Source organism: Rhamphochromis longiceps, linkage group LG15, assembly GCF_057381845.1.
Source record: "Rhamphochromis longiceps isolate RC_006_pf linkage group LG15, R_longiceps_female_GT1.1, whole genome shotgun sequence".
NCBI lineage: Eukaryota > Metazoa > Chordata > Actinopteri > Cichliformes > Cichlidae > Rhamphochromis > Rhamphochromis longiceps.
In genome coordinates this window covers 41,815,740-41,959,918 of record NC_140571.1, presented here as the reverse complement: position 1 = coordinate 41,959,918, position 144,179 = coordinate 41,815,740, and the positions used below count along the sequence as shown (strand labels likewise).

The 144,179-nt window shown below is 41.6% G+C and overlaps 2 protein-coding genes across 15 annotated transcripts; both read right to left on the bottom strand.

The window, feature by feature from the left end:
• Positions 1-12,528: 12,528 nt before the first annotated feature.
• LOC146653231 (uncharacterized) lies at positions 12,529-16,621 on the bottom strand. The gene is made up of 7 exons (XM_085382963.1): positions 16,487-16,621; positions 14,367-14,600; positions 14,158-14,269; positions 13,753-13,841; positions 13,468-13,640; positions 13,127-13,304; positions 12,529-12,740 (listed from the first exon to the last, which is right to left on the bottom strand). Exons 3-7 carry the CDS (start codon positions 14,211-14,213, stop codon positions 12,604-12,606), a joined length of 633 nt encoding a protein of 210 aa, XP_085239089.1. The 5' UTR covers positions 14,214-14,269; positions 14,367-14,600; positions 16,487-16,621; the 3' UTR covers positions 12,529-12,603.
• A 13,034-nt stretch (positions 16,622-29,655) lies between these two features.
• Positions 29,656-120,624, bottom strand: adgrl2a (adhesion G protein-coupled receptor L2a). 14 transcript variants are annotated; one of them, XM_085382256.1, is made up of 25 exons: positions 119,463-120,624; positions 100,769-100,953; positions 85,216-85,429; positions 72,149-72,258; positions 70,563-70,622; positions 63,933-64,733; positions 52,596-52,889; positions 51,935-52,038; positions 50,879-51,064; positions 50,391-50,429; positions 48,432-48,615; positions 47,628-47,750; positions 47,024-47,229; positions 46,200-46,373; positions 45,453-45,662; positions 44,578-44,798; positions 43,880-43,946; positions 39,495-39,586; positions 37,016-37,184; positions 36,689-36,817; positions 35,833-35,929; positions 34,126-34,254; positions 33,410-33,427; positions 32,237-32,289; positions 31,511-31,650 (listed from the first exon to the last, which is right to left on the bottom strand). In XM_085382256.1, the coding sequence occupies exons 2-24, from the start codon at positions 100,842-100,844 to the stop codon at positions 32,252-32,254; spliced, it is 3,741 nt and encodes a 1,246-aa protein (XP_085238382.1). In that variant the 5' UTR covers positions 100,845-100,953; positions 119,463-120,624; the 3' UTR covers positions 31,511-31,650; positions 32,237-32,251. The 14 variants fall into 14 exon arrangements, with proteins under 14 accessions (XP_085238374.1, XP_085238375.1, XP_085238379.1 ...); XM_085382257.1 differs by having other exon boundaries at positions 31,527-31,650; positions 32,251-32,289; XM_085382248.1 differs by lacking the exon at positions 32,237-32,289 and having other exon boundaries at positions 29,656-31,650; positions 119,463-120,622.
• Between the last annotated feature and the right edge of the window lie 23,555 nt (positions 120,625-144,179).

Genomic DNA, 144,179 nt, shown 5'->3' with positions numbered 1-144,179 from the left:
CGGTCGCGAACGAAATGGCTCTTAGAGCCGGATCTTTGACATGAACGATGCGAGCCAGCTTGTGGGTTTTTTTTCTTACTCTCACCCTCTCTCTCGCACTTTTTTCCCGCTTCACTCCCGCACGTGAGTCTTGTGCTTTGCGCTGGGCAGAGTAGTTACACTCTGAGTAGCACAGGAACAGAGCGGGAGGGAGAGACAGAGAAAGAGAGCCAGGGACAACTATGGCTGTGTCCCAATTCAGGGTCTGCACGCTTGAAGTACGCATTTCAAGTGCGATTACGTCACCGCCATGCGACGACGGCTGTCCCAATTCGAAGTGTACTTCAAATGCATACTCCAAATGCGCCGTCAATTTCCCCAAATATCAAGCGTGGTCCCGACCACGCTTCGTGGTCCCATATATCCCACAATTCATAGCGCGGCGGTGGGTGTGGATAATTTTGCCGCAAAATACGGCAGAAGGGAGCGGCCGAAGAGTGAACTGTCAAAAGTAAGTACTGAATATTATGTAACTTATTTATGTGCGAATGTTTAATAATGAAGAACATCAAAACGTTACTGTTGGCCACATGTCGGCAAAGTTGTGTGACATTAGTAATGTTTGTACTTTCAGCGTCAGCTTGGTTTTAAAGCCTCTACTTCTAAATATATATATAGTCGACCTTAATCTTACAGAGAATGTGATGATTTTGTGGATAATTAAAGTCAGTCATATATCCACAAACACAACAAGCTGAAAGTCAGTGATGCTGCTCAGTTTGCAGTCCTGAATATCACGGCACAAGCAGGATTCACTGCACTGTTAATGTTAGCTATGTTATATTGCTGCCTCTGTTCGGTGGTGTCGAGCCAAACGCACTTTAACGTGTGTTTGAACGAGCTGACGGTTCACTCGTTAAGCTGAAAGAAAGATGCTTTAATCACAGCAGTCACACATGTGTCCACTGCACCATCTGGGAACTCTTCTTGTTTAGCACTCGTAATAACACCAACACTAAATCCTGCTTCTCTGGTGCTGTTGTGTAGCAGTGTGTACACCTGAGACTGTCACCTGTATGTCTGTCCTGCACTCTCTCTCTGTTTCTTTCTCTCTGATTGTGGAATAAAAGTATGAACATGTATTTATAAGTCACACTTGTGTTTGAATCCTGCAGCTTATCGCACATTTGATTTCCATGTGTGACAACTGCAAGTGTCCAGAGTGAGGACAGACTGAGGGACCCACTGCTGCACATCATCTGTGAGGCTTTGCAGCCCTGATGATCCACCAGGACAAACTCAACAGTGTGTGAGGAAGAGGAGGAGGAAGAGCCAGCAGCAGCTGATAGATGGAGAGAATAGACAGACTGTTCCCTGTTTGTGAAGGACTGCTAGGAAAGTTTAACATAACTGTCTGTCCTGAATCAGTCTTATTAGGTAATGTTCAAATAATGTTATCATCCCAGTGTTTTCAGTGTGGGAGAAAGTACTCAGGGCCTTCAAGCTACACACCATGAAAGGCAGCAACAAGTTTAATGTTCAGAAACCTAAAGTATGTATCAGCAGCAGAATGGAGCTAAAAATAAATGTTTGTTTCAGTTCTATGAAGCTTTGAGTATTTTGGATCAGTAGCTGCTGTGTTTGTTGCATCATATTGCTGTAACTGTTTATATGCTTTATATATTCTGAGCTAAGTTGATCTATAGTGTTACATCATATTCTATAAGGATGTTATGTGTTTGTAGACTTTCTGCCCAGTTTGACCCATTTAGCAGATGTCAGCCTGTTTAAGGCTCTGATATCTATTCTGTATGACTTAAAGCAGTTATGACATGGTCTGATTTTCTCACCCAATAAAGGAATATTTCATATATCAGTCTACTCTTCATTCTATCAGAAACAGTTTTCACAGCTCGTACATTTTCTTTTTACACATATATGTAAGCATTGAGCCAAATCTAATGTTGCCAACATATTAAACGAACAATATTTCTCTTATATATAATACATCCGTATACACACTGTCAAAGATACTTGTCTTTGACTGAAGATTTAAGGTGATAGGAAATATAAATAACTGCAACTTGAATCTTTGACCCAGAGTTCAAGCTCACTGCTGTAATACAGGGAGTGCAGAATTATTAGGCAAATGAGTATTTTGTCCACATCATCCTCTTCATGCATGTTGTCTTACTCCAAGCTGTATAGGCTCAAAAGCCTACTACCAATTAAGCATATTAGGTGATGTGCAACTCTGTAATGAGAAGGGGTGTGGTCTAATGACATCAACACCCTATATCAGGTGTGCATAATTATTAGGCAACGTCCTTTCCTTTGGCAAAATGGGTCAAAAGAAGGACTTGACAGGCTCAGAAAAGTCAAAAACAGTGAGATATCTTGCAGAGGGATGCAGCAGTCTCAAAATTGCAAAGCTTCTGAAGCGTGATCATCGAACAATCAAGCGTTTTATTCAAAAAAATCAACAGGGTCGCAAGAAGCGTGTGGAAAAACCAAGGCGCAAAATAACTGCCCATGAACTGAGAAAAGTCAAGCGTGCAGCTGCCAAGATGCCACTTGCCACCAGTTTGGCCATATTTCAGAGCTGCAACATCACTGGAGTGCCCAAAAGCACAAGGTGTGCAATACTCAGAGACATGGCCAAGGTAAGAAAGGCTGAAAGACGACCACCACTGAACAAGACACACAAGCTGAAACGTCAAGACTGGGCCAAGAAATATCTCAAGACTGGTTTTTCTAAGGTTTTATGGACTGATGAAATGAGAGTGAGTCTTGATGGGCCAGATGGATGGGCCCGTGGCTGGATTGGTAAAGGGCAGAGAGCTCCAGTCCGACTCAGACGCCAGCAAGGTGGAGGTGGAGTACTGGTTTGGGCTGGTATCATCAAAGATGAGCTTGTGGGGCCTTTTCGGGTTGAGGATGGAGTCAAGCTCAACTCCCAGTCCTACTGCCAGTTTCTGGAAGACACCTTCTTCAAGCAGTGGTACAGGAAGAAGTCTGCATCCTTCAAGAAAAACATGATTTCCATGCAGGACAATGCTCCATCACACGCGTCCAAGTACTCCACAGCGTGGCTGGCAAGAAAGGGTATAAAAGAAGAAAAACTAATGACATGGCCTCCTTGTTCACCTGATCTGAACCCCATTGAGAACTTGTGGTCCATCATCAAATGTGAGATTTACAAGGAGGGAAAACAGTACACCTCTCTGAACAGTGTCTGGGAGGCTGTGGTTGCTGCTGCACGCAATGTTGATGGTGAACAGATCAAAACACTGACAGAATCCATGGATGGCAGGCTTTTGAGTGTCCTTGCAAAGAAAGGTGGCTATATTGGTCGCTGATTTGTTTTTTTGTTTTTGAATGTCAGAAATGTATATTTGTGAATGTGGAGATGTTATATTGGTGTCACTGGTAAAAATAAATAATTGAAATGGGTATATATTTGTTTTTTGTTAAGTTGCCTAATAATTCTGCACTCCCTATATATCCTGAAATATATATATATATATATATATATATATATATATATATATATATATATATATAAAAAAAAAACACCCAGCACGCCCCTGCGGGCGGTTTATCCTTCAAGCTCGGGTCCTCTACCAGAGGCCTGGGAGCTTGAGGGTCCTGCGCAGTATCTTAGCTGTTCCCAGGACTGCGCTCTTCTGGACAGAGATCTCCGATGTTGTTCCCGGGACCTGCTGGAGCCACTCGCCTATCTTGGGAGTCACCGCACCTAGTGCTCCGATTACCACGGGGACCACCGTTACCTTCACCCTCCACATCCTCTCGAGCTCTTCTCTGAGCCCTTGGTATTTCTCCAGCTTCTCATGTTCCTTCTTCCTGATATTGCTGTCATTCGGAACCGCTACATCGATCACTACGGCCGTCTTCTTCTGTTTGTCTACCACCACTATGTCCGGTTGGTTAGCCACCACCATTTTGTCCGTCTGTATCTGGAAGTCCCACAGGATCTTAGCTCGGTCATTCTCCACCACCCTTGGGGGCATCTCCCATTTTGACCTCGGGACTTCCAGGTTATACTCGGCACAGATGTTCCTGTACACTATGCCGGCCACTTGGTTATGGCGTTCCATGTATGCCTTGCCTGCTAGCATCTTGCACCCTGCTGTTATGTGCTGGATTGTCTCTGGGGCATCTTTACACAGCCTGCACCTGGGGTCTTGCCTGGTGTGATAGACCCCAGCCTCTATGGATCTTGTGCTCAGAGCTTGTTCTTGTGCTGCCATGATTAGTGCCTCTGTGCTGTCTTTCAGTCCAGCTTTGTCCAGCCACTGGTAGGATTTCTGGATATCAGCCACCTCCTCTATCTGCCGGTGGTACATACCGTGCAGGGCTCTGTCCTTCCATGATGGTTCCTCGTCTCCCTCCTCTTTCTTGGGTTTCTGCTGCCTGAGGTATTCACTCGGTCAGTTGGGGCCATCTTCCCAATGTATTCTTGGATGTTCCTTGTCTCATCCTGGACTGTGGTGCTGACACTCACCAGTCCCCGGCCCCCTTCCTTCCGCTTAGCGTACAGCCTCAGGGTGCTGGACTTGGGGTGAAACCCTCCATGCATGGTAAGGAGCTTTCTTGTCTTTATGTCAGTGGCTTCTATCTCCTCCTTTGGCCAGCCTATTACTCCAGCAGGGTACCTGATCACGGGCAGGGCGTACGTGTTGATGGCCTGGATCTTGTTCTTACCGTTCAGCTGACTCCTCAGGACTTGCCTGACCCTCTGCAGGTACTTGGTGGTTGCAGCTTTTCTAGCGGCCTCTTCATGGTTCCCATTCGCCTGCGGGATCCCCAGGTACTTGTAACTGTCCTCTATGTCTGCAATGTTGCCTTCTGGTAGTTCAATCCCCTCAGTTCTTTTTTTTTTTTTTTGGCCTGTCCCGTTTGGCTGTTTTGCCATCAGAATTGTTGTCTAAAGGCAAAGAAAGATGCCCAACGGATTTACTTTACCAAACTGACCATCCCAGCCTTGCCGTAATGGTCCATTTGATTCACCTTTTATTGTTTATTTTATTTTCACTTACTGAATACGGGACAGACTTGACTGGGGGAAAGAAGGGGAGAAAGAAAGAGGGGAAGAGAAACAGCTGAGAAGAGGGACGGGGGAGAAGGGCAAAAGACAAAAACCAACAGAACGGGCAGAGAAAAAAAAATGCATATATCAATCACCTGGATCACCTGCTGAGAAAGAAAAAAGAAAGCAAGCAGAAGAGAACAAGAGTAATAGAATAAACAACATCACAATGATATATGGGAATATGACAGTAAATACTAAATGTTAAACATTATTGTGCAGCACATAAGATCAACAGAACACAGTGTGCTTTGAGGTAGGAGCCAAAAAGGGTGTAGTTTGTGGGTGTGATCACCCGTGTGTACACCTGTGAGCATGGACGCGCTTGTTTTTTGTTTTTTAAAAGGTTCCTTCATGTAATAATCTGCTAGAGGGTGTGGGGGGGCCACAGCCCCGTCCTCCAGGGCATGAAGCAGGTGTGGAGGAGATCAAAACTCCAGACATCCAGAGGCCCCCAGAACACAAGAGACCAAGGAAGACCAACAGAGGGGCAGCTGCGCCACTGTCCCGGAAAGAGCTGAGGAGAGTCCCAGATGAGGGCTCACTCAGCAGCCGCGGAGCAGAAGCCAGGGGGAGTTGCAGTGACGCGCCCGTGAGCTCCGCCGGCAGCCAGCTGCGCCTGAGTGACCGAGCCCCAGGCCGAGAGGCCGGGGGCACCCCACCTCCGAAGTAGCCCGAGCGAGCCCCAGGCTCCAGGCCCCGATAAGCGGCCGCCAAGGAGTGAGCCGGTGTGTACCTGGACGCCCATCCCCGGACACAAAGAACCACCAACGCACCGATGTCTGAGGGGGTCCGCCACTGGCAGGGGAAGTGGTGGTAGGGGGAGATAGGCCTCCAAACCTTGGAGGGCCTGAGATGTCCCCAGAGAGGTGGCGCCTGACACCCAACCTGACATATAGACACAGACACACAGATACAGGCACACACAGATACAAACATCCATTCCCACCCTCATGCTCTCATATGCACTTACTCCACACTCAACCAACGTGGAGACAGACATAAAGAGACATTGTACACACGATCACACTCCCCAAGCGTACTCTACAAACCGGGTCTAGGTGCCCCCGCCCCTGGAGGGGGGAACTGCACCCAGACCCAGGTGGTGTTTCCCTTTTCCCTGCGGTGGGGGGAGGCAGACAGATGTTTGTAAAGCATTCCTGCGTTAAGCTTAACAAGCGATATATGGAGCGACTGCTTCTTCTTGCCGCTACTTCAATCATGAAACTGCTTAATGATCAGCTGATCGGCTTTTCTGTCGGGAGTCCATCTCTCTTGTTTGTTTTTGGCCCACTTTGCACCAGAAAGAGGAAACCAGCGGCTGAACAACAGCAGCACATTTAAGCTTGATAAGCTGTTGTTAGAATTTATTTAATATTACTTTCTACACCAGGATCTTTTTCTACGTAGCTGACGGCTGGTAACTGTGCAGGGGCGGATCTAGCAAAGTTTAGCCAGGGGGGCCGATAGGGCAAGAACAGGGAAAAGGGGGCACAAAGACATACTTTTCTTTCTTATTCTCATTTAAAATGTCTAGCTTTTAATAAATAATTATCCAAATCTTACACCCAAAGTTTTAATTTGATGTAAAATGAATAGAAGTCAATTACTGTATATAGTGACTATTAAGTCTAATATATATACCCTAGTAAGCTATAGTACTTTTTCCTTTGGGAAGGTACCATCTGTGCAGTCTGCAATTTTGTTGAAGAAAGATGTTGAATCTATTTAATATTTCTTGAAAAATAATTGATTTCTGTGCATTTTTTTCACACTGCATCAAATTAAGGTTGATTACGTCGATTAAGCATCATGAGGTGGAGCGTGAGGGGTGGTTCCCTATTTTTTATTTATTTATTTTTGTTGTTGCTGGGAGTTGGAACCCTATTAGTTAGGTTGCTTAATATTTACGCTAAGTACTAAATACCAGAATAGGGAGGATGGTGTAGGTTTAAGTTTATTAGATTGATCAGTATTGCTGAACTATGAAATAATTTTTTTTTTGCATACAGGTATAACAGAATAGCTTTAGTGTAGTTGTTGTTTTAAACTTGAGTATGAACTTATACAAAATGCAGCAAGATATTTAAAAAAACAGTTTTGTTGATTAAAAAACACTATATCGGATTCATATCGGTATCGGCAGATATCCAAATTTATGATATCGGAATCGGTATCGGACATAAAAAAGTGGTATCGTGCCATCTCTAGTCATGACAACAATGAATGACCAACAAAACATTTTTTCTCCTTCATTTCTGTCAAATAAAGCTGAATATAACGTTTCTCGCGGTTAGTATCATGGTTGCTAGGCAACCTGAACAGTGCGACGGAGGCTAGACCGTCCCATTTCACAAGCCTCTCACTTCCGCACTTCTCGTACTTGTAGTACGCACCGTACATAGTACGCGTAGTGCGCATACTTCAAACGTGCAGACCCTGAATTGGGACACAGCCAATGTCACAATAGAAAGGTATTCGGTCGTTAAGTGATGACGTGACGAATCTTACTTCCGGGCCTAAAGTAGTCTGCGTTTAATATGGCTTTTGTGTTGTTAACATGTTTAATGTTTTGTATTTTCTTCTATTTAATCTCAAAAAGTTCCTAAAAAAGTCAGTGATCACTGTTGCCCTCCCTCGGCTTTTATTACTGATAATCATTTATTTAAGCTCAGTTTTTAAAACCTTAGGATGTAACTACAGCCCAGCCCATTCAAGGTTCAAGGTCCTTTATTTGTCACATGCATAGTTATACAAGTATAACACACACACACACGCTCCTGGACATGTGCAAAAATATATATATTTTATATATATATATATATATAATTAGTATATACATTGGCTGAATGTGCAGTAGTAGCAGCAAGCAGGTGAATTCTGTACATTAATATGAATAGACATCTGACTATTTTACAGGATAGACAATTTAAACCTATTTAAAATTAAAGGAATTTGGAATGTACATTGTGCCTGGGTTTAGAGTGTCTGGAAGAGAGTCCTGTCTCAGTCAATTATAGATGATGTGAGAGGGCGGGTGTGTGTGTTTAGGGCCCGGATGGCTTGGGGATAGAAGCTCCTCTTGAGTCTCTTGAGTCACGATGTCATGTTCTGTGTGAGGATGCTCTCCACAGCGCCTGCATAGAAAATCCTGAGGATCTTTGGAGAGACCCTGAACTTCCTCAGTTGTCGTAGGTGATACAGGCACTGCCTAGCCTTTTTGGTCTGGACCTGAATGTGGGCAGCCCATGTCAGGTCTGAGGAGATGTGGACACCAAGATACTTGAAGGACTGCACCCTCTCCACTGGAGCTCCATTGATGATAATGGGCTTGTAGTCTCTGTGCTGACCCCTTCTGAAGTCCACCACCAGCTCCTTGGTCTTGCCGACGTTCAGCTGGAGGTGGTTGTCCTGGCACCATGATGCCAGATTCCTCACTTTATCCATGTAGACTGCGTCATCGTTGTTGGAGATGGCACCCAACACCACTGTGTCGTCAGCAAACTTCACAATGATGTTGGAGCCATGGGTGGCCACACAGTCTGAAGTGTAGAGGGAGTAGAGCAGTGGCGAGAGGACACATCCCTGAGGTGCTCCTGTGTTGATGGTGATGCTGTTAGAGACGCATCTACCCACCCTCACCACCTGAGTTCTGCCAGTGAGGAAGTCCAACACCCATGCACATAGACAGCTGTTAAGTCCCAGATCCCTGAGCTTTGTGAACAGTCTGCAGGGCACTATTGTGTTAAATGCTGAACTGTAATCAACAAAAAGCATTCGCACATAGTTACCCTGTTTCTTGTCCACATGGCTGAGAGTGGTGTGTAGGACGCGGGCGATGGCATCCTCTGTGGATCTGTTGGATCGGTAGGTGAACTGCAGCGGATCATTGGTGTCTGGGATGGAGGAGGAGATGATATTCTTCAGCAGCCTCTCAAACACCTTCATTACTACCGAGGTCAGTGCAACTGGCCGGTAATCGTTCAGGGATGAGGGTTTGCTGTTCTTGGGCACAGGGATGATGGTGGAACTTTTTTTAAGCATGTGGGGACCACAGACTTCGCCAGGGACTCGTTGAAGATGTAAGTGAACACACCTGCTAGCTGGTCAGCACAGCAGCGCAGCAGACGGCCGGTGATGCCGTCTGGCCCCGCCGCTTTCCTTGTGTTCACTCTCCTCAATGCCGCTCGGACGTCATGCTCCGTGATGCTGGTCACCGGTCTCTCGCTGATGACATCACTGTCCTCGGTAGTCAGGCGGTAGATAGCATTAGCCGCCTGGCTAACCTCGAAACGGGCGTAGAACTGATTCAGCTCGTTGGTGAATGCAGAGTCGGCGTTGATCGGCGCAGTGTCCCTGGCTTTGTAGTCCGTAATGGTGCGTAGTCCGTGCCACATACTCCGTGTGTCGCCCTGGTGGAAGCGGGACTCCACACGTTCCCGGTACCGGCGTTTGGCATCTCTCACCGCGCGCCGCACGCCGTATGAGGCCGCTTTGTAGGCGCTCATGTATGGCAGCAGTATATGAATATGCAGCAGTATATGAATGACTAACCTCGTATTGTGGATGGATTATCTCAGTTGTTCTCCTGGCTGAAGCATCCTGCCATGCAATTACATTTGTTCCTGACCACCGAGAACACTCACGTTAACTTTTATCGAGTGGAAAAAAAGTTAGCTTGTTTATATTATGCTAACATAGCTGTGTCGCTAGCGGTCACGTAGCACATCATTATATACCAGCTAGCTAAACTTCAGTAACCCTACAAACGTCACTGCTGTTTCGTTTTCTGTCTTCATTTATGTTGGAAGTGATAGCAGAGCTGTACGTTTGAATTGTTTCCAAAACCCCGCCGTCAGGACATGCTATATTGTATTTAGATAGAAGCTAGCGAGCTAACTTCCTGCTAACTTCTAACTCCATTAAATGTCATAAATTCCGTTTTCATGGATGCTTGGATGTTAAACTCAATTGTTACACCTGGTAGAGCAGAACGCTGATCATTTTATTAAAGATGAAAGACTTTAGACAGTTTTTCAACTCTCAGTAATACCATAGTAATCGTTTGATATATGGAGCTGCAGCAGAGTTTAGGCCCAGACACGGCTGGTGACGTCAGACTTAACGACCGGATAGTAATCATCCACAACTATTTTCAGAAATAGTTTAAGGATTCAGAAAGTTTATTCATGCAGGCCCATATGACAGAGAATGTGCATCTTCTTTTTGTTTTCATATTTTAATTTATATTTAAAAGGAAAAAGCTGAAAATTTAAATAGTTAAAAGTTGAAATGTGAATAGTTGGTTTTTGTATTATATGATTTATTTATTACATTTTATGTGAATAAATAAAAGTATATTTACGGTGGCCCCTAGAGACAAAGCACGTACAAACTTCAAACACGTAAAAACTCAAAACACGTACAAAAGACAACAGTATGCTCCAGGATGCTAGGCGCAGTGTTGAACTTTTGTTACCTAGTGCCAGCAAGCCAGCAAGTACCAACAACCGGATTTGGTGTGTGGTAGTAACAGGTAAATGAACATTTTTTTTAAATTATTTGAATATATATGAATGCTTGTGTATAAATACACAAATAATACACATATGCTTTCAATTGTGTAATTTAAGTGATCTAGGTAGCTCTGTTTTGGAAGTTCAGTTAACGTTAGAAATGTGTTTTGGAATTTGTACGTGTCTTGTCTCTAGGGGCCACCGTATACATTTATATATAAACATATATAAGTAAAACAACTTTTTTTTACATTAGTAATTCCTTTTGTGCATAATTTTATATTATTGTTAATAATAAATTAATTAAAGCAACCAAACAACCTGAAGATCTGGTTCGGAGCCGAAAGATTCGGCTCTTTCAGCTCGGCTCACTAAAAAGACCCGGAAATCCCATCACTACTAGCATACCTATCTGGCATACTTACAGTTTTTACGCTTGCATGGACCTCACGGTCAGGGGCGCCGTAAGGGGGAGAAAAGTGATGTCTAACTAGTAAACAGTAGACTAGTCAACTAGTCTTTTTTTAGTATTAAAATTATTACAATAATTAACCGTCACAATAATCAGGTTGCTTTATTTTTGGCAATAAAAAATAAAATCCAGTCACCCTCTGACCCAGCCGCCCCCCCCCTCCTTATTTCATGATTTGGTTTGGTCCAGGTGCACCAGACGGAAGAGTCTCTCCATTGAAAACTTATGTCCAGTTTCAAAAAAGAAATTAAGATAGGTGGAAATTAAACTCATAACAAAGTCCATATGAAAGAAACTGCTTGACTTTCCTAGTATTAGTTAGCTTACTTCATTTCTAACAGAAAATAATGTGTTTGTGTTCCTTTAGCCAACGTGTAATTGGTGCAGGCAGATCCTCCGCACATACAGTGGGGCAAAAAAGTATTTAGTCAGCCACCGATTGTGCAAGTTCCCCCACTTAAAATGATGACAGAGGTCAGTAATTTGCACCAGAGGTACACTTCAACTGTGAGAGACAGAATGTGGAAAAAAAAAATCCATGAATCCACATGGTAGGATTTGTAAAGAATTTATTCGTAAATTAGGGTGGAAAATAAGTATTTGGTCACCTCAAACAAGGAAAATCTCTGGCTCTCACAGACCTGTAACGTCTTCTGTAAGAAGCTTTTCTGTCCCCCACTCGTTACCTGTATGAATGGGACCTGTTTGAACTCATCATCTGTATAAAAGACACCTGTCCACAGCCTCAAACAGTCAGACTCCAAACTCCGCCATGGCCAAGACCAAAGAGCTTTCGAAGGACACCAGGAAAAGTATTGTAGACCTGCACCAGACTGGGAAGAGTGAATCTACAATAGGCAAGCAGCTTGGTGTGAAAAAAATCAACTGTGGGAGCAATCATCAGAAAATGGAAGACATACCCCAGATAGCAAGGAAACATTGAAACAATGTTGAGTCAATATCAGGCTGTGTCATTGAATCAACGTTGAAGTGTGACGTTGACCTAACGTCACTCTTGCACCCTTTTTTAACGTTGAAACAACGTCAGGTTTTGATGTTGAATCAATGTTGAAACCTGACATTGATTCAACGTTATATTTTCTAATACTGCTGACATTGAAACAATGTCAGATTCTGATATTGAAACACTGTTGAGCTATGGTGTTGATTTTCCACCTCTTTCGCACAGTTGCTTTTTATTAAAACAACAGTTAAATCATGACTGGAAATCTACCTTTCTTTATAGGTATTTTAACCAATACTAAACTACTGCATGTTTCCATCAATACTTCAACCACCTAAACACATAATTGTACTTATTCCTTAAATTGGACACCCTTTATAAAAAAACCCCCAAATGTCTCACAATGTATCATGTCAATATTAATATCCTAAAATAAGAAAGCATTGCATGTGATGTAACAGAGAAAAAAAAAAGGTCAATAGTCATGTTTCGTTTGCTAAATACTTTATTAAAAGACAGTTTCCTATTTACATTTATATGTTTCACAGAAGTTTGTAATTTTTTACTCTGGGATGGGGATGCATGATGTGCGTCCTGCACCACCCAAACGATCTGGGGCGTATCGGAGCCATTTCTGCACTGCTTGCGCAAAGACAAACTCGGACATAGAGTTTGCCCCTAACTGCTGCGTCAGGCCATCTAGGACAAAAATACACACACACACACACACACACAAACAAAAAAAGTGAATTAGAGCACGTGAATAAGCTCTTGTTAACTGTCTTCAGCGGGGAGAAAGTATGTAAACTCCTAGGCTGATAAACATGAAAGTCACCAGGCGTAAATCTGCAAACTGCCGCATTTGATTCCCAAAGAGCTATGAGCGGAAAAAGTGATAAGTCTTAGCATGGTGTGCCGTGTATCCTTTAAAACAAAATAAACATGGGGTCCTCGGGCTGTACAAACTACAACCCGAGGACTAAACAAGCCAAAGACCAAAGACTCCATCTCCAGATTAACCGGACATGAAAGTCTTGTTATTAAGAAAGACAAAGTAATATAGCAAAAAAAACAGTAAAACTTACCAAATATGCATTTGCAGAGCGCTGTATCTTTAAATGCCATTTTTTGCTTTGTCTGGTCCTTGGTTTTTTTCCCTGCCCAGTTTAGTACCGAGGCCAGCTCGTTTGTAATGGCATAAGCCATTACACGGCGGACTCGCACCTCCAGTGTGGTCCTTCCAATCAAGGCAAAGCGTCTCACCTATAGACACATTTTAAGAGATGGAATTAGCGTGTCTCATGTCTTAAATGTGTATGCAAGTGCTTGTGTGTTTAATCAACAAGCCGTTGTTATGTATTTAAATCACATCTGACAGCTATTACACTTTATAGTTACAAAGTGTACATAACCTTTATATACTTACCATTGCCTTATTTGCCTCTTGTGATTGAAGAGCTGGCTCTGCATTGTTTAGCTCCTCAATGTTGTGCAAGGGCAAATCCAGAGGCAGTACCCCAGCATCTACCGATTCATTGCAGCCGGTATTGCGGATGGCTCTGACCTCCTCACGGAGTTCGTTAACAGCTCTCGTCAGGTCTGACAGAAAAAGATAATTTTTTTTAAGTATTTAAGAATACAGACAACTTGTCAAAAGTTTCCTTGTGTCACACACAGATATGTACAAAGACACTAGACAGTATTTTATTACCTGGTATTTTCACTCGAGGGGCCTGGGGAAACCATTTTTTGGTGGGCTGCTCATCCTCTGAGTCACTATATGTGTACAGGGGATTTGGTCTAAAGAAAAAAAGTTGAAAACGGTCATAAGTAATTACAAATGTGCTTTTGGAATATTTTTTCCTAAAGTTACAGTTTAATTTATAACAACACACACAGGAAACGGAGATGTGCAAGAAGGTACAGTATACAAGGAATTTTTGAAGTGCACAAGTGTACACGGCTTTGCATTTATAAAAAGTTTACAAGCTTCCACTTTTTGGACTATATTATGTGGTGATATTGCAGGTATGCAAGCACCACAGATATGTACAAAAGACAAGATCATAAATTCTTAGCAATCAAAGATATGTTTGTGAAATAAAAAAAGTTTTACTTGTGCTTTCTTTTATGACTGGTCTGAGTTTCAGCTTCGGACTGAAGGTCAGACATATCACAGTGTTCACTTAGATATTTCTGAAGACTGCGTTCTGCTTTGTGAAATGTGTCTGGAAGTACAAACACAATGTATGGCCAGACATAAATTAGGACATGAAAAACTTGTTATTGTTACATTTATACAACACCAATCCAGATGATACCCACCATGGCTTATTAGAAGTCGGACTGGTGCATAGGTGAGCCATGTTGCACCAGGATGAACTCTCCTCTTTACTGCATCGTGGATCCTGAATGTGTCTCACAGAGGATATGGAGGCCATGACAATTTCTCCCCATTTATCCATGAACTAGGGACTATTTCTGTACCACCAGTGCTGAACAATGCACCAGTCTTTCATTTTTATCTTTTTTTTAATTTGGAGTCCTTTTTTGCCCTGTCTAGGATAAACAGGAAACAGATAATTACAATATATTTCATAGTCACTACAAAACTTGATCTATTGATTAAACTAAATAATAAATAATAGCTTAAAATGTATATAGGCAACAATTACAAGCAAACCCGTATATGTAAGCATTTAAACACTGAAGATAATAACATTAACAGTATTTTGTCTAAGTCTGCCATTGTAGGAATTCATGGCACCGAGTAGGGCTGGGTATCGTCACTGATTTCTAGAATCGATTCAATTCCGATTCACAAGGTCCCAAATCGATTCGATCCACGATTCGATTTAATTCGATTCGATTCGATTTAAATCTGGGAAATTTTGACAGTCAGAAGTATAATTCAGATCAGAACATTTACATATTTTTGTATCTATAAAAAGGAAGCTGACACTCGCAAGACTTTATCCAAGGTGTGAGCATCACAGCAGATGCCTTTGTGTCAAAGTAGCTGAAGATAAAACACAGAAAAACATGAAGGTGATTTTCCTGGCCTGGGATTTTATAAAAATATTCTGCAGTACATCAAAAACGAAAGAAAACCATTAATTAATGAACATTACCTCTGACGTTACAGCGGTTTTATTAGACACACGGCTAAGCATTTTGCATTTTGAATAATATTAAAAAGTTTAAATTTGTTCAGTATTGAACAGCAGAAATGAGGTTTTCTTTTCGGAAGAATGTAAAAGGGAAAAAAACAGCGGCCGACAGCCTGTAAACAGCGGTAGACTTGTGCGTAACAAGCAAGCGAATAATGAAGAAAGCGAAACTGTTCGAGAGAGAGGGGGGGGGGAGAGAGAGAGCTGCGCATCGCAATGGAAGCAAAACAGTAAAAGAGTGAATTCATGACGATGTTTATGTGAAGCGTTTGGATCTTCTTTAGCTGCTGGTTCGGTCAATATTGTTTGGAGAGAGATCAAACTAACAGCTTTAGAATCAGCGCATAAAGGGCGTGAACACAAAGCGCGGACCCGGATCAGCGAGCTGTCGGCTTTCAGCCCCGACTGTGAGAAAGGCGACATCTAACTGATTCTGATCTGCGGGTCGCGCTGTGTGTTTAAGTCTATGTGCAGAATCCCTGTACCTGCTCTCATTTACTGTTTGGTGGTTCTTGAAATTTTGTGAGATGTCACCAGAGATTCTGGCATTTCGGACAAAATAAATTTATATTAAAAAATCGATTCAGGATTTTAATGAATCGATTTTACGTTATCCAAGCCAGAATCGATTTTAATCGATGAATCGATTATAAAAACCCACCCCTAGCACCGAGACAAAAACATGGCGCACAGTGTGGCGTCAAAATAGGCGCACACCTTTGACGCTGCGTTTTCTCCGTCTTCCTCGTCCACACGTAAATGCTAAACGCAGTTTACGTGTGGACAAAAGGTGCAAACGCAAGTTAGGTGAGCGTGCAACGTAAAGTTTGAATTGAGTGCGAATCGAAGCGGGTGCTCTCCAATCATTAAAAGTAACAAAGTCATTGAACACATTTATACAGTTACCTTTACGTTTATCAATCATATATCACAGATTTACAATTTTTGTAGTACTATGCTAAAAAGCAACTACAGAGCGAAAGTCTGGGTCAAGCGCCGAGGCGACGGCAAGAACAAAGGAACCCTCGAAGCGTTAAAGCTAGCTTTGTAAGGGAATATAACGGAAAAGTATGAAACGAAAATGTTTTCTTTCTTGATAGACTTTGTTTGCAGTGCAATTTATTTGTTGCCGGATTGTAAGATGAAAGTAGACACAATTTCGGGCTCCCACATTTTATCCGAAACTTTACATTAACAAGTTTGTTTTGTTTTTTTTACTGTTATTCAAATGCAACCGTGGAAATAACGAATAGAACAAAAGTCATTCATTCTTACCTTATACTAATCGTGGTGCAGGCCAGTGCAGTGCATGAACTGATGCCTTCTCCGGTCAATTCCGCTAAGAGTAAATCTAATGTCCCGCTCTACTGTACAAGACAATGGTTACCTGGAGGGATGTACCAATGTGATAGGGGTGCTGCGGAATAGTCCAAGTGGTAGCAGCTTTAATTTCCCGCTCAACCATAAATCGATGGTTTTTCAACGTGATTGTTGTCACCTTGTCAACTATACATAGATCAACAATCAACGATGACAGAACAACAGTGAATCAATGTTATTTCAATGTCAGTGTCAGGTTTCATCAGTATTTCAATGTTGTTTCAACATTGGTTTTGTGTTGACATTTCAATCCTGACGATTCTGATGGTTCAGATGGAAAATCAACATCTGTTCAATGTCTCCTTGCTATCTGGGACAAGACCACTGATAATCTCCCTCGATCTGGGGCTCCACGCAAGATCTCATCCCGTGGGGTCAAAATGATCATGAGAACGGTGAGCAAAGATCCCAGAACCACACGGGGGGACCTGGTGAATGACCTGCAGAGAGCTGGGACCAAAGTAACAAAGGTCACCATCAGTAACACACTACAACGGCAGGGAATCAAATCCCGCAGTGCCAGACGTGTTCCGCTGCTGAAGCCAGTGCATGTCCAGGCCCGTCTGAAGTTTGCCAGAGAGCACATGGATGATACAGCAGAGGATTGGGAGAATGTCATGTGGTCAGATGAAACCAAAGTAGAACTTTTTGGTATAAACTCAACTCGTCGTGTTTGGAGGAAGAAGAATACTGAGTTGCATCCCAAGAACACCATACCTACTGTGAAGCATGGGGGTGGAAACATCATGCTATGGGGCTGTTTTTCTGCCAAGGGGACAGGACGACTGATCCGTGTTAAGGACAGAATGAATGGGGCCATGTATCGTGAGATTTTGAGCCAGAACCTCCTTCCATCAGTGAGAACTTTGAAGATGAAACGAGGCTGGGTCTTCCAACATGACAATGATCCAAAACACACCGCCCGGGCAACAAAGGAGTGGCTCCGTAAGAAGCATTTGAAAGTCCTGGAGTGGCCTAGCCAGTCTCCAGACCTCAACCCCATAGAAAATCTGTGGCGGGAGTTGAAAGTCCGTGTTGCTCGGCGACAGCCCCAAAACATCACTGCTCTCGAGAAGATCTGCATGGAGGAATGGGCCAAAATACCAGCTACTGTGTGTGCAAACCTGGTAAAGACCTATAGTAAACGTTTGACCTCTGTTATTGCCAACAAAGGTTATGTTACAAAGTATTGAGTTGCATTTTTGTTATTGACCAAATACTTATTTTCCACCCTGGTTTACGAATAAATTCTTTACAAATCCTACCATGTGGATTCATGGATTTTTTTTTCACATTCTGTCTCTCACAGTTGAAGTGTACCTCTGGTGCAAATTACTGACCTCTGTCATCATTTTAAGTGGGGGAACTTGCACAATCGGTGGCTGACTAAATACTTTTTTGCCCCACTGTATGTTTAATCACTAATCTGACGACCTGGTGCCACGGCAAACCTCTGGCTCAGCTGTCCCACGCATCTCCCCAAACTCACACTCATGACAGTGAACCAGCCCCACTGATATCCGAAGAAATAGGTGAGTTCAGGGTAATGTTTTTTTTCTACACACTATAAGCCAGTGTGTATTGCGCTGGATATATTTTGCACACTGCCAATGATTGTTAGGCATATAAATATATATATGTGTATATATATATATGTGTGTATATATATATATGGGCACGGCACCCGTTCCCATGACTGACTTTGTCAGAGTGCATTTCCCCCACCTATAGCCTATAGCTCAGTGGAATAATGTGAAATGCCTCACTTGTTTGCATGAGTGCGTCCTCGTGCACTAGACAAACAAAACAGGGAACTCCCTATGAGTGACATCTAAATCACTGAGATTCAATCGATCCCACTTTATTAAATTGAAGTTTTCAGCCATGAAAGCCTTTAAACTTGTAGCAAATGTAGCAGAAAAATGGTCTTTCTCTTTTGATCTATAAGCCATTAGCCCTTCTGAATTTAGGACAGAAAACACAAAAACGCATTCCCGGTTGAAAAATTCAAACCTTGGTTTAAAACAGGATATTAGTCATCCTTAGCATTGGTCTTCACCAGCCTGAGCGTTCGACTCATCCTGGTGACCGGAATGCATTTAAAATGCCAAATATTCCCAACTGCACACCTGCTGGAGGTATTGGAAAGCATAAAAGGAAATGAGAAATGAAATAGAAACAGTTTCCATCACAGGATAAATAACTTGGAGAAAAGGTTATATGAGAATTACACTGAAAAACATCAAACTAGACCTGCAAATGTAAATTTTCTTTTAATCCACTATGACCAGTTTTAAATTTCTTGCACTGAGTTGTTTCAGCTTCCTGTCACCTGCTTGCACTGTTACAAGATTAATTTCTTAATCCTTCCTAATACTTTCACTTGCAGGCATTTTTAAGACAGGCAAGTGGCTTGCCCACTGCATGGCTGTTCCAATATTAATTGACTGCTGACAACTTTTTCTCATTGATGTAATGGATTCTCCAGATTGACTGTGAGCAGACTCGTGATGCCATGTAAACTATATTGTAAAGGCTGGGGAATTAACCATGATGTATATGATCCCAATTAGTACTTATCACCATTACTTTGAGCACTGCAATCCTGTGAGGAGGATTTAAAACGATCATTGTCAGTCAGTTTGAGGGAAGTTGAAAAGTGACGCTGTCTCCTGCCCATCAGTCGGTCAACTTTAGCTGTAAGAGATATGGGGGGGAAAATGCATCGGAATAAAATGTGGTGTTAGTGCGAAAGGATAAGTCAGCATTTTCTTTCACTGTGCTGTGGCTTAATAACGTTGAGCTGCTGTGGCTGAGGGTGATGATTAGATGCAAAGGTGAAAATCTAAGATGGTGGAAAAACTAACAAACCAATATATATTCATGAGGTTAATTAGAGGATGTGCTATAATGATGCCTTTTTGTTATTGGGTTCTTTGTCAAATGGAAACTGGCACTAAAAAGTGTCAGATTGCAAATCAATGCCAATTATATCAATATATTATGAGTCAATAATATTTTTTGGTTGGTTTGTGATGTTGCTGAACTGCTGTGAATTAAAGATAACATGAGTCGTGGTGGCAGCTTTTGGGTAAATATGCACAAATTCATAATGTTGGCTGTCAGTTGTGGATCTCTTTCCGGCGGCGACCAAGACAAAGAAGTTTTCATGAAAAAAAGCATAATAACAATAGAAAGAGTTCATTTCTGTTAGTAAATTGTTCACATAATGAGTACTTGGAGGAAAACAAAGCACATTTTAACCATCACGAAAGCCTAATCATAGCTCACAGAGCACAGCGTTGCTGCTAAAACGGTGTATTAATATCACGGATATCACATTTTGTGAAGTGATTTAATTGTAAGTAAATAAATACAAGATTAACATTTTAGTCAGCATTTCGACGTATTTGTTTAAGATTTGATTATATTCATCATGCAGTAAATAAAACGGCGATACTTTATTTCTGTAGCTTTTTCTTTTTCTTTAAGCATCTCTGATTCCTCGCAGATGTTAAATTAAGCCATTAATCAGATATGTTTCTGGTGGAGGTGGGAATTTTAAAATAAATAAAACACACGCTGATTGCTCACTGATTTACTATTGTGTTTCACAATTGGTGTTGTTATATCACTTTCAACCATCAAGTGGCTTGTAAACCAGCTCATGCCCAAATCATGCACGCGAGCAGCATTTCAGGGCTGTATAATCACCTTGCTTATTATTCAGAGTAGTCTATCCAGTGTTGATTAATGCTTCTGAGCAAATATGTACAGAGGGCCTGGTTAATCTGCAGCACTGTTTTAATCAAGTGGACCTTTGTTTTTGTCCAGCCGTCTAGTTTGTCCAGCAGACGTAGGCTCTCACACGGTCGTTACGTATCGCTCACAGCACAGAATTTCTGCAGAGTAAAATTTTTGTTTGGCTTGACTGCTTTCTACTTCCACCCACTCTCCTCTGTAACATCACCCTTTACCTCTTCCCTTACTCATCTGTCTGTATGTTTCCTCCCTCCTCTGTTCGGAGACTAGCCACTAATCCTCGGAGCATTTTATCATGCAGTGCTGACAGTGGGTACTCCTGTCAGCTGACCTGACCCCAGCGGACCTCTGCCGCTATCGACCAAGTGACCCAGTGTACTGCTGAGGGAAAACAACATTTCCTGCAACTGCAGAGGGGTCCCCGAGCAGCGAGAGAGGAGCCGGCAATGTGACTGACACAGGGTGACAAACACTTTGAACTCAGACAACAGGAAATTAATGCATGGAGCGCCGCTCAAGGCACAGCGCATTGCATGCGGCACACTTAAATTGACACGTCTATCCAGATGACACATGTTGATACTGTGGCTGTGGCCTCAGTTTCACTTGTGAGTCTCTGCATCTGGTTCTCCTCCAATACTGCTGGCACACTGGCCACATAAAGACAGGCCCTGCAGATACTGGAGCCGCCCTGTGAATACAAATGTAAGTGGCTTAGTCTTTTTTTTATTTTTTGCATCCAAAAACAAATCTCAATATGGCATCAGCAACTTGAAACTCAATGTGAAAATAGGATTGGCATTTGTGCTACTAAATGACCCCATTTAAAATCACTGAATGCAGGGGTTGCAGTTAGCTTGTGTGGGCAGTGATGGTATCTGTTATTTTAGCCTGGGGGGAGGGGGGGGGGGGGGTTCTGGAATTTAAGTGCTTAATCTTGTCTGCCTACTGAACCAAAAAGAAAATCTGTTTGTTAGACTACATCTACATGATGGTGTCTATTTTTTAAACTGCAGGTTTTGTGTGGAAGCAAATTGTGTCCTGTTGTAGGTGGTTTCAGTGGCGACATTAGCCATCAATGAAACAAGAAGGTATAAATAGATTCATCTCACCTTCTTCCCCCTATTCCAGTTGAGCCATTGAGAACACTGGGTATCAAAGTCAAAACATGGTTGTTTGCATGGCTGTTATGTCCACTAGTCCACATGACTTCACAGCCACACAGTATCCGATCTCCAGTGGCCAAGCTAACGTACAAGGGCAGAGACTCATTTTACTGTTGGACACAAAACAAACAGAGACATTTCCCGCAATTCCTGAAAAGGGACATCAAAGGTTGCGCCCAAAGTGCAGATGTGTTAAGAGTATATACCTATACCAGTAAGCTTTTATGCATTCGATTACCTAAATTTCCTGTATGCCATGCCCACACCACTGTTTTAGATAACTGGTGTCAGAGCTATGTAGTATGAACATGCCTTTACACTTTTCCACATGATTTCTTCTTCCTGATCTTAATCTCAATATTGCACTGCTGACATACATAAATATTTGATTTTTTTAACGTTTCTTTCAAGTTGCACCAGCCTGACTGCATTTAAAGCACAAAAAATTCAGCCATCCAGCTGTTCTTCCTTTATCAGCCGAAGAACTGACTTCACCGAGCTACCCAGTCACAGCTATGAGCCATAACGTCGAAGTGAGTCGTAATGTGGTTCATACTTGATATCACCTTCAAGCTGAAAAGCCCTGATGTACTCAAGACAACACAACCATCGAGCATCTGTTGGAATCCCCCAGGCTCTGCTTTAACTTAGTTGAAGAGTACATGTGCAGCGAGGAAATATTGCATTTCCCCAAAAGCCAGACAGCAAAATGAACATTTGCCATAATGATTGCATTACAGTGTAGGCTTATGCATTTAATTACAACATCAGGCCTGAGTCGCTTATTAAAATGATATGAAAGCGAGGACCTTTGCAGCCAGGCTGTACACAAAGGGTAAAACTAATCAATCAGGTGGAGGCACGAGCGTATTCCATTACACTTATTGAAATACATTCATAATAAAAGTCTATTTCCAGGGCTTTTGCTAGAACATGTAATAGGCACCATTCATAGAGCTGAGTGTCAATACTATGATTATCACAAATAAGCGCAAAGTAATTTATCCTTCTGAATTAACGGAGAAATGACTTGGAAGGCGGAAGCGTGCCTGACATTAGACCATCTGATCATTTATGATTGTTGGGGATCTGAAACCCCAGCTCAGGTATCATTAATTGCTTGTCCTCCCTTTTTCAGTCAACATAATGCTTTTCTCTGTTCCTATCTGCAATGTGATCCATTGAATCTGAGATGTAATTTACATGATTGACAAGACATTTTATTGTCGTTTCAGACATAAGAAGTTTAAAGAGAGGCTTTAAAGGTCATGCTGTGGGTAGATTTCAGGGCTTTCCTCTAAGGATGCAACAATGGCACTGCATATAATAGCACCATCCAGCCACTAGCAAAAGTAATGTGTTGGGCTTGGTTTAAAGTACAGAAACGACTCGGACACCCTTTATTTATATTCTTGTACAATGATGACAATTGAAACATTTCACCAGTGCCATTCTAAACTGTGGCCCTTTACTTTAAGGTGTATTTGCACATAGTCAGGCAACAAAGTAGCTCCGTGTGCCGTTATTGGCCAAGAGTAAAACGAGAAAACAAAAGATGTTGATATGAATCAGAGAAGTGCGATGGATTCCTAGAACTGCATTCTCATTTTAATAAAATGAAATCAGATTAGATCTCACAACACTTCACTCATGCTATATTGAAACTGACCTACAGTTCAGTCGACATTAAATTATAGAGCATACTGTATATTCATTTTCTCTGATGGCTTTATTTGTTCTTGTTTTATTGCTTTAGGTCAGACTATTCTGCATTTGAACACATGAACTAACTGATTATTCATTAATAAAACAAGTGACCTGAACCCAAATCATTTCATAAACAACTAAATTTCTTTGCTTTTTCAACACTTGTTGGGCATACTCTGAAAAATACAGGCTGCTTTGCTTGTATGGAAAATCCTTTCTCTTTCTGTTCTCTTTCACAGCAAAGAGAAGTGGAGCAAGCTGTGCGTTTTGCTCTTATAACCAGATATTTGACTAAGACAAACTACTACACAAATAGGACAATGACAACACAAAGGCAATCCGAGTAATATGACAAAGATCACAGACGAACAAAAAAAAATGTTCTTCGAGGTTATGCTCGCGCACAGTTCCTGGGACCCTGTGGACCACTTGCCCAGGATTAGCATGACAAGGTTCCATTGCAAAGGCCCCTCTGAATCTTAATGAGAAACTACAATCCAACAGAGACATTCATAATATATTTTATATCTTCTCTTCATAGCCTCCTTGCACATTTGCCACCAGCAAAGAAACTCAAAATCAATATTCAGCTGGAATGCACACCAAGGTTACCCCCCCACTTCTGTTTACCAATTATAAATATAGTAATGAGCCTCAAAAATGTAATGCATATTTTACAAAAAGATTCCAACAGTTACAATTTTATATTAACACGTATGTAATGTTTTCATCAGTACTGCATTACATTACCATGCAGTTAGGAATGTAGTTATTATTGCTATTATTATTATTATTATCTGCTCAGACCTTTGATTATGATGGCATTGAATATTTCTCTGTGCAAACACGAGTACTTTATGGCGGCAGTGTTTTTAAGTGTTATCATTTTTTTGCTTTAGATATCCGAGTTGTCTTACTCACTCTGATTTAAGTTACGGGAAAATGTGCTTTGTTTTGTCTCTGTGAATATCCTGGTTAGAATGAAAGCAATGCAAAGATTGCAGTAGCTTTCCAGCCGTATCATATTTCCTTCTTAAATGTCCTTTAGAAACAAGCAGGCTAGGCGAGTGGACATTAACTGGTTACATATTCCTTCTCCTCTTGTCAAATGATGAATAAAGATGTTACTGCTGTGTGAATACAGCACTATAATGGATTATTTTACATGAGACACGGCATACAGTAGGTGTCTTGTGAGTGGGAGTTATCTGTATTGGCCTGCAGAAGCTTGTACACAGCAGGAGATCCTGTAGTTATTGCTTGAGGCTTCCCTCCGGCAAGTGCCAATGAGTTTATCAGACGAATATTAGATTTACTGATAGGACGGAGTCTCTCTGTTGTGAAGGACCTGAACACAAGATTTAAAGAATGCATCATTCCTGATTACTAAAAACTATGTGATAACTCATGTAATTACATAAGAAAATTGTATTATACAATTTATTAAACTCTGTGGGAACTGGACATGTGCAGTGTGTGATGCACTGCATATATTAGTCAGAAACAGTCCAGATGAAATGATACAGTACTGGTACTGCTACACCTGCCAGTACAAATATTATATTTTATTTCCTTTTTCTTCGTAGGTGTGTTATCAGCTAATTGCCTTCAGTTTTTCTGCTTCACTTTAATTACTTGTGTGTTTTCTCTTATTTCTGGTTAACAGTACACTGGTTCCATCATTGCATGTTTATAATATGACAATTTTATTTGAACTCCTTTCGATTGTTTATGTCAATGTTAAGGGCGCACTAATCCAACACGGTTGCTTTGCGAGGCTCACAGTTTTTAATGTTCGCAGACCTGGAGGCAGGCGTATTGAGATGGAAGGACCTGCACTAAGAGTGAGGAAAGACAGCAGATCTTTGACAAATTCAAAAGTCTGGGGATGAATGGTTTATTTTGCTCTCTGTTTGTGAAAGGCTGGAACAGCATCTACAATGACTTTTAATGATCGTGGCTCAAGAGTTGGGAGTTCGCCTTGTAATCGGAAGGTTGCCGGTTCGAGCCCCGGCTTGGACAGTCTCGGTCGTTGTGTCCTTGGGTGAGACGCTTCACCCGTTGCCTACTGGTGGTGGTCAGAGGGCCCGGTGGCGCCAGTGTCCGGCAGCCTCGCCTCTGTCAGTGCGCCCCAGGGTGGCTGTGGCTACAATGTAGCTGCCATCACCAGTGTGTGGATGGGTGGATGACAGGTTGTGTAAAGCGCTTTGGGGTCCTTAGGGACTAGAAAAGCGCTATACAAATACAGGCCATTTACCATTTAATGAGATCGCAAGAACATTTATGAAACCGCTTTAATTTTTTTCACAGTTTAAATGCAATCAAGAAACTTCATACAAATAAGTTAATCGCCATGTATCGCACCTCACTGCAGTCTGTTGTTTAGTTGTTTCGTCAGGAGACGCCAGGCAAGTCAGAAGGAAGCTGAGGGATGTTTTAAGACTTAAAGCCCTTCAGAAGTACACATTTACACCACTGGAGACTCCAAAGCGCTCACACTGGCACGGTTTTGATATATTTCAATAAGCTAGACATTGATGTCTAAATGCATAATTGTCTGGCCAGTCTATCCATTAATCTCAACGACTAGTTCGCGATCCTTACTGTCCTCATGTTTGTGCTTAGGATTTGTCTTATTCTGATTACAAGGACTTTGTGGGCTTCACCTTCAAATTCAGTCATAGGAAATAGCTGTTCCTCCTTGAGGTAAATGGGAACTCTGTATACTGGCAGGGAATGGCTTATTTCATCTTTTTTTTCCTGAGCCAGTCGCTCTCATCCTTTTTTCATTTGAAATCCTGCATCTAGTAATTTCATAATTATGGGAGGGGATTATAACGAAGGCAGCTGGAGCTGCAGGTTAATTGGATTTTTCACCTCAACGGGACCGGATCTGAGTCGCCCATGGGCCGCAAATCTGCACATTTGAAGTTGGGGACAGGACAAAGGAGGCTGGGGGAAGAAAAGAGTAAGCAGTTAAAGGGTCCCCTTTGACTGAAGTTACTTTTGTGCTGCCAGTTACTGTTTGTGGTTTCAGAGGTTTTCCTTTGCTTGTACACAATCGCCTTCATTCACGCTGATGGCATCTATAATTGGCAGTGTTTTCCGTTCACAGGAGTGACAGCTGCAGAAGCTATTGCAGCAGCTATTGATAACCTCAGAGAAATAACCAGAGGGTTTGAAAATGAACTTCTTAAACAAACTTTCAACAAATACATGAATGCATACTACTTGCAAGAACAGTCACACTGTGCTCTGTTTTTGAAAGAAATACCAAATTGACTGGCTTGATCACCGGTGGTGCAGTGGTTAACAGTGTCACAGCAACAAGGTCCTGAGTTTGAATCCTCCGGCTGCCTTTGATGTGTGGAAATTACATGTTCTGCCCAAGCCTGCTGGGATTCTTTCCCGGTACTCTGGCTTCCTCCTGGTGCAAAGACATGCATGTTAGGTGAATTTGTGATTCTAAATTGGTTCGTAGGTATGATTGTGAATGGTTGTCTGCCTCTCTGTCTCAGCCCTGTGATAGACTGCGTGACCTGTGCCTCTGATAAAAACATGGGACATAAACAGGCTCTCTATATACTAAAAAAATTAATTAAAAGAAAAACAGAGATCTGCAATAAAACACACCCACATACACACCACAGAGCACAGATTGGAAATACTCGTACTCTGCGAGCCAGCCCACAGCTTGCCCCGTGACAGCAGTGACGAGCTTCAACCCGACAACTACCCTGAATTTACTGAAGAAAATGGATGGATGGCTCATAAAATGCATTTAAGCACTTGATTAAAGTAAAAGAATTGGTGTGAATTTATTTTAAAAATGATTATAACATCTCAGTCGATCTTAAACAGAGGATTAGTTAAACAAATAGCTTTTTAAATGTCTCTTTTAAATCTGCTTTCTGCAAAAGATTCATTGTTTCACGTTTCCTGGAGACGGAAAATGATGCTGGAGACGTTCGGTGCACTCTGGAAACGCACATTAAATCTTTTCATCGACAGCAAAATGTCTTTCATGCAATTTCATCATATCCTACAGAAATCCTTAGATCCTGAAAATGATCTCAGACTTGACAATCAGACAGTCACAGCTATGTTTGGTCAGATGTGACTCACATGCTTCTTTCAGTCAATAACCCATTCGTCTTAAATAGTTTCACTCTGATTCTGCTGACAGTATTCTCTACTTCTGTTTCCAGAGGCTGGCTTGTTCCTCCGTGGGAGGAACCAAGCTCTCAGCCCCTCGGCTCCTGGCCTACTTCTGAATCAATGTTTGACAAAGGGCGAGTCTCTCCCTCAGCAAAAGGCAGGGAATTAGAGAAGATCTTGAATGGTGAGAAGGCCACACGCAAAGCTAGAGGCTGTATAGTCCACATTCTCTAACAGAGACAAACAGTCAGTGTGAGATCATATTTCCCTGTCCTCAATAATGAAAATAAACCTGCTTACACACCAAGTTTATCCACGTCGAAGGTCACCGTGTCGGGATAAACAAACCGCAGTTAGAGAGAGGGGTGAGGAAAGGGTTGGCAAATATTTGTTTGCCTGTATTTTATGAAGACCTGACTACTGACACCACTGAAACGTGAGCTTCTGCTGTTAAAATGAACTTTATTTTACAATTTGTACATAATCTTGCACTGGAGAGTTTTTTTTTTGTTTCAGGTAAACAGATAAATCGGGTGAATGGTGCTTCTGAGTGAGATTTATCCTGACAAAAACAATGAGCAAAGACAAACCTGCAGATCTGACAATGGAGCATTGCTTTCAGTGTTAACTGTGGTGGTAGTTTTGAGGTTTAACACATTGTTCTGCACTCAAAAACGCATTTTTTCCCTCTGTAAGTGTGGGTTAGCCACTTCTTTTTAATATGCATTGTCAGTTTAGCATTACTTTTGACTTTTACAGGACATATTTTGTCATTCCGCTGTCAAAAAATACTATCAATTCATTATAATATTTATATTTGTCATTCTTAAGACTAATTTTATGCTTTCAAATTACGTGTACGCTATCAAACGTTAAGGGATGTTAAACAGATAAAATGGCGCTGCATGTTTTACAATGCAGGAAATCAATATGCTTTTTTTCTCATTATTATGCATGTCATTATGCCTGCCATTTCAACAGTCAACAATCACCACAACACTTGATTCCAAACTGACATTCAAGGGGTCTGTACAAGAGATCACAAAAAAAGGAACATAATTCTTCTATGACAATTTGAAGCCTCAGATAATTGCACAAAATGTCACGTAATTGTTGAAAAAGTCAAAACAACACACAGCCCACACAGCCTTATGTGCACTGACATAAAGTGCATTTTTGCTAAGTTCTGAGTCATTTCCTTCAATGCCAAATGGTAAACAGTGCAATTTCCAGCAACCCTGCTGAGAGCTGTCACTCTGCCTCAACTGGTGTTATATTAAAATGCTTCAGAAATTAGCACTACCTGAGGCATAAACCACCCAAGAACTGACTGTGGGCTCCAGCAGAAGCAGACATTAATTAGAGCAAATATGTGTCATAGCTGGACACATTATGTATAATATATTTCTACAGCCGGAGCCAAGTGTTACATTGACCCCTTGTTAGGTCTGTGGACACATTTCCACTCCCACACGGCATTTTAAGCCAAAATCTTACTACAAGACTTCTGTACTGCCAGACCCTTTAATGGCGCTCAGTCTAGTGCTCATTTAAAAATATACTTAGTGGACAATGCTTTGAACCAGTGTCGGGTTTTTTGTGTTTGTTTTTTTTTAGCCTTTATTAGTGTCACAACCACACAGAGGAACATTTACAATGCAGTTTTCCTACCTGAGTTTCTCATCTTTGAATCACATGGAAAGATTTGGCTTCTCTATAACACATACGCGCTCTCTAAACTCTGCAGTTAGCAAAGAAATAGCAGGAAAAGAAAGCAAATAAACGCTCTAGAAAATAAATTCACTAATTTACCTGTCAAGGTGCTCGGGACTTAACTTGTAACCTGAGTCAAAAGTGTATTTTGTCCATAGCAAAATAATAAAAGCTTTTTTCTCAAATAGTACCAAAACCACAAACCATTAAAAAGCAACTGGCATTTGACAAAAAATCTCACATTTATTTTATTTGTTAAACAAGTGTTGAACTTTACATCAGTCTTAAGTGAAGAGCCCCTTGGTAACATGTTTACATAAAAAACATGAGCTACAGTACAGCATGTATACCAGTGCTGGAAAATATTCACACATTTCCCATTTATTTATTCTTTTTTTTTTTGGAAAGATTTTAATAAATAAAATATCCAAACCCAAGCGGAAGAACTACATTTATGATAGGAACTTTATTGTTCAAAGTCGCTCGTTTCATTTGCGCTTGCCCACCACTCTGCCGTTACTTAAAAAGATCTATATCTGCCAGAATTACACAAAAAACTGTGCAATGCATAAGTCACCTTAACTGGGGTTTTTGCATTCCCATTCTACCAAAGTAAATGGCAAAGTCAAATAAACATATTTAAACATGGGCGATATCGATGGAAGAAAAAAACACTGTTCACAAATGGAAAAGGTGATAATGCATCTTTGTAATTAGTTGACTCGATCTCTCTTTTTATAAGCCTTAACGTTCAAACGCACTACCATGAATGAAGTGTTGGAACCATAAACACACTGTATAACATATGTGCAACTTCTACACAATAGTCTCTCAAACGTTAGATTTTGCAATTATAAGGTTTCTTCATATTTATGGTTTCCCATTGAATTTTTTTATTTTACACTAGCAATACAACAAAATATATATTTTAGCCATTTTTCCTTGACAACAGTTCAAGTTACAGTTGAGAAAATATAAGGCCAGGGGCTTGATTGCTAGTGGTTATACAATCCAAACTTGATGGTGATGGAGACCGATCAAGACCTTATATTCCTTTTCTAACAGTTTGATCAGGAACATTTTGCAAACATGTCCATGTCCTGGTCCAGGGGTACTGTTCTGTATACAATATTTAAAAAAAAATAACAAAAAAGAAAAAAACAGGCTTCAGCTAGGTTGTTGGGGAGTGTATGTACAGCCTTTTGACTGGGAGGTTGCTGATTGGATGTAGCCAGTATTGATTCTTTCTCGCTCTCTCTTTTTTTCCTTTTTTTTTTTTTTCCTTTTTTTTTTCCATTTTTTTTTAAATTTTCGTACCTTAAAATTTTCTCAATTAATCAACAGCAGCAGCACATTTAAATACATAGTTGGCTTGTCTCTTAAAATTGAAATTTAACTCTGCATTTTATGTACAGTCTCATTAAAACTCTGCACTGCCATAGCTGTGCTCCAAGTCTATTGGTCTGCAGGGAAGTTAGGAAGGGTGGCATGAAAAGAAGATGGCAATGGAGATGTAGGTTTGCAAATGGCTAAGTGTAAATGGCGGGGCTTTTAAGCTCTCGTCAAAAAAGCAAACAAACCCCAAACAAACAAACAAAAAAACCCCATTGAAAAAAACAAAGAAAAATGCCTCCCTTCCCTTTTATAATGTCCTCCAAGAGTTCAGGGCTGCAGGAAGGCTGGGAACGGTCTGGGGATGATTTAAATACATTTAAAGGCTTGTCACTAACTGCATCTGTCCTTCTCGTACGTCGCCTTCAGGGATGCTGTCCTCTTTAGTAATGGGAATAATGTAACCATCACTGCTCCCTCGGCCTATCTGGTAATAGGCTTGGAGCTGCTGGCCACCCCCCAAGTTAGGCATACTCTTGTAGTAAACGTCCTCATTCTCGCTCCTTTTGGAGGGGGACAGGTCCTCCACAACATCAGGGCTGCTCTCGGGGTACGGAGAGTCTTTCAGATTAGGCATACTAGTGTACAGGGAGTCCCTGTTTGGGGACTGCAGACTATCATCGGGATTGGTGGGTGTCAGCTCGCTGACAAACGTATCGACTCCCCCATCGGTCCTCACCTTCTTCTGGGGTGCATACAGAAGCGAGTGAGTCCGCTGGGGGATGAGAGGTGCCTCCAGCTCCTGGTGCAGCTCGAGGCCCACCGTGTCACCCACGTGGACCAGAGACGAAGCGTCGGCCACAATTGCGTCATCTTCGCTGCTGCTTCCACCTACCACCGTCACCTTGGGCGGAGCCCGCTCCGTGTGGTGGTGATGGTGGTACTGCGGTGGCTGCTGGTGGTGGGGTGGATGATGTAAACTGTGGTGCTGCTGCTGTTGCTGTTGGTGGCTTTTATTACAGGCACGCAGGTTGTTGTGTACTAGCTCTGAGATTATCATTTTCTCAAAGGCAGCATCGTCCAGACTCAGGCCGCAGTCTACTACCTGCACACTGTCGCCAAAGTCCCCATTACGGAGCGAGTAGCTATTATTAAAGTTACCATTTAGCGGTAGAGTATCCATTGCACTTGTGTCCCTCACCGCATTGTTCAGTGAGTGCCCTGGAAGGAAAGGCAAATAGAGGGGATTTTACATTAGTCAAACACCAATAACAGCAGGGGGAATAAAACAGAGCATTAATGCTGTTTAGGATGCAGTTTCACATGGAGGTCAAATAAAGCCATGCCGTAAACCTGTTAGTTAGGCACAATCCTCAGCATACGCAGGCATGCATCACTTGCGTCGAGAAATCATTTTACTTTCTCACATATACATTTTCACTTTCCCTTTTAAAAAGCTGCTTTAAGAACAAACAGGAAGGGGTTTGTGCGCTTAGTTCTGCCACAAATGTGAAAAAGATCCCAAACAACATTAAGAAACAGACAGTAATCACCATCACAACACACCGGGCAAAAAGTGGATGTCCACATGTATGAAGCCACAGACGGGCAAGCTACGACACTTAAAGGTTTTCTAGCAACTAATAGGTTGGATGTGCTGAACTAAAGAAAAGGAAGGAGATGGCAAACGATGACATAAGACAGAAAAGGGAAAGTGGTCATGGGACAGCCATCTTTGTTCCCACTACAAGGGGAGCCCACAAGCAGCACTCCACCATCACCACACACAGCAGGTGAAAGGACTCACTTTAGACAACTCACATCATGTCTGTCTGCTCAGGCTATCTGGTCTAAGAGCAGCTGATGTACAAAAGAAAGTAAAATGATTTATTGTAACATGAAGAATCACTCAAAAGAACAACAAAATGTAACGGTCTTAACTGCAACTTAGCAAGAGCAAGGGTTCAGCAAATGAAATAATTAAGCATCGGCTAGCTTTTAGTTTTCCGAGCTAACTGCCAGCAGCCGCTTTGTTGTCGTTTTTTTTTAAGTTGAGTTTGTGTCGGTACACTTGCTGTCCATTAGTTGGCAGCTTGTGTACCCAAAGCTGGCAAAGGTCAAAGCCTGCCCGCAGTTCGGCACTTGGCATCCGTCACAGTAACAGTTCCCAGTGAGACCCCGGTCACTAGCAGAACAGCTCAAGAAAAAAAACAGCTGCTGCTGAGGTCAGACTCAGTCATGTTAGGAATTTCTCAAAGCATGGAGGTCATGGAAAGCAGCAGAAAAATGTATTTGTAATACCACGACTGAGAAAGGAGATAAAGGAACTCTGCTACCACTTTAATTATAACATTAATTCAATGTCCATGGCAATTCATTATGTCTCTGTCCAGGAGGGGTGGACCGATTGTGACTAAAGGGAAAGATTTTACAGAGATTCTGTGGAAATTTCAAAAAAAAGTATGAAGAAGGAAAACTAAAGTTGAACAGCTGCAGCCATGACATCCACGTGTTTATGCCCGCTAGACGGCAATTTAGTGTCCAGACGGGTGTTTCTGGGGAAAAACAGTGCGGGGACACTACTGGACACTGAAACTGCTGTATGCCACACAAGGACAAGCAACTGGAGAGAAAAGAAAAGACATGAAAAAAAAAGGTAGAAAGAAAAGAAAAAAGAAACCTGACAAAAGCTGTTCTGACGGGGAGAAAAAAAGCAACACATGTTGTTTTGGTTAAATCTCAAATTAAGCAAAAGAGACAATAGCAGAGTAATAAGCATTTAGAAGCTCTGGAAGAATATTTGATATTTTATTGTCTTTCAAATTTGGGTAGATAATTTTGTGAACCGCTTGCTCACTGAGTGTGTGTTAATGGCCTAAAGTGAACCAGTGATTGTGCCGGGGTTTTGTTGGGTTTTTTTTAATAAGCATGCTGAAAAAAATTTACATTTGATAGGCAAAGTTAAGTTTTACTCCCATACTTGTCTCTCTGTAGGTCACTAGAAGGAAGCACAAGGGAAAAGCACAAAACATGACAAAGGAGGCCATTTCAGTTTCAAAATAGAATACATATATAGATATATATAAAAATAATCACAGCACAGTCTTTACAGTGTGGTGTATGCTCAAAAGTCACCACCAACTGTACAGTAAAGCAATCTGTGAAAGTCTGCATGTGTATGCAGCTACTAATGCAACGCTGCATGATTTTTTCTTGCAGTTTAATGTGTTTTGAAGGGGAAAATTCCCTCTGAAGCAAACCAAAACTAACAAACGACCTGTTCAATTCAGGAGAATTCATCATAATAATCATGCAGCTTATACTGCGGCTGCACAGTTTGCATTATTTTAAGGCAGAACGTGTAGTATCTCTTTCCCATCTTAATCATCACGTCCCATGCAGAGTATGGATATTAGAAATACGAGAACACATATGAGACTCTATTGAGGCGAACCACAAAAATCTCTGGCGTGCATGAAAATGTGTGCATTTTCACACAGACACACACACACATTCTCTCACTATGTAGTGTGTCAAGCATTTGGGAGACAGTGATTCAGAAGGAAAGGTGATACTGCCGAACATCCTGCTTTTCTTTTAGCGTGCCGTACACTGAAGTGAGATACAAAAGAGGGAGAGAGCAGGTAAAGACAGAAGAACAGGCAGAATGCAGGTGAAAGTATCAAGTAAGCACACCTGGTGAATTAAACACTGGAGCTGTGGGAGTGTTACATACGACTGTCTCAGCCAGTAAGGTGTTATAAGGGTTGTTAGTGCCTTGTGGTCGCAGGAGAGGATTTGTTAGTAGATAGTTCCCGGTCATTCCTGGAGCAGCAGGACAGAAGAGGAGCATTGAGAAAAAGAGATCAAGGAAATTAGCAGCAGTTTGTGTAGAGAGGCGTGTGGCGTCACTTCTCTTTTTACGCGAAATCTGAAACGTAGTGATCGTACAGAGAAAAGTTTGAGGAGCAAAAATATTCAACTTTGTGCTGTCCTTCTTCAGTTATTTAGTTCATTACGTGTGTTGAAAAGCATTTATAACCCATTTATTTACCAACTAACATTTGAAACAGCTGTGCTCATTACTGCAATTTTTCACACTTCTCGCATTTTTTAAGTCAAGCTCGGTTATTAGTATTATTTTCCTCCCAAAAACAGCACCCTGTTATTGTGCAGAGGTTTTGCTGTTGGACCAGGTCCAAACATAAGTGCTCCCAAGAGACCAAGGCGAACACGTCCAAGTCAAAGTTATTATTAAGTCTTAATTTTTTGCCACTTTCTTCCAAAAGCTCATCTTCTTTCCATTCCCCCCCCCCCCCCCCCCCTCAGCTTGCAGTGTGTTTTAAGGATCTGAGGTATTTCGGCTGCCATTTATCACCTGTGTTAAATGCCATCTGTCAGGTTGAGAAGTCTCCAGGGATGTTTTTAATGACAGGGAAGTGCTTCTAGGAGATAGAGCCATCCTTCAGTGCACTGTCTCTCCAGGGTAATGAGGCAGCTACACCCCAGAGTGATCAATATCCAACCTTTACATTAACATCTCCAGGAAATTATACTGATCGCCCCCCCAAAAAGACTTCTATTTTGATGCTGATGTATCAGCAAGCCAAAATGTGTTTTAAAGCGCTAGGTGTAATGTTGTAGTTTGTGACAAGTGACAGCAAAATTTTAAAAAAAAGTGACCGCAAAGAGAAGCAGAGACAGGAGTCAAGAGGAGGGGAGAGGAGGGAGTGGAGTTAAGCTACCTCGGTGTAAACCCTCTTTCCCTTCGCATGCTTGGAAAGCCATTTCAGAGAGCAGCAGAAAGCCTAACAGCACACTAAGCACTCCAGGTCAGCCAGAGTTGAACATCATCTTCTCATCATCATATTTGTGCTCAAGCTAAATAATAAATGACAGTTTTTTTTTTCTCCCTCCCACTGTAAAGTAAGAGAGGTCACCTTACATGCCAGGCTACAAACCGCCTTTTTAAAGCAATGTTAAGATTTTCCGAAAATAAAACTTTGCACCCCACCCCTTCCCCGCCTTTTAAGTTTTGTCTATGTTTCCCCTGAGCTTTGGTATAAACTTTGGACAGCCAGCACTTAAATTAGAAAAAAGTTCTTCCAGCCTTGCCCCAATTTAAGACTGACATGACTGGCCAGAATGACAGCTCACAGAGTATTTGAGGATGGATTGTTGTAATCCTTTGCTGGCAGAACAGGGAGACCACACTAAAGACCTAAATCTTTTTTTTAAACCGTACTGCTCTGTCTTTTCAAGCTGAATCATTTATTACGATTACCAGAGTAGGACCCTAGACGGTGTTGGTGAGATCATTGGAACTTGAAGGAGGTATTTTTAGCTGGATGATGAAATGTGTGCATAGGTGTGCATGTGCAGAGAAATGAGGTGTGAACTGACCTTGGTTAAGGGTGGAGGTGCTGTTGATGTCACCTGAGATAAAGGAGGACTCAGATTGCTTTCTTACGGTGTCATTCCACATTCTCCTGATACGACTCTGTCAGGTCAACAAGGGACAGCCATTAGGACTTTAAACAAGCCCGTTCACCTTTCAGATCAACTTTCATTCGATTTCCCTCTACGTGCTACACACTATAAAACAAACCTACTAATCTGCAGTGAGGCAAGGGCAGTAGTAACTGCTCAATCCCTCTGGATGAGTTTTTCAAAAACTAATTTTATGTAAGTCAACTTCTGAACAACTTCAGCTCCAGTTATGACTCTTTACAATAGGCTGGAGGTTATACTGAGACGGGGATGCTTCTCTATAAGCACATTACATCTGGAGGTATTGTCTGCTAAGGTCTATTAGCCTTTAATAAGAACCGGATAAGGCGAGGACAAAGTTGTTGTTTTCTTCTTTGTAATTTTGGCTCTCCCTGTAGTAAAAAGTGCCTGCAATGCTCTTTAAACAGTGCAATACGTATTTCTTCCCCATGCACATGGCGTTAGTGAAAAAGGATAAAAGCAAGAGCTAAAGGGGCCAGAACAGAAGAAAGGTACTCATGCAGTACAGCAGATGCTGCTTGTAAAAAAGTGGGATAATGTTTGTGTCTTCTCATCTACCTCTGAGGTTAAGATGCAGAATGTGCTTTTTCTCTGTGCTCACAGTAAAAGTACATTTTCCTGAGGAGTCGTTTAAACAGTGGGGTTATTAACAACGTAACAGAGCTGCACGACGAGTCCAGGATACGTCGCGCTCTCATCTTATCCTGGCACGTGGCGAGACTCTCACTGTGCAAAAGTGCCGGTGTACCTGTGTGCCAGAGGAGTAGCGTGCGCTGGTCCGTGTGGTGGAAGTCTTCGCAGAACCGTGCGAGCTCTCAGTCGGCAGCCCTCCGCAGCAGTACGTGTGGCGGAAGCACTTGCTGTACTCTTTGCGGACCTACGCAGGCAAACAGCCAAGTGTTTAAATACAATGTTGACTTTACATATGACTTTACAAGAAGCAGAATGAGGCAGTGTTTGTTCTTTATATCAGCATCTGTGAATTCAGCTGAAGGTTTGGCCTTGACTGCTCAAAAGCCTTCTGCTTTTCACCTTGACAGAGAAAAACCGTACGCAGTGCAGAGTGACTACTTACTTTTTTCTGGAGAAGGCAGTGGAAAATGAAGATAAACATTCCTTGGAAGGTGTTGAATATGGTGAAGAGGTACGCCATAACAATCGAGGCCTCGCTGATGAAGAAGAGCCCAAAAGACCAGGTGAGACCGAGCAGACACAGCAGAGCAAAAGCACCCATGACCCAGGATCTGAGGGACGACAAACGAGACACAGGACGAATCCAGCATGAGGGAGGTTCTGTGACAGAACGGTGATTGGAATATTAATCACCCGGTTCCACTATGAAATATGTAGAAAAGGCTAAAAACCAGGTGGGAGGAAAATGAAATAAAATGAAAAAGAAAACACACACACACACGTCCTCACAACCCTTCCCCGCTGTCCCCACCCCTCCATCCTCACACGTGCAGATTCTGCCCTCAGACAAGACAAGAAACAAGCAAAAGCTTGACCCGCTTTTCTCTTTATACCTCTCTATTTATTAAAACACACCAACCGCTATCACAAGACAGCACGACATGTTTAAAAATAACTCAACAAAAGCAACAAACACTATCATATTCATCTACTGAGTGCGCTACCAGAACCGGAGAAGCTACGCAGACGTGGAAAGAGTTCAAGGAAAACTCCCTGCTTCGTGTGCGAAGGTCCTGCGGAGCCTTCGCACACCAACAGTGGTCACGGTTCGATGATCAAACACACAACAGCAACGACAACAAAACTGGATCAAAAATGATGGACGTGGTGGCAGTGACCGGTCACAAAGACAGTGGATGAGAAGCTTAGAAGCTGCAGTTTGTGAAAGGAAATGATAGAAAGAGGAACAAAAAGGCACGAAAAAATAACGTGGGATAGAGAGAATAAACTAGAAGCTGAGGAGACGACTTCTGGGCAGCATGTTCTTACTTGATAAACCGTTTATTATCTTCATAGCTAGAGAGCATGACAGGCAGGAAGAGAGAAACACAATTAGATTAGAGCGCATAACAGCTTGGGTTAGTCGGCATTTGAGTAAGATATCGTCAACTTTGATTCAGGGGAAATCACGGGAGGCAGTGAAATAAAGGATCTAACAAGAACTGAGACTTGTATATTTTGCTGTTGATGATTCAATTACATGTAGAACATTCGCTGTCTGTAGCTGAATATGCATTTATGCTCCTTTACTCGTGGGTGGTGTTGTGTGGGTAAAATTATCTGAGGTGCGTAGTAGAAGCTTACCCAGGCAAATCTGTATTATAGTAGCCGTCACAAACGCGATAATTACTGGTGTGGATTGCAGAACAGAGACAGGAGAGAGGAATGACAGAAGAAAAAGAAAGGAGAGGGTGTGCGTTAACTTTGGCTTCACATGCAACATGCAGCAACCATTGTCTGACTTCAGCATCAAACTTTGGCACGAAAAACAGCGACAACAGGAAACAAATGATCACAGAGGAAACAGCGATTAGGCAAACGGTGCATTTCAGTACAAACAAGCTTGAAAGAAATCATTTCTAACATCCGACATCAAAATGCGCAACAATCTGAAGTTCAGTGAATGCTTTCTGCTGTGGTTTCCTTAAACAGGGAGGAATACTAAGTGAGGCGTTTTTGTGACTGTTCTCTCTGATTGCGGTTTTACCACAGAGCTGTGTTGTTGCACGCATTCATTAAGCAAAGATGAAGAATAACAAACACTGGACGGGGGGAAAAAAGAAAGCAGCAAGCGCCGCTCCCGCACAGCGTGGTGGAGGTTGAAACACAAACTAATATAATGTAAATAATGCAAAATGGCATGAGACTGCAGGACTGTAACCAACAAGGCCCTGGAGTAAACAGCAATAAATATATATTTATATCAGTTTTCTTCATACAATGTGCAAAAACAACAGCAGTTGTAATTAGTGCTTTGGAAAACGCTGAGCTACACGCTGCGGTGACTCAGCAGCGGCTACAAGAGGAAAGGCGGAGTGTGGCGGTGTTGAGATGGTGGCAGATTTTTTTTCTTTTTAGGATTAGAAGCTGGCATCTCTCTCTCTATATATATTTATATAAATATGAAAAAACTTTGACATTTTCCAGTCTCAAGCACACATGGTAGCTGTTCGGCTGCGCCCCACCCTGCCAGAGCCGACGCTGAGCGGTTACGCAGCATCCTTACAGTGATGCGTGTCATGCCAGAGCAGTTCTGTGGCTGCAGGTTTGCAGTAAAACACCAAAGCATGAAAAATATGAGTCACAGAATATGTGTAGTCATCATCACAGATTATACACAACATGGTGATGCAAAAAAAAAAGTAATTTCAGTGAAAATAGTAAAGTCTCTATGAATCATTTTAAAATTGGGCCTAAAATAAATAAATAATAAAAAGAATTCATGTAGAGGTGGAGAAAAAACAACAACTTAACACTAAAAGAGGCTTTGTGGTTTTTCCGGGGGAAGTGGCACCGGTGTTAGATTGCTCATAAGTGGGAGGAGTGTGCGGGCGTTCTGCATATGATGACGCTTCACTTACTTTATATTCTCCAGTCGGCTAGAGTCTGGTTTCAGGGTGGTGGAGTGCTTCACCATTTTGTACATTGTGATCACCAGGAAGATGAGATTGAGCTGTCAAAACAGAGTAATGGCAGTGTTAATACATGAAGATGTATGACTGAAGATATAGCACACACAGAAAAAAAAACTGTTAATTTGCCCATAAGTATTAAAAGAGGAGAGCCTTCAACTCTGCATGTCCACAGACTAATCCAATAAACATCTATCGTTCCAGCTAGTCTCAGACGGGGCCGACTGGCGCCAAATTTAGTGTCATTCTATATCAATAAGAGCATGGAAATGCATTAAAATCCATCACTGTAAGGGAAAAAAAGAAAAGAGGGGGGCAGCCACACAGCACCATTCTGGGAATGTCAGAAGGGAATGAAAAGTAGCAGAAGAAATGAGAGCCTCTTGGTGTACAAAACAACTGCATATCATTTTATGCACATAGTGAAATATTATAAGGTATAACCAGCTACAGAAGGCTTGAGGGAACGTGGTGTATTTTGTTTGATTCCTGTTTGTGGCCAGATGAAAAGAGAGAGAGAGAAGGAAGGGGAGACGTGTGGAGGCTGTTGCTTGCTTGTTTTAATGTATTAAATCTTTAGAGAACCAGTGGCACATATCAGGTTGAGACAGGGATACTATGCGCTGTGTTTCTGAGCACATTTATTTGCTACCTTTAAAAAAAAATCAATACTGTGATTTAGAGACACAAAGGCTGCATGTTCCAGCAAGGAGCCCTTCCAAATAATTTACCTCAAAAACATTTATTCTGGAGCAAACTAGCACCTGACGCAGCATGTACATGTACTCACTCAGACAAACCCAAGTGCATTTGTGCTGAAAGCCAGGCATGTATAAATGATGTCAAGGAATATCTTACAAAGGGAAATTGAGATGTGAGTCTCCAATAGAGCAAATAAGAGGATCAAACACCAGAAACACGGCAGACAAATTTATGTGTACGCGGCGTCAGTGCCATGTGCGTAACAAAGAAGCTCCATGCAAGTAAAACATTTGTAGGGACGAAAACCAAACAGTGCATTTTGGCGTTAGCACGCTGTCTTTAGAGCACTGCAGCACTGGCAAAAGAAAAATGGAGACGGACTGCCAATGCAAGGGACCTTTGTGAGCTGGACTCAGACCACAGCCATTCAGTCTTTCTCAGTGTTCTGGTGCACACACGCTGCTATCAAAAGACTACCTGTGGTCAATACATCACCCCTCCACATGCAATCAACTCATGGAGCCACTCACAATAAGCCCGACTGTAAAAAAAAGAAAAAGGGGCGAGAGAGGAAGAGGAAAAAAATGCAAACCTTCTTTCATATCACAGACGGCACTGAAACTATGTTTTGTTTCACCGTGATCAGCCATTATTCCTGTCTGCATGAGTCAGACAGTGGGTGTGGGTGTGGGGGAGGGGAGGCGTGTGGGTGTGGGGGGACACGAGGACGAGGACTTTTGAAAAACCCTTTCACACAGCCTGGAGTGGTGACATGGATGCAATGAGACAGAGGAGAGGGACACGGTACTTTAAAGTAACCTAGCAGCATGGCACATGTTCCCACCCCCACCGACATGCTTTCGCAGCCCCTCCCGGGGGATCCCTCTTGCTAGAGCGGAGCTGTCTTGCCTCTATCCTTCACTCTGTCTCTGAATCATCACTGCAAGCCATGCAGAAGCACCTTGCCACACTGGGACTGAGGAGAAAGCTTTTTCTGAAGCGGACTGTGTGTGTACACACTGAACTCCAAATGAACTGCTGGGGATAAAATATTAAAGGTGCAGATGGAGCTGTCCAGATGATAAGAACTGCTCGCGACGTGTCATGATCCAAAAGGCCTTGTGTTGAAGTTATCTCAAGCATGCTAATGGCTCCCCCCACCACTCATTACTTCCATGTTCCTCCTTTCATGGAGCTAATACCCCCTGTGCCCAGAAGCAGGGCAACCTCTGCCTAAGAACAAGGATCTAAATGCCTGCTCTCAGCTTTTGTTTTCAGTCAGTATTTAGGAAGCGTTTCATCTGGCAGCAAAAACAACAGGAAAAATGAGGGGGGAAAGCACAAGGCTGAGAAAAAACAAAACAAAACATGACCACCCTAGGTCAAAACTGGTGTTACTTGGCACAAACATGGTCTGGGTGACAAGTGGGGATCCAGACATAAGCCAAAGCAGCACTGTTTTCTCTCCTTTTCTCCTGTTCATGTGCCTTTTCGCCTTCTAACTCTGTCTTTCATTGACAAGGACAAAGCCAATTTGTAGAGAAACCAGGGTCACGGATGGTGCAGACAAACCTTGCTCCTGCACGCTCCCCCGAGATGCCCCTTTCCACAGTACTTTGTCTTTTTGAGTCAATTGTTGCACAGAATCAGAGGAGCGGTGTGCGAGGCCAGAGCGTTCTCACTCCCGAGGCGTAACATGTGGACGTTTTGTCACGTCCCGCGGCGTTCCTGAGGAACGCGAAAGGAGACCTTCGGCGTTCTTATGGTACGCGGCGGGTTATGGCTGGAATCCAGTGCAATGACGCTCCCGCGGTAGTAGACGTTCCAGACCTGTATTCCAGCCCTAAACCTAACCTTATCCCTAGCCCTGACCATAACCTTATTCCTGACCTTAACCAGGTCTTTAATGATGTTAAATAGCGTGTTTCTAAGCGATTTGAAGAAAAAGAGCGAACATGTGTAGGTTCAGTCCAGACGGTTCTCATATTTCCTCTTTTTCCGAGGTCGTCATTTAGGAACGTGGTGGGTAGCCGAAAACGTAATATGGTGACGATTTGTCACCTAGCGTAAAATGTTACGCTTTGGGAGTGAGAACGGGTTGGCGAGGCCCGGCCCAGTGCAGCAAAACCTCATTCCTGTCACATATTAGCTCTGCTACAATACATTAGCTCCTCACAGGGTCATGATTCTATCTCTGCGGTCATCACCACCGGGATCCCGATCATCATTTCCACTGCAGAAATATTTTTCATGCAAATCATTATGAGAGCAACACTCGATTGGAAAACAATGAGGGTCCAATTTAGGGAAAGGAAACATATTCCAGTGTGGCTGACAGAGCATTTGCTGAGACAGGGAGAAATGTATGTTTGCTTTAATACAATGTTAGCTTTTCCTCAATTATAAGCTCACACATTCAAAGCAGGGAGGCAGAGAGGAGGAAAGAAAAAAGACAGGAAAATCACTGAAAACAAGAAAAAGTCATTTCAGCATTTACTCCGAGACATTTCAATCCAGCGCAGACCCTTTTCCAGTGAGCACCATTTCTTCCATTCCTAAGCCAACGCCTGTTTGTGAGAAAGCTGTGAAATGCAATCCAGTGTGCAGATTTGCCTTTTACTTATTCTGCTGCCACACAGACAAAGAGTACGGCCACTGCATCTTTACTTTGAAAACTCGGAGCAGTCTGCCAATAGTGTGCAGGGACTCGATGGAATTTGACACGGCTGACCCTTTTCTCTAGTATATTTTCAGTGTCAGCTTGATGTTCAGCAGAGGTCACTGCATCTGTAGACACAGTACCAACCATTAGCTTGGATAATGAACACAGTACTGAACAAATACCACCCATCCTCCCTACACAGCAGCAAGACGAGCCTGCAGAGCTTCCTTATCCCTCGGTGTGCACGAGGGCAAAGCAATACATGATGTGGGAAGCTGAGAGGATATATGTGAGGCACACCACCTGCTATTTCTTTTTTTTGGTCCTGCGCAGGGAAGTAAGACTCCCGAAGGTCTTATTCTTCTGAGCCTCTCTGATGGAGCGAGAGATAATAATGTCATGACCAGTAAATAATTGCATGCCTCAATGGGACATATGTCAATATTATATGCTATATGTCCTTCACCCTTGGCGGACCCTGACCAAACAGAAGGGATGCCTTTGCTCTCCGTCTTCCTGACAAAGTCGTGCGCTATTTACAGGCAGACAAATACAAAAAAGAGCTATGAACATTACCCCGGCTTGCAACGTGTGCTGTAAAATGGACCATTTCAGCCAATTGTTAACATAATTTTTTCCCTCATCACATACCTTTGAAGGTCATCAGGTAATATCTGTGATATGAGACTTCCTGAAATTGTGTAAAAGTGAGGTTAAAGTACACTATCAAGGCTGATGCTTGTCAGGCAGTGAGAGGCAGAGGGGAACGTCGGACGCCTCGTAATCTGTCTGTGGCGCAAAATTAACCTGTCATCACCGGGAAGGCTTGGAGCAAAAACCCTGCTGACTTTTCCCTTCAGTTCAACCATCTTGCTCCCTTTATCTTCCTCCTGCATCTCTTTCATCTCACCCTCTTGGTCCCTTCCTCACTCTGTCAGTATGAGTATTCAAAGAAAAGAAAACAGCTTACCATGATGATACAGGTGACAGGTCCTATAAAACTCCATATGAAATGATTATCCACACTTAGCCAGCACCTATGTCAGAGAAACACACAAATCAGCTCCAGGCAGTGAACACCACAAAAACGACATCGTGCTCCTGTGGCTAAAAATGGAAAGAAATCATTTTTGGTTACTTGGGCTGATGTCTTTTATTATCAGTGTTTAACTCAAAGCTCTTTCACAAAACGAGCAGGAAGACGGCCGGACACAACAGGAGAAGAAGCAAACCGAGCAGCCCCTCTTAATAGCGTCGTCTTAGCTGTGATATAGCCATTAATCTATGTAAAAGGCTTTTTTCCCCTGCACTGCGCTCTCCTCTTTAAGACAGCATTTACAAACAAGAGGTCACAGGAGGGTCTTTGAACAGAAAGGCATTAATGTAGCTGCAGCCTCCCCTGAAACCACAGTGTTGAGTCTGTCAGCCACTTTCAAATGACATAAAAAATTGAACAGCTGCCCATCCCTGGCAAAAGGCGCTCAAATGTTTTGGTGTAGTCTCCAGGGATGCACATAAGGTGCTGGAAGAAATGACGAGCGGATTTCTTTTCAAAATCTGCCACACGCAGCCACAGCAGGTAAGCCCACACAGTGCAGCATCCAGCATGTCTGCTCTGCATTTCCAAGAATGTTTTCAGAGAGAGAGAAAAAAAGAAGCTGCACTCACGCTTTCTTGGTCCCGTAGCTCCTGTAGTCAATAGCTGCTGAGACGCCGACAACGATGGCAGGGAAGAGGTAACCAGACACGTAGTAATACTTTTTCCGCGAGTATTCGCTCTCAAAGACTTCTACAAGCATGAGGTACAGCTGGACTCCCTCAAGACACATCCAGGAGAAGGAAGCTAGGAAGAAGAAGTGCAGGATCCCCGCAATGATGGCACAGCCAATCTGAGAACGACAGAAGAACAACAGATTCAGACAATCAAAGAACAAGATGCAAAGGAGACACAGTGAAATTTATTAAATAATCTTTCGACATCAAGATGACACGTGTCGTTTCCATCTGACTTTTGTTGTTGTTGCTGTTTTTTTAGTGAAAATTGTACATCGTGTACCCCATCTTTTATTGAAGCTCCCTGAAAAGATCGTCGTTTCAGGGCGTCTCGTTCAACAGCAGAGAAAAACAATGAATATTCATTCACCACATGGGCTCTGACTAAGCACAGGTTTAGCTTTCCATCAGCACAGTACAAATTTAAATGCCATTAGTATTGTGCGGTTAGAGTTAGGAGATTTAATTATTTGGAGCTGTGAAAAAAGACAGAAAAAAGCTGCCGTTGCTCAGCAATCGTCGCTGCAGCTTCAAAGGAAAGAGGGAAAAAGACCCATCAAGCGGAAGACATGTCCCTTTAGTAAGCTATATTAATGGTGCTGTTCCACTCGTGTCATGTCAGGGACAAGTGGGGAAGGCTAGAAACAAACAATGCTTAAAGTCTTATCCATTTTACTCTGGAAGGGTCTTTTGTGTGAGGGCTGAGAGGCGATAAGGAGAGAGAGGATGAATCAAAACCAAATCAATAGGGTGAAATAATTCCGGCTTACCCTGGGTTCCGTCATATCGATACCAATTAGGAATATTAACTCTGCAATGAAGAGATTAATGCACAAGTTCTTGTGGATGGTGTTGCGATCGCTCTGCAGGCCCCGGAAGAAACAGAAGGTGAAGATGCTGATCATGAGGCAGACGAGGGACACCACGATGCCGACGCGAGTGATGACGGTCAGGAGCAGCTCGTGCACTTCACTGCTGGCCTGAAGCGAAAGGGCGAAATGACAAAGAGGGTCGTGTGAAGCTCTGAGGGAAATAATGGTAGCCTCCCCTTTTAGATTTGATAATTGAGGACTAAAACGAAGAAATGACTGCTTACATTTACATTCCAGCATAATGAGATAAATCAGGAGCAACAAAAGGACACAGAGTAACCAATTTCATATTTTGGGACTACATCCCTATCCCATGACATATCTGCGGGCGCCCATGGTGATGATATTGATTAAAAAAATCTTTCTCTTTCAATAATTGTGGGTATTTCATTATCGTTTGCTTCTGGGTGTAAAATTAGCATTACGTGTTGGAGAAGATGCACTCAAATCAAGCTGAAAGATGAAAAAAGTCTGGCAAAAACAACCCAGTACGCACAGATCGACTCATTAAACTGCACCGTGATAGCTGCAATCTTTAGCTGCTTTAATATTCAAGCCTAGAAACTAAAATGTTAAGGGTCTGATCTTGATTTAATCAAAAATCCTCCAATGCTACGGGTGGGCACGAAAGAAGACTGGACATACCGAGGTTTCACGGTGTGCCATGAGGATGGCAAAGTTGGTGAGATGGCTGCATGAGCAGGTGGTGTGTGTTTTATTGGAGTCCAGGAGTTTGCAGCCTTGGGTGGACCAGTAGCCCATCATGCTTCTCTCAGAGTAATTCCAGAAGGAGCAATTGGAGTTGAAGTAGTGCTCCATCTGCAGATAACAAGAGATATGGTTAAGTGTCCAAATAATTGACTTCCTGAAATTGAAGCACATGTAGAACACAGAGGCCATTTACCCCCCACTCACAGAAAGTATTTTTCTGCACTGATATGGATGAGGATTTTTCACTTCACAGCTCTTATGAAGCAATTCATATGTTGTATCTCATTTGGCACATGCTTGCCAAATCAACCGAAGCATGGTCGCGTATACGAGGCCTTAATAACAGAGAAGCATAATTGTTTGACGGCATGTCTTTGGAATTGCACAATTTCTCTGATAAAGAATGGAGTCACGCGCGGCCCTCTGGGAACTCTAGTGACAACTTTAAAAGACGAAAGATAATTGGTGCTCCAGTAATTTCATCCTAGATTGTAGGGCTAATCTAGGAGTTAATTTCCCTCACTATAAAAGAAAATGGGTATCATTTATATCCCAATGTTGATTAAAGAATTAGTTTTCATTAAGAATTCACTTAGGTTCTAAAGACTCCTTTAATTTGATGTTCAATGACTTAAATAAACTGCCGACTGACCTAGCCAGACATTTACAATTCAAATTGCACATCTCCGTCTACTCTAGATCTTCCCTCCTGGTGTTTTTAATATGGCCCGTCCATTTGTTCCTGCAGGCGGACTTACATCAATGTGCTCCAGGGTAAAAATCACGGGGTCATTAATGAACACGCGGCTAGACTCTTTGTTGATTGAGGCGGCGATGATGTCCGAGTTGACGGCTACCGAGACGTTGCGGGCGTAGGCGTCATTGTCCATCTTGATGGTGGCGTTTTCTGTGCTGAGGAACTGGCTCAGGTTTTTGTAGAGCATGAAAACCAGTTTGGCAACTCCTGCGGAGCGAAAGATTTAAAGAAACACCAGATTAGGGAAAGAGCGACGCAATTAAAACAACAGGGGCCTAAAAGAAGTGAAGACAAAATATGCAGAAGACCAGAGGACGAGAAAGCTCTAAAACTGACTGCATCTTTTTCAATGTAGCTGAATTTAAATTATTCAAGCAATTATCTGCATGGATGAGAGAAGTGAGATATATTTGCTACAAATGGCCTTATTTGTAGGTTTAAAATCGCAGAGCTTTGGAGTTTTTGAGATAAACTGCACTCAGTCTCTTGAAAATGAATCCATTTCACAGTTTCTCCTACGCTAAAGAATCACTTTTGTTTGTCTCTGAGTTACCAGAGTTAACTTTGACCGAGCTCCTCTCGCTATCGTTGCTTTTTTAACTCACCATTCCGACTGTTGAGCTTAACAGTATTGGCTGAGAGCTGGATTGAGATGCCGCTTTTGCCGATCTGTGGAAATTTGAAATCCTGGACCTGGCCATCCGTGCTGAGAACATACACTTCCAGGACTGCCAAGAGCAGAGAGGCAGGGGATGAGTTAGAGAACGACAACAAAAAAAACGAAAATCGGTCAATTCAGAAGAGACAAAAAAGAAAAAAAGCAGAAGGGAAGACGATTTCTTCCTGACATTTCTACACGAGCTGTTTAAACATTTCTAAATGTTGGTGACAGTGCGCCACGCAATAAAAGCGTCACTCACACAGTGATCGTTTCATCCCAGTGGTGCTCCCACTAATATGAATAAAACGGTGCTGAGAGAAACCAAAGGACTCTCTCGTTCGGTCTATCAGCTGAAGAAAATGAGCGAAGGAAGAGGAGCTTTGGATAAACAATGTCCTTTTTTCTGCCTGCACAGCAGGCTAATGTTCACATTAGTGTATAGAGTTACAAGGTCTAGACGCACACATTTATAAAGTAAGCGTGCGCAATCAGAGAATCCAGTCTATTTAATTGTCTGATATTCATCACTTTGTCAGTAAGCGACTTGTTAAACCTAATACGCCTTGTTTTTCACTTCCCCCGAGGTTTAAACCCTTATTATGAAAACAAAGTCCTTTTTTATGAGGCGGCCTTGTGTTGCTATCACAGGAGTTACTCTTTCAATGAACTGAGCGTAATCAAATTAGCCGAGGCGCACATCAATCACGGACGCTTGTCATTTGCTTACCGCAAACTCGGCTTTACTCACTTATATTATCTGCTGGGACTTTGACAATAGCCGGTTCCATGAGGTTGTCGGCGAGGACGAAGGCCCCTTCCTCCAAAGTATCCAGTAACATGGTGGCTGCGTGAGTTTGCTCGGTGCTGTTCATGTCCTGCCAGGATTTGAGCGCCTCTGGTCGCAGAAGGTTATCCACCGTGTCCACGATGGCCTGTATTAAAGCAGATAACCGAAACAAATCCACAGAAAACAAAGGTTCTTGAGTGTCTGGAAACAAGTGACATTTTCTGTGGATGAGCTGTGACATGCAGACGCTGATGTGAGTTAGTGAAACGCTGTGCTGGAGTGTCACGTCGTTAGGAGTGAAATGGACAAAAGTGAGGAAGCTGAAAGGACGTCTGTTTCTCAGGTGTATATGTAATGTAAACATATATTTGCAACACATTTCAAAATAAAAACAATAAAAAATGTTTTTAATGTGATGTTAATGAAGGAAGAACTGCTAAAAGAGCGGAGGAGACGAGGCGCTTCAGCGATGCTCGGCCTCTTTTCCAAGGATGTTGCGTCGATGCTCTGGGTCACAGTGCACTGAGCCTATCACGTCTGTCTGATAACAGGATATTAAGAGACGGCCTGGTGAAAGCCAAAGTCTCCGTGGCTGATCTCAATTAAAGCTCTCTAATTGGAAAGTTCAGTGGGCAGCAACTTTCCTTTTCTTCAAACACTTTACTGTAGAACAAGTAATTAAGCCGCCCTGCAAAGGCACTCGAAAAGTCAACCAAAAGTGTGCAGTTTGCTAAACTGTTGTTTGTCCCGTGAATGCAAACCTTGTTTTTTTTTCCCTTACATCTTTTTTCTTCAGGAAATAATAAAATCAATGCGTCTAATCAGGTAATCAATGCTGGCGACGGCTGGAGGAGAGGGTGGGGTGTGTGTGGGGGGGGGCTAATGTGAAGTTGTGTCAGATGTCAGATACTGATGACTCAACAATCCCTGTCGCTGATCCTCTCTCATGCTGCTGTAATTTACATCGACATAACCTCTCGGAAGTCAAATCGAAATGTTTTGACTTTAAAAAGCGAAACGATGATGCGACGCGGCGGCGGCGATATGACTACGTATGTGCTTTTTGCTTTTTTCCAGTTTCCCTGCCTCCTTTACGAGCGCACGGCCGTTGACTGGCTAATTAGCTCGATCCATTTTAACACCCTCCCGAAGGAGAGATGGATTGAGGGGGGTGACTTTGGTGGCAGGTGGAGGACACTGATGTCCCTGATGGTGGGGGGATATATATACAGCCAAAATACTTTGATGTGCGAACCCAACGCTGTGAAAGCATTTGGGGAAGAAAGGGAAAGAAAAAAAAAAGCGTTTGACCTGCACTAACCCTATTAACCAGCTCGAGCTATAGATTTGTACCTTTAATTTATGAAACACATTCATTTAATGACCTCAAACCTGCGCCCTTGTGGATTTTCCCTTTGCAGGCTGTGAATGGTCAGGAAACGATCCGTAGAAAGAGTTTTGATACATCACTACAAAGCAGCAAATCCTTCATCAAATGAATAATGAGGGGGATGTAAGAAGAGGATGTCTGCTTGAGTTGTGCTGTTATTCATGTAGGCGTGCAGTCTTGAGTAAACACAGAAAATAATAACAGGGACAAACGGAAGAAACAACAAAATACACCATAGCTGTCAATGCATACAGGAGAGAAAAAAAAGAAGACACGTACACAGTTACAAAAAGAAGCCACCTAAGTAACTGGAGAGGACTTCTCTTTGACTTAGGAAGCACTTTGAATACAACTGTGTTTTTGTGTGAAGCAATTACTCAAAAAAGCAGGAAGCACAGGGAGGAGGGTGTACACGACAGTGGAGAGGGTGCATGCTGCTGAACTTGGGCTAGGGCATATACAGTACGGTAGTACAGGAATAGAGGGGACAGCAGCTGCAAGCAGAGTGGGCAGAAGCTTTGCTTCAGTACCTTCATGTATGCCCTGCATGTCCTTTCTCGCTTTTGGAGCTTTTTTTGTTTGAGAAGGAAAAGAACAGATACAAAATAGAGACATGTAATTTGCACAAGTTCACGAGCTTGAGTAAAGAATTGGTAGAAATAATAAAGGGGTGAGCGCTGGATGGAAAAACCAACTGATAAAACGACCAGTCTCAAATGGCACCGGTGGATCACACTCATGACACTGAATACACATCTGCTCAAAAATCAGAACTGCTTTTCTGTTTGTTTCCCAGCTCGGCTGAACTTGAAGTGAAAAGCACAGAAAAGCAGACTGCTGACGTAATCTGGTGAAAAAAATCTAATAAAACGCAGCTATTATATTAAAGAAGTATTAAGTTATCAGTAAAGCATAAAAGCGATGTAAGTTATGCAGAGTCATTCAGTAAGAGGGAACTGGGGAGAAACTTGAGGTAATATTTTTTAATACCCTGCTAATATGTGGAGGATCTGGTTACCTTGTTGAAGCTCCGTCCTGCAGAATCCTTCTCGCTGGGTCTGAGCTCCTGCAGCTGCGCATCCAGGATGTCCACCAGCTGCTCCATCAGGCGCACTGAGGAGCTGACGTCCCCGGCAAAGATGGGTCCTTTGGTGTGCTTGGCTAATTCATTGGCCAAGTTAGCCGCGTTTTCACCGCTGCGGATCTGCATGGGGAGAGAGTGAGTAATGCGAATGAGAATACGAAAAGACAGACTTGGAGGGCTCTTTGCGGCTCTGTTTCTAACATAAAAATCACACTTGAATGAGTCCTTGAAATATTGGTTATGAAAAGAGGGTTTAATGTTTTCTTCACACAGCAGAAGCTGCTATAGTGGCAGTTTTTTCTTTTTTTATTGTGTGCTAAGGCAAAAGAAAAAAACAAGTCTACAAAGAGTGGTTTGCAAAATAAGACTATGGTGCAGATTATACAGAAGGTAAAAGGCTTTTAATCAAAGGGCACAATGTCAGGTACTTTTGTCCCTTATTTCCGAGTCGGGTGCCAAAGCAAACGAGTCCACGTGGTGGATTTGGAACAGATTACATGTCGGATGCTCTTCCTAATACAACCGTCCTATTTATGGGCCAGCTTCTGACCTCCCAGTTTCAAACTGGGTGAAGGTGTTAACCACTACACCACTAACCAAAGTGTAAAATCAAAATCACTAAAATGTAAATACACAATTATACACACTGCAGCTTCATGGTGCCTTTCCTACTGTCCCTCTGTATAATGCAGTTTGTGTCATTTTATTTTGTTAACACAAAATTTGGATCGTTTTAACTCCGATATTTCACTTTTTTCTTTTTTTGTAGTCGTCTTCTATAAAACCAAAAATATAGGACACATCAGCCCTTTTTGTCATCCTGCTTTCGAGTGATTCTGACCCAGATTTGCTTCCATGTTTATATTTTTTTTCCAGTGAATAGTTTACTTTTGCAATTGACGTCCTTTACAGGAACACATTATTTTTGTCTACTCCTTATTTTAAGAAAAACACTTAGATGGAAAACAGCGAGGCAGAGCTCATACAAACCTTCTGGGCTACTTGGTTGACCCAGTGGGAGGTGCAGTTGCTGAGATCAGGGCCCTTTGGGTGCCAGTCCCCGGTGGAAAGGACACATAAATAAGATGCTGTGCCTGACAGAAAAAAACCAAGAAAACAAACAAGAAGAGAACAGTCAAGTTGAACAGTCAACTCAAATCAAATACATATTTTTTATGAGGCTGCTCGCTGAACAACAAAGGCAGAAACAGAGATCAAAGGAAGAAATTGCACACAAGCAACACAATCATGCAAATTGAGTATTTATATGTAGAACATATATGAATCCAAAACATTTTTGTGCACATGACAACATAAGCCTGAGCAGATGTTTCTTCTTAGTTTTCCCCACTTTGTCTATCGAGACAATGTACAGAAAACTAATTTTGTTAGCCTGTTATTGCTACAAAGTGACATGAGTTCATATACAATCAAATGAGGAACACACAAACAGCTGAGCCTCAGTCAGTCAGAGACTGCTTACGCTAACAGCCACTGCTGATTCCTTTAAGTTAAATCTTTTATAATTAGAGAAAAAAGGAATATCTAACAAACACGGGGATGTTCTCTCGAGAGCTGTCGGGTCATATTGAACGCAGCGAGCAGTCGGCCCTGAGATGAGAGAGAGAGAAGGAAAGACGGCCCTGTTTACCTCGTGTTCCCTTGGGACAAGGTCGCTCAACAAGCATGCCCCTCTGGGTCTGAGGCCACATTATGTCTCTTTTCTCAATTGCCTTGCAGAAGCGTTCAGGTAAAGGGAAAGACTCCAGGGGCGGAGGGGAAGGAGTCTGTGGGATTACAGGACGTGGCCTGGGCGCTCCCCTGCTGCGCTCCTTGTACCCTGTTGTGGTGGTATTGTTGTCCACACCCCAGTGCACCGTGGTTGTTGTTGTGGTGGTTGTCGTTTTTGTAGGCGGAGTCGTGGTGACTTCTGAAAACGGCGGTGCTGTGCAACGGGAGAAAAAAAACAGAAGTCAATATTTGGGTGGAGCGCCGCTGTGTGATCTGCGCTGGGTTGGATGGGGTTGGGGGAGAACACGACGAGTCTGGATCTCACTGGGATACATTTAGTGTTTCTCAGCCTCCGAAAACACGATGCAGTGCTGTGAATAAAAATAATAACCAAATGGTAAGTTGACCTGCGGTTGCTGTGTGAGGTCAGCTCATTAGTGTGGCACCCCTGTTGTGCAAAACACATAATACCGAGGATTTGCTAAGAATATTCAACCTGGCAGCTTTTCAAAGCTTGACCTTCTGGTGGGCAGAAGTCTTCATGTACAACTAAACCTTAACGGCGCCCCCTGTAAGCAACATTCCCATTTTTTTCCTCAACACGTTCGACGCTGTAATGCTTATACATCCAAGTACCCTGTTGTGTAAATTGCCACTAAGTGCTTTGTGCAACAAGCGTATTTGCTTTCCCGTTGACTATGGCTTATCCAAGGCACTCAGTCTGAAGCGAACAAGACAATAATTACAGTAACATCCTCCTGCCTGGCAATCATTCTTGCCTGGAAGATTTTGTGGCATGGCTGATTAAATTTCACTAGAGCAACACGGAACCTGTATGTGCAGCCATGGTGCCAGAACATTCATTTTACAGTTGTTTCTCCCTACAACTCATACTCTGATAAAACAGGTGTGCAGTAACTCTTCCAATGCCCCGGGCAAAAACAATATGTTTCAGTCCCAGGAAAGGAGAAAAATAGTGCAGTCCTTACATTTAACATGAGCCACTAAGGAAAAACTATGAAGACATTTTTCATGTGATACACCGGAGGAGTGAGAGTAACGCTGTAATTACGTTTCATAAAAGTTGAACATAAGGGAGCTTTATAGATGAAATGTTGATAAACACTGACTATTTGATATAAATCTGCAAGTGCAAAAAGAAAGCAGAACAACCACCTCGGAAAAAAACATATTTGTTGGTTGAATTTAACAGAAAAAAGCCGAATCAATCAAAAGGAGCTCTGAACGTTATGCGATCTAATCGCATTTGAGTACTTTGATTTCCTCCATTAGGCTGCCTATAGAGCATGCAGAAAATGCGAAGAGGTGCTGTTACACTGCCGGGGTTGAGCACAGTTGCTGTCGGTGCTGCAACACCTTGTGAAATAACAGGTGAAGGTAGAGACGAGGCAGAAAGTGAGAACGAGGAGATAATCTGAGGTGGAAGGGGTGAGGCAAGAGAAGCGGAGAAACAGAGGGCGACGATGGGAAAATTCAATAAGAGTGGGGTCAATAAGAAGACATTTTCGGCGTTCTGGTGAACCCCTGGCTCCATATCTATCGCCTCTTATCTGACTCAACCCTCACACACACACACACACACACCAATTCTTCCATCACCAAAGGCCCCATCGTGTGGATCAGAAGCTTCAGCACAGTGGAGCTGAAGGGAATCGTCTTTGAGGCTGGCTGCCACCTGTGGAGAATTAGGCTCTATTGACCAGAGGAGATGACTCTCTGTGCTCCCTCCTGTTGAGGGAGGCTATAGGACGGCATACACACAAACACACGCACAAGCAGGTGACATGAAGGTGTACACAGCTGACTGGCTGTTTTGACACTGAGCTGAAGGCAGATTTGGCTGGCTGGTCGGCTGGCTTCACCTCAGCATCCCCCCTTCTCTTGTCCCTTCTCCCCTACCTGTATCCTTTTACTCAACACAGTGAAATTCTTGGCTGCACAGCCTGTCACAGCAGTTGAGAGACAACCTGTGCTTAGTGTCCTTTCAGCACCAGCATTTAGCTGGCTGGGAGAAATGTTTGTCTCTATTCTGCACCAATATCCTTTTATTGCTATAGCCCTTTTTTTTTTTCTTTCTTTCTCTTTTTTAAGACTCACTGAGAAGAATCAGAGACGTGAAAGCAAGCTTTGCAGATTCCTGGTTGACTTTACAAGCTGTGGCAATCAATGCTGCGGCTCGGTCTAAAGGAAACGAATGTGTGTCAACGCAGTGTTAAAATGATTATCGTTGTTTCTTCATAAATGTCTGGGTCAGAGTTGCTTGGCAAACTTCCACAAGGCTCCCAAGAAACTGTGGGGCCCCTTTATGGGTTTCTCATTTCCAAAGTATGAAAGATGATAAGGCTAAAAATCCCAGTCTCTGTGGGTGGGAGGTTTAGGATCCAGACAGAAATGAAATGAAAATAAATTGCTGTTCGGCAGCGTGATTCGAGATAAAGGGCTCACCACTACAGCCAATAAATCAAAGAGGCATCTGCTGTAATCCAAGCACATTCCTTTTGCATGTCAACTAACAACTGTATCTTGTCTATACTCTCATTCAACAGGACTACATGCAAAAACAAAAAAAAATTGCTGTGATGTTGGGGTTTACGCGCTAGTTAAAACGACCGCAATCTTTTTATTCTCTGATGGTGCCTGCTGTCAACAGCAAAGCTGGGAATATAATTAATGTTGGACTCTTGTTGATATAGAGCTTGAACTGAGGGGTTTCCGTTTGAGAGGGACGACCCTGTGGCTTACGGAAAGGGTTGCGGGGTGGATTGAAAAAAACCAAAGAATCAGTTAGCTACGAAAAACCCCCCAATAAAACTCTTGCTGCTCTGATTGGACGCCATCAGAGCTTCGTTAATGAGCAGTACTGGGAAGAAAACGCATTATTTAAAATGGCTCAATTAATCCAGTTTGGAGGTTTCATGTCATGTTTATGATGCAAACTAATCCGCTTTCCAGTGTGAAAACGAGGCTAATGTGGATGTAGGCTACACTTCCCACAGAGATCCGTGCATAAACAATGCAGCCCCTCTGACCACTGCTGCTCCCGTGTACGTAGCTTGTCATCCCGTAATCCTACCAGAAACACAATAATCTCATTACCGTTATGCCATAGACTGGTTTAATTTAATCCAATGAACGCTAGGAGGAATTAACCCAAAGGCATTAAAATGGACACTCTTCTCAGGTAGTCACTTCTTCACAGAGATGTCTAAGTGGATGGTTTTTATAAGCAGAGCAAGCAGAGCCGAGTGAGGGATGGCTATCGATCTGTTGGCGGTGCTGCAGCAGGCCTTTCCAGACCTTTTCAGATTCATAACATTAAGCAAATAGTTCTGTTTTCCATTGTGGCAACACATGCCTTGACACTCCTGAACTTTCCCTGTGCGACGTTCCTTTGATTATGACAAAAGAAGCAAATCCCACGTTCGGGCTATATATCGAATCCAGGACAGGATCCTTGATTATTATGTCTGTGCTGCACTCAGCCCAAGGGGAAGCTTCAATTAGCTGTCATACAGTGGGAGCGCACAGAGTGATATTCTCCAAAGCACTGCCACTAGTCAGGGCAGACTTATTCATAACCTCTTTGTGAGATTCAACACCCACACATTGTTGCACTTGAATGTATCCCGGTGGTTCGGTTATTACCACAGGGGTTACAGGCCTCGGATTGATGACAGACAATAAGATGGGAAATCGAGGAGAAGAGCATGTCAAGTTTTGAGCCAGTGCAAAGCATATGCATGGACGCAACACACACACACACACACACACACACACACACACACACACACACACACACACACACACACACACACACAGAGGCCAGATGAGACTTTACCAGGACTCGGTATTCACGGCGAGGTGACAAATGAAAACCGACAGCGTGTGTGTCTTTTATATTATGTTTAATGGCTTCACTTTCAGTAGGCACCGCATGGTTGTTCATCAGGGTAATGTTTCATACACATTATCAGGTGCTGTTTATCTTGTGAGGGAAGGGAAAGTGGTTTAGCATTCGTTTCAGCTAATTTGCCACATTAAAAGCTAAAATAACTATTGGATGTCACTTATCACCTCCTCTATCCCCTGCTTTGTCATGGAATAATCACATGATGGGAAGTGAAGCTGCTTAAGAGATTTACTGTACCGCTTGTACCTACTGTACCATTTTTGAGAGAGGGAAAAAAACAACCTTTTTGTGCTACAGTGAAAGGCTTGTGGTAATCACACGCCCATGAAAGGGGAAAAAGTTAACGAGCCCATGAAACCACAAAACAGATCCAGGCCTGTTTCTGCCATCAATAGCGACCCGTGATAGGCTTTTGGGAAGGGGACCAACGAACAACCCATCGGCTTTAGAGCCGCTCGACACTGAGCGCAGGCTAATTGAAATAAGGCGCTGAAGTGTGAGAAAAACTGTAAATAATTCTCTGTGCTAATACTGCTGATGCGTCCCTGTTTCCAGCGCGCACGGCGCTCGTTGTCTCCGGGTCCCGCCTTGCATCGAAGTTCATATGGAAATGGAGCTGTTCTTGAGTACGAAACAGCGTGATGATTTATAATATGTTTGTGATGCATTTTGATATCTACCAATAATAACAATAATACACAAAGGAAATTGGATTACACATCTTTCACTCTACGCCACGTTTGTAGCTGTGGAGGGAACACAGTGTATGATTGCTTGTGTATCAGCAGTAAATATTAAGAAAGGCGAGTGAAAATTCATATAATTTCCCATGAGTCATGTCCTTGTGAGGTGTGTACAGTACACATCTATGTCTTAGGGAACCTAATAGTTGGATTATGTTATTTTCTGTTGTCTCCAGTGTTTCTGTTTCACACAGCAGCACTGGAGGCAACACACACACACACACACACACACACACACTTTGAAGGAAGCAGAGACATACATATACACATTTACACATTCATATACACTCTCACACACAAAATGTATGGAGAACAGACTTAGCAGCTGCCAGACTGCCGCCTGTTTTCTTTTTTTTTTCCTTGCAGCTTTCTGAACCGTACGTGCCTCAAATTTCAAGCGTTAACTCAAAGTGTGCCAGGCAGACTGATATGCAACGCTGTGCACAGGAGAGGGTATCTATTTTGGGGCAGTCACATGCACGTGCACGAGCGCACGGAGATGCACACCCAAGCGGCTGCGTGTGCATGTGTGAGCACGGGAGCTGCAAAACGCAGAAATCCATGCAAACCCGCAGATTAGAGAAACACAGACTCCCATAGACACAATAATCACGCCTGTGTGAAATAAATCTCCTCAAAGGCGTGTGTCAGGGAGTGATGGGGGACCATTGTGATGTCTGAGTAATAATTCTTTTAATACGCCTTGTTTCACAGTCAGACTGTAATCAAACAAGAGACTGTGGATCCCCTTGGCTATAGGACTCAGTGTAACTATAATCACCCCTCCTCCCCTTTATGTAAAACAACTCTTTGTGACATTCTAAATCATAACCCCGGGTTTGCTATTGCCCACATCTTGTGTGCTGTCAGTGGAGATTATTTGGCCATGTTGTTTATACTAACGTAACATCAGCTTGTAAGGCTGCATTCCAAGTGAAGTTCCAACTAGCAGGTCGGGACTGTGGGATAAGCTCTGAAATGGTATTCTTTATCCAGTGGCCAGTGCTCAGTGCTGGAGTAACAGCAAAGATCGTGATCATATTTCAGAGGAAACAGGTGACCTCCTAACCTGATGTGTAATAGCCTTTATTGCCACCAGATACTGGATGGTTCGTTATTATCCCACAAAAGTAATATCTGAGACGCTGTGAATAATAGTCCAAATCCCCATTGTGGAATTTCCCTTTTTCATCAGCCTAGTTAAATTCACTCCTATATCATAACCAAAAAGGAGAACAGCGGTGTTATGATGTAGACAGAATAACTAAATTGTGTTTAAAAAGATACGGGGGAGGAATAAAGAGCTGAAGCAGGCGGACAGATATTAGAGAGTTTTGCATTCTAAAAGCAACAATGGAGACATTTAGCTGACAAAATTGGAAATATCATGCACCTGGGCAGAAAAATATGAGATTTAGGGACGTATTTAAGCCGCTCAACAAAATATGAAACTTGCTGAATTTACCTGTTCCGACCAAGAAGCAGGCCTGCCAAGAGGTCAGCTCGCTGTGGGGGGATTTTTATACAGACTTGCTGCAGTGAGGTGTTTCATTTGGTTGAGCCTTGGCTGGCCGGGCTTGTGCGGTCAGAATTAGAGTCACCTTGACAGAGGCGAATAGTTACTTACCAAGAATTTATCAGTAGAAAATCCAACTACGAACAGATGGGAAATATTGGATTTTACTTTTTTTTTTTTATAATGAAAATATTGATCCTTAAAAAAAAAAAAACAGTGGAAATGACTTCTTAATGACAGCCAGCAGTGTGTGAGCCGCGTGCTCATGTTATGATGGCCATCTTTGCCCTGTTGTGTGTGTGCAGTTCCCCATGAGGCAGAGCTAAGGATTTGCTCAAATCCACTCATTTAGTGTGCACTGCTCTCACTAGGCATTATTTGAGCAGTCTGACTTAGGCTTTAGCCCGACTTCAGCAGAGAAGTCAAACAGATGCCTATGGGTGACGACATGCTTGCAAAATGCAAACATGTGGATCTAAGTCGCAGCTCGTGTACATTCACAGAGAAGGAGGACTTAAAAGAAAAAAAATTGCTAGTTTGGATCAGCTGGAGGGCAAAGCAGAAACGAGGCACTGATGTGATCGGTGCTTAATGTTACACCGTGATTGCACTTGCTTGCGGAGGCGCCGACGGACAGCTGTGGACACCATGGATGAGTAGTTGTTCTTATTAAAACGGTCTTCTGGGACGACGCGTGCTTGTAAATCTACACAGGCAAGCCTGTGACGACAAATTTGAAGGCACGCCATGGCAGCGTGTAGCTTCGGTTTCACTGATGACAAAATTGGCATCGCTGTGACCAAAGGTGACTATCGTATATTCACGGACGTGAAAAGGGTAAAACATGCTTTAGGAGAGATATGTGGATTTGGTTGTCAGAGTTAGAGTGGGTTTGGTCCGATGGCATCAGGCACCAACCGAGACAATGAGTGTCTGCAACTCAGAAATAAAGAAATAAAAGAAAGAGTAAAGCAGCACAACTGAATGCAACAGAAACAACGACGGCGAGAAACCATGTGACTGAAACGGACAGAAAAGAAAACATGAAGACAAAAACAGAAAGGGTGATTTTCCACATCGATACCCTCCCCATCCACACCGCTGTGTCCACACTTGATTGTTGTCAAGGCAAACATGTTTTTAACCCATCCTGAACCGTGATCCTGCACCACAGTGAGCAGACACAAAGTTCTTACCACCTGACCAGAAATAGCCTCACACACATTTTCAAAACTGCACAGCCTGGCTAAACAAAGAATAAAAAAAAGATGGTTTTGATCATTGTGGCTAATTTATACATTTTTTAAGGGTGTGGCTGCTTCGAGATGTTTTTCAGTGTCGTACTAAACGAAACTGTCAGGACTGCATATGTTGTAACTAGCTAAAAGTAGCATCCCTTTTAATGAGCCTGGGAAGTGGCACCTCCTTATCCAAGCCGGCTACTCGACAATCGCAACACCTTAAAAAATAATAAAGAACAAATTCAAACTCGAGGACACATAAACATCCATGCTCTATACATTTTAGCGGAGCAGCTTAGATGGCTGCGAAAGCTTAATGATGATGTTGACAGTGTCCATCTTTTTACCCCCCTTCCTTGTTTTCTCTCTAAATGTTGCCACGCACAAGTTGACCTCCATGTAAGCACCACAGAAGACAGAAATGAATCATAGTGGTGCTTATTAGAGAGCTGTATATTTATCAGACTATAAGAGGTAAGCTCTCTAGGGTGATGCTAATGCATATGAGTCACAAGCATCTGTTAACAGCTGAACATTTTTGCACTGTAAAGCACTTTCATAACACACCAACTACAGGGCATTGTTTTGACCACATGCAGACTTTTGTAAGCTAATTGGCAACTCGCGTCGGTGAGCCGTACCTTATAACTTTAGACAAATTGGGTCATTTTCTTTCTTACGATCCCTACTTGCGAATGTTGTAATTTGACTGTGCAGCGCAAAGATTGAAACTGTATGCAAATGTATTGACATTTGAACAATTAAAGAGGCGGTTTTGATTTGCGTGGGTGTTAACTGCAGCACTGGGGGCTTTTATACAGTAGTATTTTGCAGTGCGGGATAAAATAAAAGATTTCCAAGGCTCACCTGTGTCCCATCCTGGAAATGTCACAGCTTGTTTTTACCCACTTTGGGTATAAAAGGCTTTGGAGATGCTTACGCGGTGGTTTGAGGCCACATATCAGAGCTTGGCATGAATACATTCTCCACAGAAATGGGTGCATAATGAGTTCTCTTTGGGAATACCTCATTCAAATCCATGTAATCATCTCACTTAAAAAATGCAACAAAGGAATGTGCCTTTTGCATTGGCTGCTATATGCAAGAAGGGAAACATGCAAGGAGCAAAACCACTTTATTATATTGACGTTGGTCAAAGCCACGAGAGGGACTTGCTGACCCATATAGCGTCCACTTCCAGTGGAGCTGATTGTTGAATCGGAGCCCATCCACTCCCACATAATCCTACAAGAGATGATCTTGTCTCTACACGAGCAATGCTATTGGACTTGACAAGAACCCAAATGTCTGTCGCATAAAGCCTCAGCATCACTTTGATGCTTAGCGTTCCATGACGGATCAAATCAAGTGACTGAGTTGTTTGTGCATTGAGAAATGGCAATAGAGCAGAAAGTGCAGTAAAAGTAAAGTTTTGGTCTTGCCCCTACCAATTCCATCAGCTTCTATTCATTCTCTGAGATTCCCTTTAAAAGTAGAACGACCTGCAGATATTAGTCAAAAGTTTAACACAGCCCTATAAATACTGAAAGCGTGGAACTATTTTGCATGTTGGATTCTTAGGGCTAAAACACTGTGCACCATATGGTGATTCAACAAATAGAAAAAGTAAGAAACTATTACTTTGCTGCTTAAATCCTCTTGTTACACGGTAAGTAACTACTGGATGTTTGTCTGACTGATAATGGGCCAAACTCATCATTCAGCAGCAGAATTTTGCAAGTTTGGGCCAGTTACTGCTACACTCATACACAAACACACCTTTGTGCGTGTGCATGTAGTCTAGGCTTTAGTGCATGAGAATGTTCTTTTAGTTTCCTTCTTTTTTCTTTGTCGCTGCTGCTAAAAACGTATAGGTTCAACTTTTAACACCACAAAAGCATTCTGATGGCTTGTTTCAGTGGCCAGTGATGCAGCCACTGAAACGAGCATAAAGATATCAAAGAGAGGGCGTCCTGTGACAGCCAGAAAAAATTGCCATCATTTATGTGTCAACATCAGCCATGTGGGAGGACAAGTTTATTGACATCTTGATGATCATCCTGGACCATTCTCCCTTGCTCTCATCGACTGCAACTCAACATACATTAGTCAGCAACAGGGCCAGGCTCATGTCTCATTTGTCAAGGGGAGAGAACTGAGTCCTTGTAGACATTAAAATAAAGATGAGAGAATAAGGAAACCCTAAGGAGAAGGAAATGCAGGATGTCAGAGACTGTATATTTCTTAACGTACTAGACAGGAAGTGAAGTGGGCTCTTTTTGATGCTTGAGAGGTATCTGTGTGAATAAACAAGCTAGCACAGTGTGATTTAAGACACACAGACAACTGGAGTGTATTCTTATATCAGGGCAGATCCTTTTAAAGCCTCTTATTTTGCTATCGGTGATCAGTGTCCATTTAACAAATGAAAAAGTTGATTGAGCATGCAGTGTGTGTATAAACAGCTTAATACGGGAAGCCATATCAGTTAATCTGGAAAGACAATGCTGACTGCTTCATAGTCAGTTTGCTGGTTATAAACACATAATGCACTAATTGATTCTCATTTGTTAGGAGAAAAAAATAACACGACCGCTTTTACAGTGACTGTCGGGAAATTTAAGGGAATGGCCCAAAACCAGCTTATTTTTGATTTCTTCAAATGAGTACGTGAATGTATGTTCAGGCATGACTAAAATAAGGTAACGGATTCTGACTGCAGAATACGCCTCAATTGTTCAAAATTTGTAGGTAAAACTCGATATATTGATAAAGTATTTAGTGGAAGAACTTCACGCAAGTTATAAAGATCATTTTTTAATTTTATTTGGCCAGTGAACCCTGTGCATTTTACCTCAGACCTGGTTTGCATTGCCTAGGCTGATGCTGTTCCACTTGCTGAACCCAGTCTAGCAGCCCTAGGCCGTGCCCTATCAATACCAAAGTGGACGAGCCAACGCATTAATAAATATTGAGCTCTTGGATAATCTGTGAAAAAGTTGCTTGACCTCTGTGGCTCATCATTAACTATGCTGAGCATTACGTGGACTTAGGATTCTGGGTGTGGAGGGATTAAGATAATTACCGTTATTATATTCTCAGCGTAAGGACGATTGCAAGCCTTGGCTGGTCTCCGCTCAGCTCTTGACAGCTAAATTAAAAACACATGCTGCCGATGTGACCCTGGATGATTGATCCGTCTCTTTTTTGTCTGCATCTCTTTCTGTCTTAAGGAGAACCTTGAATCCTTACACTTCAGCTAGAGACTGTAAAATGAAGTGGGGGGGTTCTCTCGCTTTTTTTCACTTTTTAATGGCCAACAGAGATTTCAAGTTTCAGCATCACTGGGGGAATTATCTAACCTTGCCCCAGGCCAGACTTTGCACCTGTCCAGACATGTATGTTTCCAGAGGTGAGAGTATCTCTCTCTCTTCCTGTCTTACTCACTCTCAAAAAAAAAAAGAAAGGAATATGCTAGCAGGGGTCCCTGGAGCCTTAGCACCAGGGACTCAGGGAACGCCCGGATGGTAAACCTCCCAAATCCCCATGATACTGATCCCTTATGATATGGTAACTGGCTTCGAGGTGTTGTTTACCACAGAGCCCCGCTCACTTCAATGCTTTCCTACACTCCAAAGCTTCCCATAACATATCTAGCACATATTAGATTCTAAATTAAAAATCAGTCAGCTGTGACACTTGATACATAGATGGGGATAGCAGAGGAATATAAAAGTGCACTTGACAGGAACTAAAATCACAATCTCAGCAATGCAATTTAACACTATTGTCTGCAGGAGAAATGATCGGGGCGACGGTTTCTTACCATGTGCCGGATCAGGCAGGCCAAACTCCAAGTTGTACCTCAGGATGTAAAAGTTATTCCACACATAGAGCTGGTTATCTCGCGGATTATAATCCACAGCTGCAATGTACTGGTACTGGTTGGGAAAGTGGATATCAACGTATTCCCCACGGTTCTGTTTGGTATTGTAAATATAATCAATCAGGCTCTTGCTGACTTCACTTTCATTGTCTTCGTAGGTGGAGCGGACCACATAGAGTACTCCACAGACCATGAAGGCATTGGAGGCTGAGCGCTTGTCATAGGTCGTTTCCCAGGTAGCTTCAAATCGTAGCGTGTAGGGGTTCAGCTGGCTGATCACCATCATACCATTGTTCTGCTCTGTGGCATAAATCACCCACAGCCCGTTCTCATCCACCGCCAGGTCAATGTCTGTTTTTCCTCCCCACTTGTAGGGCGACGTGTCGTGGTAGTTGGCGTTGTTGATGATCGCCTCACCGCTTTTGATTCGAGTCCGCAGGTCAAACTTCACGATGTTTCGGGTACGCTCCTTGTTGAAAAACACCGCCCCGTCGTAGACCACAAATCCAGTCCCATCCACCCGGTGCGGCAGCTTGTAGGTGATGGTTTGACGGGCATTTTGAAAGTCATCCAAGGAGGAGTACTCGATTAGAGTGTCTGTTCGGTACGGAGTCCAAGGCATGAAGTAGATTTTGTCGCCGGCTTGCAGTGGGTCTTTGCACCAGGCTCCAGCTTGCTGCTCCGCTTCAAATATAAAGGAAGGTTCACCGACAGCTTTCAGAGTCCCAGGACAAAGAAAAACTAGCAATGGAGAAAGAGTAGAATGAGAAGCAGAAAGGTTAAAATGTGAAAAGCATATACATATATATATACACGCTTAAATAGCCGATTTAATAGCTAATTTCTTCATTTTGTTTTACAGGTTGTCCAATAAGAGTGGGGACAAACACATATCAACGAGTGGCCAAAACACAACTAACATCTATAGCCAATATGAGGACGTTTTGCGCATAGAAAGAAAAAATACAAAGAAATAGAAAAGTTATTAAGCATAATGTTTAAATATGTAGTAGTCGGAAACGAAAAGAAGACTGGCCTCATAGACATTAACTGTTGAGTAAAACACAAATGAGGGGAAAACATAACAGAAACAAAACTTAACATAACAATTGGTCCTGTAAATAAAAGTATGCAGCCAACTAAAGTCACTTGGCAACAGACGGGAGAGGTTATGACAGAGCAGGAGTCAACGGAGTCTGCAAAATGTGTATACTCTGATGTCTCAGTTACACCACCTATTCTAATGGTATATACCTGAGAGGCTCGTCATTACGAAGTGGTGCAAATATCACAATCATTCAAATTGAAAAGTAATAAAAAATGTTTGGTTTCTTTTCTTTGAAAGGGTCTCTTGAGGTGTTTTTGGTTGTTGTCTGAGGTAAAGGAGGCATAAGAATCAACGGAGAAAAGAGCAGAAAGTGGTCTGGTGAGAATAATGGGGAAAACAGTGAGAAGGGTAGGGATCTTGAAGAGAAAAGGGACAGTTGATAGCAAAAGCTTGAAAAGAAGGCCAGGAAACACTGTTACCATGGCATGCTATGGAAAAGGGTTTAGAAGCCAAGCAATATGAGATTCTGCTGAGTAGCAAAGCACCCAGGGAGAATGAGAAGAGGACGCCCCTATGGACTGCAGCCAATATTCCCCCATTTACATCTTTTGGCTGCTTGTGTACCGTCTTTATATGGCCAGCTTTACTTCCCTTGTAGCACTACACTGGCTGCTAACGTTACAGTTGGGGGGTGCGGAGGTTCTGACGATAACGTCTGCAATGGGTTTCTAGAGGCCACCATCGGAAAATAGGTAACTGACAACTAGATGCCACAAAACAAGGAGCTAGGGTTTGGGTCGTGTCTGTTATTTACCTTTTTGCTCCACTTCTATTTTAAGCGTTGGAAGAGAGAATGAAAGGGGTGCAAGGGAAAAAAACAGATTAATATGAATTAAGTGTCATCGCCACGATTACATATGCAGAAACACGTTATGAGACATGGAACAAGACGGGTACACCTATTAGAAACAGGAAAGTTGTGAGAAAGATGACACACAGACGTCAAAGTCCTGTCTCAGAAAAAGGGTTAGATTAGAGCACCAAAAACTGTGTGGTCACATTTGGCGTCATGACTAATTGTCAAAGTAGTTTTGTAGCAAAGTGGTGGGTGGATTTTTTTTTTCATTGGCAAGTGAGAAAATTGTTATTAACATACGTTCAGTTTTATATCCACGACTCTAACCATTTCAGAAAAATCTCTCTTTAGTTAGAAATATGGTAAAAATTTGCATAAAGTAAAAGTCACATTTTTGTCTCTCAAAGAAGCTGAAACCCTGTCTTACAGTTGGACAGATCACACGATACTTTCTAGAGTGTGACTTTTCATTCCCTTAAATCCACTCACCACCAAAACTCAATCAAGATTGATTATTTCCTTTTTCTAAGTGGAAAGTTGCACAAATACACTGCTCAAAAAAAGGTAAAATTTAGGGAGCAATCCATTTCACCTGCTTTGGTGCAATGAAAGCTACAACAGGCACACCGGAGAGGCAACAACATGACAACAGTTTAGCAGGTGGTGGCCACAGACCATTACTCTCCATGTCCTTCCTGCACCACGTTTCTCTGCTTTTGCTTTTTGCTAGCGTCCTTGTCAACACTGTTATCACGAGACGCTCCATGCAGCACATTCAGGTTCCTGTAGGAGCGTATGTTATGAGAACTGGACAGGGCCTCCCCAATCCCAGCCCTACAAAATGACCCCAGTAGGCTATTAATACGAATACCAAACGGTCACACGCCATGAAGACGGGACTAGGGGCTGACGTCCTTTGGTGTGGCCTTTAGCACAGTGCAGCTTGATTGGCATTCACCAGTGAACATCAGAATTGGCGTGTTCTCCGCTGACACGCCATGAGAGCAGCTTCACACTGAGTACAAGTGACAGACGTGAAAGAATCTGGAGATGCCTTGGTCAGTGTTATGCTGCCTGCAGTAGCACTGAGCATGAGTGCTTAGCAGTGGGTCAGTGATGGACTGGGGAGGCATATCCTTGGACAGCTGCACAGACCTCCACATGCTAAACAGCTGATCACTGTTAGGTACCAGGATGAAATCCTCAGACCCACTGTCAGACCTTATGCTGTTGCTGTGGGTTCTTCTAGTGTATAGGTAATTCCTGGACAGAGGCATCGATGCCATTGACTGGCCTTCATTTCCCCAGACCTGAATCCAACTGAGAACCTCTGGGAGCACCCAGACTGTCTCGGATGTCACTGATGAAATGATCCAGGTCTAGAAGGAGATCTGCCAGGTCACCGTCTGCTATCTCACCCAGAGCCACACTATGACACCAGTTGAAGCAGCCTCTAATTTCAATTTTAAACTTTGATTGGTGGTATAATTTTGAACCTTGCCTGCAAAGGGTTTATGAATTACACATTTTATATCAAAAAAGCTTTTCTATGTGTGATTTAAGTGGGGGGTTTTTGAGCAGTGTAATTGATTACATCGTGTTATTCAATTAAAGCAGGTTTTAATATAATAAAGATCCAATTTCAATTTTGTTGGAAAAATACAATGCAAGTCTCCATGTAACATTTTTATCATTATTTTCACTTTTAAAAAGATGAAGCCATGCACAAATAAGTTCATTGCAGACCAAGGGAGCAGGTAATCACTGTAAATTGTTGGAGTAAAATGCATGAATATACCTCTCGTGCACTCACTGTGGAAAAATGTATTTAATTTTATGTTCCATAAGAGCGTGCGCAATCTGAATAGATGTTTTTGTGTCCATATGAGTCTGCTATAAATTAGCCATCATGAGCGCATTCAAACAAGGCACTCTGAATGCACTTGTGCTAATAAGCATTATTCAGTCCATTAAACTGAGATGTCAATAGCCGATAAAACATTTCACATTTCACTAAAACTTTAAAAAAAAAAAAAGAATTCCATATGCATTGCAAGTGAGTGGCTTCTAATTCTGAACTGCAACAATACAATAATGGAAAATATATAGAGAGAGAGAGAGCAGTATATAAGCAAGGTACATCTAAAGCCTAGATCAGACTGGACAATTCAAGACAGTACAGCAGTAATCTGTTTGTGTTGAATGTACACTGTTTAAGAGGTAACAACGTTGCAGAAAGGGAAATCCAGTCAGTGGTATTTGTACATGAACGAGAGAAAAACTGTGAGTGAGATATCAAAACAATTCTGTCACTCTGCCCTTAAAAGGCAAAAACCTGATTTAAATTTGGCTGATCTGAAATTCAAGGTAAAGAAAATTAGATTTTATTTTAACTGCTTCTTCACATCATGAGCTGTGACCAAGAGACCGAGCAGCTTATAGTGTTCGAGCACACGGTTTCAGTGTCGTTTTGTTTTTTTAAATTGTGTTTTGGACCTTAATTTATCCTCCAAGATCAAACTTCAAATTCAGCGCTCACTATTATGTCCTGATGTGTCAAGTAGTTAGAATGAGACCTCAAAACTTCAGCGAGAACAATGAGAAAACCTTGAAGTGGAAATCAGCAAAAATTTAAATTAGGTGTGTCTTTGGCTTTTTTGGGTGGAGTTAAGGAACCTGGTATTTATCAAATGGTACTCTTATTTAAGTGAGTTTTATTTCTTTTAATTTGAACTTTTATGAAGCGTCAACAACAAAGTAATATCTATGTGCGGAGTGTTTGAAGTGCACTCGTACTTTACTTCACTGATTCAACGATTATTTCTGCACACCTCTGATCTTGTGCCCTTCAGTCTACATTCCTATGTGTTTGTGACTGTCTGTTTTTCACAAAAAGCGTTAACGTGATCATACATTTTTATCCGAGGCCTGCAACACTCCTTTTGTATACATGTTCACATTAAAATTTGAATCCGTCACAAACTGTTGAGTCTGATCTTGGCTTCTGTGGCAAAAAAGAAAAAAAATCTATGAAGCTTGCGATTCAAAAGGATCCACAAATGAATGCACTCCATTCTGCAGAAGAAATTCAAGTGTGCTGCACCTAACTAAGAGATCTCATATGGATAGGAATCAAACAAACTAACAACAGTTCTCAGAAGCTGCCTCAGCCACACAAAATAGAAGAGGTGAGAAGCAGACGGAGAGACACGGGTGAATGAAATCTGGAAAGAAAGGGAGAACACATGACCGAAGACCTGATGATGTAAGTAGAAATGTAAAAATAGAAACAGCAATCAGTGTGATCAGAAATCGGTCAGTGGATGAAGAGAGTGAGTCAGATACCCAGGAGGTTTCCTGCAGATTGCACAGGGGAAGGGAAGAAATTAAGTCAGTTTATATACAGCAACATTACAACAAGCATGAGACACATTCGAATCCACATTTAACCCAGGAAACTACATTCTTTTCTTTTCTAGGGAATTCTTGCTTTTTAAGAAGTACTTGTAATTAAATAACCCCAGTTAATAATCTGGCTTTCTATTATTTTGTGAACACATGTCTGCTGTCAACTCAGTTAGGTATCCTGGTGTTGAATTGAAGCATTAAATTAAATATACTCAAGAAAAAGGAAGGGGTGGGAGGTGTGAGGGGGCTAAACAAAGCCATCAAAGAGGACTCGATGCTCATGCTGTATTTTTTATCCTATTTTTCCTGTTCTGGCCAACACTGTCACTCGGAGCTGAGGGGTTTACCTGTACTAACAGGTGATGAAAATGAAAATATTAGCAATGAGGCCTGCTTATGCCAACTGGCACGACTCTGCAGTTTTACAAGTAAGAATAGAGAAGGAATCATCCTCTTTTTTTCCCACCGATTCGAAATTGCTTGCATAGAACAATCTTAATAAAGAAACATCGAGGCTTTTATGTTGCCTGATTCAAGCAATTACTGGAGCCAATTCAAAGGGTGACTCAGTGCCAGGTGAAGACAAAATTTACATCCTTGGCTGGAATATGAAGCTAATGCTACTAATGAGGGCAGTTCATGACAAGAACCAAATTATAAAGCCAAAGGAGGAAAATGGTTGGAATGTAGGTAAGTCATTGCACACGCTGCTTGCACAGAAGTGTAATTATGCAAAGACTTGGAAAATAGACCGAATGGATTAAATACATTCAGCTGGTGAGAAAAAAAACAACATTTTAAGTCTTCTGTTGTGTAACTGCTACTTGTGTTTCTTGGGGACAGTGAGATTTTGAGGGGTGGTAGTTACCGGGCTAAACGAGGACACTGTCTTTGGTCCCCTTGCTGATCAGCTTAATGGGGATTTCAAGTGTTCTTTTGAAAAACATCTACTCAAGTCTGCAAATCCGGGGGTTCCTAAGCTTCTGGACTGCTGAAATGTTGTTAATCATGAACCTCTCTATTTGGCATATGATCTATTCAATCTGCATTAGTCTGACTCTACAAAATGAGATGCATGGATTAATATTATTTTTTTGCTGAGGGCTGAGGAGACAGAGGATTGGTTACAGGAGAACAACAAAACAGGCAACTTTCCTATAAATCAAAGTCTATCACTGTTTACAGTAGGGGTTGAATAGGAAAGGCTGGACTGGGCTTGTGTGGACTGAATCAGACTGGGAGAACACTATACACTTACCAGGGCAGTTGCGATAGGATACATTCTGTGTTCTTGGTCCTATTCTGGTTGGGCATGGACCTTGAGAAGCAAAAAGATGGGGCTACAGACATGCATGTTTGAAACTGTGTAGAGTGAGGACTTGTTTTTATTTTCATTGGTTAGACAGACTTTTCTAGGGCTGAGAGTCCTTGGTCAGAAGTTTATTTTTCACCACCACACTAGCAGCCTAGACTGTTTCCTCTGCGAGATGTGAAGGCAAAAGACAATCATAACAGCGGGTGGACACGAGTGCACCTTGAGGTTAATCCTACTATTAAAGTTTGCGGCATCACAGCAAGACGTAGAATCAATACGTTGCTTGACTATAAGGTGAGCTCCCCCTAGCCTCTCTAACCCCCCCAAAAAAGAAAGAAGGTAGCAGTTGAGTGCAGTCTGAGGTAGGACCTCCAGGATTCGTCTTTCCTCAGTAAGTTGGACTCGAATGCCCATTACTGCTTATTCCATGTTTAATTACAGGTCCTCAAAGCCTCAGAGAGGTTAACCTTTAAGTTGTAATGAGTTTCACCATCTAATGATGTTCACTAATGCATTCCAATTCAACACTAAGGGGAACAGCTTAAGCAGGTTTACTGGTAATGAGCAGCGTTGAACAGATGTGTTAAGGAGAAACAGAATACAGGTCTTTTATTTTGATTTCTATTTCATTTCTGTTTTGAGCTGAATCAAGACTGCAACACATCCAAAGACATCAGAGTGCAAAATACTCATTTGGATCTACAAGAGCTGCCAAATACTATTGTCCCATCACCCCGACTCTAATTATTTCAGTTCCACCTGATTAGTGATTCTGGCAATTCATCTAAATCTTTGTCATTAATCAGTTTGTAAAGGTTACACGGGGGAATTTCCTTCACGAATTGCAAATGAACATGGCAGCTTAAAGGACAAAGGAGAATTTTAATACAAAGGGCAATCTAAAGATTGTTTGGAAGCTGAATGGCAATGAATATTTTAACACCAGAGGAACAGACAAAATGTTAACGCTATCTCTTTACATGAAATATTAGCTTGTTGACTTATGAGTGGAGCTATTTTGTTCTGTTACATAATGAAACATCTGCTAACATATTTCAACACCTGTTGTGCGAATGTATATTAAGCCATCAAGGTGAGCTGTGCTTATGCCTGATAGACTTCTCCGTACAAGACTTGAGTAATGAAACACTGTCTTGCTATTAAGGAGAGTCAGCATGACTTCCTCTGCCCTCCCTCTAGTCTGCTACCTCATAACCAGGCTTGTCGATCTGCTGGAAACACAGTGAGCACATCAATAATAAGGGCCGTGTGGAAGAGGACCAAAGGGTTTTACAGGTCATATTTCATGAAAAGTTCACAGTGACACAGATGGAAGAAGAGAAGGAGAAATAGGGTGTTGGAAGGTGTTGCAGACAAAGAAAGGAGACTGTCTGGAAGAAATGGGACAGAATATGGTACAACAGGAGGAGAGACAGAGGGCAAGGAGGAAGGGGGGAAACGATGGGGAAGGGGTGTCGGGAGAGAGAAAAGGAAGAGTTTACAATTCATGACAGAAGGGCCATACTTACTGTAGGGAACACACTCATACTGGACCTCCAGGTATTTGTAGGTCCCTGGGCAGGGGTCGGGGAAGACATCTGAACCCGTGATTACAATGCACTGGGTCCGATTGTTGCATCTGACGAGAGAAAACACAGGAAAGAAACATTCACTGCTTTGTTCAAATTCATCCAGTCTCAAGCAAACTCGGCAACTGAAGGAAATCCCAGAAAGTTGACTGTGTTCATCTGGATGTAGTGTTCTCAGTTTGACAGGGACAGAATCAGCTGTCTGGGATTTCCTTCCCTGGGTGATTAAGCGTGTATCGAGACAAACCGAAGGACATAAAAGCATAAATATTAAAGCGCTGTGTGCCGGTTCTTTTCAACGGCTCTTAACTCATGTTCAGGCTGGGAAATATTCAAATTCTATCAACAAAGAAATAAAAAGAGTAACGCTCAGCAAGCTGTAGCCATGCTATTGAATCTGCGAGCACTAAAGATATGACCAGTTCCAGTGCTTTTCACTCTGTACATGCCTGTTGGATCTTTGCCATCAGGTTCATATAAAAGAGGTCTTTTGTGTTGTATTTCTTTTAGATAGTGGATAATCTGTCTGAATGTGTATATGTCAAGGAAAAATCCAGAAGCCTCTCTTATATTTTTAGTCCCTTAACATAACACAGCATCACCTGTCTGGTAAAAAGCTGGTCAGCACTGAACTAAATACAGAGTTCCCCTTCGGACTCAGTACAACACATACAGTGTGAGATATCATGCCCCGCATCACATGTCCTGGTTGAAGACATCTCTCTTTGCAGCTTTAAGGCAGATGTCCTATGATAACACATGCGAGGCCCCGTCTGCACATGCACACCTTTTTATAAACACCTCTAGCTAGCGACAGCTTGTTAGCCGTGCTGTCTGCCAACTTGAAGTCATCTGAACTCCTCTGTTGTTGTTAATAGAGTGCAGTTTGGAGGGAGTTGTCATCATGCTTAAATTCAAACTAACTTCTGCATGTGTTGTGGTTTGTTAAATGTCAAGCTGCTTGCATGCAGTTGAAACTTTGTGGGAGGAAAAAAAAAAGCAACAAATTATTCTAACACTGTCAGATGCAGCCAAAAAAATGTAAAAACTAAACGGTGGGTAAATAAAATTAACAATACAATGATCAACTTTACAGTCCTTGCATTGCATCGCTGGTATGTGTCAAAGTCAATATCCATGACACACACCAGCAATGCAATGCACGGACTGACTTTGACACGTACCAGACATAAGACGTTGTTAGGATGTCACCATAGCAACAGAACTCCCTTAGAAAAAATGTGCTAAATCACACCGTAAAATTGCTCCGTCGCAGCTCGAGGAACATGACAACGACCCTCGGGGATCATTGGACCACAGAAGTCCCCGGTAACGGGGAACATGCTTACTTAATAACAACTGTTTTTTGATTGGATTCATCTTGTCTAATTACCTAATATGTGTCTGTCAGGTTTAAATAGCTGTGGGTGTTTTGTGAACGGATGCCAAATGCTATCATTTTGCTGTAAAGCATATTTACCTATGGGTATAAATAAAGTCACCTTGAATGCTCAGTAATGGCTCTGGGAACATGACCCATGGGAGCAGCACTGCCTTCATATCCTCCAGACCCCAATCCAGTGCACCACAACAAGCCCAATCCAAGGACGTTCCATTCTAGAACCCCCGGGATCCTAAGACCCGGATCCCGCAGGGTAGCCCTGTGATTCCATTTTGTTTTGTTAGCAGAAGAGGGAACCGCACATTATGTGGCACTAGTTTTAATGTTGCAGCTGACTGTGGCTCACTGTAAATACAGTACTGGACTACTGCACAGGAACCTCATGTGATCTTTACCCCCCACACTGGTCTTTGGTGGGGTGAGTTTTGCACAGGATAAACAGTCTCTGTGTGTTTCACTCAAATGTCCTGACTTATTGATTGAGCTTCCTCTGAATGGGCCTACATGCTGAGTAGCTTTATGAGGCACCCAAAATGCCATCAAAGGTCTCATTAATAATAACTGCAGCATCTGAAATTGCAGATCCCACAAGACCAGACAATATGAAATGTGTCATTTCTTAAAAATAAGAATAATAATATTAGATATCTTGTTTATAATTTCAACAGCCCTTACAGTAGTGTCAGAAGTACATTTCAGTCACTGCCTTTAACATCTGGAGAGGATCTTCTGAGGTTCAGGGAGTTGTAGGAGACCACCATCTCGCTACACTGAAATCATGATAATGACATCAATACCCTGAGCTAGCCGTCTTTGCTTCCAAGGGGACTTGAAATTCTATTGGCAATGTGAGGAGCCGGATCGATAACCCTGTTCTGCTGATTTAGCAGAGACCAGAGATAATATTTGTTTCTTCTTATCACAGACCAGTGCGCCCATTTACAGCAGATCATTGGAAAATGTATTACTGGTTGCACTGTATTGTGCTTTGGGTTTTGCTTTTGTTTTGGGCTGGAGACGTAATCGCTGCTCTGTGTCCAAATGTTATTAATATATTATTAGGTATCTCAGTGGAACAGAGTTGGTTACTGTTGAGGGGCACAGTGATGAATTGACGTAGGGGCTGGACACTGGTGCCGCTTTAGTTTTTGCTTAAAAACAAACCTACAGAGTTTTAGCTGAGTATCAGGAATGCATGCAGGGCGCTGGGACTGAGATTTACAACACACAACTGTGTCCAGAACAAAGTCGGAACAACAGAAGGGAACATAATTAGACATCACTCATTCATGTTCCTCTGCATTTCTACAAATCATGCTGACTGAAAGAGTTCATAAATGTTCATAAATGTTTTTGATAGAGAACACCTTATTTTGACTGAGAAGCACAAATGGGGTTTTTTTTCCTTCTTTTTCCTTTTGGCAATTTTAATACAGCACATTTTATTACAGAGCAAATCAGCATAAACACACATTTGTTTCCACATCTGTGTGCATCTGTGTTTAGTGCAGATTTCAAGGGGCATTTCACTTTATTAATGACCTCCGTGAGTGATAACAGATGAAAATATCAGCATATTATAGTTGTATTTATGGAAATGAATGACTGTTTTGAAATTAAAACATGCACCTCATGCTGGGACCATAATACACTGCTTGTTTTTGTGGCTAATATTTCTCGAGTCTGTAGCAGTTTCCATATATTATATGGTCACTTTGATGATTGTTTTTCCTTTGCTCATGCATAAGCATCTCATGCAGGAGCAATATAAATCACCGTGCTTTATCTATCAGATACCAACGAGACTGGGAAATGAATGCATACTTTATGTTACGGGTATGAAAAAGAATTAATTCAAAAATAAAATTTGTGACACTAATGAGACACCGGCCTGCCATCATCACTCAGGCAAATGCGTGAAACGACAGGACATAAACACAAAAAATTCTCATATTTCTCATGAAACAATGTTGACATAAGTGTTGATGGCTCTTTCTGATATATTGCCCTAATTTTAGAGCAGCGGAGCAGGGGGCTCCCTCGTCTGTGGGATTGTGTGACTGTGATGCCTGTCTCCTCAGTGAAACCTCAGGCATCCCCTGAGACCAATTGAGAAAAAAAAAAAAAACCCTAATGACTTGTGCTGTGCGTAGTTCTAACCCTCATTTTGAGAGAGAGCACGTAATAGAAATTCCTCCCATAAAAAAGTTCAGCATTTTGGATTTGGTAGGGCGCAGGTCTCAAAGTGCACACTAATTAAATGCATGTACAGTATGATCTTTTACTACTCTTAGGCTATATAGTAATTAATCATGTACATAATGATTATTAAGTCAAAGGAAGCATTCCTCCGCTTTCTTTGAGATTTTGAAACTTTCTATGACTATCTTGATTGCTCAGCAGGATTTCACTGAAGCAAAAGTGAAGAGACTACCAATTTATGTTTTAGCTTTTAAAAAGACTTAAAGAAGTTAATAGTAAATATACTATTTTGGAGGCAAAATTATAATTATTATTATTACTCATTTTTGGGGGTTGTTTGTTCCTGCTGTGCCTATACAGACGAGTGTATGTGATGCAGTCATATTTTAGGAAACTTTTACATCAAACATAGGTTGGCTGAGAATAAGTAAGTACATAATTAAATTAGTAAGTAAGTAATTAGTAAATAATACATTTCAAAGTGTATAAAAGACTGAAGAGATAAAAAGTCTTAGAGGTCACAGACTCCAATAAAAACTAGCTCTTTCTCTTCCTCTTCAGGGTGTTGCTCACAGATACTTTGAATGGGAAAATATCTAGAATATATACACATATATCTAAATTTGTTCCAGAATGAATGAATGAATACATTTCAAAGCAAAGCCAAGTCTGAAGAGATAAAAGAAGTAGAGGTCAGAAGCTCAAATCAAAAGGTTATATCTTTCTCTACTTATTTGTGGTATTTTCTTACAAATAATTTGAATTTGAAAATGTCTCGAAAATATGTATTTAAATTAGTCTCAGAATGTAAAATCAGATCACCAATTTTCTTGACGTAAAACTAAAGCGACTGCAGGAGAGAGCATGATTCTGCTTTGATTGCCTCCATTTCTCCCACCGGCCTTTTAATCACACTGAAGTATTCCAAATGTAATCCCATCACATCTCTGACCTTTTGGGAGAGGCAGACATCAGTACAATTAGAGTGTGCTGCTTGGATTTCATGTAAATCTCTTTTAAATATGAGCTCCGTCTCAGGGCAGTGGGAAAGAACGCAATAAGATACCAACAAGGTGAACTGCTAGTACTCGCTGATACCATGTATCCACCATATTTAACCTTTTGCTATGACATCATAAAGCATGTCAGAGGAATGATGGGCCTTGAGGATAATATGTTCATTTAATAATAAATCATGATAACATACAAAAACAAACATAGTGGGAGGTCTACAGCCTTCTGAAATCCTAACATGCCTGTTTTTTATAACTGTGTTATTTTAATAAACTATGCTTTGTATCATGTCAAGCTTTCAGTTTATACGTTTATATTCCAGTTTTACTTTTATGACAAATATGTGGAAATATACTGCATAATTAGAAATTTGGGGATTTGGTCGTCACACATTTCATCATCAGATTAATCACAACCACAAAATTCAAATTCAAATTCAAATTCAAATTTTATTTGTCACACACACACAACCATACACAGTATGACATGGGGGTGAAACCACGAGGTAATACCGAAGATAAACCTTTAAATATTTAATAATAATAAAAGAAACTACAAAAAATGTGTATTTAGACTGTGTGTGAGTGAAGAAATTTGCTTTAAAAGAGAGAAAAATAGATGACCGGAGAAAAAGCCCTGAAATGTTGAAATATTTTAATTATATTCAATTTTGAATCAGAACAATTGCAAACTGATTTAAAGGAAAACGAAACTAAATTAAAAACTTTTAAAGCAGTGTAGAAAGTAAATCTTTTATTACCATTTTTGCATGTGTCACATCAAGTGCCGGTCACGTGACTGGTTTATTTTAGACTACCGGTAAGATGTCCCTTAATTGCTTAATCTCAGATCATTTTGCACCCACTTCTCGATTTTCTATCCTTCAACTCACTGAAAGCCAAAGCAGCTATTTGTAATTCATAATAAAAAAAATAAAAAAATACAGTAGCACCAGCAGCAGTAGCAAAACAATCGCTGTGTAACTGGAGGAGAAAAGCGACATGAGTGAGGGGAGCACATTACAGAAAAAGGCACAATCTACTTCCTGGTGCTCCCAGTTTGAATTTCAATCAAATTAGCATCTCTTAAACTCAAAGTGACCCGTCTAGCTCCATTTCATCTGAAATGCTGATGAGGTTCATGGCACAATTATCAAGGCAGACATCTCTCTCAAGAGGCAAGCCTGTTGATAGCAGACAGGCCATTGAAAAATTAAATCATTTCCAAGGCCAGAGAATAGCAGCAAAGGGAAAAAAATCTGGTGCGAACAGGACACACACACACACACACACACACACACACACACACACACACACACGTGTACAGTATAGTCTTTATAAGTATAACCAGCTCCAGTATCAGTATATATAGACCAGTTTATAAGGGGGTGGCCCAATAATGCTGCAGGAAATAGGTTGTTAGAAATTAACCATTAGCATCGCTTTCAACTCACAATCCAGCCCAATATCCGGGTGAGACATCCCAGAAACTTATAATTACTGTCATATGCTTGTGCCATATTTATGGAGCTCACCCGGGAGATTCCAGGCTCTTAAAGAGTCAGGGGGAAGGCTGTCTGACTCACATCCATCCATCTATTGATTTTTAAACCAGAAAAGGTATATCGCCATGCCACTCAAGTCAATAGAAATACTACGGTGACATTCTGCTGGTCAAAATGTGACCTTTACAAGATGACACGACGCGAAGCTAGAACACCCAAGTACAAAGACAACAATTCAGGAAAGCTTCAGAAACAACAATATGAATGTTCTCCTTTGGCCAAATATGAGATCTCAGTGCAGCTCTGACTTCTAGTAAATGAAAGGAATTTAACTGTGTTCATTCTCAAGCTTGATCAGTTTTGTAAAGAAGAGATGGGAACTCAAAGCTTTACTAAAAAGGAAAAGCTGATGCTTCTTTTGTCGTTGAATTTCAAACTGATACCCAGGAAAATAATACATTTTTAATATAACAGGGGATCATATTTTATATATATAAAAATTACAAACAATATAAAAGAATATTTCTGTGACAAAACTGTTTTTAAGTTCTCTGACATCGTGCAAAAAAAAAAAAAAATCCAGTTAATATAACTGGAAGTATGACTGTGTGACCAATACTTTAAGATTTTGTTTGCAGAGCAAAATCACAAAAAAACTTCAACATTTTTAGATTTTCTGAGGTAGTGTTGGGCTTCTGGTGACTTCTGTTATTGATCGAATGCAGTCGGTAAGGTAGGCTGCTTCTGTTTCTGTCTAGTTTTAATAGACTTTTTTCAGCTCCAACCTTCAGAAGGATGATTGTACTTTTTACACACAAATAATTGTGTCATCCCATCATACTGATATAATTTGCTACCCACTCCCAACACTAATGTTATCATTTTAATATTAGCCATAGTTACGATCCACCACCTTGATGATAACTTCGCAGACCGCTAGTGTGGCTGTTTTTAATGTGTGTGCAGGTCATAACTGTTTAATACTTCGGAGCTTTCCTGACTGCTTAAAATTCCTCCTAGAGAGTAGTTCAGTGTTTCTGTGTTAATTGTTTTTTTGTTTTTTTACAGAAGTGTTATTGTGTTAATGATCAAATTTATCTGAAAAACTGGAAACATTTCCAAACTGTAAGAAAATATATCAATTTAAAAACTCTGGTGAATCTAAGTGCATATCATATGTACTTTAGTACTATTAATATCAACAGTAGTAGGCCTCACTTGCTGCATTGCCCAGATTCTCCAATACATACTCCAGACTTCATACGTGGGAAACCAGCGTGCTGCCCCACCCGTCTAACATGATGTGACACGTGTGTTGGTAAATCTATTTCTCTACTTACATTTCATGTAATTCAACACTGGTATTAGCAGTTGTTAGCCTAATGAGGTGACTGTTCCTACCCTTAATTTTTCGAGTGGAGAGCAGTTTCATGCCTCATGAACTTTTGAACATCCCTGTGAAACGTCCAAGCGGAATCTGGATCTTTATGAAATCTTAATCGGCTGCGCTTTAAATAAACACTAACGTCGTACATACAGAGAGGAAGAACAAGGCGCTGTGCTGTCAGGCGGCAACAATGGAGCTCCTCGGAGAGCCTCGCGAGCCGCCCCTGACATTGATATAAATAGTGTAAGCGGCATCATTTATTCTCCAGAACTGCTTCACATTCATTGACAACAACTTCAAAGATGCAGCTAATTGCATGTTAATGTTTTTACAACATGTTATATTTGTAAAAACCTGCTGCATTTAATATGTCATTATGAAATATAACATTTCAAATACACAGTTGTTGACTGGTAATAATAATAATTGTCACGATAATTATTAATTAATAATCAACTCATGCTGTCCCCTAATCCTGCTGATGAATTTAATCTTCTCTGTTAGAGACGTATCTGCACTGATCATTTTCATCAATGATACGCTCTTTAAAAAAAAACCATGATGCACAGACACCAATCATGTTATGTTACAGCAATCAATGACCTTGTTATCTAATACTTACAGTGAACCTCATTAGTCAAAGAGAAATCAATAGATGTAAGCTGCTCATATTGTATATCCTTTTTTTTTTGAGATGATCAGTCGAGGTGCTTCACTGTCATGTTTTCTTATTCCTTGAACTGTGATGGAGACTGATGGACAGATTTAGATCAGTAACATCTAAGCACCAGATGGTTGTTGCATGCACAAGTAAACGCACTACAAAATAATATTCAAATGCACCTAAATTACAGTTTTAATTTAGTAGATGTTATCTGTGTGGCGAGAATGTGTTTGTAGTCATTATCATTATCATCAGCGTAGATGAGGAAATGTAATCATTAACAACTAAAATCCTGAAAAGAAAGAAAAAAAAAACACATCACTGAATATTATTACCAATGAATTAATTATTTCAAACTGTACTGCCATGCAGTTTCACATCTGCTGGGGAGGTGTCCACATGAAAAATTCCTGTACAGATTATCACCCACTTGAGTCGACTAATTGCTTGCAGCTGAATGTTCTAATTGAGCCACAACAGTCCTAAGGCTATTTTCATAAAATCATTGTGCTCATGAATATAATATGCCAGCTAGATATAAAAACAACTTGGAGTGCCAACAGGATCTATCAAACTCAGTGAAGCCTCAATCCAATTCTCCACACTTCGGGGCCACATCAATTTCGGATGTTTAAAAGTGAACACAGTTTTCCACACACGAGTACTAATGTGATTTCCCCCCACACACTTAAATTAGTAGACCAGAGTAATTATGGCAACAAATATTTTTGATTCTCGAATCCCTTTATTGATGTAGGCTGTACAGTAGGAAATACTATTTTCCTGTTTTTTTTCCACATACAGTGTGTGTGCAGGGGAGTGTTCAACAAAGGGACCGTTTTCAGCTGAGCTAGTTTAGACTCGGGGAGGAACCGAGGGCTCAGACTAGGGGTGGGTTTTTATAATCGATTTATTGATTAAAATCGATTCTGGCTTGGATAATGTAAAATCGATTCATTAAAATCCTGAATCGATTTTTTAATATAAATTTATTTTGCCCGAAATGCCAGAATCTCAGGTGAAATCTCACAAAATTTCAACAGCCACCAAACGGCTAAGACAGTAAATGAGAGCAGGAACACGGATTCTGCACAAAGACTTAAACACACAGCGCAACCCGCGGATCAGAATCAGTTAGATGTTGCCTTTCTCACAGTCGGGGCTGAAAGCCGACAGCTCGCTGATTCTGATCTGTCGGCGGGTCCGCGCTTTGTGTTTTTCCGGCCTTTTATGTGCTGATTCTAAAGCTGTTAGTTTGATGTCTCTCTAAACAATATTGACCGAACCAGCAGCAAAAGAAGATCCAAACTATGCTTCACATAAACATCGTCATGAATTCAGTGTACTTTTACTGCTATGCTTCGACCACGATGCACAGCTGCCCACCCCCCCTCTCTGTACTTCAAGAACAGTTTCCCGTCTAAAAATCTGTTTTCTTCATTATTCGATACTTCCGACGCTTTTTTTTTTTCGTTTTATATACTTCCAAAAAGAAAACCTAATTTCTGCCGTTCAATACTGAACAAACATAAACTAAAATTATGCAAAATGCAAAACGTTTAGTCGTGTCTCTAATAAAACCGCTGTAACTTCAGAGATAATGTTCATGTGTTGATTAATGGTTTTCTTTCATTTTTGATGTACTGCAGAATATTTTTATAAAATCCCAGGCCAGGAAAATCACCTTCATGTTTTTCTGTGTTTTATCTTCAGCTACTTTGACACAAAGGCATCTGCTGTGATGCTCACACCTTTGATAAAGTCTTGCGTGTGTCAGCTTCCTTTTTATAGATACAAAAATATGTAAATGTACTGATCTGAATTATAATATTTCTGACTGTCAAAATTTCCCAGATTCAAATCGAATTAAATCGAATCGTGGATCGAATCGATTCGGGACCTTGTGAATCGGAATTGAATCGATTCTAGAAATCAGTGACGATACCCAGCCCTAGCTCAGACCTCATGCCAATGAAACAAACACTGCATTCCAAACAGGCAAAACAATCACCACGTTCCTTTTTCCCCATTTGAAGATAATTATTTTTGGCAGCAGGGGCAATCTTTCATTACATTTGCTTCCTATTTCAGTCTATTGCTGTAAATAAACGGGCAGGAGAAAAAGAATGTGTAATTAGTCCCATATGCAGTCTTGGACATTTGTCAAGCTGTCCTTGAATCTATTTTCATGTCGGTGAACTCCTTTTGCTTTTTATGATACTGACTACATAAAAACTCCAATCCACGCTTTCCACTCGTATAAATAATGACTCACTCATCTGTTCTCACATTTCCATGGTGATCTCAAAAGAACTTTATGTGTTTTGTCAGACGTTGTTCTTGTAAAGTACCTGTTTTGTGGATTTTGAACTTGTGTCCCTCGCAGAGACCTCTTTTATGACAGTTCTCTCTCGCTCTCTTTGAACACTACAGCATCGACATCACGGTGCTAAAAACACATTTAAAACAACATCTGAAGTTCAGCCTCTGGCACTCTCAGGATGTGAGGAATGAACCCCAGTCCTACAGACATCAGTGTCTGAACTGGAGACACTGGTAGAGAGCGTTTTTGGGATTTGTTGTCAGCCTCCTGCTGAGTCGGTATTTGTGCTTCAGTTTACTGTTTACTGTTGTGTACGAGCGAGGCTGAGGCCAGCGTAATACATATGGCCACAAGCGGAGAGAAGGCAGCCTGCAGCCTTTCAGGACAGACAATGTGAGTCAGCTATCTGACTTCATCAAATAGGACTTGACAATAACCCCCCTGAATACAAGGGCTCTACTTTTTTATTTCATTATTTTTTTTATTTCCCAAGGCGGCGTGCCAGAGTTGCTGACGCTCTCATACCGTCCAATATCTCTCTCTGTGGCAGTCATATGTCATTCCATCCTGTGCACTTTGGCTCCGATGGCATCCCTGTGTGACAACTGGTCTCGTGTATTAGGTCTCATGTATGCAGCGTTCCTGCTTGAGCCAAGTTTGCAAGTGTGTGTGCGCGTCAGCGAACGTGTCGATAGCTTTGCATCTAATGACAGCTACAGAGATGGTTTCAAGCTTGCATTGTGGTGTTCATTTATTCAACTGTCCATTAGCAACCTTTGTTTCCATGAGAGCGTTGTGAAGGAAACTGAACATTTTTCTATAAATGCAAATAATAACTAAATGAAAATGTGCAAGGCTCACAAAAACATGCTTATTTTTTCAATGTAAAGTTGTATTCATTTGCTTACAGTCTGTGATGAGTAGTATCATCTCATTTTATCTGACTTCTTGGACAGAAATACATTTATGAGCTAAATTCCTTGAGAAATGTCCTTTTATCCCTGGTGACATAACGCGGTCAGAGTTACGTAATAATAAGATGAACTGGAATTACTGACTTGGTCTGCAGTGTTAGCATTGTGACACTGCAAATAATGAATAATCTGCAAAATTGGAATTAAATCTTTTTAGTGTTTGTTGTCTCATAAAAGCCTAAAATTCAGATTGGACTAAAGGCTGAAGTCAGACTGGTAATGAACTCGTCTCACTGTATTGTTGGTGTGTTAGTGTTTGTTATAGCACCTCAGCAAACCTGCAATATGAAAAAAGTGCATATCATTAAAATGCATATGTTATGTGTTTCACGTTGACTTTTTAAAGCCCCGGCTCAAAACAGCTTTGGTGCGTGTTGCCTTTCGTTTCCTTAGAAACATTAACGACTGCCCTCAGATGTTCTCGTGTTCTTCTAGTATTGCAGATAAATGAACAGGAGTGGAGAAACTTCTCTCCCTCATACCACAGCGCTGTTGTTCTTGGAACTGCAAAATAGTTAACACATGACTTTATGCCATTAGACTTTGGCAGTTGGTGGTGAATTGACAAATGCAAAACTTAGTGAGTTGAGTTGTATATTTCATCTTAAAAGTGTCAACCCCAAATTTTGTGGTCTGAATGGAAAACTCAATTCAGATACATGTGCAATAGGGTCAGCTGCAGAAAAATAACTGTATCCATGCACTTTTCATTGAGTGCATTTATTCAATTCTGACACAATTTTTTGGTGCCAATCTAAAGCAATACTGGGTGCCAAAGTTAACACTATCAACCAGAGTGCGAATATCAGCTATGGAGCATCTTTGAATCGTGCTAACAGCCTGCTCTTAAACTTACCAGAAGGAATTTACACATGAGATCAGTATGATTTAGGAAGTTTAGGAAATTCAGACAGTAGAAGTAGAACATTTAGAAAAGTAATACACATTATACTGTAGAAATACTCTTCATCATAATCAATATTTATCATGTACATTTTTTTCATTTTTATTTATTTTTAAATATTTCTTTATTATATCACATAAATGCAGATATTAAATGTATGTATATAAGAGCAGAAATGACAATGGGCAGCAGTTTGGATGGGAAGCTTTGTTACTGCACTCTGTGACTTTGGCTGTGTTTCTGTTTTAATCTGCTCTCTCTGGGCTGTTTGCCCAAATTGATTTAAAATTCCAAGTTCTGATGAAATTTCTAATTCTCTTCTGCTCGGTTTCGGCTGTCTCAGTAGTGCAATCTTATTACACACTCATATTCCGTTTTTCTGTTTTTATGCAACTGACAGCAACACTGTTATTGTTCTGGGTGACTTTTACTCCAAAGCCGAGGGATACGGAGGGTTTTTGTTCTCAACACAGGATGCCAACAGGGGCAACCATGCAAAATGAACAACAGCGGACCACGACAAAGAAAATGTTATCATGCTTATCAATCATTTCACTTCTGTGACAGCGGAAAATACCTTTAGATTTATTAGTTATTATTACTGTTATTATTTGGAGGTGTCTGCAGTGTTACCTTTGTGACATGATCTTGTAGGCGTCTGGAAGATAGCAGTTTATGTTCTCCATCTGGAAAGGGTCGGCATCGCAGATCTTGTCGTCCGTTCGGCCATAGTTGGCACTTTCGATCATAATGACATCACTTCCTGGACACCGCAAATCAATGGGGTAACCCTCACAAGACAGCTCTCTCCGCACTAAACCAAATGGCAGGGCAGCTCGACTAAACCCTGAGGGAGAAGAGAAGGAGAAGGAGCTCTATCAGTGCGGATTGAAGCATGGAACTACAGCGACTTAGAGGAAGAGGGAGGCAGGAGACAAAAGAGATCAGAGGTGGATATACACAAAGGAAGCATCTTCAAACATCGCTTTCTCTTATTTTATTCAGAAGATGTAACTTTTCATCAATATAAATAAGAAATCTAAAGAGTAAAAGCCCAGACTAGACTGCAACTCTGACATACATCTGTATGCCGAGTGAACATTTCAGATCTAAACCGCACCAGGGAGCTAATAGTGTTAGTATGTCATCCACATGCCTTAACTGCTACTAAAAAAAAGAGAAATCAATATTTGTCATTAAAGTCTAGTTTGTCAGCTTAAATGTCTGGAGCCTTGTTTCCCCCTGTGACCATCTACATAAGCATGCCGACACAAGAACAACCTTTAGAGGCTGATGTCACGTTAACATAAACAATTAAATAAATACATTTTTAACCATCTGTTTTCTTCTCTGCTGTTGTCGCGTGTTTCACTTCAATACGGGGCCTGACTGACACTGCAGAGTCTATCACTGGAGACTTGCGGTTTACTTGCAATGCTCATTTTTCTATCCAAAATGAAAAAGAACAACAAGCATGACAACATGAGTGTAATTTAATCCACTTTCCAGTGCTGACAATCGAAGGCAAGGCTATTGGGAGGCTGAAAAAAAGGTTTATGAATGTGAGTGTGTTCAGTGTGTGTGTGTGTGTGTGTGTGTGTGTGTCGGGGAGGGGGAGGGGGGAGGAAAAATAGAAAAGAAATCAATATTGTGGCTCGGCGAATACGAACAATGCCAAAAGCCATATTTAAACTAAAAGTGAACTACCTGCATAAACTATAGCGCTCTACATACTGCGTGTCTTTTTGGCGAGAGCAGCTTCCAGCAGCTATGTCATGTCAGATATCAAAGAAACCTGGCGCGGAACTAAAAATGATTTTCAGATGCTTCTCTGCAGACTCTGAATCACGGCTGAATAAATACTACAGTTTCAGTCACCTTTATAGTGCTTTAAACATCGCTGTTAATGCAACTTGGTTGATGGCTTTGTTTCCGAAGAACGCGTTTCCTTAATGAGCTTTATTCACAGTTGCAAAAGAAAATAAAGCACGCCGCCGCCGCCACTTCTAATGCACTAATTCGTTTGGCTCCTGGACAAGTCCGGGCGATCCATATGTGCAGTTGTTTGGAATTATGAAGCACTTTATTACTTCATGAGGCATTGTGTGACATGGCATTGTGGCAGCTGTTTACTTAAAGCCACCGAGTAAATTGGTCAAGAAAGGCTAAGTTCATTGTACCCTGCTGAATGATTCATCAATTAATTACCAAAACAATTATCTTAGTGTGATTTAAAGGCAAAGCTACAGTGGCAGGGGATTAGCATTCTGCTTTTTCTGCTTTGCCTCGTAATGCTCCTGTGGTATTTTACAAAGTAAGATAAATGTCAGCTTGTATTGCCAGATCCACCGTTTGTGAGCCAATCAGGTGAAAGGCCTGTTTCTGAAGGTGCTCGGTGAGGAGCTCGGGGTAAACAAAGGATATATCTGTATGGATGAGGGCAGCTGCCCTGGCCTATCACTAAAAGACTTTTATTTGTTTGGGAGCATAAAATCATCAGGGAAGGATCTTTTTTCCTCCACTTGCACTTTTTGACAGCAAACTTTCTCATGTGACCAATAGACATGAAAAAGTAAAGGCTTTCAAATATGATAGGTTGCGGCTGTATTTCATTTTTGCAGCCCCTTTCTCTCTCGAGTCAAAAAGAACGCTTAAGGTGATAAACAATATATCAGAGATGTTGGCTTGAGAGAAAAAACCCCTGAAACACAGCATGTTAAGAACAGGACTTGACAGCCAATCTTGAGTTCGTGTCAATGTACTCCAGCTTTGTCAAAAGACTGAAATATGATGTGTAGTAACTACAAGAGCCTATGTAAAACATCACTCAAACCCGTATCGCAATTTTACGCTTAAATCATGTCACAAAAGTGGTGGATGTGTAATGGAAACTCATCTATTGCTTTTCCGTCAGCTGTTGTCACATCAAATGAAGAATTGACAGCTTTCACTTTTTTCTGCATATGAGGAATAAAAATCATTTTAAAACGTGATTTCAATAACTGAAGCTAACACATTTTTGCTACCCTGCCTTAATATAAAGGTGACCGGGCAGCAGATCAGCGTGACTGGGTGGGAGACGGTAAACTTGGCCAAGTGTTCTGCTTTTTTGGCCATGTGTAAGACCTCCGAGTTTGATCTCCAAATCCACAGCCAAACCCACTGATGCTCTGCGTTTCTGGATCACTGTTAAAACACTTAAATCACTCTGCCTTTACAATCTTCTGGTTTTTTATGATTTAGAGCTGATGCAGTCTCTGCGCTTAAGTAGGAAAACAGCGGCCGGAGCAACGAGGAGATAAATGTAGGCTCAAGAGTACCGTACGACTTCTACAAAAACACGCTGTGAAATTATTTTCTTGTTCATATTACTGGTTCTCAGACAAAATTGCTGTCCTCTAAACTCTTTTCATTCACCAGCTGGGCTTGTGCATCATGAACCAAAAGCAGCATCGTAAACAACCTCAAAAAGCCTCTCAATTGATTAGGCCTGAGGCTGATTTTTTTCCCTCGCTCTGGTGTCAGATGGTATTTTTAGTTCATGGGGAGATGGGTGACAAAGATAAATCAATATGGGGGGACAAACAATAGTTCTGTAAACAAATGTCAATGGAATAGATGGGTGTCCTTATTTCTCAATTAAGTTAGTAATGTTGTACTGTTTGTACAAGTATTTCATTTCATTTATTCAGTTTTGGATGAGATCCTCAGAAAATCTGTCCTCCTCACATACGCATTTGTCACTGTTTCACTTAAATAAGTATTGACCAAGATCAGCCCCACAAAAAATCATTTCTCTGCTATGCTGGGAGACTAAAATGTGCACTTTAAATAATGTTTTCTTAGGTTCTTTTCTACTGTATAATAGAGGCTTTGTGCCACTCCTGAAAATAAATCCTCTTTGTCTGTTTTCATATAGATAGTATGAAGGAACCAAAACACCATCGATCACACGTCGCAATTACACGAGAATAATATGATCACACTGAATCTAACATAAACAAATCCAATGCTTACTGTCTCACTTAACTAAATGATTTCATTATTCAAATGAGCCAGAAAAGTAATCATTATTTTGCTCATGGGGCCATTAGCATAACTATTCAGCGAATGCATGATATGAAAATTATTTACTTTCCATACGGTGACAGTAAAACATGTCAAGAATATCAATACGCGGCGGATGCTAAAATATTGACGACGTAAACCATCTATTTTGGTTTTCCTGCGCACTCTTGCTGATGTTCTAAAAACCCATCCAAACAGAGCTCAGCAGTTAATTGGGGGAGCTGAGGGCACTTGTTGCTATATTATGTTTCAGGAGCCTCTTTACCTCGGAGCTTTCTACAAAGAGGCTGCTGAGCAGACAAAATGGTGCCACCCAAGTGTACGCTGATGGTTCACGGACAGAAAAACATAATCACAAGTCTGCGCCTGGAAAGAGTTTTTAGACGTGCTCGTTTTCTCGTGTCTTTTCCGAGCTATGCGGCCACGTGCTCATAAAAGAAGCCCGGCTGCCCCATCGTCACTGATAGCACGCACTTCAGAGATCTTAAAATACGAGATGCTATTTTACTCGCTTTGATGTGCTTTCACTTTAAGATAGTGCACGATGTATACAAGCTCTTAAAATATAGTTTTATATCAATCAAACACGAAGAAGGAGAATTTTTGAAGCATTCTCGCCATTAATTAAACAGCAGGGGGTGAAAGTTTAAGACATAGACAAAAAAAAGATATAATATGGAAAGCTCATTTCTGTCACCATGGCAACATGATGGGAGCAGAGACATTATTGGCCAGGCCCTTATCGTGGCCCTGTTGACACTTTCTAATCAGAAATTCTGGTCAGCCGTCAGCCCCACCACCACGACCACAAGAAGACCAGTCCGGCTCATCGCCATCGGCTGTCACGGAGCAGAGCGAGGATTACTGACATCCTCCTCCCGTAAAGCATTCAGTCAGGGCTCTGTCTTTAATGTGATGCAATTCGACAGTAAACCTTAAAAATGTCATGCATTTCCCAGTCAACAAGTGAACATTATAAAACATCTGTTTGCTTTAAAAGAAATCTGAGCACTTAACCTTTTGACATGTGCTTGTAAACGCTGTAAATGGTGTTGGAACATGCTAGTAATTGACTCTGATTGGTGCATAGCACCTCTATTTCCATGGGTTATAGCACTTTATTAAGCCAGTGACAAGCCTCTATTTAAGGCTTTCCACTCTGGCTTTTATTACCCAGACTAACCTTTGCGATGACTTTAAGCACGTACAAAAGCTGAGGCTGAAGAACTGTGAGAAACCTCCCATATGTAAGGGCGGCCGATTAAGCGCCGTCTCGTTGCCGTAATGTTTTAATTCATTTTTCTCACAGATGAGCCAAATCAATCGGAAAGTGACCATCTGTTAGGATATGAGTGTCATTGAAGCAGAGGTAATGACGAAAATGTCTTCCTATTTCACAGAAATGAGGAGACATTAGGGTCTTTTTCAGCCATGTAGAGACTGTGTAGTCTCATCAAGCCGGATAACAGACATAAAGAACATGCAGTCAAAACGGCTGCATTTAATCAGAACACCAAACTTACTATCTTTCTATGAAATAGTTTTTTTTTCAGTATTTCTTTGCTCCAACCGTAATGCATAATTGAGAGTAGTCTGCTTTTCATCACAGCTATATTGCATCCAGCAAATGGTTTTTAAATCAAAATGACTCTCTGCAACTCCAGTTATACTTTTTCCAGAGTTAGTCCAGGGGCTAGGCAGAGGCTGATCAAAAGGTCTATTCAGTCATCATTGTGCTCCGAGCACAAAAGAGGACTCGAGATTATTTTGATGTCACACCAGATAATTTTTCTGTCGAGAGCCAATGAGAAGTGTGACGGGGACGCTCCCGATGCTTGTCGTCTGCCGTTAACGCAGCCCTTTGATTTTCCTCGCTGCTCTGATGAGAGCTAAACAGCTGCTTGTAAATGAGCTAGCTTCGCTGCTCGGCCAGCCATTATTCTGCACTCCTGAGCCGACAAGGTCGCTTGCTGGGGGGATTTTGGGTGAAAGGAAAGTGTGGCCTATAGCATTAGCTTGGAGCCACAGGAACCACAGCTTGAGTCCCCCAGGTTCCGGCACCCCCGAGCCCCCTCCCTTTTTCCTTCGAGTCTGCGAAGGAAAAGAAACCTTTAAGTCAAAACTCTTCCCACAGTGCTGATTCTATAATCCAGAGATATCCTTTACAACAGCATGTATTCTTAAGAAGTCAGGTCCATGCAGGGGAGGAGAAGAAAGAAAATATTGCATATATCCTGCAAACAGCAGGATATGGTCGACTGCAGACTCTGTGTGGCCATTGTAAAGAAGAATTGCACGGGCTCGACAGATATTAACGTTCTTTGGAATTCCTTCATATTAACTTTAGCTTATTTTGTAGCTAACAGCAAACAGCAGTTACACGTGCAGACGTTTCATCTGTAATTCAGCCCAAAACATCTGTATATAATTAAGGTGTTTGAAATTCTATATATATGCAGAATATAATTTAGTCTTTAAAACCTACTCGCACATAGAGAGGGAGACAGGATCAGAGAAAGATATTGGGAGAAGAACAAGAGGCAAAGAGCAGCAGGAGAATGAGCATTCCAACCTCATTTGTATTCTCCACCATCCAGTTCACTCCAGTTCATTTACATCTCTGCTACTTCCATAGCAACAGCAGGGGGGCTATCAGGAGCATCTTTGATATAGGTACATGACTCTGAAAAAGATCTTGTCATTTTCCTCTGAATAGGTACTGTGAGAAAAAAACTCATTTTCCATCCTTTTGGTTTGGGTGGGCCTCCTTAAACAGGATTTTAACCTGTCACAGACTCCCCCCCACCCCCCGTTTAGTTTTTTCCTCCAACCAGCACCTGTAGACATATGTCTGCACTAGAAATACCATCATTGCATAGGAAGGAAATATAATCCTGTGGAAACCAAGCACCCGAGCAGGGTCCGAGTATTTATTGTATTTTCTTTCTGATCCGTAAGAGTTTGAACAAATGCATCGAGTCTTAATGCCAGACAGAATCAGAATGCACAACAACGGCAGGAAAACACAACCTCATCAAGTTCCATGTGCACTTGTATGTAAATCAACCTTTAGGCCTAATTAAGCTCTATGGGGCTCATCAAGGTCATAAATCCCATTTTTTCATAAAGCATTATTGACTTCACATTATCTGCACATGTCGGCTGACTGCACTCGCACAAGCACACAGTGTCATCTCACTGTCTAATATCGGATAGCCCTGAGGCCAGGCAGTGTGTGTGCGTTGCTGTGTGTGTTTGTATTTGTGGGAGAGAGAAATGGGGAGTGCTTTTTAGGTCACACACAAAAAAGCAAGGACATCTTCCGGTAATGAAATGGCTGCGATGACCATCAAATAGTAAATTTTGTTTCATGGTCCCTAACAAATGGTCACTGCCAGACTTGAATTTTAAATCGCTATACATTTAGAGATTATCAACGAGAGGTCAAGGCTTCTCGCCTCGTGTTATCACGGTGTGATACCCGGCACAGTGTGGAGGCTTTACTGCAAGGATCCAAAAGGTAAAATATTCCAAATCGTGACACAGCTTCAGTTGTTTTAGCAAAGTAAACTGATTATTATTTAACTTTAAAGTGAACATGCTGCATGCTTTGTTTGATTAGCAGTGTCCTGATCCCACGAGTTGTCCTAAAGAGCTTGATGTGGGGCAGTCCCTGTTAGGGCTGCGTGGCACAGTCATAATTCTGTGATCATGAGTATTTAACGTGACGGCTCACTGACTTCTGTGGCATTTGCTCAAACTCTGCTAACTCTCTGAATCCAAACAGCTGAATACACCAGAATTAAACCTCCAGTAGCCACCAAGCACGTTTAAAGGTGGGAGCAAAGAGTATCGGTGTAAAGGAAAAGAGGGAGCTGAATTTTTTAAAAGTGCACAAACCCAGAACGTGAGCGTGAGGCTCACAGCAACACAATATTTGCTTTGTCTAGACTATCTAGTTCCAATAAATGTTAAGTAAAAATCTGATTACCAGCCCCTCCAAACAAGAGGAAAGCATCTTAGTGACAGCAGGTCTGTCAGAACACTGAAAATATTTAGCATGTTTTTAAATGCGATGAGTTTTTTGCAGAACACCAGTCAGACTTGAATTGGTTTGTGTTCGTCACATCGATACCATTTTCACAGTTTCCATTACAAAGAATGTAAAAATTGGACTGAGATGCATTGGGTAGCACAGACTTCCTTCTCTGCTCCAATGAAGCGTTTGATGCTCCTCAATTCAGTAAAGAAGCATTTCCCAATGGGTCACCAGCAGTGGCAGTACACACAAATGAGAAGGATCCATCTGCTGCATGTTTGCCTTCCCAAAGTGCACTTCTTCAAGCAGGCCACAGCAGTGGTTCCTTTCCCCGAGACTCAGCCCTCATGTGTATGCATTTGTGCCACATTATTCAGCTAGTGCTTCAACTGACCCCCACCTGGCATTTAAATTCCCTGACCAACACGCTAGTCATGCCCTGATGACACGACTACTGCTCCAACTGAATTCTTTATGCAGCTCTTGCTCAGACTAGACTGCAGACTTGCTGCCTTCTAGGTTCGGCAGATTGTTATGTGACAAAACACCGTTTTACTCTGATACAATGGCCTCATCCAAGGTTATGCACAACTCCAGAGTACTTATCTGACAAAGACAGAGCAACAGTTGTTTGGTTTGATTTGATTTTTTTTACTTTTTTCTTCTTCTTTTTTTAAATCATGGGACACTTATCTTAAGATTCCCTTTGGTTCAAGGATTCCAGCTCATGATTCTTGAATAGAAAGTTGAAATTGAATTTAACTCAGTTTATCAGGGATTTATTTGGCGTTATTCATTATAATCCACAGGCTAAGGCTTACCTTGATGGCCTTCCATGTTACATGTGTTTTCCCCCCCAGTGAATCATCTTACCTTTAAAAAGAAGGTCCGCACCAACATTTGTATGTGTGTGTCTGTTTGAAACTTTGACTTCTGGAATAACCTCGTCTGAATCACGTCTGATGCCCAAAATTCTCACTCCTCCATCTGTCTGCAGCCCTCACACATGTCACAGCAGGAAGTTCTCATTTAAGAGTTTCAGATGTCGCTCATGGTTATCAACCTTATTTACTGCATGCTGGCTATTTTAAATAATGGTGGTGGTACTGGCGTGTTTGGAGGGGGTTGTCTTGAAATTAAGGTACAAACCGAATATAAGGCATGGGTAAGTAATATAAAAATGCACCAAGAAGGGGGTTGGGGTTGAGTTGATATCACTAATTTAATTTGATAGTCCTTTATAAGATGTCTTTTATTACAGTTTTCCTTCCGCCCATCATTTACCCAAGAGTGGGGCTTAAAAGCAGGAGCCAAAGCCCCTGACGTGCAATCACACTCAGGGGTCATTCTGGCTCACAAAGTCACACGAGGTCAAGTCATAGCGTTTTTACAAGCGCATAAACGCCCTGAGCTAGCATGTGTGAAGCCTGCCAGCAACTAAACCAGCAGGTCGTGACATCTTCCTTCTAACTAAACAGCTTCTTTATTTACTGCAACCTGCTTTGGCACCATTTGGTCACGTAGCCAAGAAGCACAAAAACACAGAAGAAAGTACAAATACTAACTAGAGAGGAAAGCTGTAAGTTAACAAAGCTTCATGAAAGGGCATTCAGACTGACTTCAAAAGGTCGTGGCTCTAAATTCAGTATATTTATGGGTGTAGTTTCACCACCCCTCAAATACAGGAGCCTCTTCAGGATTTATAGCTGCTCTAAATCAGCAATGAAGAACAGGACTCCAGTAAGGGCAAGCAGGGATATATTACATGTGACTCTTGAGAGCAAACTGTAAAATCTGTGAAATCATAAGGCTCTAGATATATTACGCTCTCTTAACAGAAGCTGTCATTACATGTCCTGCAATCAGTTTTCCTTTGCATGACATTCAAACCGTACCTGCGCTTTTCTGCGAGCGCGTCTTTCGGCAGTGGCCCTCACAATGAAAATGTGATTACGTCCTCTTTAAACACCTGCAGATTGTTGCTGTTTACGTATTTCAGCTGTTGAAACGAGTCGATGGTTTCATAAACAGCAGTTCAGGACCACTTCACTGCCTTAGTTGCTCTTGTTGTTGAAATCAGAAGGTGCGGCAGAGCTAAACTGCTCGCGCTGATAAATACGTGTAATTCACCCTACGAAGGAAAACGGCAAAGAGCACACAGTTAAATCCATTCATGAGGATTTCCTCCATCTCTGATTTTGCAGAAGGAGCTGAAAAGCGAACATGGACACGCTGCGACCCATGTGACCTAAACTCTGCAGTTTAATCACCTTAATATTCCACATCATTACAGCAAAAGAAAAAAAACCGACATTTGCCTTTTGACCAGCTGAGCTAGTTCATTTGTGCGGCACAAGGTGTTCACGCTGGTTCTTGTTTGAAATACTGTCGACACCGGATAATCAAAAACATTCGACTCATCCTCCCCTTGCAGACAACACTTCAGCAGTAGTCCTTGCATGAGGTCTGTCTGTAGTCCTTGATGTCCACTACACAGGCTCTAAGAGCCTGTGCTATTTCTGCCATCATGCGAGGAGGTTCAGGTCTTTTCTGAACACTTTTGTATCTGCTGGATATACAGAAACCTTTAACATCAAATCTTGCAGCTAACCCGGGTTTCAGGCACAGCAAGTAGCAAATATGGAACACGAGGGCAAACACAGACACAACTTTTAAAACGGAGGCATATCTGTGACAAATTGAAGCCTGCTTATACCAAGATGCTCACATCTGCCACGGTCACATTAGAGACTACCAACAAAAGCACAAAACAATAAATTTTCCATGAACAACAGTCTCTGGTTATAGACCACTGCACTGGAGAGTGATAAGATAGATTTGTTTTCCCATATTTGGGATTTAGAGAAAAGACTTGATAAGGTTATCAGAACATGTTTTGTAGATTGTTTGGGATATACCCGCATGATTCTAGCAGGGCAAGAACAAAGCGAGACAAAGCATGACGGTAAAACTGAAGACAGTCAGGGACATGTGGGTAAATGACTAATCTAAGGGTGCCTGAGATACGACCGAGCAGAGGGCTCGTGGGACCCGTGTGAATTCCCGTTATCCAGACAGATCAGCCTGGAGAATGATGGGACAAGGTAGGTTTCACACTAAGTCTGAGGCTCTGTCATGCTGAACCACTCTCTCAGACAGGCCTGAAACCCAATAAAGACCATGTTAGAGGTTGAGCAACACATGAGGAAACACAGTCTTGTTGTTTTGTAGCACAGGACTGGAACACTCGTGGCTTAATTAAAGCAGTAACCGTATTTGCAACAGGAAACTCTTTGCTTCGGTTTAGAAAGAAAGAAAAAATGACCATAGAAACCTTGTGGAAATGCGTGAGAAATCTGGGGGCAAAATGCTTTATGAAAGACACTTTAGCATCTCCGCCATGACTGACACGGCATCGTATCTGCTGTTTGAGCTGCCGCATCTGTGTCGCGGCCCCAGATCTGGGCACGACTTATGGATGGTGACAGCAAACAACAAACTAATGATGCTTTCCAAGGTTATCTCCGCATAAATAGCCATTAAGAAGAATGCTGACGCGGCAGTCCAAATCCACGAGCGCAGGCTACTAGGAAGCTGTTAAAAACCTTTAGCAAGGGCAACGAGTTAGCAGTCATAGATTTTGGGTTAGTGGAACATCCTTAAACTGCCTCAGTAGCCAGGTGAAGGGAATATCAGTGTTTGGGTGGGAGAAAGGAGAGTGCCAAGATGTCAGCGCTTCACCATGCTTGTGCATGACAAACACCAACCTGGAGCCAGCTGTGACAAAGCCCTAATCCAGAAAATCCCTCCTTCCTTTGCTGAAAATCCTAATGAGGATTTGAAGTACTCGGCAGGGAGGAGACCCGGGGGCTATACACCTTGCCACTGCTTGCTCTCCCAGTCATTGTCTCCTTATCTCCTTATTGGCCAAGCCTGGCTGGCGATGAAAGAGACATGACAGCATGGTGGGCCTTCGTACACAGGCCCCACGCCTGCCTGGCTCCGCGGGGAGCCAGATTCCACAAACAACCAGGATGACATCACACAGGAGGTAGAAAGACAAAACCAACAGAGGTTGGTTTAGACACACGAGATAAAAGGGAATTTTAAAAATCCAGCCCTTTAGCCTTTACCGTTTTGCTTCAACAATAAGCAAATTGGAAAGTATGAAAACTTAGCATTTCAGAAAGTAATTATGCAACAACTGATTTGTCTCTGTTAACAAATTAGGTATGGGCCAATGTTTTCAAAGGCTGGCTCATAGCTAAATGCCAAATTAAGTGATCAGGGGACTGGAGCATGGCGACGCAGCGGGGTGCTATTCTTTTTCCACGGACACAACCGACACAAACGAGTATTCAAAAAGGGAAAAAAATGGTTTACTCATCTAACAGTGTTCTCTTTTTATTTTTAAGACAACTAAGAAAGAGGCACCTGGCGCTGGGCAGAATGAACGGCTAACGATTAGTCTGAGATACAGTGTGTGTGCCTTTAAAGACCGGGCTTATGATAACAGGATTTATAGTTTACCTGATTGGATTTACCTGTTAGATAGTTATCTTCTTATCTTCTTGCCCTAATGCTGGTCAGTAAGACACTGGAGCAGAAAATAGAGAACAAAAAAGAGAACAACGTGGAAAATAACAAGATAGCAGCCTGCCATCTTAATGAAGTTATAAAACAGGCTTTTATGGTTACAAGAAAAGGCTAAATGGGTCAAATAGGTGGTGCCAGAGCACTGGGAGGAGCCGGGTCCTGCCCTTGCAGGTCCTGGTTCACATTATGCTGCAGGCTTTTACTTCTAGCCTTTATATTTTCAAAACACCTTGATTATTTCTCTAGACAGACTTTGGTGTGACAGCTTTTAAAACCCTTCTCTTTTCATTTCACGTGGTACAATAACAGGCCCTTTCTTGCTGCCCTTGAGAAATCTCAAGTACTTTGAACATTTTAAGCATCGAGGAGAAACTAGTGTGGTTTCAGGGTCTGTGACAGAAACGGGAATTCTCAAGCTTGTTTGCCACTTTTGCCACTGAACAAGCAGCTTTTATTATAGTGCAATGGAAGAGAAAATAACTGAAGTTTAATTTTTGTTGCATAAGGTCGACATGACCTACTTGGGATAGTTTTTCTTATGTTTGCTTATACATCTGCAAAACATGATCACTCACACAGTAACATCCGTACACTGTGAAACTGTGACAATTAAATTAAACAAACTTCCCAAAAAGCTCCCAGGATAGGGAATTTCCTGATTAAGTGTTGATAATAATTTCAAACCAACAATGGTGCAGGAAGAGCAGCGTAGGGACAGGCGAGTGTGTCGCAACTTTCACCCTAATATCGCATTTCTAAAACTGAATCCCTGCTCTTCGGTTCGGCCCCGCGTAATTCCAACAATCATCGGGAAAACTTCGACGAGAGCGTGTGGCTGAGCTGGGTGGGAATTGTTATTCTGTCGCTGATACATACAAATCCTTTCAACCCCACCAGAATTCACTAAATTATTTTGAAAGATATGTGAGCCAATTTAATCATGTATTGCAGGGGTAAATCACGACTGTTTTTTTTTTTTTTTGCAAAAAAATATTATTACTTTGTAAATTACACCTTCGCCTCATTTTAGGTTGGTTGTCATGGTGATATCCACAGGGAAAGCCAATGGGACAAAAGGAAATAAACCCACTACTTTACAGAAGACCACTGTGAGCGTGATTGTTGTGCTGATGCACAGACAGACAGAAACATAGGTAGACAGATGAAATGAACGCTATTAATCACTGTGTTTAGATCACCCTCGCTCTGTTTCACAAGGTAAATTAAAGACTGTAAACATAATTAATTAGTGGAAGGCAAAACATGCGTAGAGCATTGTGAATATTAATGTGTGAAGCCTGACGCTCACCTATAAGCTGAAACCGGTGCTGCTGGTGTCTGTGGGCTCTTTCTGTTTTAAAAGGGCATTCCCACACTTCAGTATTTCACTTCCATGAATTTAGGGGGAATTCAAAAGGTCAAAATTGATTCACCAGAGGCCAAGATATTTTTGTCAAGTCTTTCCTTCTTAATTCTTTTCCCACTTTTTCCAGTCGCTCTCCTTTAGAACTATCTTAATGGATTGAGTAGTTCTTATGCTAAATTATTTTCACCTGATGTCTCTTTAACAAAGGTGAAGCTAAATTATAGACGGAGAGCAGAAAATAAAAAGTAAGTCTATACTGTAACCAGCACTGGTCTCATATCATCGTGAGTGATCGTAGTATCTATGTCGTAACGACGCCCGTGTGGCCTTTTGTGCAGTACTGTCTGAAACGTATGTAACAAATCAATTTTGGAAATTAATGCTGCAGAATAGGCTGAGGAGGGTGCAATTTTGAGAGATGAGGATGTGAAGGGAAAAGAAAATACGGGGAAGAAATGAGCCCAGCAAATACAGATATTCATGAAGAAAAAGTGAAAGCATGAGACAGATGGTCAGTATCGGTATTGGCTGTGTGTATGAGTCTTTCTTTAGATACAACAAAAAAGAAAAACTGGAAAACTAACTTTAAACTATTTACAGCACTGCACTAACCCATTTAATTCAATTATAAAAATGCATTAAAAAGATATTAGGGGTAGACGCAGTTTAATGAAGCATGTTTACTTGAGGATATTGTTTGTAATGAACTGTTTCTGGGCTGAGATGGGAAAAAGGAGAAGGTGGGTGGGGGGCTCGGGGAGGAGGCTATCCAGCAAGAGGAAAAAGGTGAATGACAAGTGCCATGTTATTAATAAACGGGGCTATTTATGTGTTTTTGAACCCGTTCTCCTCCCCGATTCTGGACACATCGTCATGTCTGTCTCTTCTGCCAGAGTGGACTCACGCAGCACATGCAGTTCACTCCTTCGCACTGTTGCAGCAGATGTGTCTTAAAAAACCATTAGTCTATCGACAAGATTTATTGCAAACCCTGCTGACTGAATTTTGTGGAGCACCCGGTAAACACCAGAGGCAACGCAACATGGATAGGAAAACCTCTGAGGTTTTCCTAAATAGATTAACGTGTATATACACGAGTCTCGTAATTGCTCTTTGCCCGAGGTTCAGAATTGGGGTTTAGTAAAGTGCCAATATTTGAGGAAAACATATAGATTTGTATGTGCGTGCATGTAAAGACAGTGCAATCGTTTCCCCGACTGTTTCCCATACGGTTTCACATTTCTTACATGAAAGATCAAATTGAACCCAGGTGATACATGAGAAGACCATATGGTAAAGCACATCGTGCCAGTGTGACCTGCTACAGTGTAAATGAATCTTGAGAAATCATTACCTTGAAAACTTGAATGAGTAATCCTACATTATTAAGTTTTTTAAGAAGTAATAAAGCAGGTATAGCGAACAGTTGGCGAGATCTTAAAACAGTTGGCAGCAGTGAAGCAAAATCTGTAAAGACTCATCTTATACTGCACGAAAAAGATGCCAACCTCGCTTTATTTTAAATCCAATAATCAAACGTCTAAAGTAAAGCACCTCTAGTCTTGCGATTAAACACTAATAAGTAGAGGATACAGTTTATGAGATAAGGCTTGGACGCATAAATCTTGTAATTACGATACAGCGGAGAGTGATTTAATCAAAACTTAATGCAGTATGATTAAAACACATTCAAGCTTTATATTTTTTGAGGTGTGAAATCTGTGTGCCTGCCTGCCATGAGACAGAACATTTTAGTGAGGAATTTAAAAATGGATCCAGCTCTGATGCCACTGGGAACAACTGACGCTTTCAAGCAGAAAATCTCAGACAAATCACAATTTACCAACTAATGAAACCACTCAAGATTATCCCCCATCCGCCTGTGCCCACTGTCCTCCAAGCTGCATTACTTACACAAGCAGTGGCTGCACCCAGAGAGCAGATTTGGCTTCAGCCACAATGTAACTGCTTATGCTATATGCAGTAGAAAACAATAGCATTAAAAAAATAAGTTTTTTATGTGAGCCTGAAAAAAAACAACAACACACTTTTTCAAAAGACGCTATCAAAAAAAAACTAGCAGTATGTTTTTGACGAAAGCAAGAGGAGCTACTTACCCTCTGTGGAGTGTACTTGGGCTAGAGTGATGAGAAACCAGCAGAAAGTGGGTAGTTTCCACAGGGAGCAAGACATGGTGCCAGGTGTTGATGTTGTGTGGCAGATTTGTGTTGTGAATAACAGGTTCTGATTAGAAAAGTCCAAGCCAAGTGGTCTCAGAGATGCTCATCATTGATCCTCTAACCTGCAGAGAACACAAAAAAAGACATTCCCTTCAGCAGTGATAATAATTCAACGTGCGAGCTCTGTCCTTGTGTGATTTCACAGTGGAATTCATCCTGTAACACTCATGTCACAAGGCACTTGATGCTGCATATACATCCCGCTGCAGAAATGTGACAACTGTGAAATGCCACAAACCCCATGCAAGCCACTAAAATAAGCCCAGAAGTTCAATAATCCTGCAAAGGGAAATCCCTTGATGGCAGCTCAATGCTAACTATTTCCCCAGCAGGGAGGGGTGGGGGTGAATCGTTGTGTGTGTGTAAGCCGAGGGGGGGCTGAGTGGGATCAGCACCGTGATCAAAAAGACGGATCCCGCCCTGTCCACCTTCTACCTTCTCAAGACCTTTAGCGATGCTAACCTTATCAAAACTGTGTCAACTTGTATTTTCTGTTCCTGTTCCACAGAACACATTTATGCCTTTTGAACATTGTTTAAACCCCTTTAAAATCCCTTTTTTTTGGGCCACTGTCTCACGTGACATCACTTTGATGTGCTAAAACGTAGCACCTTTATAACACCAAAAGCATCTCGCCGACCGAGTAAAAGCTCTGTTGTAAGAGCTGCAGCGCGTCCTGACACGGAGTAAAACGCTACAGCCACGTGGTGGAAATGCTAAAGTAAATGACAGTAACATTTAGTGCTAGAAATATTAATGATAATAGCCCGGATAGCATCAGCCAAAAAGCTTTCCGTGCAGCTTGCTTTGCATTGTCATTGTTGTTATTGTCCATTTCAGAGGTGGTTTTCTTACATATGGGAGCTGTTTTCACATCCGGTTATTTTTAGGAAGGTTGCACACGTAACGAAACGATCAGCAACACGCATTTTACGTAAAAATGTAGCAGTAATGAAGCTACTTTTGGCCGGGGATGCACTACTGGAATCTCACTTGTATCCAAGCGGAGCTCTACTTCTGTTTGAGTGATATTTTATGACCCCCAGACAAACAAACAAACACTACCAAGCAAATGGTCACTTCTCTGTGTTGTGACTGACCACAAACCACCTTATCTCTCCAGTCCCCCCCCCCAGTCCCTTACATCTCTCCAAACCAAAATTCCTGTCTCCCCAGCCCATCCATACCTGTCTCTGTTGTACGAGTCTGAATGTTTGTTTTGCTCTCTTTCGCTACAAAAGCAAATGGCCTCCTCCCCGCCACAGATACAGCGTTGAAGCTGTGTAGGGTGAAACCTAATGCCTACCTGCGTGCCCAGGCATGCGTTTCACAGAACTAACGGCTCCCTTTTGTCTGTGTGTTTACACTGCTGGGCTAAGCTCAATCCTCTCACTCCCATGGACCATTAGCACATTCACCATGGGATATGGCATCACTCTGGCAACAAGGCTCATAGGACCCCATTAGAAACAGTTTTTTTCTTTTTTAGCACATTCAAAAACACAGTTCCATTTTTTTCTTTCCGAGTCTTCAGCCTGCAATTGTTAGTTAAGATTCAAAGGACTGGATGTTATCCGTTATACTTGCAGCTAACAAGAAAAGACCGTGAGGAATTTTGTTTGTCATGTACAGTCAGAGCTGCAAAACTCGTCTTCAGCTGCCTCCTCCACACTGGAGAATATCCGCGGCCCGAAAGGTCTTTGATCTATTTTGTCTGAGTTCTCAGACAGTGTAATAATTTATCACCGAGAAAACATGCAGAGCACACACATTAGCCAACAAAGTTATAATTAAACCTGCCATAATCAGCTCATCTAGTATGACATTGTGCCTCACCTGAGACCTCTAATTTTAGAGCCATTTAAAAGAGGTTAACAGGAGCAGAACACACACAGCCACCGGGTATTTAGTTTCAATGGAATAATATGCAGTCATGAGGCTTAACAAATGAAAGTTGATCAAACATGTTGGATTCCAATAAAACTCTGACCCTTTTTTTTCTTCAGTCCACGTGGCACCAATTCAATTTATCAGGTGAGTGGCGACACATAATCAGCCTGTAAAGTCAAGGTCCAAACGTACGGCGTAATCAGCTCTTGAGCTGATCGTCTAACAATAAAGCTGGTGGATAGTGACCATATTAGCTTCATCTTAGCCTCATCAGCTACTGGTTTGTCCACTTTTGCCAAAAGACATCTACGTGTGTTGAGCGGTGGATGATGGTAATCAGTCCTTAAAACTAATACAGTATGAACACTCAGATGAAATGAACAGTTTAACAAAATTAGGCTCCTTAACAGGATCATTCATTATTTACTCTTGTGTTTTAGCGTTTAACAGCAAAATATAGTTCAAGAGGAATATCTACACATGGAGAAGGCGGCATTCATTCAGGCTCTAACCCTGGAGGCGTTAGCTGGAAAAAACGAAATCTGTTAAAAATTAGCTTCCGCTCTTGTCATCACATGCCATTGTCAACAAATGTAGCCTCACTTTGCACCAGGTTCACTCTGTGTGCGCACCAGACTGGGGAAACAGAAGCTACTGGATGTATGTGCACTAGTCCTGCTCAGCTTACATCCTTGACAAGACGCTGTGACCTACTTAACGTGTTCGTTTCGATAACCGGTCTATTGGCTTCCCATGGTGAAGTAGTCATTTTTCCCCTTTACAGTTGCTTTATTAGCTGATGCACCAACAAACGTATCGAGTGATCGTTTAAGCCAAATCAGGTCTAACTAAACTGTTATAGCTCGAGTCGACACTTTATGCCAAACGTTATGGTCAAAATAGGTTAAAACATGCATTTTGGTGGATGCGTGTCTTCTTCATGGCTGAGGCTGTTTGTGTATGTAAACAGGCTGGTCTCAATATGATTTATTCTTCCTTCCTTGTCATCATTGCTTAGTGTAAAAAAAGGGAGGCAGCGCGCTCACACGCCCTGTGTCAGAATGCTAAGACAAAGACGGGATGCCTTTAAACACTTTGCCTTGAAGGCAGCGTAGACCCCCTGCCACAAAAGGAAAAGAACAAAAAGGACGACTGTAGATCCGCGGTACACGGGGACGGATGTTCTGTAAATCGACGATAACAGTCCTATACTTTAATATATTTTGTATCATGCTGTGAGTGCTTAACATGCTGAGACACCAAAGGCGCAGGCTGCAGGAAGACTGCAGACTGCCGTTCTCCTCATTAAACAGGCTGAGGTCTCCCCTCTCAGCTGGGGGTTTCTTTTCCCTCTCTTCGCCTTGTAACGGAAACTGCCGGTGATCTCATTTTGACCATTTTCTCAAATAGCCCTCGACTCCGGTGTGATCTCAGAGCAGGTTTGAGCATCTCTATAACGCCGCCGCTGCGTCGTGCTTGAAGTTTGGACTCGATACGCAGAGATGCACAGATGACGAGCGCCGCTGTCGACGCGGGTCCTTCGACTTCACGAAACGCATGACCGTAGCGGTCTTCTGTGATTTTTAAGCACAGATTGCTAAAATGTCAACAAGCATCGCAGTGCTTGGGCTAAACGTGAAGCCACTGCAGACAGATGTTTAAGTACTCTGAAAAATGTAGAAGCCACAGGGGCGTGAGCCCAGAGGCTTTAAACATATGTGTGCTTGATATACGGGCAATACAACAGAATGCTTTATAATCAACAACTGTGTGACAAAATTAGGAATTGCAGGAGCAGTTGGTCCTCTTAGGAAAAAAAGAAATAAAAGGGCTTAGTGACTGGGAGGAAGGGGGTTATTAGAAGGGAGGGAGAGAGGATTGATTGAAAAGGACAGTTTGAAATTTAAATGCAGTGGGGGTCTGAAAACAAGAGGCAGATGTGAAAGAATGCTGGGCTTCTTAGACAAAGCTCCTGGTTGTCCCTCTATAGCTGTTAGAGGGCCACAGGAGAATAGAAGAAGAGTTGGGCCATTCTACAAAACGAGGTCTGGGAGAATGGAGGGGGAGCCGGAATAAAGAACCTGAGTGGGGGAGTGGGACACGAGTTACAATGAGAGACTGACAGCTTGCAAGTCTTGCTTGACCCTTGAATTAGCCCCTGAGCTTTCAACAAACCTCGAGAAAGAGTTGGGATGTTAATTGCCACCGAACATCACAGGGATGCAAAAGAAGGGAAACACAGGGCCAGATATTCACTGAAATGGAAATCAGAATCAACAGACCACCACATGTTGAATGCAGGGAAACACATTTGGTTTCTATTGGGCTTTCCCAAAACTATCCTCCCTCATACATTAATTCATACGCACTATAAGAACCCTGTTATCTGTTTCTCCAAAAAACCTGAAACATGGGGCTCAGTCAGAAAATACTCAAGTCTCAAATCTGGAAGAAATGTCTTCTCAAAAGTGACTGTGTCCCTGCTTTGACACTGCTGAAATGTACATTTTGCAAGCGTAGAGATTGGGCTGGTGAGCAGATGAGTCTGGAGCCCCCCACTGAGTCGGATATAGGCCAGGAAGGAATCAAGGCTGACCTCTCTGCTGAGGGAATGATTGAGAGCAGAACAGGACCAGAGGAGCCGAGCGACACCCGACCAAACGCCGTGCGACTGCTGGTGCCACGAACACGAGACCCGACCCTGACACGAGCCGAGCCAGTGAAATACCGGGTCAAACACGCATGCTGCACGACAGGACTCCTCAGCAGCAGAGATGGTTAATGGAGCAGGGAGCGCAAAGGATAAGGGCGGAGAAAAATTGCATGGAAGATTATTTTCATTTTATTATTACTCTGCATAGTAACATAGCTGGAGATGTCGTGATTAGGACTGCTAGGACTTTTAGTCACACTGTCTGTGGGAGGCTAGCTTACTTGAAACTTTCATGTATTATCTTGTGCATTTCATCATCTGAGAGCACATAAAACCAACTGTTTTTTGAATTTGTTGATCACAACATTTGGATTAAACGAATCATTAGCCGGCTCTGATGCAAGCCACACTGCACGGAAAAGGCAGCAGCATGCAAGAGGAGCAGAGCGTGACATAAGCGTGGTACTTGTCATGCTCACTGCTCTTAGTGTTTGCACCATTCATCATTTTTATGAGCCACTCAATTAATCGATTAGGGTACTCCCCACTGGTTAGGACATATGGCTACTAAATAAAGCAATCATGAGCTAAGCCCTGAAACACTCCAGCACTTCAATACATTCAAAAATAAATGGATTGTCTAGGAGAAAGAAAAGACAGCATTGTTTTATTTTCATTTCCCTCCTTCGATGTTTTACTTGACAATATGAAAAACAAAACAAAAAAGTATTTCTGGTCTGCCGTAGTTTTACATGTCGAGAAGCGCCGCGTTTATCAGGAAAGATTTCCTGATTTAAGAATGTCAACATACGATATGTTTCAACGTGGCACTTTTCCTCTGCATTTCTAGGCACTTAGTGTTATCGCCCCCTCTGCTTGAATATATATTAAATCCATAGCCTCATAATCACTTTAGCAATGCAAGAAAAATCCTATTAGCGCTGAAAGATACCTACACCTGTCTGTCCACATGGATTATAGGCAGGTGATTTGCCACGGTAACAAAGTTTTAATACGGGTCCCATACATTTTTTTTGTTCTAATTTTGATGTTTTACTGGGAAGTGAAGTGGATTATCTCGAATGAAATTTCAAAATGTCATTTCCACTTGCTGATAGCACAAAACTATTCCTTTCAGGTCTGCAGAGATAAGAATGATTCAGCCAGGGCTGTTAAACGGTGTCTTTGCCAAATGTTCCTCCGCTTAGGAATTAATAGGCTGACATTAATACAGCAAGATAAATAGGCAGGTCAGGTAAGTGAGCCCTGCCATTATATGGGCATCTCATGGTGATAGTACCTGCCAATCAAGTCCAATAAGTCCTTGACAAGGTGTGATTCACCTTGAAATACAGAGAATGCATGCAATATGTAGTATATAGTCCCCTGTTGAGAAACCTGATCCAATTAGTGTGTGCGCATAAATACTTTGCAGGGTTGACGCCCCGAGAGCACATCAGGACAGCATAAAAGTTGGGTTAACGTCCGCTACACACAACCTTTTTTTCTACATATGAGTCACCTCTCATCTAAAACAACATGGCTGTTTGCAAAAGAGGGACCAAGACCTTTTGGAAGCGCAAGGCCTGGTTTTTAGTCTATGATAATAATGTGCCGTATTTACACGGATATGCACCAGTAAGCAGCTTTTGTGATCCTCTGCCCCCCTCCAAACGGAGCAGCTGAATGGGTAAAACCTTCGCTTCATCCTTCTATTAAGGACTCACCATCAATAATGCACTGTGATCGTGAGGCGTTATTAAGCAGGATGATTAATTTTTAAGGCAGTGGGCAGCAACACAAAACACGAAGAAAGTAACAGAGACGACGACTTGTGAGAGACGCGTTTTCAATGGAGCAGCGTGAGCGTGAAAATAAGACACTTATTTGCGACTTTTTTTCGTCTAGGCGACGAGAAGCAGAGAAACTGAAAAACGAAGGAATGTTTTCAGTGCACCTCGACTGACGGATATGTCATTAAGTAAATACTTGGCATACGCTGAATTTACATTCCGGACAGTCTGCATCATCTTCTCCTTTGTGGCTTTTATGTTTAACAATGTCTTAATAGGAGCTTTTACCTAGACTCAGCTCACTGCAGTGCCCCTAATACAATTTCTCTGTATTTGTTGATGCATCAGAGGCAAAAATTGGCAAAAATTGCATCAAATCCTGTAAAACTAGTTATTGTGTTACTGTGGAAATGTATATATTTTTGAAGAATGTTAATTCTTTCAGATTAGAGGCACTATGCTTAATGTCTAATTAATGCTTTTAACCTTTCTGTGGCTCAGGGGAAGGACAAAGCCAAAGCCAAAAGGGCCACTGCATCATCTCAGTCATCAGCTAAACAGGAAGAGAAGCAATACTGTACGAATGATTTCAGCAGTGGATGTACAGTAGCGTACTTCATCCGAGCGCATTTCTATCCCACTACTGCCAAATCTATTTCCAATCTAAAAGATGGCATGAATGCCTTTGTCAGACAGGGGGAGCGGCGTATGTCAAGCTAAACAAGGTATAGCGCTGTGTCTCGTCAGGAAGCTTAGACAAAAGAAGTGGGTGTAGTCTTTCCTGAATGCAATCACTTGTCAGCCCTAAATCTTCACTCAGTACTGCCGTGACAGGTAACGGTGCTTTTTAAACCGATGAATGTATATTGGCCTTTTTTTAAAGATACAGAAAATGTCTAAAAGGCATTTTGCTGCCGCTCACAAATGAATGTTTTACACACTCTGCTGCACAATAACATGAAACATATTTTCATTAAAAGAGTGAAAAAGGGGTGAGACTACATAGTTAGTTTTTTTAAAGAAAAAAAGCATCTAATATGGCATTTATACACAGCAGCACGACATAAGCGAGTAATTTGGGTTGCTTTGAATTTTTGGGGAGGCTGCTTCATTAGATTTCCTCGTGCCGTTCCAGTGTCACTACTCCTTGCCCTCTGCCCACCTTCAGCTGTGAAAGGGAGAGGACAGTTTTGGGGCTGAGCTTTCTCTACCGTCCTCATTTGCATAACATCAGCAGCGCGAGGGGGATTGTGATGCAAACAAGCCAAGATTGGCTCGTTCCATCTCCCCCAATTTTAATAACTAAGGTGTTATAGGTTCTCGCTCCCGCCTGCTCACTGTACAATGGATCAGCCTTCTTTGAGACTGAGAGAGAGATTCGATTTTTTTAAAAATAGGTGGAAAAGTTTCAACTGCAGTTTGGATGATTAAAGAAAACTTGCGTGCAGTTGACGTAAGAGCGGCGCTGCTGCTGTTGCACTTTGCCCGAATTTAAACACGTGGCAGGCCACAGGAGGATAAAAAAATCTTCATTATGGGCGAAAACATCTCTTTTCACCAATGTTCCTCATTTCCCAACTGACCATGATTTGGGCTTGACATGAATAAAGAAAAAATATGTAAATGAATCGGTGGCTTATGTTATCGTCCCCTGCCACCCACAGTAGGACAGCAGATACAGCAATCACTGCTTCTGCACCTTGTGTATGTTTAATATGTGTTTGTTCCTTTGTGATAACAAAAAAAAAGGGGGGGGGGGGAGATAAACAGGGCTTTCTTTTGTTGTTGTTTTTTTTCTCCTTCGAATAACTGGACCAAAGTCAGGGAATCCAAAGACACAAGGAGAGAGAGAGCAGACAAATACAGGAGACTGTCAAGCAGACTGCGATAAAACATTCACTGTGAAATTATCTCCCTGTCATAAGGTCCTCCTGTTTTGAATACCAAAGGGATTCAAATTCCCAAACAAACTATGAGAGGTTGACCAATTTTGTGCTCTGCTAAACGATAGCGGATTGCAGGGCAGGTTGTAGCTTTGAACCACCGCGGTTTGAGGTAGCAGGAAGCCAAGATTTTAATCTCTGCATGTCTGCATAGGTAATCCATTGAAGTGTAATTGCTACAGTTCTAAGTTATACAGAATAATGACAGAAGAATGAGACTCACTATGAATATGAAGTGAGTGAGAACACAAAGTCCCCACAGTGGCAGAGGAGCAAAACACTTTGACAAGGACTCTTGCTGGGGAGGAAAACTATCCTCTGAAGAACAACAAGCGCCAATATGGACGCTGTTTTTCTTTTTTCTTTTTTTTTTTAACAAGACGCACCATTCGGAGAAACATAATGAAGCGAGCCGCGCAGATGAAATGTTAGGATTTATGCGACTAAAGCGGCTAGCTAAGATGAACCCGTTCCTGTTAGCAACAGCATTTCATCTTCATGGATACCAAGGATGTGAAAGAGAGGTGAGAAAGAGGTGAATTTACAAAAGAGGAAACAGTTACGTATTTATGAAATTAATTAAAATGCAGCCGAATGTGTAGCATGCAAACTTTCTGGAATTTCCACATTAAATATAAGAGATGCTGCTTGCAACCTTTTGCTCTGTGTGTTTTCTTTAAATATCGCTCTTTGCAAAAACATGAAAATCCAGGAAGCTTGAAAAGACTGGAAGGTGCAACCTAATACTGACTGTGGGTAACTCGTATATGTTTTTTAACACTGAAAACAAATGGGTATATGGAGGACTTAATGTTATGAAAGGTAACTACAGAATAAAATCAATACATTTAACATGTCATCCTCCTGGGTTTTTTTACACCAAAACATCTGCAGCAACATTTGGCATTTTTTGAGCCTGCTGCTGCTCCAGTTGTATGAATTGTGTCTGAATTCACTTATCATTTAAATATCAAGCATGCACCTGAGAAAGTCTTATGGGCAGTGACTTTCAGAAAACGTCTCCAAGTAATGCTTGCACAATCCTGCTTTTTCCACGCTGCTTCCACGGGAGCCTCGAGCCTTTTCAGGTGAGAGAATAAAAGATCCCTTTTTTTCGTCTCTATTTTTTGGCCCTTGCAGTAAACTGTAAAACGAGTAGGCGTTGCAGCGTCTGCAACATTCACCATCTCTCGCTGATTGTTAAGGCTCAGCTTTGGTGTCTGGAACCCACATTTCAACACCACCGTTTACAGAGCAAATGTTCGTCTTAGGTAGACCTTTAAAACATAAATAAAAACAAGCTAAACATTTAGGCAAAATTTACTACCTCACCCTGATACCCAGAGAGATGTTTTCAGGGAGCACAGAGAAACTTTTCCATTCTTTAGACACGTCTCTGCCTCCTTGGAGTTGAAGCTTCTTGCCTACCCCCGGGCCGGGCTGATGGTAATGGCTGCAGGAGCCGCTTCCTGTCAGCTCACTCCAGACTCACTAGTAATCAGCTCGAGCTGATGAATGACAGAAATGCCACTGGCTCCACTTTTTGCAACGACAAAAAAAAAAAAAAAAAAAAAAAAGCACCAGTTTCTGCCCCCCCACCCACCCATTTGACTGTCCTCTTTACACAGCTTTTTTTCCCCATTTCCATCAACTACTACAAAATAGCACTCATCACATTGGTTCAGCTGCTGATGCTGAAGCTAAAAATGAAACATGTGTTGCCGGGCACAGATGCAGTACTTGAGAATTTGTAGAGCTTGCTCAGAGCTTTCTGTCTGGTCATCATTTAACCTTGCTTTCATTTTATCACTGGGTGATTTATAAGGACGTGAACACATGTTCGCTTTAATGGTCCCAGTACAAAAACACAGCTATAAAGTAGATAAAACTACTTTTTTCCCTGCTTTGGCTTATCTGTTTATTTCTTAGCAGGTCATGGCATTTTTTGGCCTCATTTATCTCTTTTCATGCCACACACACACACACACACACACACACACACACACACACACACACACACACAAAACCTGACCTATTTTTTTTTTCTTGAACAAACTAAAATTACACCCTTAAAATTTTTTGTTTATCGAGCAATAAATATGTTACAGCATTGCGAGGCTGCTTTTTACACACCTCAAATTATTGTTAATTTTTAAAGTTATTTAAGAAATAAGCAAAGCGATAAAACTCTTAAACTACAAAGAGAAATCCAAATATCGTTCAATTTTAATTTCTGAAATAATCAAAAATAATATATGTAAAAATGTAGCAGCTTAAAAAAATGCATTATAACACAACAAAGAAGAACATTTTTGCCACCTACGGAGATACTGGACATTTGGCCGGTAATGAAATTTTAGCCTTAAATATTTATTACATGCTGTTATTGTTTGCGCTTATTGCAAGGAATCTATACGGTGAGCATCCTCAGTTTTATTGCAGTTGTGCAACTAATAGCATTTCTTCTGCTTCTGCACGTCCTGCTCAGTCACAACATAACAGATGTGAAGTATAAGCTGCAGTTCTCACACTCATCTTAATTACTTAAACCGGTTTGCTGTGGACTGAATTAGACAAACCGGTGGCTCTAATGGATAAAGCAGTCAGGGCATGTGTGATTTATAACAGAATTCACACCAGCAGAGCTGCCTCACACCTCATTTAGAAGGAGGCACGATGAATTATTAGGGCAGCCTGTATATGTCTTTTTCCTGTGGAAATGCCAAAAAGATCAAATCAGTACAGAGACGCAGTGAGGTGTCAATATTAAGCACTCCAAATTTCATTATAAATACATGAATAATTTGACGTCTCCATCGACACACACACACACATTCAGGAGCAACTTCTCTGCAGTATTTAAGATGTTCATTACCTCACCCCCACGGCAGTAGAGGAGGAGTTGGATCCAACAGGCAGCAGTGAATGCCAGGCCTGGCACAGCTGTACAAGCAAAGCTGTAAAGAGAAGTCACCGGCCACTGTCGCTCAATCTTTCCCTGTGTTAATCCCACACTGTCTGCATGCACGTCAGACCCATTCCTCACATCCTTGCATTGCTTTTCACACCCCTAAGTTCAATTTGGCAGGAAAGTGGACACGTTGCATCACTTCTCCTGGCTGAAAATTCTCTCGGCATTGTTCCCCTCCAATAATCTTGTTTCTGAGACAGCATGATGGCTGTGTTATCATGTACAATCGATTCGCTAGTCATTTTCTGCAAAATATTTTCTTGCTTCTTGCGTTCTCTTTCAGGTACTCACTGAAGCGTGCAATGTGAACGCACAAACCTGAGTTTTACTCGTGCATTTCCACACCAGAGCCCGGCTTTGTGACTTTTAACAGCGGCGCGGCAAATATGTGTACATATGAGATTTAAAAGCCTTTAATGCCCCTGAATCTCTTCGTAGCTGATCAGATCATCTTCTGAATGGCCTCGATACACAAACATGCGGCGTGTGTGTACAGAAGAGTCGGCTCCATTTATCTGCATTCATCCTTCACATTATCATGGAGGGACAGCTTGCTGTCATATCCCAGACCGTTCCTGTGGCTGGACAAATGCGCTGAAAAATGGACCCTCAAGTGTTGGGCACGTTTTACTAAACAAGCCCCTCTATGTTTTATAGACTTACAGAATTTTATAGCCGAGCTCCAGCGGAACCAAATCCCGGCCTTCGGGGCAGAAACTTTATTTTAACATCTCTCTTTTTTGGGGGGGAGGACTGACATTTTGTCCTCTGCCTTCAAAATGTTTTCCCAAGAAGCTTCTCCTCAGTTGACCTACGCAGAGACCATTGCCTCTGGCTTGTCACAGGGAAAAGAGTGATGCGGTTCTATGGGTAACAGAGAGGGAGGCTCTGTACTGAGACAGCAGCAGGTGCAGCCGTGACAGTTGCCGTGTTGTTGCTAGCCCCACACTGTAGTCAAGATGAGGTTCACAGATGTAGCCACTCAGTGCAGTGGTTTATTGGCTGCCTGAAACAATGCATCTCTGTCAAGAACAACTCCTCCTAAGGCCATTTCAGCCTAACAGTGCTGCGTATGAAACAAGGCGTAGAAAAAGCTCATTCTGACACACAAGGTCAATTCAGCTCCACAGCAACACAATCAAAGCTCCCCTCGCTGTGCCAAAAAGCAAAACAAATACCAACCCGGAGCAATCACGCTCAAACGTGGAGGTTTCAGCCACATTTTCATATTCAGCCATGTGCATAATAATAAATATAACAATAAAAATATCAATAATAATTCCAGTGGCACCTTGAGATTTATTATCACCATTTATCAAAGCATATTTGTGACTAATTATTAGCAGCGCTACCTGAGGCTGCACTTTAGCCCACATGCACTGAGTAAAGTAATGGCACCCATTTTCCCGCGGCCCTTTTCATTTTTTTTTTCTCCCGTTGGACAAGAGAAAGCAAACCTGATTCTTTTCTTCAATTCAGATGTGAAGCAGTCCACAAAGTCCAGTCCAACCTTGTGTTTTGTTGAATCTGAGAGTAGTAGAGATCTGAGATAATATGACTATTGTTTTCCTGTAAAGCACCCAGTCTCTGCTTGTTCAATTACTGGAAGGAGCCTCAACGAGGGCGGTTAAATCATTTGCAGAGACATTATCTACGCAGAGAGAGAAAGACAGAGAAAGAGAGGGAGGGTGTGTGGCGGGGAGGGGGGGTGAGGAGGAGGGGAGAGCCGGCATAGGGGCCAAACTTTAGTTTGGAGAAGAAATAGAAACATTTTTGTGGACCACACATGGAGGGTGCTGCGAGGATAAAAGCAGCAGGATTCATGATTCACTGCAGGAAATTAATAGACTAATACAGTTCTCTGTTTCACTGCCAAAAACCACATAATAAGATAAAATTGTTTTCATTACAGGTGATGATGGATATCTATGTAGATTATTAAAATATACACAGAATTTATGAGCGCGAGAGAGACCGCAGAATTTCCTTCTTCCTCGCATATGTCGCCTACAAACAAAAACCGACTCACGAGCACTCATCTGTCAGCGTGAGCAATCATTAAGAGATAATTTGATTGTTTTTTCAACCTCGGCTGTGTTTGATGTCTCTGGCATGGTAGCAATTGAACAGACAATTATTTTGTTGATTAGCTTAGTTTTTAGCAACTTACCATGCCTGTGATATTCCTCTGAAACTCCCAGACCAGACGCTCAACTCCATCTGACTTGGCAGCTACGTTACAAGAACAAAGCTTCTGCACTCCCTAACTACATACTGTAAAATAAAATATCATGAAAGAAAACCACCGCCTAAACAAATAAACGTATAGAATAAAATATGCAACGATGGGGGCGGTAAAAAAAAAAGCAGAACAAAACATGTATTTGGCAGGACTTTAGCTGCAAATAAGGAAGTGCACCGTTTATGGGAGTGGATCTACCTGCAGGTCACTTTGACTTTTTAGAGTATTTTAACACTGGAAACACTGCTGTGTGTTTTTGATGGATTCCAAAATGCTTCAGTGTATCGTTTTCTGAATCATCTCCCAGTAGATCAATATCCAAACACTTAAGAAGAACTCTAAAACCAAATATTCTCACATCTTTTTCGCTCATTTTTCATCCACTGGAGAAACAACTACTGCTTTTTTAGATATACATATATATGTATTAGTTTTAGTTCAGTGTTTCTGTTCCCTACAGATTTCTTTAAGAGGGTCCCGGTTCACTAGACTGCTAAACAGTCAACAACAAACAGGTACGTAAATAATTTGGTATATTTAAAATACAGCCCCAGAAGCAAACGCAAATAAAAGCGCTGCCACTCAAACGAGTAAAATTATATTGAAATGTCAAACTCGACTTACCATTTTTGTTCGCTGCAAGAATGTCGGCTTGAATATACTGGAGAACATCCATATCCCATTGTTAAAAAAATAAAGAAGCAACTTTTCTTACTTGCAATGAGTCACAATTGTCAAGGACAGCAGCCTATATGGAGGAAATATATTGCTCTGCTGTGTTTACCCACACCATCCCTAAATAAGAGCCCTGTCTTGTTGGAAAAGGGGCTTTTAAATGTGGATGTGCTTCGCTCGCCTATAATCCAGCCGAGACATTACTCCTTCCCCTGGCAGACGTCCGCAGATCCCCCCTCTCTCCCAGCCAGGCCTTGCTCTCCGCTGCTATGGCAGAGCCGCAATAACTGCTGTTTGCTTAGAGCCTTGCCTCCCAAGTTCTCCTCTGTCACACTGAAATTGAATATTTTCCCAAATAGTGTTGCAGCTGTGCACAGATAAGGACAAGTCCTGTTCACATAGCACAAAAATGAGACTGTGTGTGAGTGTGTGTGTGAGTGTGTGTGTGTGTGTGTGTGAGTGTGTGTGTGAGTGTGTGTGTGTGTTTCAACCTTCTTCAAATTACAATAGGAATAAATGTAACAACTTATATATAAAAGCATCAAAAATAACCACAATGTCAGGTCTGAAAATTAAGAAAAAATATTTTTAAATAATAAAAAAAAACATAATTTATTTGCAATCTCGCTTTTTATACCTCTAGAGATTAATATAAAAATGTTTTTTTTTTAAATCACAATTTGTTGATCAAATTTCCACCCAGTGATCTCTTGGCAGAATTTTCTTTCACTTCTCTGAGTGACCTAAACACACGTTGCTAATACGAGCAGTGTTTTGAACACATTGTAAAAAAAGGCAAACAGAACGGCGTGCTACGCCCAGTCATCTTGTGACCAGAGGACACACAAAAAAGGAGATTTTATGACCCAGTTTTGCACTTTGCACGGCCTTATCTCCAAATACCTTTCATAAAAAGAGATGCCAGATAAGCTAAGGGAGACTGCCACTTAGCCAGTGCAGACAAACCATCGTGACATCTATCGGCTAACGCTCATGCTGTTTCTTGTCATCAGACTTTGAATGGAGCCCTACTTTCCACTCCCAGAGTAATGTTCTGCTAGGAAATTATTTAGGCAAGCAGAAAGTTTCACCTGCCATTTCAGGGGCACCGAATCCCCCCGCTGCACCAGAGGCCTTTGGCAAGTGGAAACAAATGTTTCACAAAATGGCAGGGAGGGGAACACACTAGCGCACTAGCGTTTTACTGATTGCCAATCGTAAAATAAAATCAGTCATGAAAGGGGAGGTACACTGGCCCACCAAAGCCCTGCACATTACATCAAATTTGCCATAGCTTTCTTTTACAGCCTTGTTTATTCCCTTTAATGGCAAGCAGTTATCCGCACAGTATGACTCCATGTAGGTGGTTAAGGCAAAAGAAAAGATTGCATCTGAAAACACAAACCCACAATTCACACGCCAAATAAGCAATGGGATGTAAATCTAACTCCCTGCAATCCTCTTCTGCTGACACACTCAAAGCCTCCATCATTTCTTTTATTATTTGGGGGGTGGATTATGCTGTGGAGCAGCTAGCACATCATTTGCAACAACAACTACACTTTTAAATTGGTCATTGTTCCTTAGCTAACAAAGACTCTGATGCGCAGGAAGGGCAGCAAAGATGGGCTCACACGAACGAAGAGCATCCTGACAGTGCGAGGCTGGCACAAGCTATCCATGCAGCCACAAAGCAACCTTTAAATCAGTCGTAGTGGCTCGCCAATCGCAGGCTCACATCCACACTCATGACAGAGAGACACAAAGCAAAGTGAGCAAATGCCACCACCGGTCAGCATGTGCAAGCTCACAGTGAATAAAATCGATAACAAATTACCTTAATAAAACCAGAGTGGAACAAGTCTGGCTTGTTGGGATATTAGAAAAAATCTGGACAGGCAATGAAGGCTGCGTCATTTCTGTTTAATCCACACGTCAAATATCCAAAAAGCTCAGCTGCTGTTCTGAGGAGGGGACCATCCCAGCAGAAAATGGAGCTAGAGTCCATAATGTGGCAAATTTGGATGTGTTCACACCCACTCGCCCTTTCACACTCGCTCGAGAGCCTTGCGTTCTATGACAGCGTGGTATACCAAAGTTTACTAAGGAGTGATATGTCTCCCTCAGACCCATACAGGAGTGTGCCGGGCTCTATTGATCCGCCAGTGGAGACGAACATGCAAGCGAATAGAGGCAATGTGGGGCTCTGGCACATCAAGAGCAGCTTCAGTTCTTTGAAACCGGACGCACTTCCATTCAAACGAGGCTACAGACTGAAAAAGGTGCTCTCATACTGGTAAACTACTCATAATAGCCGGGCTTAAGATATCAAGCAACGACATCTGAGAAGACAGTCTCCTTCTTTAGGACGCATTCACAGGTAGATTACATTATTTCCACTGAGTGTAGATAGACCTGTATTTCTTTTCAGACTCCCACACAAAATCACACAATTTTATTACTACTTTAACCAAGAATCAAACATCGCCAGCATTTATACATTTTGAATTTCGTGTCATTTTCATCCCCCATTGTTTACTATAACTGACTCACTGTGAGGATGCCATGGCACGTATGTTATATGCAAGATGTCAGAGGGACGTGTGCACAAGAAGAATGGAGAAAGAAACTTGAGTTTTACTAGCTCACACACTCATTCTGAAGCCTTTCAGGATCAGCCAAAACCAGTGGCAGAATATATGACTCCTTCAATTGTGCAAGGACCACTTTGATATGCTAATATGTTCCTTCCAAACAGCTGGAATTTGCACTCACATTAGCCTAATTTTACCTTTTTTTTTAATACAAGTACAAGGCAATGGAATCATCATCACAATACTAAAAAAAAAAGTATTCAGGGAGCAGCAGCCATGCTTCTTATAAATTCCTTAAATTTCAACACTTTTTTATTGAGAGTATGGATTTGTGGAGAATATGAGAAGATGAACAATAACTTTGCAATTAGGTTTATTTTGTTTCTCATTTGAAAAATTATCTAAGAATATACGAGGCAAAAGGGGGGGGAAAATCCTCTTTTACTCTAACTCTATAACCCGCTATGGACAAGTACGTATACGTGAGAATGTGTTGTGCAGATATATTAAAGACAGACATGAGGGACATCTATGGACAGTACTCCAGGCAGGAATTCGAAGGTCTGTCTCTCGCCTTCTTAAGGTTAGTCCTGAACCCCCCCAAAAGAGAAGAAGATGAAGAAGAAAAAAACTGTGGGCATGTGAAGTCTGCTGGAGCTAAATTTAACCCAATCCTCTGATCGATCACTGAAGATTGCTGCTCCGCTCCAGGCAGCCATGCATCAGCGGTGACCGCTGTGTGTTTCTCCAGCAAAAGGAGAGGCACGCACCGCACCGCATGTGCGCGTCTCCCGCCTCCTCTTTAACACATGGTTGACAAGACACGTTCGGAATCGGTGGGCCTAAATAATAAATGCGCAGTAAAAGGATCTAATTTTTACTGCCACTCTGCGCCCACTGGGTTTGAGTTAAGTGTAAGCAAGCCAAATCAGTTCCTATTTTTTATGCTCCCGTCTTTTTATTTTTATTTCACCATTTCATTCCAACGTCACCTTCCACCCTCGGAGCCAACTGCCTCACAGGCTAGCTCTGAGGCAAAACTAATTATTACATCTCTAGTTGAGGCTCGAATTATTTTCTGTCTGTTTCTTTCTTTCGTTTTTTTTTTTTTTTTGGGACAAATAGCCTAACCCCAATTATAATGGATTAGCCCGTGAATGCTCTCCAGAAACAGGCAGACAACACTTCTCAGGTCACAGCTTCCAGCGTAAATCCCCATTCAAAGCAACAAGACCCATCAGTGGATTTAAAAAACCCTCAGTGGCCAATACCACCAGCAAAACTCCACCTCAACTTTGGAGGCATAAATCCCAATTAAATGACGCTTTACGTGTTCTGGTTCATAGAAATTGCGCTGCCGAGCCCCCCTACCACACACACACGTTCACAAACACACACACGCACTTTAAATTTGTTTCAATTCAGACGTTCAGACTCGGCAGCCGAACAAATCAATCCACATCTGCTTATGTTTTGATTAAGCACTTTTCAATTAACCACGGCACCCGTCGGTACTCCACTGCAGACTGTGTTGCTCTGGTTTTTTTTTTAAATTCATCATTATTATTATTTTAGTCTCGTTAAACTTATGGCGCCTCTATTATAATGCGAATTTCCTAAAACAACTGACTCAGACACAAAATCTGACTCGCCATCTGTCGTTTTCTAAACAAGTTTCGAAACGCAAGTTCAGAAGTGACCGAGGCAGAAGGTAAAAGTTACTATACCTTAGTTTGCAGTTTGGATGTTTCATAAGTTTTGATGGTATTAATGCGCAGAAGGAGGGGGGTAAAATAAAATCTACTCTTACCTTTCTCGAAAAGCAGTGTAGCCACGCGGGGCTTGATTGAAGACAGTGAGTAGGAAACTGTGAGCTGTATAAAAAAGATTCGTTTAAAAAATGTCAGATTGTGGAAAGGCAGTCTGATGTGAACTCCTCTGCAGCGAAGAGAGTGAGTCTGCAGGTCTCAGGCATGCTCGCCTTGTCTGGGACAGAGGCTGGCTTTCAAGCGGCAGGTCTCCTTTTCTGCCCGTACATTCCCCTGCACCGAGCGCACACTTCCATGGCACGCAAGGTGTTGCTCTGAGCTCAGTCCTAACTCATCAGCCACCTCATGCACACCTCTGAGCGGCTCATACAGTCTCGGCTCTCCCTGTGCGTGCGCCCTCACTCCCCGACGCAGCAGCAGCAGCAGCGGTAACAACAAGAGTCAAAGAGAAGCGAAGCTCGGGGACCAAAAAAACAAGGACTTGAGTGACTGAGAGGGACAGACAAGAGTGGGGCTTTTCAGTGTCTGGTGGAGGGGAGAAGACGAAGATCTCTCTCCGCTACTGTAGCCGCCGCCGGTGCTGCTCTCCTGGCTCCCCTGAATGATACTGTGTGGGGACTGGGCAAGTTTCAGCGGCTAGCCTCTGGTAAAGATCCCGCTCACAGTGTTGAGACACTTGGAGGAAGCAGCGCTGAGCGGGCTTCCAGTGAACAGCGCCAGTGCAGTTGATACCAGGCTGCCGACTGCAGGAGCTGTCTGAGCGCAGGTCTACACTAAAACCTGACATGGATTCTAGATCCACCACGGCTCGGAGTCTAGACGCATCACAGACTGTCCTCATCAACTTATCATCATGCCCGGCAGGACTGTGCTCAGCTTATTTTCCTACAGAGGGGCTATTCCACTGCATCATACAGAAAGTAAAGCTTTATTACGAGTGCAGCGCCTTCATTTTTGGCCCCACTTTTTTTCTGCTTAAAGAAGCGACACTGCCTTCCTTTTGGGTATGAGAGGCCCATATTCTGTCACAGTAGGCAGTCCGGCCTATTCAACCAATGACAGTGGAGTCATTCTACTGTAATACTACCAAGCATCAAAAGAACACGGACGTGCACACAGACCTTTTTCTCCCTCGCTCAAACCAGCCCCATTTGGACAGCACTCTGGCCCATGCAGCAGTGGTCAAGCTGCCGCTGGTGTGTAGAGCCAAGCGTGTGCGGAGCCAAGCAGTTTTTCAAATCAAGAACCTCTTCAGAGTCGTGAATGTATTTTTCCCCCCTTCTTTTTTTTCATCGCTCCTCTTTTCCTTTACATGATTCATGACACCATTCAGCAGTCAATGGATTTCTTTTCAGGCTTCTGGGACTTTGACCCTGGCACTCCTTACTGCATGCAGTATGTTATATTGGTTTTCTACATTATACTCCACTGTGGGTGAAATGCAGATTATTATACTTCATCGTGCACAGCATTTCTTTCTGTAATGAAGCTGAGCTCTGATATATGTTTTTTTCCTATTAAAACAAACAAATATATATATTTATGAAAGTTTGAAAATCTAATTATCGGCACAGCTGTTATTTGGTGTTTTTTATTAGGGCCACTTTTTGGTTTCACAATATCTAAAAATAAACACAGCTGTTTTATGTTTATATTTGAGTCTTGCTAATACTTGGAGCGTGCTGTAATCTGGTTAAGGAATGCCGTTAAACATCAGGTAGAGCGCAGGCACACACCTGGCTTCACTATGGGGAAATGTGAAGTTGAGTCATGCTTGCCAGGTGAAGGTGAACGCAGGAGAGGGGCAGACTTATGTTTTCATAAGCATAATTTTACATAATAATACAGGCCGTTTTTGCAAGGGACAAAAAAAGAGAAAACAGATGTAATAAAAGGTCATCCAGTGACAGGCATCCATATCTGGGAGAGATGTTTATTCATAAGCTGGGACTAAAAACACATGTGGTCTCTCTGGCTGCAACAGCTTAAACTGCCATTTTGCATTTGGAGTCATTTGAATATGTTTCCTCGGATTGTCAACAGAGGGCATTAGACTTGTATTATTATTATTATGAATGTACTCAGTTCACTGAATTGTAAAATGCACAGCACTATAGATTACAAACAGGCAAAGATAGGATTTTTCTGTTTGTTTGTTAATGACAGTCTTGCTGGCGTATGATCCCCAGTCAGTTTCTTGACCAGCGCATAAATTGTTCATGTGCAATTGTTAATGAATAACTGTGATGTAATCATATCCTGCAAAGGTAGCAGACTATTGCACGTAATCACTCACCAAATGGCGCATGATACCTGCTGGCTCTTACTCAACCCAGACACGCCGAGGTGAAAAACAACATCATAATTATCAAAGCCTTTTCAAATATCAAGTATATACTGTTAATCAACCAAAACTGAAAATGTTAATGTGTGTTTGCAGCATAGTAAATAAGTAACTACCGGTTCTTTTCCTGGCCTGGAGGAATAAACTTTCTGAGATAATGGAAAAACCTTTGGAGTCCCTTTGGCACGTGGCAGGAATTTCATTCCCTCCTGGGTTTGAAAACAGGGCAACTCGTAATGTCAGTCCTCATATTTTTAGTCCTTTTGCTGAATGTAAAGTGGGATTAGGGAAGATATTAATATTGAATTATATACTAAATAACAGCACAAAATGTAAGCATTTAAAGTATTCCCCGATCAAATAAGGCAACAGGTTAAGTCGGTCGCTGGGACACTTGTTTGAAATACCTGAGAAATCCCTAATGGAAATCTATTTGTTTGACACCGACTGACTTCCACATGGGAATCTTTTCATAAACAACAGCTTTATTAATAACCTCTCCAAAGCAAAGAAGAAGCAAGGATCAGAGCTGGAATCATTTCCACGAAGAAAAATTCAGGTTTTGTTGATATGCACCAAAAACAGACAAATTCAGTACAGGATGCAGTTTTTCTCCTTACTGTCCAGTCACGCTTAATGACTTGGTTGACAGAGATGTAGAATGTCTCCCAGGACTCTGACATGTTCTGAAGCTCTCCAACACGCTTACTGCAACGATCACAAGATTGTTTGAAATCTCCAACAGTCGTGTTAACTTTGATCTTGAAGTTTGAACACCGGGTGATGTCGGTTCAGTTAAAATGACTCATCATGAGGAGCTTATCCAGCTTGTAGGTTCCGTAGGGGAAAATGTATAATTAAATAGTAATCTCAAAAATTCCCTGCTTTGGAACACCAGATCAATGAGCTTGCATCTTATGGAAAGTTAGCATTCTTTAGCCATTTTGTTAAGATTCTTAACACTGTTAATCAACAATGATAGAACTATCTACATATAAATACTGCTATATTGTATATAAGGACTGAATAGTTTCAGTTTTTATCTGTTACAATGTATCTCATGGTACATATGTATCACTATTATATTTAGAATGATGGAACAAATGTAAGTAATCGGGATATTTTGATAAATTGTGGTTTATTACTTTTTGTTCACTGATATGATAAAAAAGAGGACGCACAGCTAGTACAACTGTGAGGTTTTCGCTTCAGTGAAAATGACGTCAGACACTTCAGGCAGACCTAGGTTATCCATGTTGAGAGCCAACATGTCATCCCGTTTCCCATGTGGTTCCTCGATCGCTTCGTAACCTTCAGTTTTCACTTAACAAAGCTTATTGGTTCTTTCCCAAAATATCTGCACATGATTGGCACCTCAGGCACACATGACCAGTCACAAGACCGCTGCTGATTCCAACAAATCCGTGTCCTTTAATGATGATGGACAAAGACTTGGCCAAGCTACATGCTCCCGAGCACGTCTACCCTTGATCATTTATGTTTTCGGTGTTCTTTTTATCTCATTTTATTAGATTTACTTGGGACGGACCCTGATTTACAGTCCTGTGCAAAACACTTTTAAGCATTTTGGATGTTTACATTTTTATTCAATCATGTAGGATCATCAAAGACGTCTCTGATCTGTTCCAAATTCATTCTGCGGCACGACAATGACCCCAAGCATACAGCCGCAGTCGTTAAGTGACAAGAATAATTAGAGGTCTTGCGACAGAGTCCTGATGTCAACATCATGGAGTTAGTCTGGGATTACACGAAGAGACAAAAGACGCTGAGGCAGCCTTAATCCACAGAAGAACTAAAGCGAGTTCTCCAAGATGCTCAGAACAGCCTACCTGCCAAGTGTGTCAGTGTGTGCCTACAGGAAAGGGAGCATGTGTTAAAGGCAGTGGGTGGTCAAAGCAAAATTTGACTTGATTTGATTTCTCTTCTTTTTAACTGCACATCAAGCACGAATTGATAAACACTAACACGCACTAACTGTGAGTGCATTACATCAGAAGTCTCTATCACAGCTTTGTGTGAAGACACCGGGATGTTGAGGTGACAAAAACAAGTTCCAATTAACTTCCTTCTGTAATTACAGCATCATTTAGACTTGCTCGTTTGCTTTTACCCAAATCGTTAGAGTGCGGATAAAAGAATCAGCTTTAGTAAACCAAAAGAGGTTTCCTTCCAATATCCTTTTTCTCACATCTCTTCCAACCACTACAGATGAGAAGTTCAAAGTGAAATTTTGGATACGTGAAATGTGAACTAGTAATGTTTCTTACCCCGATTCGTTTGCATGAATCTGTTCCAAATCAAGTGAAACTCCTCCTGACTCTGTATTCTCTCATCAATTTTGTAAAGCTGGCTTCAGTGGTCTCACTGGATATCAAACTCTTGGAGTAGACTCGTAATCAAAGAAGGCCTCCCTCCACAGTGGAGCCTTGGTTAATATTTATGTAGCCACGGGCAACCGTGTAGCTTGGAGTTTTGACCTCACTTCTGCAGCACCTTGAGGTGTCTCCCTACGTCTGCTTGAACTGAGAGCAGAAGTGGGACTAAGAGGGATTCTCAAAAAACTGAAGTTAGATTGTTTAGCAGCTTTTAAAAAGTGTGCGTTAGAATGTTGCAATATTCGACCTTTTCAAAGGCAGATTTTTAAATTGTCACAGAATGGAAAAGACTCCTGGGAATGAAAACAGGAATGAAGTCAACCAGAACACACAAGCATCCTTTGAATATAATGCAGCAGCCTTCATTAACAGACCTTCTACTAGTGTGACAAATGATAATGTCTCTCTTTGAAATGGTTAATTTTCAAAGAGCTTAAAGCTCTCCACTGAAATTTGATCCTTGCATGTATGGATTCAGCATGACTTTTTTTATGAGGGTCAAACTCACCTTTTAAGATTGCTAATGTGACCTCAGTAGGTGCCATGAAGTTTTAAACAGGGCAATAATATTACTCACCGTGATGTTCCTCAAACTAGAAAGTGCCGTGCGACACTCGGCTTTATTTTGTTTTTACTTTGTGGTTTGGGTTAATTAAAAATGAATGGATTACCATACGTTAATGAAAGCTTGTTTTATGCCTTTTTAATTTGCCTGCTGACAGCTTTTGAGTGTTTTTCTCAAGGCTCATATTTTGTGTTAAGTACATTATCAGTGGGGTATTTACACCACCGTGCAACCGCGCCCGAGTCAATAATTAATAAAAGAGTATGACTGTTGTTTTAAATCAATACAGTTTTGTTTGTCTTTTGCGACTATTTTTTTTCTTTTCATTAAACAAACCCAAGAAAGGCAGCTTGAGAAATCTCTTAATAGAAGTCAACATGTTTGTGCTGAGAGCTGGCACACCTAGGAGAAACTTATCAAGTCCCCATGAATGATCTCACCATTTTGCTCAAATTTCAGTTATTTAATTACTTTGTGTGTTCAAAAAAAAGAAAGAAATGCTGCTGAAGTTGCCTCCCTCCCCCAGCTCCCCCTTAAAGAGACTTATAATTGACCCAGCAGACAGGAAGCAATTAAAAAGAAGTCTAAAAAGAAGTGAAACACATGAGGGGCTTTGAGATCAAATTTTGACAAAGGGAAAAAGAAAATTCTCATGCAAGCATGTTGGGCTCTGGCTTGCACAACTGTCACATGAGTTGACTTTTAAAAGACCACGTTACATAAACAAATCATTTTAAAGCAAACTGTGTCACGGAGTAAACATTAAGGAATCGTAGCACCCCTTAAACTCTGTCCTGCTATCAGACCGTCTAAAAAAAATACACTTTTTGATATAAAATAACCCTTTTGCTCTTTTTGAGGTTTGATATATGAGAGACACGCGGGTTTAAACAAGCACATGGGAGCAACAGATATAGGTGAACGATCTCTATTCAAATGTTTTATATGGAATCCTAGCCAAGTGGAAACAGATGTGCTTCACTTGTGACGTATAAAAAATGATATATGGTCACCAGTAATATAGTTCAGCAGAGGCCAGCAGTTCCAATTTGCTTCACTTTGCTGCATGGTACTCTGCATTCTGTAAATGTGGACATATTTTTTAAACAAAAGTTGCAGGGTTTGAGCTGCGAACCTTAAAAAAAAGAAAAGAAAGGACTCGGCTGAATGAAAAATCCATTTAATTGTGATTGCAAAGCCTTCGGAGCTAACGTTTGTTTTTTGCTATGCCCAATTTCTGTTTTCACAATCACAATTCATCAACTTTCATTATTATCATTTAAAACATTTCTTTTTTCACCTTAGAAGTTTTCAGGGAAGGCTGCAGTACTTTTTGCATGGTAGCCCAGCTATTCTTCAATTGTTTCCTGTAAAGTTTTTGAATATATGCGAAATTTTCACACAGCGATAGAGACTCCAAATGTGTTTTGAACAATACAAAAAACAAACCAATCTGGAAGAAAGTTTAGCACTAAATAAATAAGAGTTGTTCATTTTCACACATTTCCAGGAGCTACTTCGCTTAGTCTGGGTTCTGTTACCACTGGCTAAACAGCTGCACCGTGATCCACATACAGACACAACGATGATCTTCCTGTGGCTGCTGAGAGGACAACAAAGTCTAAAAAGTCCCGATGAAGAGGGACAGGTCAGTGTGAGAGGAGACAATGCTTCAAAATCTCCATTTACCTGGACAGACAATAATAGAAATCAACTTTATTAGTGAACTGTGCAGAGGATAATCTGTTGGCGTTAATACCCTCTAGCATGAGCAGGAAACGCCCGCAATTGTTCTCTCTAATTAAGATGAATACTACCCTACAAAGACAGAGGAAAATAAGTGACCTCACCAGTCCCTTTAGAGGTCAATAATCTTTCAGAATAATTGCCTGAAATTTTAATTGAAGCAAAATCTTACTTAAGCATTCATCATTGTGGACAGACATTCCTCCCTTCAATTTTGCGTTCTTATTAATTCAGCTAATTTAAAAGTAACTACTTTGTGCCACTATAAAGGAACACAATTATAAGTTTTAAATACATATAGCTTATTTCCATAAAACATTACTGTTCTAAATACAGAGGCTGCTCACCAAGGCATAAAAAGATGGCCAAATTTATGCTGCCTATTGCCTCAGATGCTTAAACTTATTACTAAGTCAACAACCAGTGTCGAAGGTTTTTCAATTTGTCAAAACTTGCACATATGACTAAACAAATTGCTCTTGAGGGCTGATTACTTTTTAAAGGTGGGCTCCCAGTCACACGCTTCAAGAAACACATGCTGTGTGCAAATGCGCAAGGTCGTATGTAAATGTAACAAAATCGTATCCTTTAATACACGTCCCTAATAGGTCTGGAACGGCACCAGTCGCAGCCATTCGAACTGTTTATTAAGCCAAATTAGTCCGAATGAAATCTTTCCAAGCCGATCAAATAGTTTGCTTGATTAGTGGTGTGTTCATCCTGGCACACTGAAGAACAGATGAATCCAAAAGACGAGGAAAGGCAACTCTAATTTCTGAGGACAATGAACTAAATTGTTCTGTCCCAATTTCTCAAGAGATACTTTGTAATCATGGTAAATTATTGCTGCATGGTAAAGTGGGAAAAGAACAATAGCAGTTGTTCCAGACTTTCTGTGTGTTTGCACAAATAAAGAGATATTTCAAAGATTTTAAAAATAAAAGTTCCATTACAGCACACGAGACTGTTGGGAAATGACAGTCTGCATGGAAATGTTGGGTTTTTTCCTTTTATGCACTGGCAAACAAGAACACATCATCATTATCATCACAGATCCACTAATGGCTGATTACAGTTGTAGTTGGTCAGGACTGCTCGTTTGTTTGTGTGTGTCATCTATCAAATTATTGTATGCCTATAAAATGTTAATATATCAATATCCATATAACATGTCAGTGTGGGATGCTAATATAAAGGATAGTGAAAGTTAAGCTCTGTGGCACATGACATAAAATTAACCCCATTTTTCCATTTCAAAATTCTGAGTTTCTGTCTGTCTGATGCAAAAGGAGAAGCTAAAGGTCTCAGCATCTGCACAGCCTCTTACCTATTGTGCTTTGACCTGCCTCATGCATTGAATTTTCTCTTGTGAGCCTGTGTTACAAACTCTGTGTGGGTGTGTTTTTTCCACAACTGTTCTCAATAGCAAACCTCACAGAAGTAACCTTCAGAAAGATGCTACTTCATACCGCTTCCTTTTAAGCCACCTCGAATTTGTCTGCATTAGGGTTCGCCAAAGAGGAGAAATTAGTCAGTGATGTCAGGACTAACATAAATACTTCTCACGAAAGAAGCAGAATAAATAGGGGTCAGCATAATAAATGCAATAAATGTTCCACAGGCAAGAGGAAATGGAAAAATGGAAATGTGCAATGGATCCCATTCATATTTCAGACGATGGGATAGGCTTGCCATGTTTAACCTAACGCTGGGATATTTGATTAACTGTGTTAATCATTTCCCATCTGCACTGGGCCCCTGTCTCTGCCTTTTGATTAAATTCCGACTAGTCTTGCATTGTTCATTATGTGTACTTGTCAAATAATTGACTGCTTGCAGGCAAAAAAGGAATGTACGGCTTTCAATCTTGATGAGGAAGTGCTTTAATATCATGTCATTCACTTTGCATGTCCAGGAGATGAGTGGAAGGCACAGGAACGAGTGCATCCCCGGTGGAACCTCAGGGGTAGAAAGGTTATCGGGAATTTGGTCCAGCTGCTTTTCGACAAGTTTTTTGCCCCTAAGGGTCACATCCAGGGTCAAACACACACAGACTTTTCTGTGAGTTATCTGTCTCAGTATGTATGGAGAACACATGACAGGAATTCAGTTCTCTCCGATGACGGGGGTGTGATAGGCAATGGGTAATGTTAATTAAAACATCTTTAAAAGGTAATTTATGTGTGCTGGTTGGCATGCTGTTTGTGTAATATATTTGCTATTTTTCAGCAAATGCAGACTGATTATTGACGTGCTCCATATAGATTTCCTGAATGGAGACATGAATAATGCCATTTCAGGTGTCAACTTTTTATATTCAAGACTTTCTAATGCAACCCTCCTTTTTAATTACTTCACAGCACTAGTGAATCAAATCATAAAGCTGTCAGCCTCCACTAAGAACGCAGACCTGCTGCGATAATGATACCTGACTCAAATGACAGCTCCGTGCTGTGTTATTCCTGGGGTTAAGGGTGTGTAACTCCAGGCTCTTCAGCATTGTCTTTGCTCCCAGTCTTAATACAGCCTTGTTTCTGTCGCCCTTAAGAACGAGGCGTTCCACTCTCTATGCATATGCAGCGAGCTGACAGCCGCTCTTTTTCCTCCTCAAGGATAAACTCGACCATTCGACGCCATTAGCCTTGTAACATAAGTAAAACTCTGCTGAAGTGAATGGGAGGAATAAAAGACAGTGGGAAGGGTTTATGGTCATGTAAGGCCATTTTGCAATCCTGTTATGAGCCACATCTGTGTGAATAATTTATTCCTAAAACGCTTGTTTCCAGCAGTCTCAGTCAAATCACTTCATTGTGGAAGTGAAATGAATTTACTTGCATGGCTCCACAAGAAGTGCCTAATGATAGACTTTTAATATTATGCCCCTATTGTTGTCACACTATTCACTGTCAAATCTACAAAAGGGACGGGATTTAATTAAACAACTACTTGTGGATTTCATCTCCATAGCTATGGCAACATCCTAACATCCCTTGCCAGACTGCAGGTTTGTTCTGCATCACGTTTCATTCATCTCCACTCAAACTGCTGCCGCAGAGATCACAGAGAAGCCGGTTTCAGTTAGAAGCTAGCGCATTTATGTGGCTAATGATATGCTGTTGACAGGAAAACAGCTAAGAAGTTCATCCTCATTACTGTGTCCACGTTAAAGAAGCACTGGGCTTCAGATGCTGCTGGCTCTCAAAATGAAGCCAACAGTTTCACAGCATTTAGATTAGTAAATATGTCTGTGTGTGCGGGAGGTTCTCCACAAATTACTAGAGTGAACCTATAGGTCACCGCTTTGCCATGGTAAACATAAGCCGCTAGAATTGAGCTCAGGAGCTTTCCCACCATCTCTCCGAGGTGGCAAAGGCTCAGCCACCGCTGCATTCTTGTGTGTCTTACCATTAAAACCCAGTGAATACCCCGGCGACAATGGTCATGTGGTCAATGTGGAGGCGGCGGTGTAAGCGGCTCAGACTTGGGCAAAGGGTGATCACTGGAATGGACTCATTAAGTCACAGCTGTTGTGTTTTGAACAATGAGGCCAGGGTGCTTCTCAAACCTCTCCGGCACCCAAACATTGAAACCTCAGCTGAGGATGTTCTGCGGGGTGGGGGGGAGAGTCGACAAAAGAGGGAGGCCTGAGTAAAAGCAATTGCATCTTTGTCTCTGAGAGCTTAGTAAATATTTATGTGTTTTCTGTCCATTCTGTGTCTGGAAACGAGTGTGAGGACATAGGAAGGTCTTATTTGAATAGGCTTCCACTTGTGTGTCCTTGTTCACAGACACCAAAATAACATGACGACCATCAATGGAGGAAAGCCTGCTCAAACAAAATGAAATATTTTATTTATTTGCCCCATTCTCTGTGCGGATATCTCATCTGGCTCAAAGTGAGAGTTGCCTTTGAATACACAGGGACAGTTCATCTGATGCTGCATGTCGCCACAGTAAGAGGAAGCCAGAAAAGCAAAGCCAGTGACCTCTCTAAGGTTTGGGGGTCTCAAACTATAACACCCTTCCTCTCCTAACAAAGCAGTCCCCTGCTGCTGCAGCCCTAGTAGTGAGGTGCCAGCACCATTGCAGTAGATTGGATTAGAAAGATGGCTAACTGTGAGATGGAGCCTAAGCTCACCACCAGTCCCATTTCTCATGTAAATGCCACAACAGTTCACGGCGCTCGATATAATAGAATGGATACAACACGGTTAAAAGTTCCTTTGTCTGAAAAATTACTAGCTGTGACATCGGTTGGCCGAGATCTTTTTCTTTTTTAAGTTCTCCACTCTGAAGCACTGGGAGTGCCTGGGAAACAACCAGAGAAATGAGTCCTCGACTCATGTCATACTGTATTAATCTGCTAGTGTTTTCTTAGAGTAGAGGACTCTTGATTTGTTCTGTTTCCTTTTCCCTTTCGTTGGAGTCGGCAGTGTTTGTTTTGGAGCTGACAGCTGACGTTTTAGGATTCCGGAAGCGAGCCCACCAGCAGTCATGAAATCTTAACCTGTAACAACAAAGTTACTTCAACACAGCGTTTATACTACTGGCAACAATGACAGTTAAAAACACGCTGGCAAGTTTAAGTGTAAACTTCTGTTTTATTCTAGCCTCTCACGTACGGTTGAAAGGATGTGGAAAGCAAAGCGTGAAAAAGAGGCTACATAAACAGAGAGAGTGGGTGCTGGAAGAGCCAGAGAGGCTCAGGTTCAGGTCACCAAATCAAAGAATTCACACCTTGTCACCTCGGAAGCATGAGTAAAGAAACCGAGTCTCCAGATGACAGAGGAGCTAACTCCCACTTAAATATTTATTTGTGTTTAGCGGATACCCTCTGCTTCTTCCCAGGTGAGATCTGGCGTGTGAGATCCCCACTGCATGTCTTCACATGACCTCTCTTCACTCAAGATCTGTGTCATATTTTCCCGAGTTCGACCTGGATCCGATCACCAGAAGCCGGCAGAGCGGTTAGTCCTGTGAAAAAATAATTAAACTCAGGGGTTTCACATGTAATTGTCAAAACAAATTAAGGGGCCTTGTGCGTCTCACTATGTTATTTAAAAAAAGAGACAGAGAGCGAGACCATTGTGTGTGCTCTTTCTTTTCTAACTTACTTTAAAACAAAACTGGATCACTCTTTTTGTTTTTTTAAGTAATCGCAAATGTTCTCCACCACATGCCCTCGTGCTTCCTCATATTCCCATGCTGAAACCTTTCTAAATCCCCTCAAACTTGTAGTTTGTTTAAAGTGAGGAGCAATGTGATAAGACCTCTCCTGAGAGGCGAGAGCCATTTCAGTCAGCTGCCGTTTCAGTTAGGTGCACTGGTGTGTATTGGTTAAGCTGGTATTGGACCATCTCAAATTTGCCCCTTGGTGTCAGATAAGCGCACGCCCCCTTCTACCCACTCTCTAGACTGATCCCCCCCACTCAACCCCCTGCCAATCCAACCCTCGTACATAGACACAAAAGCACACATGCACACACGCACTCCCCACACAGCTGTTTCCCTCCTCTGGGGGACTGTCAGGGCCAACTGTGCAGCCACTGAAATGAGCTGCTAATCCCTGTACAGACTCCCGAGCATATTACAATGCGCCAAGCCATCGGTCCATCCGCCACTGTGCGAGCACGAGCGATTAGTCGCTATGCATGCATGTATATGTTTAGGCGTGTGTCAATCCGTTTGAGTGCCAGCTGCATAAAGCAGCGTTTCTTCACGAGAGGCTGAAAATTATTGTTGTTCTTCTCCTATGTGACCTTGGTAATAGCTATATATCTGCTTGCCGCAGTCTCTAAGAGCACAACCAATTGCCATTTCAGGAAGAAGATTCCACTTCTTCCCAACAAGTGTTTCAGCCTCCGCTCTTTCCCTTTCATTGGAGCAAAGTCATTATTGGTGCTTATGAAAGTGAAATGAATGCGAGCGTAAGGGGATGGATGTGAGGTCATGGCCTCGGGGTCTGTGGGGAGTGAGGATGCATAAACTCATCACCTCGCGCTGATGGAAGCCCGCTCACCTCAAACGACACGTTTGTTCCTCTCCGCTCATTGCTTCTTTTGGTTTTTGTCCTCACCGCACACCCGAGCGCAAAAGTATGAGCAATCTAGCCTCAAATGGTGTTCACAAAAAGCCATAAATAGAACATTTGAAGAAAATTCAGTGTGATTACCCGAAATCAATATTATAAGGAAGTGGAAACGCAGTCTGAATATCAAAGGCCAGAACAGCATGCCTTCCCTTTAACATTTCTCGGGTTTAATTGCAAAGGTGAACATTTCTTTGAATCTGTTAACATTGTTATCGTGGAACTTTTGTGAAATCATGCATTTTTAAAAAGGAGAGCTGATTTAAATCCCCAAATAAGAACTGAAATATTCATCAGTTTGATTATGCTTGCCCTTCGATGAGCTAATCAAACTGATAGACTGAGGAGTCTAAGGAGCCTCTGCATTAACTCCATAGGTGCAGCAGTTTTACATCAAGTTGGCCAAGCTTCGTGGATCTTTGATTGACTGTCCTGTACCAAAAATGATGCAAGACAAATCTAAAAAAATATTACATACACGATTCCATTAATCAATATCACTTATCGATAGATTCCCTATTGATTCTCTTACAGATTCTGACTGGTTCCACTTTGGCTTTGTGCAAATGAATCCCATGCTGTGTGGACAAATGTTTGTGCTAAGGTACTTATTATACATGCTACACACTTAAAAGTAATCCAGTACATTACTTCATTACTCCCAGGAGAAAGTAATTAGTTGCACTACTCGTTACATTACTGTCGCGACACAAAGCAAATTGTCTTATAATTAGCAGTTAATAGTGTAAACCTGTAGGCTACAGCCCCACGCACCAACACAAATCCCTATCCTGATGAGGACACATGGTCTTTCTATCTTTAGTAGTTGGGCATGAACACAAAGCTGAACAAAACTAGCACTAAGAGACTTTAAACCGATCGCCATGGTGATTCTACGGTAGAAAAATGAACAGGTAGAGATGGAGGCTGCAGCCGACAGCTCATCAGTTTGGGATCTGTTGAAGTTCAGGTTCTGGCTGCTGGGCTGAGGTCAGCGTTAACTCAGCTTTCATGTCACTCTGGGTTCTTGATCAGCTGAGCATTAGCACGCTGTACAGCTTGCAAAGGAGTTGAATTAGCAGTATAAAGACTGCACCATTATATTGTATATGACTGACATCATATCCAAGCATCAGTGTTTCCTCAGTCTAAATGGATTTTTAGAATAATGGACATTTTTTTAAAAACTATCTCCCAAACATCAGGTGCTACTTTTCTCACTCAAAAAACAAAACAAAAAAAAATTGGTCTGCTAGTGGAGAGTAACACTAGAGTGCACTAGACTGGAGACTAGTATTACTAGTAGTGGATTAAATAAAAATAAATACACCCAACTTTACCTGACATATTGAACATTACATAATTTTCCAGTACACTGTTAAAAAAACATCTTAAAAAGACGGTAATATTCTGGCAGCTGGGGCACCAAAATACTACCGTAAAATAACAGAAAATAACTTCCTCATAAAAATACGGTTATTTCCAGTAATGACAATACAGTTTGTTGCGCTAATTTTACCTGGGATCTTGACTTTCCAAGTGATTTTAAACATGTTAATGTGATTAAACAATGAAATTATCTATAAATAGGAAAAAAAAACAAATCCTAAAAAAAATAATATTCCGGCAGCTGGGGCGCCAAAATACTACCGTAAAATAACAGAAAATAACTTTCTCATGAAAATAAAGTTATTTTCGCTAATGAAAATAGAGTTTGTTGCGCTAATTTTACATGGGATTCTGCCTTTTCCAAGTGCTTTTAGACATTAAATTAGGAACATTTTAACGTGATCAAACAATGAAATTACCTATAAACAAAGTGAATACGTAAATGTACAGAAATATACAGTTAAATAATAATGGATTGCATGCCCTGGGACAGAGGCGAGGCTGCCATATCACACCATCGGCCCCTCTGGCCATCACCAGTAGGTGAAGAGTCTTGACCACGGACACAATACCGAGAGTGTCCAAGCCGGGGCTCGAACCGGCAACCTTCTGACCACAAGGTGAACTGCCAACTCTTGAGCCACGATCGCCCTGAAGAGCAATGATAATAATACTTATGTGATGTAACACAAGCTTATAGGAATCATGTTATATACTTTTCCATAGCATTACATTTGAATTCAACAGTTCGATCTTTCAAATAACGGACAGATATTTGTGAAACCATGATACATTTGTGAATCTGTATCTAAATATGCATATGTACAGACAGATACATTTAATAATCATGAAAATTATGTTTTATTAAGTTACAGTGATTTAACATTAATTTACATTTGAAATGTGAAATCAGTCTATTTACGTAACTTTAATGATATTCTAGAAGAACAAAACTGTAAAATGCAGTAAAATACTTTCATATTAGGATGTTTTCCTACAGTGCAGCCGCGACCTTGTGGTTGTTAGTTCACATTCATTGACCGATGCTTAGCATCATGTTATTATGTGTCCCAACATCCAATGGCATGTCACATTGTTTTCATGGACACCCTCACCCCAGGTGCAGAGGCCTATTTCTTTGCTGTGAATACTTTGAGATTTGTATTAATTGCAAGTCCTACCTCTACATTTATTTTTTAAAATATATAATTAGCACAGCGTGCAATGTTTTATGTTTTTATTCCTATTAATTATATTTTCACTTGTTACCTCTGAATTATTGAATCAGACCTAGATGACATGAAATTTTCAGCAAAATTATAATTCAAATACTCCTTTAATTATTGATTATTCTCATTAATTTCCGATCATTTTATATATTTTTCCATAGTATTACATTTGAATTTAACAGATCATTCTCTCACATAACAGACAAATATTTGTGAAATTATGATACATTTCTGACTGTATTTTTACAATCTAAATATGCATATGTACAAAAAAATATATTTAAAAAACAAGTAAATTGTGTTTTACTATATTTACAGTGATGTTATGTTATTTTACCTTTGACATGTAAAATCACAGTCTACTTATGTAAATGTAATGATATTCTAGAAAGACAGTAAACTGTAAAATATACAGTAAGATACTTTGACATTACTATTTTCTGGAACACTGTATATTAACAGGACGTTGACCCCTTTCTTTCAGTCGTCTCCATAACTTTCATCCTCTCACTGCTCACTCCAAGATTCAGACTGAGGCTGCTGGCTCGTGGTTGGCTCTGACTTTAATCACTTAACCTTTGTTAGCTTATTTCGATTATCTATATTCAGCAGGGTGATGGTCATTTAAGTGTCTGATTATGTATGTTAGGAACGTGTTTGATGTCGTGAACTTTGTGTCTTTGTTCCACACAAACACACTAGCATGTGTTTGTGTGTATTCTTTATTTTCTGTATTTCATGACGACCCCTCTGCATCCTATGGTGGTGTTTTCCTACATCCTGCAATGAAGAAACAAAAGAAAGAAAAGTAACAGAAAATTTAATAAGAAGCAAAAAATAATACGGAAAACAACATTTCGTAACATTTCTTTGCACTCATGGTGAACTTAGATTAATTTTGTATTATTCAAATGTTGCATGAAAACACTGGGTGGTTTTGTCCAGTATAAGCAGGTTAGTTTGCACTAATGTGGAGAATTCCCAGTAAAGCGCTGTGTTGGTCCGGTGCACAGTGACCGTGGTGCTCACGGTCACATTTAGGTTAGATTCAAATTGAGCACATTCATTAGAATTAGAATTTAGATTTGAATAGTATTTCTGTTAATATCATTTTATTATTATATTAATAAAGCAAAAGGTTCAATTATCTTTGTAATTTTTCAGTTTTACTTGAGTAAAAACGTTGCTTCAGCACTTCAACTTTTACTGGAGCATTTTTCTACCCTGGTATTTGTACTTTGACTTGAGTAAAGAAAGTCTGTATTTTTGCCACCTGTGGATTTGGTTTGTGTTCATCAGCAACGTGCACAAAATACGTCCTTTCTTATTTAACATAAGGGTCTCTGCAGAGTCCTACAAATCAAAATAACTGCATTATTTTAATTTTATTGGGCAGGAAATCTTCAGTTCTGACTTTTTCCCCAATAAACAAACTGTAAAAGTCAATGAAAGCTCGGCTGTACACGTTTTAAAAATGTTTCAGGTAGAAAGCATTCAACTTAACATAGAAATAGAACCGTAACCAGGTGTTATTGTGCTAATTCCCTGACAGTTAAAATATTAACGCTTCAAACAGAAAAAATGAAGAATGAACCCAATACATGCTTTTGTTACTTCCACTGAGGACCGACTGTCAAACTACTTTGAAGGAATTTCAGTACCTTGAATTCCACAGATAGCAGACTGTCTACAGGCATAACAAGTGCAATTTTTCACAGCTACCTGTCTGTAACACATTGTCCACTTATCCATTGTCAGGCCTCAAAACTAAAGCATTCAAGTTTCCACCCTGCGCCTGTGACGTCCGGCCAGCCATGACTCATGTAATCCTTTCCTCTATAAGACAAGGAAGGGTGCAAATATTATGAATATTATACATTCGACTGCTTTAATCACAACATCTTCAATCCAAAAAAAGAGAGAAGAAAATCCACATGACTTGACAAAGACATACTCTGTCAGAGAAGCAGAAAGTCAAGATTCCTAACAATTGTTACAAATTAAAGAAAACCTATTTGTCGATTGACATGTGTCTGGCAGACGTAGGTGAGAAAATTGTGTGTGTAATCGGCAATTACTCTAATAACAGTGCTGACATGCACTGGAGGGTAGGGTTTGGGGGCTGTGTGTCAAGTGGTTGGTGAGGGGAGAAGAGCCAGTAAGGTCTGCTGAAAGCCCTGTCAGGGTTTCCAAGTGATGGTTTGTCAACGAAACACTCCTGTTTCAGACAGCGTCAAGGCTCAGGTGGCTCCAGTGGGCCTTTCTACCTCCACATGGTGTGTCTCAGGTCACGCCTGTCCAGAGTGCTGGCCTTTTTCCACCCTTCCTCCATCTGCAGGACATTCCTTCTTTTCCCTGTGTTTACTAAGCTTTTTAGTCTGCTTACTTTACCACCTGAACTCCCGAGCTATATTATTTTCCTTGAAACATTCCTGAATAAATTTCAAATATGACTACCCAAGGCTTCCATTTAGCTTGTTGGTTACACTTCCTCCATTACACAGCTACGCTGGGTTATATTTAGTTGTGGATAAAGGACTCCAGCCCTTTACTGGAGGAGCAATAACAAAGGAAAAGTAAAAGGAAATCATTAGCAAATGTTTGCAAAGGTTCAAAAGCAACACAGACACTGAAAAATGGCATCTGTGTCTTTTTTTCCCTAAATGGTAAAATTTGGTGATATATGAGATATTTACAGATGCATCAATTTGTATGTACCTCACTGTAGTGAGGCTTCAGCAATCCAACTGTATAGTTGGGATCAGTGGTTTCTCACGTAGGGGTCATTCCCTCCTCAAGAGGTCATGCGAGATGTCTGTCATCTGAGTCATGAAAGGATTAATGGGGCGGGAGGAAAGAAAAACCAAGTTCTTGTGTACAAATCTGTGTCTGAGTTTTTTAATGTTTGCTTTTTGTGAGAAATGTTTAGCAGTTTGACCTCTTTGATCCTGAGGAATATTAGTTATATTTGAAGTTCAGATTAATGTAGTGGAATAAAACCTCCAATATTTTCTCATGAAACACAGTGGAATAGAAAATGGAAGAATAGTAGTTACTTTCAACCAGCAGATGTATTTACTTTTGGGTTTTTTCACCAGAGGTAGTTTGGGAGAAGTTTGCCTTCAGGGTTTACTGAGACACAATACGAGATCCACAGTGATAAAAAAAAGTTAGCAGAACTGGTCTATCTCGAATTTGCCAGATTTCTCTCAGGGCATCTTTTCATGCACTCAAAGGACAAAGCTACTGGGTCCCCTGTATATTATAGTTGATGGACCTTTGTTCATGTGGATATTTTTTATGTAGGAACAAGGATCTAACAGGAAGTGTACCACACACCACAGCCTTTATAGCCTAAGCTACTGTACACTAGATGGATAAAGGCATTGAGACACACCTCTTACTTGTTGAATTCAAGTCTTTCACTGTTATTGCCTCAGAGGTATAAAGCACCTAGCCATACAGTCTGCCTTTACAAGCATTTGTAAAAGAATGAGTCGCTCTCAGTGAATCGGATTTCAACAAATCCGTTTGTGAAGTTTTTTTTTCTAGATATTCCATAATCAACTGTAAGTTGTATTATTGGAAAGCGGAAGCATTTAGTGTCTCACCCAGGAAGTGGCAGAGCACGTAATGTTGCAGAGCGGGGTCCCCGAGTGCCGAGGCAAACAGTCGCCAACACTCTGCTGAATCAATAACCGCAGAGCTACAAACTGTCATGGTCCTGGGCCATGCGGGCCCAGTATTCTCAGTTCCTTGTGTTTTTGTATTTCGTTCCTAATTTAGGTCATGTTTCCTGAGTTGTCCTGTTATGTTGTTCCTTATTTGACTTCCCCTTGTGACTCTTATCCCCTGTGTGCCCCTCTATGTATCTGTGAGCCCTCATCTCCCCTCGTGTTTCATTCCATGTTTCCCCAGCCCACTATGCCCGTGCTCTCTCTCTCCTCCTGTTTGCACCTCTGTGTACTTCCTGTTTTACTTTGACAGTCTCCCGTCAGTGTTGTTTACTCCTGCCATGTCTTGTTATGTTTATCTGTGTCAGCTGTGTTCCCATGTGTGGCCACTTCCCCTGATCATCCCTCTTGTGTATTTAGTCTCTGTGTTTCATGTAGTCTGTGTCGCGTCGTCTGTGTTTCCACCCTCTATGTTTCCATGCCCGGTCTATTGTATTCTTAGTCATAGCTTTACCTTAGTTATTCCCAGTTTAGGTTTCCGTTTAGCCACGCTATCCCTGCTGTATTTGTATACCTTGTCATCAGCCACAATAAAGGCTCGCTTTTGTTTAAAGTTCACTCCCGCCTGCTCACCTGTGTTCACACCTGGGTCCACCATACACACCACCGCACGGTCTGTCACAGCGGACCGTGACAAAAACCGTGCACTGTAAACTTTATGGCATGGGTCTCCACGGTTGAGCAGCTCCTCTAGGTGCAATGTGTAGATGGCCCAGTACTTTTTTCATGTTGTGGAATTTGCAATGTCAGTTTCAGCTAGTGAAAGAAAGGGACTTCCAATGAACAATTTAAAAATAGCAGCCACGGACAGCGAAAAACAACCTTGAAGGAAAAACTGGTTAACTTCAAAACAGGAAATTGTCTTTTTGAGTTTCTGAATCTTTTTGATCACAGCTCAGATTTTAGTACAAATAATCATCTTACCTCAAACCTAACACGCTATGCCCTAAAATACACCAAGATTTGTAGAAACTCCCACCCTCATCAATAAACTGACCTTCTGAGTCTATACTCACCTGACTTTGTTAAGCTTAATGCCAAAAAGTCATTTGTGGAAGACAAACTATGAAATATGTCACATAGACAAGAAGAAAAGAGGAAGACTTTAGTGCTGATGAGTCACATCCTGTAGGATTTGGTTGCTGTAAGGTGACAAATGCACTTTGATCTACGTCTGGATTATGTTGATGATGTTTTTCTTTTTTTAAAAATGGTAATAAAGTGCACGTTTTGCACTGTACTTGAAGCTGCTATTATTATTTTTCATATTTAATCAGGGTCACAGATTTTTCCAATCCTTAACCAAGTGCTGAGTACTGAAACATAACCATGAAAACATTTAATCAATCTTTGGCTGGAGGAAAAAAGTTTAAGACCGTTCTCATTTGTTGCCTTTTTCTTTCACACAGAATGTAAAAGTTGTGTGAAAACTAAAGCTTGTTAAACTACGATGTTTGTTTTGACTACGATGACCTGGATGACTGAGAACCTTCACAGACAAAGCTTGTTAAACTACGTTTTACTGTTTTGCTACATTGTAATTTTTTAAAGCATTTTCTCACTTGAACTTCATCTACTGCTTACGTAACGCACACTGAATTCAATCCATGTGAAATGTTGTGAAAGAAACAAAAACTGGAAAAAAAGCTCATTTATTGCTGATACTTGGCACGTGCTAATGTGAATCAAACGCTCTCCGCTAATCAGATCGTTAAGCACATACATATAAAAACACAACATGCGAGAGCTCTGTTGGCCATTATATGCACTTGACAGCTTAAGCATAACTATTATTATACAGGCATGTACGAAGCAGTCGTTCCAATTAGGACATGTAAATGAAAGGGCCTAATAACCACCTATGAATAATTCAGATGTAACACTGGTGTCACATTGATTTGCTTATACGAAGAGTTGTGTTAAAAACAGCCTCTTCATTATAAATGACCACTGAATTACTCATTTGTGTCATGGCCTGAAGAGTGATGTGGGTTTCAGCATAGTAAGTGCTCATCAAATTATATTCGGCAGGCCATAGCTTTGAAATTATATTCAGTAGGGCAGAGGCTGAAGTTTATTTACTACCTCACAAAGAAAAATATTTGAATATCAAACAAAAAAATCCCTGACTGTATGCTTTCAGGTAGATGCAATGTGCTTTGTTAAACATACAAGCAATCTTTTGAGCTGTGCATACTCGTAAGCTCATCCTACTGTGCATGCATTCATGTCACCTTTGGAAAAATAAGAATAGGTTTGTGGTTGTTTGCCTAGCTTTATGCTCATTGCATTTCATATTGAATTTAACCTGCTGAGTTGGAGCCCATTCAAAAATGCAGTGTGCTGTGCTGCAACTGGAAAGAGGCGATATTGAACCAAGCTAATGTGCATTTCTATTGGCAAACCAATGCACTGTAGAAGTCTCTGACTTGATAACATCATTCTTCTTTCAGTGTTACACAAAAGAATCTGCATGCTTCAAGGTACCCAATCCAAGAAGATCATTCTTTAGAGATGGTGTTAGCCAGGCAGAACCCGACAGAAAAAACGGATGAGTTGTTTAACACAAAATGATGTCATCACCAAATTCCCCCTGTCACTTTTAAAAAAAAAAGAAATATTCAGCCGCTGCTTATTCTGCTGCCTCACAAAGATGTCTCTCTGTGCTGATGTGTGTAAGCAGTGCCTATGGGAGGGAAGCTGTCAAGCTTTGATTGTGACAGAATTTAAATAACAGTTGTTGCTGACCTAATTATGGTACTTCTGCATTTGAGGTAATGTGCCTGAACCAGTTGAATGATAAATTAGGAGTCTGTGCATTGAACATCTATCGCGTCTGAAAGCAAACCGAGAAAGTGACGCTGGTCCAAACAGCGCCGGCTTTGCTAACTAGTCTGTGCATTTCAGTTAAAAGCAAAAAACACTTGTGGATCGCGCTGTTACACGACAGGGCAATGTGCTTGACTGTGCAACTTTCAAACCTGAAAAAAAGAGGATGAAATTGGAATAAAAACCAGCAAACACAGTGACCGACACACGGAAATAAACAAACATCAACATCAACATCAATTCAGCAAAAAAAAGAAGAAAGAGACAGACCAGAGGTGAGAACTGAAGAGAGAGGAATACAATGAGAAGGGGAGCAAGGTTCAGCAAAACCTTCCAGCATGAAAGACCCTAACCACTATATCTCCTCCCTGATAAGACTCAAGAAGCTTATCAGCCAGTAGGTAATTTCAATTAAAAGGGGTTTTGCAAGACAAGTGGTTAAATACCTCAGAGGGAACCTGTCACCACAGGAGAGGTGGCAGGCTGCCTTCACTAGACAGTGAAAGAGTAGGAGAGGAAGAGGAACAGAGTGCTGCATGAATGGCTGGACTTGGCCCCGGTAGCGGCACGTGATGAGCGTTATTGCATTAGCTCCTCGCCAATCACATAATGAACTCTCTGTCAGACGAGACAAAAGTCCGGCCACACCCCTGCAGCACAGCAAAAAGCTAGAAGAATGCGATCGGTAGGATTAACAATGAAGGAACCCTGAAGGGAGGCAGAGAGAGGCCTTTTGCCAGGGAGAGATAGGAAGATTCAGGAGCTTAGTGTTGTCAAATGTTTTATTCAGCCATGACCGTGAGTGCTGCCAAACAGATTAGCCTGTTTACCAAAGGTTCTCATTTAAGAGATAAATCTTTAAATGTTGGATTTGGTAGTGGTGGGAGATGGGGAGGGGCAGCATCTATGTCACACTAAGTGGGGGTAGGTGGGCGGGTGGCTTGGGGTGGGGGAAGGACATCTAACGCCAGCGAGTAACAAAGCAACTGAGAGGTAGAAATAAAACTTCTCATTAAGCTCCGAGTTGTCTGAATTAATGACAGCTGTAAGGAGACTATGATCAATATGCCTCAGAATATCTCTCTCCCCGGGTAAGATGAGGATCGAGCTATCTTCACACCAAGCAGGTTGAATGGCCGATGTAGATGGTGTGCTGGGATGGGTGGGGTGGGGGTGGTGGTGGTAAAGATTTGACTGTTTTCTTTGTTGTAGCTCAGTGGAATTCTTGCCTCTCTCCTCTCCTTCCCTCTTCACTCCTTTTGTTCTTGTCTATTACAGCGGGGGTGATGAGGCTCCCCTGGGCGTGTTCAGCTACAGAAGCCCAATCTCAGAGGATAATCATCTTCAAGATACATCAACAGGGCAGTTGTAATTTTGAACGACTGGGAAAAAGAGAAGCAGAAAAACGGCGAAGACAAAGGAAAAGATCAGAAAGGAAAAAAACAACACGAGTTAGCCACCGTAGGTAGAATTAAAACACCTTTCCTATATAAAATGTTCCCCATTTTTTTTATCTACATGGCACACTCCCATCACATTTGCTTTCTTCCCTACTGGTTGTGTGCTGAACGCACCCACAGTTTGGCTGTGAAAGCTTCAATTCTCAGTCAACTTGTTAGAAAAGGACCATGCCAAGCATTCCACTCCATTTCCAATTAATGATGCTGCTCTTGGCAGGAAAGTAGTAAATGACTACCAAGAGGGTTGTTTTATTTCCCAAGATGAAGCATACACAGCTTCCGTTTCTCAGTCAAGAATTGATAACTACCTAGATCCTATATGACCCACTTTCTTACTAATGAGAGGTCATCACACACTGGGTATAAATGTCAGGGGAAAATGCTGTCATTTCTGTTGGGCAGTTCTTTAGTGCTTTATTGACCTTAAGGGACAGGCCAGGTATTCCTGGCAAGTGGCAGGTGTGTGAGTTAGGGACCGAAAAGGACAAACTACTGTAGGGCAACTTTTAATGGAACCAATGGGACCTATGTGTGTTTTTGTGAATGTGAGAATGCTATGGCCCCTGCATGTGCACACACACACACACACACACACACGCGCATTACAATAAAAGTGAGCTGGCATTTGGCTAACGATAACACCGTAATAGATTGCAGTGCTGAGGAGCTGCTGACCATTATATTTCAGAATATTCAAGTATCGTCTGTCATTTCTCCACTGACACGAGAAATGGAGCCAACTCTATCTGCGTGCAATGTGACAGCTTTCTCTGGAAATCTCATTGGCCACCTGGCTATCTCGTTCAAATCAATAACAACTCAGCCTACCACAGCTGTAGAGTGAGCCACTTCCAAAATGGCAGCCATATGTCCAGTAAAAGCAAATAAATAACTTGCTCAAATCTACACCAAACCTGGATGTTATTCAATAAGTCTTGCACAGAACAATATTTTCTGCTCTGAAAGGCTACAGTT

Excerpts from the sequence above, each read along its gene's own strand:
- LOC146653231 (XM_085382963.1), bottom strand. The coding sequence starts at position 14,213 with ATGTCTGACCTTCAGTCCGAAGCTGAAACTCAGACCAGTCATAAAAGA. Across the intron at positions 13,305-13,467 it reads AAGAGGCAAATAAGGCAATG|GTGAGACGCTTTGCCTTGAT; the intron begins GTAAGTATATAA and ends ATGTGTCTATAG. Across the intron at positions 12,741-13,126 it reads GCTCTGCAAATGCATATTTG|ATGGCCTGACGCAGCAGTTA; the intron begins GTAAGTTTTACT and ends TTTTTGTCCTAG.
- adgrl2a (XM_085382248.1), bottom strand. The coding sequence starts at position 100,844 with ATGTCTTGCTCCCTGTGGAAACTACCCACTTTCTGCTGGTTTCTCATC. Across the intron at positions 51,065-51,934 it reads TCAACCAAGTAGCCCAGAAG|ATCCGCAGCGGTGAAAACGC; the intron begins GTTTGTATGAGC and ends CTCCCCATGCAG. Across the intron at positions 47,230-47,627 it reads TAAGCTCAACAGTCGGAATG|GAGTTGCCAAACTGGTTTTC; the intron begins GTGAGTTAAAAA and ends TTCGCTCCGCAG.